Below are 144179 nucleotides of genomic sequence, written 5' to 3'. Positions count from 1 at the left end.
GCTCAGGAAAAAAATAAGCTTTTCCGGAGAGTGTTTTTAACATGTTTCGAGCAACGAGTGCCTTTGAATTTCCCTGAAGGCTACCCATAGAATTTTATTTTAGTAATTTAAAACCTCTTGCGAGTGAGTTTTTTGGAGAGCGTGGAGAAAAATTCAGAATGATTATAGTTCTCCTTGTCTTTCTAAAGTGCAATGTTTCCTAACCGGAACTTAATATAGAGGAATAATAATAATAATCCTTCTAAATTTGTAATTTGTGTAAGAAACATTTTAACGGAAGTTTTTCTGTCTTTCTTTACTCTGCACATATAGAATGGAGAAATTGTACGCTATTCTTTTGTTTACTGCAAACGGAAGAAATAGAAGTTGTTCCAAGTAAATAGGATCGAGCAAGATAGGTGTGCATGGCCGCCATTTAAAGGCACCGATACAATAAGAAAATGAATTTTGGAACGCCAGGAAGCAGGAAAAGATTGGGATAGGTACCCGGCGAGGATTGTGAACTTGTTCGGTGAGTAGTTGAACTGTATTGTGTGGTAGGCTACATTCGTATTACTTTAAATTTTAGTATACTGTATACGTTTGTGTAATATTCTCACTGTTATCAACAAATTATCTTTCCTCTGGGACTTCCTGTGGTCGGTAGGCTCGCTCAAAGAGTTCAAATTTGAATTTCATTTTTGGCTTTTAGGCAGCGTTGAAAAAGGACAAGGGAAGAGCTTGGGAAGAGGGATATTGGAAACAAGTCGCATAAAACCTATTCACAAAGTAACACCTCGCCAGGCCCGCAACCACTGGGGGCACGGGGGGCTGGCAACCCCTAAAGTTTTCGTGGCCCCTCCAGACCTCAATACAAAATGCACAGTTAGATATTTGTAAGAGAATTTTTAATGACTTGCCCCACCCCCAAAAAAAATCTCTGTGGCTGCAACCCACTACTTTGTCATTCAAGACTCAGATAGAGGTCAGTAGTTAAACTATTTTGACCTGATGGGGCAACTTCACTGCATGCCTGTATCTGCGTACTGCATAACAGAAAAGCAAAACGTTACTTTATGAATAGCTTTCTGACTTCTTCTGTTTCTTTCTGACTTCTTTTCCTGGCTCCTTGTTCATCCAAAGTTGCCTAAAAGCCAAAAATAAAATTCAAATTCGGACTCTACCGACGAAGGGAGGCTCCATAGGACAAAACGCCAGATAATTTATTTTGTCTTTTGACTTGTATAAGTAGTAGTTCCTGTAGAAGGTGTCCACGATTTTTGGAATACCTGATATATATATATATATATATATATATATATATATACGAGTGTGTGTGTGCATGTGGGTGGGTGTTGTTAAAGTAGTTTTGGCAATTTCACATCGTCATCTTAGGTAGTTACCAGTTTAAAAAGCATATTGTCTTCACAAATGTTTGAAAGCAGTAAAAAAAAAAAGAAAAAAAAAAGAAAAAGAAAATTAGAAGTGGCTGCGACGAGCGAAGGTGAGACTAGACGGAAGAGAACAAAGGTTAGTTGTTATAATTTATTAGGCACGTGTATTTTTAAGTTATAAATTTCCACAAAAATTCCAAAGTAGTGAAATGATATTAACGTTGTATTAATGCATTGCTCAGAACATCTGGTAGACGAAGAATTTAAGGTAGAGAATGGAAACAGAAGTTTAATGTGCTCTGGCAACAAGCTCTGTTTTTTTGGAATTCCCAAGGTATGATATGCATTGATTACCAGCAAAGGGGTCATACCAGTACAGGACAGTATTATAGTGACCTTTCGAAAAAGCTTCAAGTCCCAGTTCAAGAAAAAGGGCCGCAAATGCTCTCCAGAGGCGCTCTCTACCATCATGACAATGCTCCCGGCCACACTAAGCAGTTGCCATGGCTACTATTCATGAATGCGGCTTTGAACTCGTTCCTCATCCACTCTATTCTCCAGATCTGGCCTTTCAGGCTTCCATTTGTTCCCTAATCTAAAAAAGGCTCTAGCAGGGCGACGTTTTGCAAGCGATATTGACGTCATGACAGCCGTGGAGGGGTTTCTGTGGTCACAACCTAAAGAACTTCTTTTAACTGTGATAAGAGCACTGCAGCAAGGTTGGAGCAAGTGTGTTGCTGTCCAATGGAATTCTGTTGAAAAATAAATGTATTACCAAATCTGTTCTTCTTATTGTTCTCAAGGCTCACCCGCAAAATGTTCCCAATCGGGCCCCGCACTACCCAAGGCCGGCCCTGGGTGGGGATATACTCGTACTTACAGTATATATTTTTCTGATATTCAAGAAAATAATCCCCCTCCTTTAACACATACATATTCTTTCTTTATTACAATGCGATGGAAAGTGTGTTGCTTGTCCTGAGCGTAATGATAATAATAATAATAATACCCCGACTTGGCAGTGAAACTTGAAATTTGTATATACGACAATGTGATTCATTGTATTCTGCTTGAACAGAATAAAATATGGAAAGGAAATACATTTTATGGCCCACGGCTGCAAGAAACAAGATTTTTCAGAAAGCCTGAAACTGCCGCTGTTTTCTTTCTTTTTTTTTTTTTCAGTATGCTGATGTTAATAGTAAACTAAGGTATTGGTAATACCCACTTATGTTCCAAATTAGGTTTTGATTTGTTCGTAATTGCGAATTGTAAAGATTTAACGGCCGCCATTTTGAAATTTTTTAATAGATCATTTTGATTTTCACCCAAATAAGGTGTTGCGAATAACCATGTTTTGTAAAATTTGATTTCGATATGTTGATAATTGTGGGAATTACGAGTTCTTAAAATGTATGGTGTCCACATTCTGGAAAGTCAAGGAAATGGGTTTCAGCCAGGGAAACGAGAAGAAACTGAAAAAAGTCGGGGAAATGCAGATGGGGGCTTCGGGTTAAATTTGATCCTATTATATTCCTTTATAATTAATTTTAAAATTTTGTTTTCTTTACATTTCAAGTTGATATGAGCAAAAATTTACTAATTTTATAAACATAAAATGTACTAATTTGGATATTAGGATCTAACATATCCTAAATTTGATTTTAAAATCATTGACGTTCCTAAATGTCTTAAATGCTTTTGAACTTGAAATTATTTTTAACACACTAAATAACAGTCGTAACTTTTTATGGTGAATCTGTTTTCCACATCACAATGACAACGATTCCTCCAAACGTTTATGTTCCTTTGTAATTTGTGGTGGGTAAGGTCAATAAACAGAAGTGAAAATATTTCTTTCTCTGTGTCATTCTGGGAACGTGAAATGTTTATGTCGCGCTCTACACTATTTCAAATATAGGATTTTTTTTAAATACAAATATATTCCATTTTGTTTTAGAAAAGTAAATAGGCTATGCTTTATGCTGTACCAGATTTCAACTAGCATTAACGAGATAACGATTTTTTCATTCCCTATAATACTTGTTAGTTTAAAGTTGAAATTAAAAAAATCTAGAAAACAAAGTTTGAAGTGCGTAATTACTTACAAAGTGTTAAAATAACTCTCTGAAAAGCACTTCTCTAAAAATTCTAATGTACACTTTGTGGGACTTTAAGATCCGAAATCTAGGGATGATATACAAACATTATAATTAGAATGATTTCATGGGGGCTTTGGAGGTTGATTTCTGCAAGAATACTGAATATGTTAGATTAATGGAAAGCATGCAGTGTTGCAGCCACTTATGATACGCTTCATTGGGTACCCTTTCCCTTCCTGGCGGCTCATTTTTTTATTTGACGGTAGAAAACTTCGAATCTTTTGTTGGTTTTGTACATATTTTTTCACCTTTCTTCCAACAACTATAATATCTAATTCTAGGTTGTCATAAGAAAAAAAATTAAGGACACGCATTCCTCAACTGTTTTTCATTGTACTGTTTATTTCTTTTTTCACTCATCTAGCATAATTTTATACGTTCCATAATTATTCATATCAACACATTCTTCGTATTGTACAGAAGAAACGGCTTTCTTTCAAACTTGCTACTTTAAGCGTTTAATCTCATAATGCTTAAGTAAACACATTACAATAATAATACATTTTGTAATTTGTAATTCAATTTAGAATTGTAACTTTGTATAGCTTTGAGTCTCGTTTGTATAGTTTAAAGCCAGAAGGTCCCAGGTTTGATCCCGGTCCCAGTCACGAAAATTTTACTCTTTAAAGTTAAATATAAAGAACCTTACGTAGCAAGTTCCTAATTAGATTTTAATTTTGATCGTTATGATGTTGATTATACCTAGAATTAATTTTACCATTTTCTTAATTTCAGAAGAAAGAAAAGTGGAGCACAGGAACAAAGAACTTCATGAAGTGTAATGTAATATAAAAGTTAAACATTATATATTTATGTAAACTAAATAGGTTCAGTATATATTTTCTTCTACTAGATTAAAACAAACTTGTTTTTAAAAAGGATTTATTTAAGTAACAGTATTATGCGTTTATAATCCCTTTATAATCTCAACAATAATTGTTATACAAACACGTATAAAAAAATTGATATCAATCTTATGCGAAAAAAGATCATTACAATCTTATTCAATATGTTAAAAAAAGAAATGTTGTGGACCAGCCTATCTACAAAGAAATGAAATCTTTTAAGTTTAACGTTACACGATTATGCCGGTTAGGCTAAAGGAGACGGACTGTCTACAAAGACTCTAATATGAAAAGCACTGTTAAGAACTTCAAGATGTAATTACAGGTATTGTATTGTATTGCATTTATTTTCATCCTTTTTCATACAAATTGTTCACAACGTGAACGTATGAGTTGGACATGTCATAAGAACACTGAATGTGTACATATGTATACGTTTAAATCTACATGCAATATTAAAATAGTGTGAATTTATGTAAAAAAAAAAAGTACAATTTTTCATTATTCTAATTTACATACAAGGATATAAAACAACATAACAGTTAATAAAACCTTACATTATAGATATACAAAATATATATACGTTAAACTTTATTCACTACAGGCGAGATATTCTACAGAATAGAAGCAGTGCTCGAGTAGGTAGTACTTGACTGCTTTATTGAAACCGGATGTTTTGTTTTTTAAAGTGGAAGGAAGCTTGTTATAAATATTCACTGCCATAGGAAATGTACTATTCTTATGTACTTTTAAACGTGAGGACTCTACATGAAGATCAGACGCTTGTCTTGTATTATGCATATGAATGTCTGAGTTCAACCGGAAGCTGCTTGCACCTATCTGTATATCTTTTCTTACAAATTTTAGAAGTTTATATATATATAAACATGGAAGAGGTAAGATTTCAAGAAATTTAAATAGAGGTTTACAAGAAGTTCGAGGTTTACTTCCTTTCATAAACCTTAAAGCTCTCTTTTGTAAAACGAATATGGAATTTAGCAGTGCAGTAGATCCCCAGAATACAATACCATATTTAAATTTAGAATGTTAAAGTCCAAAATAAGTTTTGAGCAGAACATGCTGACTGACACTATTTCGTAAGAGCTTTAACATGTAACAGGTTTGAGCCAATTTACTAGATGATTTTTGAATGTGAATTTTCCAATCTAATGTATCTGACACCCAAAGACCAAGAAATTTGATATCCGAGACGTAATTCAACGTTTTGCAGTTAATTGTATACAAGGGCGTTTTCTTATCTCGTTTTTTACTACGTGAAAGCACATGCACGAAGACTTTGTTGTCTTTAGTATTAGTTTATTTCTATCCATCCAGTCACTGACGGCAGACATGGTGGAATCTACTGCATTACATAACTCAACGTAAGTTTCTCCGGTTACTAATATATTTGTATCGTCAGCATATAGAACAATTTTAGCAGGTAACCCAATAAAGTATATTGTTATCTTACTTGTTTGCTTCCATCTTACGCCTTTCTTATACTTCAAGGTATATAATTTCAATAATTTCAAACGTTCTCAACCTTTAAGGGATGGCATGTTTTGATTGAAGTTAATATTTCTTCTATGAATATGCAAAAAAAAAAAAAAAAAGAAAAAAGAAAAGAAAAAAAGTTTTGATATATTGTTAAAAAGTTTCTGTCATTTGTTTAAATACGAGAAGTGAAGCGTAGCTGTCTTGTCTGTTGGCCATACAAAGGAAAAGAGAAAAGTGATATTTCAGAAAAGAATTATGGAACTAGAATGAAACGAGGGAGGTTTTTACATCAAACCTAGAAATAGGTAAAGTGGGCGGCGGGGAAACGAAGATTTTTAGATAGGGTTTTGAGTTTATGAAATTTAACTTTGTTAATTACATTTTGTGTTCTTATTTTCGGGAAATAAGGAAGCATTATTGTAGTTTTTTAACTAGCTGTAAGTAATTTCATAGGCCACATCCTATTTCATATTTATTCAGATTTTGATTAATGACTACAAGATGTAGGATATTTTAAATTTTATTTGCACTATGTGAAGCCCAGTGACCTAGTAAAGAAGATGGATCAGTGATGCAAGAATAAATACAGTAGTACGCAGTCTTGGGAAGTAACGTAACGCAAGTAACACGTTACTTGTAACGCGTTACTTTTTAAATAACGTTTCCTAGTAACGCGTTACATTTTTCCAAAGTAATTGTAACGGTAACGCGTTACAAATTTTTAAGTAACGTACCTAGTTTGCGTTACTTTTTTCGCGTTACATTTCGGATGAGTAACTACAATATATGTATTTTTTTTTTTGAAACAAATGTTTCTTTCCTGTAAGTGAATTTTTCAGAATGAAACAATCGAGCATGAACTACGTATGTCAGTTACCGATAGTCAGCGACACACAGAGAAACAGATAAGTTCGTAGTGCCACTTGCTGTTTTTGGAAGATGAGGACAGCCTCAGGGAAATCACGTGTACTGATTGCAAGCACCTGGAAGATGTTGTCGTAGATTTTGACAGCTCCAAATCAATACATTCAGTGAGTGAACTAGGAGTGCAATGATACCGGTACTCTATTTTACTTTGATTTGTGTTGTTTTTATAAAGATGGAGAACGAAAATATTTTACCGTTCGAACATTTAAAAGTACTTTTTTCTTAAGAGCTGAGGATGATGCTGGAGAGTGTTTAAAAGTAAAGTGTCTGAAGTGCTCCGGAGGAAAATATCAACAACTAGGGTGCCATAATTAACGATATACAGTAAGGGGTTAATATGAATAAACTGTTCTGATGAGCAGGCCTACTTTATTACTAGAAAATAGTTTGCTGATGGTATGTAATATTGGAGGATCATTTTGCTTATCCTAGAGTCCCGTTGATTATAGAGTTTGAAACTAGCTATACAAAGCATGTATTGATTTTAAAGTTACTGGCAAGTTTTGATTCGCCTCCAGTTCATGTGTTCTTATTTTATTAGTTGTAGTGTAATGTTTCTCTATATTCTGTATTTTTAATTTTACATACCAACATTGTTATTATTAGTTTAGCAGAATAATAATAAGCAACCATTTTTTTTAACGCATAAGGATGAGCACGAGTCAAGATAAAACTCTACTTGAGTCGAATTTAAGTCGAGTTTTGAGTCAAGTCAAAGATAATATTCCGAGTTCTGAGCCGATTCAGTTTTTCGCGTCGAGTTTCGAGTCCAATCGAGTTTCGATAAATGGCTCGTTCCTTTTAACTCGTCTTGAAATGAATGCCTGATTACACTGGAAAGCGAAAGCCATAAGAAATGTAAACTAAGCAGTAATATGGAATACTTTTAGTGTTCCTCACGAGAGGGGACACTGCTCGCATCTCGTCTCGTCTCGATAGCGAGAGCACATGAGAATTTTTTTTATAACAAGCTCAGCTCCGCTCGGCTCAACTGAGCCGAGGGCTCTAGCCGAGTCTGTTGGGTGGGGTGCACCTCGTTTGCGCACAGTTTTCTCCCAAAGATCTACGATAATCTGTAGTTGACTGACAGCTGATCGAAAAGTATAAAATCGTGGTTTTGCGCACAGTTTTTAAATGCGACGTTGCCAAATCTCAATATAATCATGCTTAAGCAAATCATGCAGTTGCGCACAGTTTCAATACTTTAGAGAATAAGGATAAATATGAAAGATACGAAAGAAATACTCAATTCTGCTGTTCAATGTTTATTATATTCAATTCTGCTGTATAGTACATTTTTTTTTTACAACTTTAGTCCTTGAAATTTGTGTCCTACAACTTTAAGATATTTCATTCTCGAAACTTCGCTGTGTGTGGAGTTTTGAAAGTACCTGTATAATTTCATGATTTGTTCCCTCCTTTGAATTTCTTCTTTCCTTTGTGGTTTCGAATCACCTTTCCGTACCGAAGCGAACTTCAAACGTGTTTCATGCTGTATTTCAAGTAACACTGATACTACCTTATGGACATCAGGTGCACTACAATAGAACTGCCTGTTGTAGTGACGGTGGAAAGATTCTGGTCCATTTGTTGTCCTAGGTGCTGGATATGGTTCACAAACCCACATCACTGGAGGGTACCTGAAAAGAAAAGGTAATCATGAATGCCATATCCTATCACCGTTTAATTTTTTATTTTGAAATAATATTTTGATTTCCAGAACTGCTATAAAGTAGAAACTAATTTTCAGATCTCATTTCATATAATACTTTACTATTTCTATGCGCTATTTCTATATTCATGCCTTTAATTTCTCAAACGAGAATGCTTCTAGCCTATATACTAGACAGTTTTTAATTACTTTGGCTGGAGACCTTCTACCTCTTTAATTTTGATATTTATCATTCTTTAATAGTTAAAACTAAGTTAAGCGGTTTTTCCCAGATCGGGATGGGTGTAAGCCACAGGGTTGTTATTGCCCCCAAAATCCATTATATCTTTTACATTTATCAAACCAGAATGCTATTTCTGATTTGCAATATTACCTGCAATTATCTTTGATGTAGTTGTTCAGCACATAATCTGAAAATCTAAATCCTTTGGTGTCAGGTGCCACCGAAATCAAATCAGCAAAGGCATCTGCTACTTGCTCTGGAGTCCAAAAAATGTCTTTAGCCAAGAACCTAAAAAGCACAGAAATTAAATTGAGTTCAACATTGTTGACTTTTTTATGGATAGTTCACAACTTAAATTTTCTAGAGTAGTCTTGCCTAGAGTAGTAGCCACAAACTCATATTTAGAAGACATAATCTAATGTCATGATAGTAGAGTTATTTCAAAAGTCCACAGCTTAAAGAAGTAACTATAAAACCGAAAAGAAAAGTGCCTGTGACTTTGACTCTAAATAGGCACTACGGAGATCGCTATCACTTTGTACCTTTCGCCACCATGCTTGACCTAGGTGGAACCTGCAACAACGAATATCACAGTCTGGGAACATAACTCTGATAGCTTCTATGGCAGAATTTTCAAAGTGTGTGTAAATATATTTGAGTGTCACTCTTGCGTCTAAACTGATAACCATCTTCCACATATCTTCGTAAGTCTGTTTATCTTTTTTTGGCAATAATGCGAAGCATAGAGGAACATAATATCTATTCTTATAGCCGTGAATGATATATAGCTGGGCAAAATGTCGTGGAGAATATGCAAATGTCCCGTCAGCAAACAATTCCATGTCCTGGAAATCACACCAGAACCTGAAATGAAAAAAGAATGAAGGAATAATAATACCGAATAAGAATAAAGAACACATAGAAGCGAAACATTTTCTTCACTAGGCCTATATAGAAACAACTATATGAAAACAACATCAAAATCATCAAACAGCATAAAGATCAACAACTAAAAAGGAACACATACCTGATGTTTTCATTGCATGTAAGAAGGACTATTTGCGCTGCTTCATTGACGTACAGAAACCTTTCTCCAGCCATAGTTATATCGTTCGTTCTTTCTTTCAATTGTTGAATAGCTTCGGTGATATCTTTTGGTTTACTGGACATTTTCTTCCTCCGAGATCGATACATTGCTTCTCTGCATGTTTTCATAACCTTATGACCAAGCTTGTTCAAGCTTGTCATTTTTGAAATCTTCTTTCTTATGACTTTATTTGGCCGTTCGTCAAGGCATTCTACAGCACGACGTTTACAGTTTTCCCCCAACAAATGCCTGTTAACATTTTCAATACTCCCTTGATGATTATGCTCCACTCCCTTCTGTAATACCCTGCTTTCAGTACCATCAACTTCAATTGTAGTCGAGCATGTTTTCAAGGTACACCTGCAAAATTAATGGTTTGGTGTAAGTAATAAATCATTAGTAGATGAAGCAATAGTGAGCAGGTGCCTCACCAAAAGGTCTATAGATTAACTCTGCTACTTTTGTATGAAAATGTATTCAAAACCGAAAATGTTCGAAATCTTAGAGTATTAAGTTAGTTTACATCCACTGCTTCATTACCTTACTTTAGCCAGTGGAGAGGCACAGTAAGCTACGTTTAAACTGAAGGATTATAAACGTCAACATAGTCTGTAGAAATTAAAATTGTTCACAAAGCAATCTGAGAACAAAAGTTTCTGCTCTCACCAATTTAGTAAGTCTATTTTAACTTACCTCCATATTGATCCTTCTCTTCCTTCACGGAAACGACGATATTTATAACCTCCCATTGTTATGCATGCTGCGCCTTTCTTCGTAGTTGATATCTCGAAGTCCATACTGCCCTCTCAGTTTCAACAGATTACAATTATTCTCAGTATCCTCCAGTATATATATTCATATCTGGTAGTTAACAAGTTCCAGAGAACAGCAAGTGGTTCCTGATTGGTTACCGTCAGCCAATCCCGTGACAGCTACCCAAAGAGAACTACAAAAACGAATTTTTAATTAACGAGCTACTGCCAAGTGAAAGTCGTTAATTAAAAGTTCATTTTTGTAGTTCTCTTTTGGAAGCTGTCACGGGATTGGCTGCCGCCAGCTGGCGGTAACCAATCAGGAACCACTTGCTGTCTCGCTATCTATTCTGTTAGATAAGTGAGTTAGTGTGTTTGAAGAAGCCAAGAAAGTAAGATAGTTGGAGTTACTTAATAAATTAGTTTATTTTATTTAATCAAATGACTCCTGTCTTGTTTTGCAAAAAAAACTACAAAATATATTGTATATTAAGATCAAAGAATGAATTGGCAACGTTGCATACCATTTTGTGCGCAAAAGCATTAAAATGATTATTTGTTTTGCTTCTTATCTGCATGGAATGATAAGCTGGAAGAAAGTGTGCGCAAAAGCATTGCACCCGTTGGGTGAGCTGTTGGCTCGGCTCACTTCTCGGTTCGGGTCGATTGTGAATGAGCTGTGAGCCGAGCTGCTCGAGTCGTTGAGAATTCTAAACCCGGGCCGAGCAGTTTTGAAGATATTTGGACAGTGTCCTATAACTTTTAACAGTGTTTGGCTCGAGCTCGAGCTCGAATACTTAACCTAGACCCTCAACCCAAATTCAGAATCTCGTGAACAATGTTCTTAACTCCTAGACTTCTCGACTACCGAGGTTTGCAATCAATTAGTTTTTTAGTATTCAAATACAAACCGCCTACCTTTGATTTTATATACAGTGCTGTTATAATAATAATAATAATAATAATAATAATAATAATAATAATAATAATAATAATAATAATAATAATAATAATAATAATAATAATAATATAAGTTGTGGTAGTAGTAGTGTCATTCATAATAATTATATTGTCTATGAAATATACTTGAAGAGAGTAATCGAAACTACACACCAGATTTGACTCGACTCGACTCAAAACTCGAACCGAATTCGAGTCGAGTTGGAGGAAATTTTTCGAGCCGAGTTCTCGGGTCAAGCACAAAGATGTATGTTTCTAGTCGAATCGAGTTTCAAAGAAAACTCGCTCGAACTCGTTCGTGCTCATCCCTACGCTTAACGTTGTATGGCATTTTATCAATGTTACAGTATATGAAAATGTTCATATAACAAGTAAAAATGTGTCCTTGCGTTTACATAAAGCGATTCAGAAGTGCAATAATAATAATAATGATAATAATAATAATAATAATAATAATAATAATAATAATAATAATAATAATAATAATAATAATAATAATAATAGCGGTAGTAATAGTACTACGGATAATTGAAGTAATAATTTTTTCACATATTTAAGGTTTCGGACCTAAAAGTAACGCGTTTAGTAACGCGTTGCTTTCGAAGTAAAGTAACAGTTACTTTTTGGGGCAAGTAACGCGTTACTAACGCGTTACATTTTAAGAGAAAGTAAAGTAACTTGTAACGCGTTACATTTTTACAAGTAACTTACCCAACACTGGTAGGACGTTGATAATCCGAACGCGGTCCCTAGAAGCTAGTGACAATGCACTAGTTCAATTTTCTTTCTGTGAAGTCAGTGTTTTTACATAAGCTCATTCATACGTAATTGTTTGTCATACATATTTTTATTTTTGTTTTCCCTTAGGTCCATACAAGTTAAGTTTTAAGTATGAGTTACAAGAACAGTGTAATTTAGCGTACGAGCAGGTTCTTCAGAAACATTAAACGTATGTAGCTTTACGTACGGTATTGTAGTTACTGTATGTACTGTATCATCACTGTATCGACAAAAGAGCATACCATACAGTATATTTAAACCTAAAAGGCATTTTCTTGATCATTTTCGAAAATCCAACAATTTGAAAATCCGAACTACCTATGACCTCAATTAGTTCGGATTTTCGACTTCCTACTGTAGATGATATAACCTCCGTTAGAAAAAAAGGTTAATTCGTGTAAAATTTAAACTAGATTTGCTATTAATACCGAATCTTCGAATACTTTTACCTTTCAGTAGATAAAAATCAAAACTCAATTATTTTTGTGGTACACAGAACCAGAATTTTGACTGGAAAGGGACGAAGTACGAAACGTATTTAAAAAAAAAAAAACTATAAGAAAAATAAACACACTGCTGAACAAGACTGCACTGTTTCTTGGCTAGAAAATCGAAACGTCATGTGTAAATGTGTTTTTATATTAAATAAGTGCAGTCTTGTTCAGCAGCTTATTTATTTTTCTGATTTTATTTGCAAGACGTATGACAATGATTGTGTGTCAGCTAAAAATTAAGACCATAGTAATGTCTCATTGTCTTTTGTTTGCACATAGAACTTTACAGTATAAATGTTGACTTGTGTATTTATTGACTTATAGTAAAAAAATTGATGGAACAAGGTTTAGTTAGATGTCACTTTTTTATGGTGAAAGTGGTGTTAGAAATATATTGGTTCTAGACAATATGGCTTCCGTAGCGGGCTTTGAATGAACAGTTCTTTTGTGGCAGCCCTTTATAACATTCAGTCCAAGTCCATAATTGGTTCGTCCGGGTAGTCACAATTTGTACGTTCAGGTTCCAGTGACATCCACATATGGACATCCTCCATGTCAATTTGACGTCCATAATTGGTCGCTTTTAGCTTCGACAATGGACATAATATGTACATTGTGGACGTTCAGTGGATACAAGGCAACTGTCCCAAAGTGACAGTCCTGTGTATATCCAGTGGACGTCGTATGTACTAAAACTCACGATCTCTGAACGTCCATTGTACGTAGGTACGTCATTAATTCGTTCGTTTCGGTGCCAGAAATGGACCTAATATGTATATTCTAGACATCCAGTGGACGCATGGCAACTGTGCCACGTGTACTGTCCCGTGTACATCCACTAGGCGTCGTATGGACCAAAACCACACGTCCACTGGACATCCTGTAAATCCATGCCCGAACTTTAAATGGACGTACATTGGACGTCGGTGTGCTGTAGGGGGTAGCGTTAAATTTCGCAATGGGTAGACAGGGTATATATATATACAATGGCGGATCCAGGATACGATCAAGAGAGGGGCTAAACCATAATTTGCCGTTTTATACAGTGTAAAGCTGAACTGAAGCCCATTTTATCCAGTGTAAACCTGAGCGTCAAGGGGAACCTATAGCCCCTTAGCCCCCCGTGGATCCTCCCTTGTATATATATATATATATATATATATATATATATATATATATATATATATATATATCTATATATATATATATATATATATATATATATATATAGATAGATAGATAGATAGATAGATAGATAGATACATAGATAGATAGATAGATACATAGATAGATAGATAGATAGATACATATGCTAGCTCAAATTTTCGGAGGGGTCTAGGGCTAGTAGTGGCCGAAGATTTTTCGGTATCTTTATCAAGATTTTTTTAATGCATTGTATTTTCTGAAAGTTTCGCGGGCTTGAAGGTCAAAATACTTACGGGCACCAATGTTAATATCACAACTACGAGAGCAGTTTCTTATATGAGAATTTTATCTTCAAAATATGAGAACAGAGTTAACGCCAATATATATTCGGGTTTCATGTATATCAGTAGTAATCTGTATTTGTTCTTTGATTGCATGTCGTTTCCTGTGCCAACGAAATACAATTTAGAATATAAGAAAAAACCTTGAAAAAATACACAAGAATGCAGAAAGATTGAATTAATCGAATTTAGGAGAAAAGTGAGATTTTTTTCTAAGTTGGTTTCAACCTTTTTTTCTAACGGAGTCCTCGGCGAATGCGAGGCAAATAAGTTTAGCAATCGCGGGATCAAGTGGGTGCTAGCTTCCCAAAGGAGCTTTCATTTTGTACCTGAGAAGCGTGGGCATCGTTGAATATACACTGAGAAAAAATGTAGGTGGCGTATTTAAAAAGATAGGTTACATGCGTAATTCCTGTAGTTTTTTGACTTAACGTACAGCAGACGTATAACTTAAAACGCATGTTTTATAATACTTTCTGTATAAGTGTTCCATCTATACGTACTTTACGTATGAAACAATGTAGGCGGTCAGGACCTCACATACAAATGGACGTATATAACATATAGCTGACGAAGGTAATATAAGTGTATGCATGTGACATACGGAAAAGTGATAGATTTCAGACATCCTGCAACGGCATGAGGTAACATCTAAGGGCAGTGTTTATGTAGCATACGGATAACGTTTGCTCCGCACTGATTTCTATAGTAAACAAGAGGATACCGTATATTTGTACAATATACCGCTGTCCGGAGAACGGATTTTTCTCTGTGTAGTGTACCTGCGCCGGACTGAATCATTCTCGAGTGCAAAGTGACTACCTGTATCTCTGTTGCTTGGACAGTGTTTAAGAAAACTACTGCAGTATTTCGGGTTTCATTTTAAGTATAAGATATCATTCAAAAATTGCATCCATCGTATTTCTTGAGATTTCCGGCTCGGGTGTTGGAGCATCTTCCAAACTTATGTTGGAGATTAATTTGATCAATTTTCTTTTTTTCTAAATGCTCATACAGGAATAGTATTATCCTGTTCCATATGTACAACTTTACATGACCATTCAAAATCCGTCATCTTCCAAAATCTGGAACTTCTAAGGTCGAGAGATTGTCGGACTTTTTAATGACAACTTATAACAGATTCCATTTTATAACTTATAACATTGTTGCTGAAGAGAATACTAGTTTGAATAAAGAACCAACTTAATTAGTTTGATTAACAATTTGCAAATTATATTCCATAATGTTTTTTTAAAAAAAGAAATATCGTAACCTCGGGTAAACCTCCCCAACTTTTTCGAATATGTTACTTCGTGATTCGACAGCTAACACTCATCACAAAGTAAAGCATATGTTGCACATTGAGTTTCGCCGTTTCTCAAAAGATAGCCATGATATCGCAAAATATAATGAAAAGCACCTATATCGACAACTCGTAGAATACTTACACCGTTCAGTATGCAAGTTGATGAAAAAATAAGCGGCGCATTCCAGTCAGGCTATATTTGAAATAGTATTTTTTTTTTTTTGTGATAGTGGCTTCATTTTGTAAAGGTTTTTACATAAGTTTGTCCTTTAAACGTATTGTAGTTACTGGTTTGAATAAAAATTTGAATGATAGTCCTTGGATAGTGTAGTAGGAGATTATGAAATAACATTAGATACACGATTTGTCGAGGAAATAGAATTTATTAATTCAATTGATACAGCTTGTTAAAATTCTTCTATGCACTCTTCTTGGCCATCGACACGACACACCGCTGCCAGAGCGATGGGCTCTTGACAGGGTTTGATCGTGGTAAATCTCATTAGCCCTTTCGGACCCAACTGATCAAACTGGTGCGTCACTTTTTTAATTCGCTCCTGTAAGATATCGGGAAACTTCTTTTGCGGACAAAACAAGGTTGGACCATAGTTTATCATATTAATTTCGTTTTCTTCTGGGTGTGGAATTTCCTTCTCAAATGTCAGCCCAAAGTAAAAAAATTCGAGAATTTTCGAATTTCAAATTTTCTCTTTCATTTTCCCTGTAGCTTCCTTCCTTGTAGAGAGATCTCCTTAAGACTTTCCAGGTAGATAACTCAGATAGATGCCTAATTATTGGCATCAACTGGATAGGCCCGCACGCAATGTTGCCAACTAAGGAAATTAAAATCTCCTTAAATTTGGACAAAAAATTCGAAATTTTCCAAATGTTTGTTTCTAAATCCGCACCTATACATCCAAGTGCAAGTCAGCTTACGCTAGTCGAACATTGGATGTTAGTGAACGAAAGCGTTACGAGATCGTTACAATAGGGTAATTAGGGGGCGCACGAAAATTCATATTTAGGTTCTAACCCTTGATTTTTCTAGTTTTCCCTACTTTTCTGTTTATCGTAATGTATTTTTTGTAATTAGAAGCTTTTTTCCTTAAATGATACTCATAGGACATATTAGTGGTGTATCAATATTTATTTTAAGATAGTTTGCGTCTGTCTAGTATCAGTGTTACGAGCTACAGAAAATTTTAATTCTTGAGTTTATGGAGAAATTTTGAAAAAATCCCCTTTTCCGTGTTATTTTCCTTTTGTTGACTACATTCAAACAAACTCACCACTATCCAAAACTCTCCCCTCTGGCCTACACAACGCATTATGAAAGGTTTCAGTTGTATAAGTAGAAGAAGAAAAGTTGAGCTTTATAATAAACCATATTCTGTAAATGGTAAGGAAATGGTGAATTTCTGAGGTAGATGAGATTTGCTTTTATTTATCATGCTTACTTTGTTAGATATCGCCATGATACTTTTATGATATATTAGTGGGGTATAAAAAGTTTATTTTCAGATACCTTGCGACTCTCTTGTGGTAATGTTTCCAGTCAAAATAATAATAATAATAATAATAATAATAATTCCCGATTTTAGGTGAAAAATCGGAGAATTTTCTTTTTCCCCTCTATTATTTCCCTCTTGCTGGCTACATTAGAACAAACTTACCACTATCTGAAAGCCTCCTCTTTGGCCTACAGAACGCAGCACAATAAATTTCAGTATGATAATTAGGAAAGCTGTAGTTTCGGCATATCTGTTGATTTTTGCTTCTGAGGCGTAGAAAGTGTCAAAATTTCATGCGTATGATGACAGAAATTGTGTTTCTCTCTTTGCATAGCAGCCAGCAACTTCAGGTTTTCGCTGTATCTTATCCGCACACCAAAGAAGTGTTTAGGTGACTTGGACTCATGTAGCAATAGTGGTGCCAGCTACAAAGTATATTGTAATTCGGTTAAGGAATTTTCAGTAAATTTTCACCACTACATCTCCCTCAATAATTTCTCTCCTGTAGGCATTATTCCATGGTAACTTACACCAAAAATTACCCACATCCCTCTTCTAAAAAACAATTTCTTAGCCATATCAATCAGGTAAATAGTTTTTGAGGAATATTGTACGTCACTAACTGAAAATATAGGAAAACGCCAAAAATGACCTGGGTTGGAAAGAGTTAATAATGTTGAACATTTCTGAAGCATTTTTCCAATCTTGGTTCAAGTTCAATGGCATATAGTTACTCAAGCAAACGCTACATTTTGAACTTCCAAAAATCTCGACATCGTTTGTAAACACGACTCGAGCAATAAGCGGTCCTTTCTCTACCAGAGCTCGGAAGCAACTGGTGCAGTGTGGCCACCCAACAAACATATTTCGTACTAACCTATGCAGAAAAAAAGATCTGTTGAAAAAATCCTAAAATTTTATCTCCTACCGTTTCACCCTATTTATGACATTTTACGATATTAGAATTTTATTAGAAGGTTTCCGGCAGCTCTCCCTTCCCTATGGGTGGGGAAGTGACCTCACGTTCTTGAAAGAACCCCGAACGTTAAACTTTTATAATCAAAATTCGATATAAACTGTGCATATCACTTACACTCTCCCAATTTTGACTTTACGCCCCAAGCTAAAAATCCTGGCGGAATCCCTGCTTAATTGTCGTCTTAGAACTCACTCTAAAACAACTCGAGTAACACAAGTATGAGAAATATAGAGGATGTTGGGAGAAAACAAGAAATATCATAAAACGGGCTTATTGAGAAAATCAAGTTTTAATTCTTTAATAACCTACTGTTTAAACGGATCAGCAAATATGTAATATTGTTTACTGTAGTCACCTATTAGTTGGAGGAGGCGACCGGACGGCACCTATGTCTCACTTCTGTTGTTGTAAATACTACTGTTGGAGAAAAATCAGGCAGAAAAAAGTTCCCAGAAACAGTGAAATTTTCGTACATTGTCAAATTTTCATCAGATTCCTTTTTCTCTCCCAAATGTATTTATGAGAAAAGAAGAGGGGGAGAAAAGTACAAGATTTGTTGGCGAACGTACTAGAACACTAAAATATTATAAAAGGTACTAGATCTAGTGCGAAAGTACTAGTGGTGGTCACACTGAACAGACGCGAGGAGCGTTGGTTAGCTAAGACACCCATCACCAATCCCGCTCGTGGTGGATGCGCTGTTGATGACTGGAGAGTACGTTGTGGCCAGCCTCATTACTTACCGGACATACATTCTAATTATCACGATGTTAGGTTAGATTACGAATGTTGTAGTATGTGGAATTTTTAATTTGGTAATATTTGTGCTTCTTTTACCAAACCAGATTTAAGTACAACTTAGTAACATACAAAATACTCTCCTCTTGGACTTCTATAAGTATATGTCTTTTTTTCACGTTATAATATTTAGTATTTCAAAATGTCATGGTTATGGAAACAAATATAAGTACATATTTACAGTGGTGACAAAACGTGGACACAAAAAGTCATTAAAGGAGAGATGAAATCATTTCATTTTGAGATAAAAAGGTACTAAAAAATTAGAGCCCTAATACTCCCAACACAATTAATAATTTACTTATATTAAACGATTTTCAAAAATATTGTTCATTCCACAATTGGAACTACGTAAAACGGAAATAAAGGATAATGTTTGATCAAAGCGGTCACTCGCTATTACTAATCTTCTTCCATAATGTTCCTGATGAGAGTAATAATATATTTCCGAAACTGTAACACAGATTAATAATAACACAACCACATACCCACACATAACATAAAAGTCCTGTGCAACGAACCCCAGGATATGCATTTGATGTGTTTTGTCTGTACGATTTTCACTCATAAATCAAAATTGACACGGTTAATCTTCCTGGGGTTTCGAAATTTGGATTCTCTGTAACAAAATAAATCTTATCCATACTCTGAGATCCGGTGCAAAGAAATTTTATTTTTTATTTTTGTATGTGACTGTGTAATCAGTGATTTTGGTCAAACTTTCTATAAAACGCACAAAAATTAAGTCTCGAAACGAATAGGTATTTAGGAGGAAGTGGAAACTATATAGTTGTCTAGCTTGTCGTCATTTTAGCTGATTACAAAGCAAAAATGGAAGGAAACATCTCTCTATAGTGTGATGGTATCGTGTCCAATATGGCGAATTGTGTATAATAATAACAAAAATACTAAATTTTTGATATAACATATTGGACTGAAATTTTCCGAAATTGACAAACATTATTTATTTGAAATCATGGACAGTGAATTCTCATTATCAGATCAGTGTTAAAGTTATATTTCAGTTTCTACACTGAGAAAAATTCGTTCTCCGGACAGCGGAATTTGTACAAATGTACGGAAACCTCTTGCTTACTACAGGAATCAGTACGGATCATACGTTATCCGTACGCTACATACGTTTCCCACTTAGATGTTACATCATACATTGGCAGGATGTCTGATATCTAACACTCTTCTCTATATTACATACATACGTATATATATATATCATCATACCTTTAATATATCATCATACCTTTAATATATATATCATACCTTTGTCAGCTATATGTTATATACGTTCATTTGTATGCGAGATCCTGACCGCCCATGTTGTTTCATACTGAAAGTACGTATAGATGGAACACTTATACAGAAAGTATTATAACACATGCGTTTTCAGTTAAACGCCTGCTGTACGTTATGTCCAAAAACTACAGGATTTAGAAATGTAACATGCGATTTTACGTACGACACATACAATTTTTTTCTCAGTGTATTTCCTTTCAGCTCTACAAACAGTTTAGTTACATACTCACACATAAAAGAATGTCTATTTTGTGCACAGAGAAAAATCCGTTTTCCGGACAGCTGTATATTGTACAAATATACGGTATCCTCTTGCTTACTATAGAAATCAGTACCAAGCATACGTTATCCGTATATTACATAAGCACTGCTCTTAGATGTTACATACGCCGCACATGCATATACTTATTTTACATTCCTCAGCTATATGTTATATACGTCCATTTGTATGTGAGATCCTGACCGCCTACATTGTTTCATACGAAAAGTACGTATAGGTGGAACACTTATACAGAAAGTAATAAAACATGCGGTTTCAGCTATACGTCTGCTGTACGTTAAGTCCAAAAACTACAGGAATTACGCATGTTACCTATCTTTTTAAGTACGCCACCTACACTGTTTTCTCAGTGTGATTACTCGTTACCTTTTATGTATTTCTTAACTAATAAACATGCAGATTGTTCCTTTATCCACATTTCAACAATCACCTTATTTGACGTAAAACTATATACTCTGTATTTTCATCACACATGTGATTATTGCATTGAACTGGCGATCGCAATGATCGAAGCATTCTAACAGAAGTACCCCATGTCATAAGCGTGGTTGGACTACCGATGGGCAACTAGAGACATCTCGCCAAAAATTTGCAGCACAACTTCCGACGATCTGCGGAGAAACGATGCGAAGAAACTCCAATCAATTGCAATATTACTCCTCCAAAATATATTAAATCGCCTATAAGTGTGATTTGTATGCAGTAAGGTGAATTTAAAAGACACTAAAAAAAGTACGCTAGGGTGGACACGAACCTCCAATCTTACGATTAGTAGACACATGTTCTTCCGACTTCGTAATGAAGCCCTCGCTTCAACGCGGTGTAACTTCAACATCCCGACTCTAGATGTCTGTTTCGCCTCGACGAAACTCCGCTACCAGTGACACACTAGCGGCAATCCTTCGACGCGTCTCTATATCGACGATCAACATTTACCGGTAATTGGGCCATTGGGTGTTGGCGACGTTTACAGTATGGAGTAGGAGGAGAGGCGACTCAAGGACGAGTGATGAATGAGTTAACATAGGATGAAATGCAAGACGTACGAGCCGTGTCTCTTAGTTTTAAAATCCGAATATTGCCTATGTTCATTAAGGTAAATGTATTTACGTCTTCTTGTAATAACGATAAGATAGACATTGTTATCAGAAGAATATCCACTCATCGAATTGTTTATTGCTGCTGATTAAGTTGCTTCACGTTGGAGCCCGCCGAGCCTGAACAACATTCAACCGGAAGAGAACAATAACTCACGAAAGGAGACATCGTTGGAGAATAGCCGAAAGCACCAGGCAAATGCTGTGTAGATCTTTACCTATCCTGAATTTATCCTTTGCTCCTCAACACCTATTTTACATCCATAACACCACAACCTGTTCCCAATTCAAATGCATGTTCTCTCTCATTTAGAAAGCTACCCAGGTCAAGAACCCATTACCTCTGCTCTAAAAGTTTTAGTTTACAAAATTCCCGGTATGGCTTGTCAGTTCTAAATTCACAACATCTTAATTTTACTGTTGTTAATTTGAGCTACAAGTACTGACGAGATCATGCTGCACAATAGTGCGTAATTATGCAAGCGCAAAGTGTTCGCAGCACAAAAATCTTTAGATTTGTGGGTATGTTGACAAATCATCATTTAAAAATCACCAGACAAGTCAACAATCATTTTTTTCTTTCGCCGCTATCTTTAAAACCAAATCTTCCAGATTTAGAAACTTTTCCCTCTAAATTGGCAACACTATACTTTATATTATACACTGAGAAAAAAATTGTAGGTGGCGTATTTAAAAAGATAGGTTACGTGCGTAATTCCTGTAGTTTTTGGACTTAACGTACAGCAGACGTATAACTGAAAACGCATGTTTTATAATACTTTCCGTACAAGTGTTCAATCTATGCGTACTTTCCGTACGAAACAATGTAGGCGCTCGGGATCTCACATACAAGTGGACTTATATAGCATATAGCTGACGAAGGTAACATGAGTATGTGCATGTGATATACAGAAAAATATTAGATGTCAGACATCCTGCAACGGCGTATGTAACATCTAAGGGCAGTGCCTATGTAGCATACGGATGCCGTATGCTGCGTACTGATTTCTTTAGTAAGCAAGAGGATACAGTATATTTGTACAATATACCACTGTCTGGAGAACGGATTTTTCTCTGTGTACTCACAGGAAACTTTTTCCTGTCAGTGAAAATTTAACGGACGACTGTGTACGTGAAAGTTTCAACCTTTCCATCTCAGTGCACTATCTTGATAAGTGTTCCTAGATTATATATATATATATATATATATATATATATATATATATATATATATATATATATATATATATATATATATATATATATATATATATATATATATATATATATATATATATATATATATATATATATATATATATATATAAACAAATATCACACCTAGTATATACTACACAAAAAATAAACTCTTAAGTAAAATTTCGTGGTAGATCTTTTACCTTTGATGCGGTGAGTCCACGGTTCGATCCCTGGCTAAGTATGTTTTTTGGACAACACCGTGTCTGTGAGTTTTCTCGAGATTTTTCAGTTTCCTTCCACATTGGCATTCCACCAGTTCTTCTATCATTATTCATTTACTTTAATCATCCATTTACTTTAATCCTGGGATGATGAACATATTTCATTTTCTTTCATTTTAGTAGAAGTTATCATACTTACGAGTCATGAGGAGAGAAGAAAGCATGGTGAGCCTTAAAAAATAAATAATTCTAGTTTTAAGCGGTTTTACACGTTTCATTCCCCTACATGTAGACAGTGCCGTGCCGTGGAATTAAGCGTCCAAGGCGAGAGTATACAACGTCGCCCCCATACATATATTCAAAGTATTTTTTTCCTTGTTTCTCCCAAATTGTATACCTTCCCCCACACAAACATGGCACATTACTGCATGTAGAAAAATAAGTTTCTTGATTGCCCGTCTTTTTGTCTTTCCTGATGTAAATGTGTGCAATGACCTAGAGGCCGTATCGTTCAAAGGATGATGGTCAAATTTTTAGAGGCCTTATCACTGCGAAATTAAAATACCGCTAATTTTACTGTATTTCTATATCTTCAAATCGACGTAATATAATCGAAATGTGGAACAAGAGCGCCCTAGACATTTTTATTTTGCATGAGGTACCGTAATCACGAGTCACCTAATAGCTTTCAGCTTGCAGCCATGTAGAAACGCGAAAATAAGTGCCGGGTTTCTAAATGGCTGGAAATCGAAAGTAGATAAGTGAGTAATAATAATATATTGTCTCAAGTAAAATAATATTGTTTAGGGTGGTCTTGTTCCACGTTTCGATTATCTTTTATCTATTTGAAGATATTACAGAATTACTGTAAAATTAGCGGTATTTTAATTTAGTTATGATGGGGCCTCTTAAACTCAGTTGTCTCAAAAATTGTCAAGGTTTTCTTCCTACCTCCAAAATAATACTAGTTTACTGAAAGGTGAAGATAAAAAAAGAAAAAATTCGATTTTCTCGCAAACAGGTGTAACCATCTTTTTCCTAAATCACTTATTCATTAACAATCATATAATACGGTATATATATTTTTTTTAGGACAAACCCACAAATGGTAGTTTACACATTCAGCATAACTTGTAGGCGATTTTCCCATAAACGACTTTGGCGATTTTGTTCATATTTCACAAATAAATATTATATTGATAACCTCACAAAATAGAGTAAACCACTTCTCGAGAGAAGTCCAAAAATGAAATGAAATCTTTCAGTTTTACGTCCCACGATTATGCCGGTTACGATAAAGTAGACGGTGATGATGAGATATGAATGGAAGAGTGGAATGATAAAAGTGGGAGGAAACGGGAGAACACCGAGAAAAACCACGAGCACGGTGTTTGTTCACCACAAAGTCCACACGGCGCGAGATGTATAACGCCCCCATCCGCAGCCTAGTGGACAACGTGGGGAAAACACCAATCCAACAACGGCCGCACAAGAGGCTTTACTCGAGGAAGCAACAAGAAAGCGTAACTGTTAACTTTAAGTCGGAAGTGCAGAGGTAAATAACAACAAAAATTAATATTAATTTTAATAAATGACAAAACAAACACTTCCAGGACAAAAATTTTTATTACAACAAATTACAATAGTTTGTAGTTCTCCTGGCTGTCAAAACAGTTCTGGATCCCATCAAAAATTACAAACATGTAGTAGGAGTGAAAATAATTTCAGAAAAAATATTTTGTCGAGCAATTATCAAATATTTCATCAAATTCTTTCAATTCAAGCATGGAACCACATACTCCATTTCTTCAGACCAGTCAAGGACCTCTTCTGTATGAAACCAATAACCATTAGCATTTTGCAAGAAACATTCTCTAATTCATTTAATAGCAATTGAAAATTTCCTTCACACTCTGAATCATGATGTCTTTCCGCTATATTAACTCGGCCAATAATTTTCAAAAACAAATATTATTAACTAAAACACTAAAAATTATAGCTCGCAAATTGATAGTTATGTTAACAATACTATCTGAAGCGGGGCTTAGCTTGCATTTAATCTGAAAAATGCAAATTTGGAAAGCTATCAGTCTCTAACCGGTGGAAACATTAATCTCAAACAACTCAAAAATCTCGAACAGTCGTTACTTTTTAGAAAAATAAAATCTTGTCTTATTTTCAATATGTTCGCTTTCAAAATTAAAATTATTAAGAATAATAACAATAAACCGACTAACCCCTTCTCAGGAACACAGAAAATATTCACATTTCTATGGCTTTGGGTACAAGCCCGCCATCTTTTCTACCCTGGATTTACCGACTTGAATCTCCGTAAATCTTCTAATAGAATTCTTTATAATTCTAACTAATATGGAAGCCGACACACAACCCACATTAACACTTAACAGACATAGACAACACAAACTACTAAAAAAAATCAAAAATGAATTCACTTTTAAATAACCATTTGTTACCTTTAAATTTGCGACTTCTCCTGGTTTCAACTGCCTCAGACTCATTAACAAAACAAGAATAATCCACTATATAGTGAGGATTTTCGTATAGCTTTAGTCTAAAAGATCCCAGTTTTAATTAGTAACGAAAAGAGAAAATGCGGCGTGGACCCACATTTTTCCACATTCGAGAATAAGGAATAATTCTTAAAATACTGCACTTTCGTGATTCTAATCAATGCCAAACTAACTTTTTTCTTTTAACTTGCTAATAATAATAGAGAGAACTAAGCCCGAGTTTGTCTATTATTCCTTTCACCAAAGTTTCAATTAACACTAAAGCCACACAGTCTTGAAAATTTAGCAACCATACGTAATACTGCACCAAATTCATTACTAGATACCATCCTGACTAAAAATGGATATTCTTATTTCACCGCAGTTAACACACATAAATATCTACAGCCAACAACTTCAACTTGAAAGATACTCGAAGCGTAGCCAAAAAGCCTCTTTTCAATTTTATGCCATTCAAACATTCGCACAATCTCGATGTACCCCGAACTGTCATTCCTCCTCACGTCAGCTTGCCGAGACAAGCTGCATGCAGTCGTAACGTTCTGCCTATGCGCAAAGGGCCTACCAGCGCATGAGTAAAGACCTTGAGGCGCTTGACTGAATTTAGGAAATCTTCTCACAAGCAACATCTCTCTTTCTTTCTTTTTTCTTCTATTTTTTAGAAAAGTAAACCTTTTTAAAAACATTAAAGTTTTTGTCTCCTTTTCTGAATATATAATTAGATACATCATTAAATTAATAATTAATTTAATTTTAAATTTTATCTTTTTTTAAAATCCTGTTAACTTGTAAGGGGTAACGTTACAGCTGGGATCGAACCAGGTATCCCAAGCCCGGAGTTGAACGCTCTACCACTGGGCCACCGCGCTCCCTCCAGAGAAGTCTATAAAGGGTGGTTAATTCTTGGGGCTTGGTTATTTCCGGAAGATTTTTACGAAAACCATCTAAGACGAGCTTCATATTTTTATTAGCAGACATTCCATCTTTGCTCTTTTTTATTAGGATGACGCAAGTGCGAGTTGAAACAATAATATTTAGTACGTATGAACGTAAGTCCGATACTGGACGCGATAACTCTTGAACGAAAGCCAATTTTTGATTTCTGTTTTTCTGCTGTAAGTAGCTAGAGAAATTATCTTAGGCCGAATTCGTCAACGGAATCAATTCGTTTTTTTACCTTTACAGATAACGGTGACATTAACGGTAGTTATCTTCGGACAAATTCGTTAATGGAATAATTCGTTAACACATCCAAGGGTAACTGTAACATAACGGTAGCTGTCTTCTGCCGAATTCCTTAATGAAATCAATTCGTTATAACCTTCAACAGTAATGGTGAGAATAACCGTAGCTTTCTTCAGCTGAATTCGTTAATTGAATCAATTAGTTAATACCTTCATGGGTAATGGTGACAGTAACGGTAGCTTTCTTCAGCGGAATTTGTTAATGGAATCAAGTCGTTAACATCTTCAAGCGTAACTATCCATGTAATTTTCTTCTATTCAAACAAGTACCATAGAAGTTACACATCGCACCGTTAGATGGCAGTGATTGACAACTACTGGAAGAACTTGAAATTTCTAGCATGTAATCCTTCTTATAGTTTATTTCACCCTGCGTTATCTTATCTGATATCCGTTGAGCAACAATAGCACGCTTTCTAACGAAACATTCAATACTTCGACAATTTGTTTAAGTAAGATTCCGCGCTTCATGGGAATGACTTCATAATATTTCACGTATCTTCTATTTTGAACTACATTATAACCTTTTCTGTACATATGTGTGTAAGTGATTGTGTGTATGTGTTTCCTCTTGTTATGTAGGCAATCTCTTTCTCTTCAGCTTCATCTCATCTTCCTCTCAAGTTGAAAGCAAATAACAGATCTTGTGTGAGAATTTGTTCCTTGGAGAAATATTCCGAGATATATATTCTGTATATAGAATACAGAATTTTCTATGTCTTATTTCCCTAGTTTATTTCAAACAGCAAGAATGTATGTTTTCATAATTCTCTGTCAGACAAAAAGAGGATTCTTTGCTCTATACAGAATTGTTTTCTCCATCAGAAAGGACAATCGATGCAAATCCCCGACGATTTCGTTTTAAATTTTCATTTACGTACATTCCCTTGTAAATTTCAACTGAAATTTTGTAGTATATGTATTTGTCGAAAACTGTACCCCTTTGACTAGAATCAATACTTTATTTCTTGAAAAAGAAGTGGGCAAACTATTATGTTACGATTTACAAGAGACCAACTCCCGTTCAGAAATTAACTTGCAGAACTATTTTATGGCTATATGGTTAGCGTACTAGTCTTAAGACCGAGATCAAATCTCGGTGAGAGCTACCGCGGTTTTAATTCCACATTAAGCTGTAAGGCTAGGTTTTATATAGCCTCGTTGCTAAAAAATGAAGAAGTAAATTCTAATCCAACCAGCTAAAGTAACTTCCTTCATAAAAAAATTTCATTGTTCCGTCTTTCCCCATGTACAGTAATAAAATTCCCAATAATTCGTTCTACATTCCGAAAATATCATCATAGAAACTAAGTAACGTCACACACTCATGTTCGTTATTCAAAAACCAGGGAATAAATTTCGCACCTACTCTTCTAATTTCAAAGTACTTGTTAAGATGCTTTTTATGGACCCGTAGAGACGTTTAGTTCCTTGGAAAGCTCTCGAATCTTTATTCACTTGTTCAAAGGAACAGTTTTTGCCTCTTTCTGCACATTTTCCTCTGTTTCTTCTATTTTTGAGGTTAATGGACGTCCTGAACGTTGCTCCTCTTCTACTGACTCATTTCCGCTTTTAAATCGCTCATACCACTAGTAAACAGCCTTGGACCTCACACCATGAGTTGAAGCTAATGGGATAACCCGGGTTGACCCGGGACACCATTTTGCGTGCTGGATGAGAAATACTACTGCATCCGCCATACTCACTGAACATTGCACCGTCCGATTATCACCTGTTCCATTCCCTGGACAATCACTTTAGAGGATCCCAGTTCAAATCCCTATTAAAGGTGGAAAAATTCACTTGATACCTTTTTCGCTTCACGGCCGACTATGTTCTACCGCGATAAAATTTGTGGCCTTCCAGAACGTTGGAAGATGGTCGTCGATGCTAATGGGGGCTATTTTTGTTCTTTCAGGTACGTCTTAGGTGACATATCGATGTTCGAAGACAGTGGATGAAAAAGCATAGAGCTTTCTTGTTTACCTAATACATATATTCATTTATTTATATTGATACCAATTTTTTTGCTGGTAGCTCCTTTGAGATAAGTTTAAATTAAGACTATTTGAGTTTTGTATTATGGATAACATTTTTGAAATCATCTTTAGTTGATAACCATTAGCATATTGTTATTAAATATAACTGAAATAAAAAAATATACGGTAATATTAGTATTACAACAGCTTTATTTGCACTTACCTTCATTTGTTGAACACTTGTGTTCCTGATGTTAATCCAGCCAATTTCCAATGACAAATCACGCCCACACCTTCACGTGCTGTTTAATAACACTTTTTAATTTCACAAACGAACTGTTATTGATTTTCAAAATTTCCACTTTTTAAACTAAACATGAATCACTTAAGGCCTAACGTATGGTAACTGTTGCCCTAAAGCAGGGACGTCATTTCAGACTTCGCTTGAGGGGGGCAAGAGCACCACCGACATAAGACTTTCACGTTTTATTCTAGTATATTAGTAGACAATCTATTAAAGTATATGTATTCCTCAAACTCTTGGGGGGGGCAATTGCCCCCTCCTGCCCTCCCTAAATGACGCCCCTGCTCTAAAGTTTGCATATCAATTTAAAAGATAAATCAAATCTTATTGTTTGTTCTTAATTATTGCATTTGGGTATAATTTACTTAGTCACTATCGGCTTCTTCGTAGAAATATTTTGTCAGAGGATTTTTGTGATTGTCTTTACAAGCACAATAACTGCAGCAAGACGACTTACAAAACATCTGCAAGACAGTGTTTTGCATGTGCAAGGTGGAATTAAGATATGTGGTATGGCAGGCTGTGTCATCAGAAGTGGACGTATAGTTTTATTGTTATCTAAGAAAAAAAAACTTGGTTACATCTAAAGGCTCAGCAAACGGAATGGTGGAGTTATTCCAATAGTACAGTTGAGCAAGGCATCTCAGTACATGTCGGAAAGAGATGGAGGTGAACGGTAAACAATGTCATTAACTGCTGATGGGGATTGCAAGAAAGTGAATGTATCTACTTTCAACACAAGAGTTTCCATTTTTCTTAACAATCTTTAAATAGACAAGCTCTAGTTGGTGAAGTTGAGTATCATTCAGGTCTTGTTGCTGAAACAACTGTAGCACATGTAAATCAGAATCCGATTTTCTTGCTAAACTAAAAGAATACTGTTTGTTTCTTACTTTGCTCGTCGAGTCACAGCCTGTAAAGTGATGAATAGTTGGTTAACTTTAGGAGAATTTTATTCCAAGTGCTTCTGAAGCTATATGACATCTTAAACCTCTTTTTCTTCCTCCAACACCAGCGACTAACCACACTCGGACAACTGACGTCTTTCAAATCATGACTGTATGATATGGATAACACGAACACACCCGTATCTGGGCTGTGAATTATTAGGGTTACACTTCCTTTGTTTCTAACTGAATCAAACACATGAAAAAAAATTCTTGTGTCTGCTTCATTCTGGTTAGTTTTCAGGTTTTCATACGTTCTTATTAATTGATCTTTATGTTTTAGGTCACTGTCGTTTTCATTTTTAAAACTACTAGACACTGGAAATTGGCTGGATTAACATCAGGAACACAAATGTTCAACAAATGAAGGTAAATGCAACTAAAGTTGTTGTAATACTAATATTATATTTTCATTTCAGTTACATGTATTAACAATATGACAATGGCTTTACAACTAAAGATGCATTTCAAAAGATATTATCCATACCAAACTCAAAATGTCTTTATACTTATCCCAAAGGAGCTACAAGCATAAAAATTTGGTATCAATTAAATGAATCAATATTCTAACTAGTGATAGCCTGTAGTTGATCATTGGACTTACGAGGGGTAAATAGGGGTTATTGAATTTGTCCATTTCTTCAGTGTTTATTTTTTATGAAGAAAGATACATATTTGAACTTTGAGGAACGCTGGCCACACTGTTATTTGTCGTACGCAGGAAAAAATCTCATACTTACGCCAGATATTGGGAACAGTCATACGAAAACAATAAAGGGCGTAGGTCCAATAGCGGGGAGATAAAAATTCGGAAGTTCGTCTCACTCTCCACCCCCCTTGTATATTTGTCGTCTACCTTGACGTTGTCTGGCAGCCCTAGCGACGTCCCTATTAGCCACAGGATCATGAAAAATACCTCGTTGGAAAGCTTATAGAACAAAGATTCCAACTCGATTACTTTTGTGTCCCTATGCCCAACCTGCAAAAGAAGAAGAAGAAGTAAATTTAAAAATAAAAAAAATAAGTTTGTGGAACTCTGGCTACACTGTTGTTTGTCTTACGTAGGGGGGCTAGAAAGTAACCTTTCTGAAATCTGTGTTCGTTTGTTTTCCAAAGAGGTATAGCTCATATACCTGTGACAATTAGAGGCGTCGCTAGAGCTGACAACGTGACGACAGTCCATCGAAAAATATGTACAGTGACCATCGGAGGTAGGAAGTTCCGAAATTGTATTTCTCTTGCTATTGTATGTACGCCCTTCATTTTATTATATGGTTGTTGCCTATGTATGGCGTAGATGTGAGATTATTTTTTCCTGCGTACGACAAACAACAATGTTGCCAGCGTCTCACGAATTTTACAAAAAATAGCTTTTCTTCCTATTTTTTATTTTCTATTTCTTCTTGTTTTACGTGTTGGGCACTGGGGGAACCCTAAACGCCCCCATTGCCTCGTCGAAATTTGTTCCATAAGCTTTTCAGCGAGGTATTTTTCATGTCCCTGTGACAATTAGGAGGGCTACTAGGACAGCCAACGTGAAAATCTACGATTTTCTGCGCCCCACCCATTTTCCCACTTCCCCCAAGTTGTCGACCACGCTGGGGGGCGACGAGATCGGTTTTCACGATCACAATAGTGCCTATAACAATAATCAAAAATAAAATTGCGTTAGGCTTTCCATGCATGCTCAACCCCCCTCAGATCCCGGCCTATCCTCCCTTCTCCTATTTGCGGGCTGAATTTGGATTTAAATGGAGTCGGAAGTGTCAATCTTCATCTTATCGACCCCAAAGCTGTGGATTCGGCACTAATATCGGTCATTTTCGATTTTATGTATTCCTCTCTCCTTCCCCGACGTTGTGTAACACGGCATCCGAAGTGTTACTGTTCATCTCAACGACCCCGAAAACTATGGATTCGATACTGGTATTGATCATATTCAGTGATTTTTATACGTATCCTCTGTCCCCCAAGCTCCGGCTGAATTTGGATTGAAACGGGATCGGAAGTGTCACTGTTCATCTCAGCGACCCCCAAAACTAATTTCCACATTAATATTGGCTATTTTTTAAATCATTTTATGTATCTGCCCCTCTCCGTCTGCAAGTTTTGGGATTGAATTTGAAGTTTAAACGGCATCAGAAGTGTAACTATCAGAGTTGACCAAAAACATGTTTTTTATTAGAAAAAAAACTAAAAAAAGTTTTTGGTTTAAACAATTTTGTGTATGTGTGTGTGTGTGTTAGCTTGAAGCAGGTTTTCTTGGTTTAAATAACTTGCTGTATGTATTTATATTACATAGGACTAAAATAAGGTTGTTTCGCCTTGATGTTAGTACGTAACAACGGGATCATGCTGGAAGGGTTCACATAAGCTTAAAGCGGAATTTAAACCGCTTCCCAGCTTACATCCGAGAGAAATTGTCCTCCATTTGCACTCGAAACCAGGCCTAATTGGCCATAAATGCGATGAGTCTGCCGACTCACTCACGTACGACTCCTGATACGTTGTACTAATCTTTACACACTTGTTAATGTAATTATCAAGAGTGATTTCAGAAGGACAAAATGATAAACAGTTGCACAAGTGAAACTCTTATACAGAATTACATATAAATGGGAAACTCCCGCCTTAGGCATTGGGAAAATCCTGTTATTACTTTAAATGCAAAGCAAATCCCGTTATTGCTTTGAATGTAAAATTTTAAGGTCAACGTATCGTAATCAGTACTCAAAAACTGAGGTATTAAATTACAAATTTAGTATGTAGATATCATTAAATAAATTTGAAGTTCAATCCAAGCTAATGTCTGAAGCTACGTAGGCACTTGATAAATTTTGCCATTGTCTATCAATCTATTTAAGAAACCCTTGCTTATTTAGAAAACAACAAGCATTGAGAGAAGAAGAAATATACAGTTTGGTTGCATTTCGTATCTTTAGGCTTCATATCTTTATGTAATACCGAGGTTATCAAGAAGAAGATTTTAGCTTAAAGTGACATTCGAACCGCTACTCGGTTTACACTTGAAAGAAGGGTTGTAGTTCAACCGAGAATTGAACATGGAACACCTTTATTAAAATATGAAAAGGAGATAAAACTGTTGCAGATGGTTTGATATATGGAAACGTCAACATGAAGTTCACACGATTTAAAACATTTTTGTTTTTTTTCTTGGTTTAAACGAGTATTAAAAAAAATTAACACCGCTGGTTTAAACCAATGTTATACAATGGCTTAAACTGCCTTGGTTTAAACCAGTGTTGGGTAAGTTACTTGTAAAAATGTAACGCGTTACAAGTTACTTTACTTTCTCTTAAAATGTAACGCGTTAGTAACGCGTTACTTGCCCCCAAAAAGTAACTGTTACTTTACTTCGAAAGTAACGCGTTACTAACGCGTTACTTTTAGGTCCGAAACTTTAAAAATGTGAAAAAAAATATGACTTCAATTTTCCGTACTACCATTACTACCGCTATTATTATTATTATTATTATTATTATTATTATTATTATTATTATTATTATTATTATTATTATTATTATTATTATCTGAATCGGTTTATGTAAATGCAAGGACAAATTTTTACCTGATATATGAACATTTTCATATAATGTAACATTAATAAAATGCCATACTGCGTTACTCGTAGGGATCGACACGAGCGAGTTCGAGCGAGTTTTCTTTGACGCTCGATTCGACTAGAAACAGACATCTTTGAGCTCGACCCGAGAACTCGATTCGAAAAATTTCCTTCAAGTCGACTCGAATTGGGGCCGAGTTTCGAGTCGACTAGAGCCAAATCCGGTGTGTAGTTTCGAGTACATTCTTCAAGTATATTACATAGACAGTATAATTATCAATGACACTACAACTTATTATTATTATTATTATTATTATTATTATTATTATTATTATTATTATTATTATTATTATTATTATTATTATTAATTATAACAACACTGTATATAAAAAGAAAGATAGGTGGTTTGTATTTGAATACTAAAAAGCTAGTTGATTGCCAACCTCGGTAGTCGTAAAGTCTAGGAGTCAAGGACATTGTTTACTAGCTTCTGAATTTGGGTTGAGGGTCTAGGTTGAGTATTCGGGCTCGAGCCAAACACTGTTAAAACGTATAGGGCACTGGCCAAATATTTTCAAAACTGCTCGGCCCAGGTTTAGAATTGTCAACGACTCGAGCATCTCGGCTCACAGCTTATTCACTATCGACCAGAACCGAGAAGTGAGCCTAGCCAACAGCTCACCCAACCGACTCGACTATACTTGCCGCGACCTTATCCTGATAGCCGAGATACGCAGCTTCAATTCAGGCGACTCCGCGCACATTACATAGTTCCTCCCGTTACACAAGTAAAACATTACTTAGGAGATCAATTCAAAGAGCTAATTGAGTTCAAGTATATAAAAATGTCAATACAGAAACAATACTTAAAATAAATGATACTACATTTATTAGTAAAGGGTTATGAAAATGACGTCACGACTCAGAATCAGAAAGAGAGAAGGAAAGAAAGGAGTGAAAAGCCGGCAGCTAAGATGCGAGTTTCTTGCAAGTGTTGCAAGATTATAAACTTGAAAAATCTTATAACAAAAGCAGAGGACCAGTAAAATTACTTAATTGGTCAATGTTAGAAACCGTCCACAATGGATAGGAAATGGCTTAATATTTTTATATGATATATAAATTAAATAGAGTAACTACCCCGTAAGAAACTTCATTGCCTGCTGATAAATGAAACAAAAGAAATAACGGAACTCACATGTAACTTCTACAATTTTTGTGCAGAGAGTAACACTGCTCTGCCAAATATCGTCTTCGCGCGTGCGTTAGAGTGGGTACGTGGGTGTACTGAAACTGAAACCATGAAGAGTGTTAAGCGCGAAGTTGAAAATATGAATGAATCCGAATTATCATCTTCTCAGTATTATCGCAAACACGAGGAAGGGAAACCTCTTTAAAATCAAGCAAAGTAAATTGTCAACAATTTGTACGCTCGACTAAGAGAAAAATATGCAGACAAAACTATTGAAGAAATTGTTAATATGATTGTTGCCGGTTCGCTGTGGTATACTCAGTGCCAATGTAGAGTTGCTGTGCTTTTAGAGAAAAAAAAATCGTATTTTTAATTTATTATGTGGGAGGGTGGCTGCTCGTATGTTTCTGTTTATGATTGACCTTTTCCAGGTAGATATATGAAAATAACTTCATTTCTTATCCTTTCTTATCTTAATCAATTGAAATGAATAAGCAAAATAGTTTTCATGCTCTCGGGTTTTAATTGTGAGGATTGCGAATACATGACGTGCGAATTTCCAATACATTTATTACTATTGTCGTGTTTTCATGAATTATTAAAACAAATAGACCAAGAAACATATTTTTCGTAAGCGGCAGGAAAAGGACGAGAAATCATCGCTCCGCACATATCAGCTGAAACTCAGAACAGCGCCAGTTGAAACCCTGGCGATTGAGAGCCAAACCAAAACACACACACACACACATACAAAGGCTTCCCTGTGAAAAGGTTCGCGCGCCGACATGTATTAATGCGCTTGTGATGCGGCTCTCAAGTTAACATTGCGTTTAGTATAGAGCCCTCCGCTCAGTTGAGCCGAACCGAGCAAATGGCTCGTCCCTACCAAGCCAGCTCGAGCCGATGGTTCACCCCAAGTGAGCCAGCTCGAGCCATCTTCTCAGTTGAGCCGAGTCGAGCTGAGCTTGTTATAAAAAATCTTTAGTGGTCTCGCTATCGAGACGAGACGAGATGCAAGCAGTGTCCCCTCTCGTGACCAACTCTAAAAGTATTCCATATCACTGTTTAGCTTACATTTCTCATGGCTTTCCTTTTCCAATGTAATCAGGCCATGATTTCAAGAAGACTTAAAACGAACGAGCCATTTATCAAACTCGACTGGACTCGAAACTCGACGCGATTCGAGGATATTACCCTTGACTTGACTAGAAACTCGACTTGAATTCGAGTCGAGTCGAGTTTTAGCTTGACTCGTGCTCATCCCTATGCGTTAGAAAAAATGGTTGCTTATTATTATTCTGCTAAACTAATTATATAATAGTAACAATGTTACGTAAAATTAAAAATAAAGAATATAGAGAAACATTACACTACTCTATAATCAACGGGACTCTAGCATAAGCAAACTGATCTGAAAGAACTCCAATATTACATACCATCAGAAAACTATTTTCTAGTAATAAAGTAGGCCTGCTCATCAAAAAAGTTTATTCATATTAACCCCTTACTGTAAATCGTTAATTATGGCACCCTAGTTGATAAATATTTTGCTCCGGGGCACTTCAGACACTTTACTTTTAAATTCTGTCCACCACCATCCTCAGCTCTTAAGAAAAAAGAATTCTTTCAAATGTTCGAACGGTGAAATATTTTCGTTCTCCATCTTTATAAAAACAACACCAATCAAAGCAGAATAGACTACCGGTATCATTGCACTCCTAGTTCACTCACTGAATGTAATGATTTGGAGCTGTCAGAATCTACGACAAAATCTTCCAGGTGCTTGCAATCAGTACACGTGATTTCCCAAAGGCTGTCCTCATCTTCCAAAAACAGCAAGTGGCACTACGAACTTATCTGTTTCTCTGTGTGTCTGTGACTGTCGGTCACTGACATACGTAGTTCATGCTAGATTGTTTCATTCTGAGAAATTCACTTACAGGAAAGAAACATTTGTTTCCGAAAAAATACATATATTGTAGTTACTCATCCGAAATGTAACGCAAAAAAAGTAACGCAAACTAGGTACGTTACTTAAAAATTTGTAACGCGTTACCGTTACAGTTACTTTGGAAAAAATGTAACGCGTTACTAGGAAACGTTACTTAAAAAGTAACGCGTTACAAGTAACGCGTTACTTGCGTTACGTTACTTCCCAACACTGGTTTAAACCAGTCAACCCTGGTAACTATTCATCTCATCGATCTCGAAAACTATGGACTCGGCACTAATATCGGTCACTTTCGGTAATTTTATGTATCACCCACCCTCATGTCTTGGGCATGGTATCGGATGTGGCACCTGTTCATCTCAGCGACCTCGAAAACTATAGATTGGACAGTAATATTGGTAATTTTCGATCCTCTACATATATATATTATAAGCCACCAATCCCAGATTGAGGGGCAAAATTTGGATTTAAACAGCATCGAAAGTGTTACTGTTCATCTTAGCGACTCCAAAAACTATAGATTCGACACTAATATCGGTCATATTCGATTATTTTAAAATGTCTCCCTTTCTCTAAGTCAAAGTGATATGATGAAAACCATCCCTTGTCCGACCCTTATCCATGTCAATAATTTGATCGAGAACGGTTGGATGGTTCAAGAGTGATGAAGTCAGAATGACAGTTACTTTCATTTTATATATATCCCTGCCGTAGGCTTCGCCATTAAAGTAAAATGATAATATCCATCCCAGGTCCGAACTTCATCTATGTTGAAAATTTGATCTAAATACGGTTCAAGAGTTATTAAGTTTTATTCATTTTTATATATCGCCCTCGCCCTTAAGTTCTACCGTGAAAATGAAATTATATATATATATATATATATATATATATATATATATATATATATATATAGATATAGATAGATAGATAGATATATAGATAGATAGATAGATAGATAGATAGATAGATAGATAGATAGATAAACTTCAATGTCCAGAACCTCATATATGTTGAAAATTTGATCGAGATGGGCCTAGTGGTTCAAGAGATTAAGAGTCACGAACATAGTCACTTTCAATTTTATAATATGATTAGTTCTTCTAACATTCTCTGTGCGTAGAAGTGGATAGCGCGTGTTGTGTAAGTTCTCGGTGAGTGTACTTTCTTCGGGTACGAACCCAAGTAGTAGCTGGTGTCGATATCGTCTCACATACCCTCGATGCTGGAAAGGTACTTTAAACTCGAATAAAATTATCCCGTTACGTTTAACATTGTTTGTATTAATGTTTATTTCATTCTTTCTGGGATGTACTGTAATATTTGAGTAAGAATTTAAATCTTATTCACTTGTATTTTTGCTGAAGTGTTACAATTTTGCCTATAAATTTTCAGCTCTTAACGTTCGGAAGTGTAATATAGGATACTTTCCTCAAAATGTACTTCACTGTGTTACTTGAAGTCTATAGTCTCGAAATGTATTTTCCATGTATTGTAGCGTTTCAATACCGAACTAAAGCTAATTTTTATTGCACAAAATAAATTTAAAGCTTATTTCCGTAACTAGAATCATATGTCAAATTTCGCAATAGGGGAGAACGGGGCTGGTTGACGAACTGCATATAACTACCGTACTTTATTAATTAACATAATGAGCTGTTGTTGCTTTCATAAAAGAGCAACCTATGGATACAGCAGTCACCTTCATATGAAATTTGTAACTCTCGGATAATGGCGTCTATTAGATGAAGTGTGTTTTAGCCAGTCTGAAATATTTTTTTTTCAGTTTTCCGTTACATCACAGAATCATCATTACTTGGAGTACAGAGGAAAGTAATATAGCATTAGTTAGATCTAAACTTTGTTTTTATGAATATTCAAACAATAAAACGTAAATGCCAAACAATTGCTGAGTAATTACGACTTCGTTGCACAACATGGGCTTGGGGTTGGTTGGCGTATAGAATTTGGGGTTGGTTGGCAAGTGCGCCAAACCCTGTGTAGAATTTCATTTTATTTTACTTTTATTGGTACATTGTTTTATTGTTATGTTGTTTACAGTTCTATCAATCTTTTACTTCAATGTCATAGAATAACATGCTCGTATCGGATTACTGTCTAAATTTAAAAATCAGAATAAGACCTCAGGATCAAGAATATTTTGTATGTACTCTTTTGTTATAAAAATATAGGCCTAGCTATTGCTTTTTTTCTTTGTAAAAGGTAGGAAATAAACTGCATTTCTCGATAATTCAGTTAAAACATATCTTAGTTTCTCTTAGCTACTTTTTAAACAGCAGGAAATAAACAGCGTTTTTTGATATTTCAGTTATTTTAATTACATTTTAAAATAATATGAAGAATAAACCTACACCAACTGCTATTAAAACTGATGCGGTTTGATAATCTTGTAGCTTTCAATGTCATGACAACCAAGCTAGAATGAAAGAAAGAAGTTTTCATATTTCATAATGCTGATTGTTTTAAATGTTGTGAATAAAAGTCATTTCAAACTTCCAATAGCCTACTTCATTGCAATATAATAGAATTTAGAAAAATCACGTTTATTACTAATAAATCCAATTTTTGTTTGTTTTGCTACATTTAAAAAGTATGCCAACTAACCCCACAATATCAACCAACGAGCCCCTTACTACAGGGCGGTTGGCATACTCCTATTTAAAAGAAAGAAAATTTTATTTTTAGAAAACTGTAAGCAATAAGACAAAAAAATTAATTTATTAGAGTAAACATTGGTCTGTCCGTACACATCCATTACATTGCAATACAGTGCACTATCTGCTTATAAAAATATAGAATGGAAAGTTTGTCAACCATCCCCGGCCTCCCCTACTTAGCGATAGTGAAATGTACTGTATGTTCAGATCTTTTTTTTTATTATTATTATTATTTCATTCGTTTCATTATGTAAATTTATATTAGAGATCCAGGCAAGGGCTTACAGCCACTGCAAGAACTGATCTTTTGGCGTGAACTCCAACTTATATGAGAGGATATTTGAGAATTTTTGCAAGTCATTTCCAATCATGGACATTCACGTCAACTGAAAGGAAACGTCTTATCTCCTCTTAACTACTATTTTATCTGTATGAATTTGTAATGTTCAATTGTATATGTAATGCAAATATTGTCCCAGGCTATACTTTTCATGTACATTTGAAAAAATTATGGACCTTATAAATTTATTATTACTGTAATTTATTGTTTTATATTTTCCTTTTCTTCGTTTAATAGTAATTTCGGGTCTTATGCAGATTCGTTTTGACGTCTGATTAACGTCATACTACGGGGTTGACTAAAGGAGGTTATCAAAATTGTATTCAGAGTCTCTGACCAGGACGTAGTATTTGACGAAGTTAATCACATGTGACTAATTAATCTAGAGTAGAGGCTAATCTTCTACCCATGGTTTAGCGTGCGACACAACATTCCGTATTTCATTTATTTTCATTTTTACAGACTACGCATGCGCTCGTCTACTTTTCCGTAATTGCCACATTTATTTATCTCACCTGATGCATTGGGGTTATATAAGTTTACCATACTCAAATCAAAATTTTATTTGTACTCAAATTGACTCTGAATACCATAAAGTGCAACTTCCTTAGTAAAGAATTAGTATGCTTACTAACTGGTTTGTGACTAACCCTCGATTAACGAATCCTCTCTGAATAACGCGCTTTAAGTTTAGACCCAATTGTGGTAGCATATTGTAAAATTTCACGTGATACATTACAATGTTTCCATTGTTGGTTAAATTTAAGAGTTGTCGCACGGATAACGTGAGATAATGTGCTAAAGAGGACTAAATTAATAATGTTTACATGATTAGATGTTTCATTGCTGCCATAATTGTGAAACTACATATTTGGGTTTCGAAACTATTATCTGTCTATAAATACAGGATAAATAGTGGTAAATATAGTATTTATTTGCTTTTTTATATATGTCTTTATTTATTGGTTGGTTGGATTAGAGTTTAGCGTTCCTTTCAAAACCGAGGTTACACGGGACGTGGACCTACAGTTTAAGGTGGTATCCCTGTCATTTAATGACGACAGTAATGCGTTCAAATCTTCTAAGGTTCTTCCACCGGGAATCGAACCTGTAACTCAATGTACCAAAAGGGATGAGCGCAAGGCGATCAGAGCACGAAGAAAACAAGTCCAATAACCAAAGTTAATAGAAAAATAGATACTTCGTACGGAGTGCTTAAGTACATGGAAAAGTTCTTGCCGTCTTTTCAGATAATTGTTTCTTCCAGTTACAAAATGACTCTTGCACATTTACAGAAAATCCCACAAAACTTAGAACAAAATGTAAGATCTGTGTGTTTTGTAGAACTGGGAATACTTTAGTGTGTTCATGTGAAAAACTTGAAAATCTTCAAATATTTCCAGTTCTACAAAACGCATCAATCCTACAGTTTTCCTCGTTTTTCTGGGATTCTCTGTAAATGGGCAAGAGTCGTTTTGAAACTCGACAACTCAATTACACTACGAGAGTTATTTACAATATCTGAGCATGAGTCTTTTAAGCTTTGAAAGGGGCTTGAATAAAGATCTTTAAGAAGATACGTCCAAAATGATTTTTTTTAAGAATGGATTTGATTAGTTTGTGCACTGAATACTCTGTATTTTCTAATTGATTTCTGGATCAAGTGTGTGTTCAAGGTATTGTTGATGGATTTAACTGAATAGACTCATATATATGCATCGCTATCAAAAAAAAATTTGATATCCTTTATGACCGTCACTTCAAAATTAAATTTGTTCTGTAAATTTCTCCTAAAGAAAGGAACTAATGGATGGGCCAAGTATTTCCGCCATTACGTTCGGCATTTGTTTTCGGTGGGTTCCAGAGAAATTTATTACAAATGACACAACAATACTCTTTTACGCTGATCTTTAAACATTGATGTGAAAGAAAGGAAAACTATTTCAGTTAAAATTTTGGAAAGAGGAGTCTCAGATGAATGACGGGATCAAAAGTAACCAAGAAAAAAAAAAACGTTTCCACATGAAAGTAGAGTCAAACAATCAGTGACATTGGTCATTTTTTCCTCTTTACTATCCTTCACTCTCTGACCAGTGATAAGGATTCGTGACACTATCATCAAGGCTGTGTTGCTCTTAACGCATGCTATACACAAAGTGCTTGAAAGGCAACAACTTCCAGAACATATTGTAGTACCCACTACATTCTTGATAATTTTGGTTCGTAATATTTTAACCTTAATACTTTTTCTATTATTGATCTGGCCACTCTGTAAAAATGTTCCATCTTCCGTTGTAGTGTAAGGGAAGTGACGTAGTAGGGTGGAAAGATGGAAGTTCATCGTTAGAAGTAACACCGTACAAACCCTCAAGAAATCATGTTATTTCTTGTCAGTTTAATACATACAGCATGCATCCTTAATAATGGTGGATAGCCTGGATATTTAAACGGTCGGAGGGCATAGTCAGTGGCTCTTAAAAGTGTAAAATTCGTAACATTTTTGGATCAAATAACCCATTACAATTAACTTGTTTAGCACATGTTCTCAGTCTCAGGGTATTAGTTATTTTCAAGTGAGAAGTGTCTTTTTCTACCAGAAAATCAATCTAAGTGATTGTGCTGGTACTGTGATTTTCGTAATTATTTCACCTTGGATGCTAACTTTTGATATTTTTCTACAACACTTCATCTAGTGAAATCATGTTTGTGTAAACCTCTAGTGAAGCCCAATGCCCTTTCGACCTAATTCGTGCCTCTATATTCGTATATCACTCTATATACCAGCAGTGATAGATGTGGCAGTTGTTTCCTGATTTTAAACTTCACCTCAAATATTTCAACAGCGACAATGCTAGTTTGAAGTGCTATAAGAAGTAAGTGTTTGTTCATCTTCTAATTGTGATGGTTAGCCCACAAGAAGCTACTTCTTTCCTTTCTACCAATATGGACTTGCACTTTATTTGTGACAGGGTTATTTACCAAGCGTGTCTGTATTACCTCCTTGGATTTTTAAGTCTATCTTCGGACTAAGGCGGTATTGTATATGAGTTTTCGTCTTTTTGGAGCAGTTAATAGTTACTGGCCTGCGAGTAAGAAACTTTACTTTTGGTCGCTTAGCCTTCGTACTAAGCTATTTATTAGTTATGGAATTCATTGTCGCTTAGCCTTCGAACTAAGCTATTTATTAGTTACGGTATTAATGGTCGCTTATCCTTCGTACTAAGCTGTTTATTAAATATGTAACTTATGGTCGCTTAGCCTTCGTACTAAGCTATTTACTATTTATGGAGTATTCTTGATGCCAACTTAGCTTTCGTACTAAGCCATTTGTTATTTATGGGACTTTCCTTACGTGTTGCTTAGCCTTTGCACTTAGCTGTTTATTTATGGAACTATCCTACCGGTTAGCTTAGCCTTCGTAATAAGCCAGTTCCTAAGGTTTTTACCCGAACCGAAGCTGTTTATGTCTCCGTCTTCTTTAATCATGGAAGAAAGTGGATTTCAGTTGTTAATTTTTTGATTTTTCTCGCCATACAGCTCTTTCTGGCGACACCATCATTTGGAGTGTCCACGATTTATGTCGAAAGTGCTTGACTTTTATATCAAGTTTCTACATGTCTACAGGCTGATACCTTTATCCCAAGTAGTTCGAGTGTTTGGTCTATGCTGTGAATTGCCACGCTAAGTAATATGTGCCTCTGTCTTCTTTCGCCGTAGGAGAATGTTTTGAAGTGTCTATGATATACTTCAAGTGTGCTTGACTGTCATGTTAAGCCTTTTATGTCTACAGGTCTGCGCCTGCATCTAAAGTAATTCAACGTTATCTGTATCTTGTTCTGATTTGCAATACTCAGTGTCATTTACGGCTTCAAGCTGAGTATTACTTCCACCGGAACGGTAGTGGGAGTATATTTTATAATTGCTTGAAGATGGAATATTTCCCTGGCCGTTAAGTAAACTCCGGTTGTAAATGTTGCAACGAGAATGTAAAGATAAATGATGTACCAAGTAATAGTGTCTTAGAGAAACTCTGTGTATATGTAAGAGCGCTCTTATTATCTTTCCCTTTGGTGTATACATTTTAATTGTTTTTATGACATTGCTTATTTGCATTTATTTTGTTTCTGTGTTAGGTATTTGACTTTCCAAATTCAACAGTACTACGTTTTCTCATTAAATAATAAAATGACTAACAAATATCCTATGTTCTGGATTTATTGGTATATCTTTGTCTCAGATTACCTTAGGTTAAGTCAGCAGATAGATCTGTGAGGTTCTTAAACAAATTAGGGAAAAGGGTATCCTCTTATTCGTATGATTAAGCGAGAGGTAGCCTCGCTTGAGTCTGTTGATATCCGTTCGCTTCCGTAAAGGTCGCATTTAAAACTTTTGTTTTTACAGTTTAATTCCTTATCTGAATTTTTCTGTGCTCATCAATAATAACAGGATGGCGACCCTGCTTAATTTCAGTGTTTTCACACTGAAGAGTGCTAGTTGCTTAGAACCTTTGGCAGTTCGAGACGCTACAATATCCAATTAAGTTCATTTCAATGATATGTTACACACTAATGCTTTAACTATATAATTATAGCAGGGTAAGGTAAGCGCAGCAGCAAAAGCTCTGACTGGGGCAAGGCCTAGACTGGTTTGGAAATTTGGTTCGTCGGTCCGGATTGTTTCTCGATCCGTAAAATAGTCCGAAGTGCGGACCTTAAGGTCCGAATCTGAACATATTAAGCGTAACCCACCTTGTCACACACTGAAATGTGCAATAAAAATTAAATATATATTTTTTAGTGAGTTGCGAAAACTTATTTTTTAATAAAGTGAAAAAAGTAATTATTAAAATATTTAATTTTTGTCAGGATCCTTTTCGCATCGAATGACCGATTAGATAAATAAGAGCAATTTAATTATCAGTTCTTCTTAAATGAATTCATAAATATAATATTCCTTGTACATTTCGTGGCAAGGTGCGTTCCAAGCAAGTTTTCCTACTTCTCTCATTTCAGTGATTATTTGTATGTAAATGTGCACTAGATAAGCCTCCTGTGCTTAGTGTTGTGAGGGTAACTAACTTCAAATTACAAGCTTTCAATATTGTTTATTTTCGAGTTTCGTTAGTTTTTTGATATAATGCTTGCCAGTTTTAATCAACTGTTACTCATGAGTTCAACTGTAGAGATTTTGTTTTGAAAAGATTATTATCTCACAATGTAATAATCAACATGAAACGGCAACTGTGGGAAAAGATACAGGGAAAACCAGCATACAAATCAATCAAATTAAGGTGGAAATTCCTTACTGTAACCTGCATAGATATCCAACAAATAATGTTGTAATACCTTGCTGGAACGGGCATATTAATTCAAAAAGCATGCTAAAACAAGCTTAAAATCTAGAAAAACATGATAGAATTCCGTGCTGGAACCAGTTTGTTGTCCGGCAAAGCATGCTGGAATTCTTTGCTGAAACTACCTAAAAATCCAATAAATAATTTTGGAGAACTTAGCAAACACATGTTGGAAGTTGTCACAATTACGAGGAAAGATGCTGGACTATCTTTTGTTGGTTTAGCAAGAAATCATTGCTGGAATTATTTTGTTAGAATATCTGCAGTCCATGCTGAACCGCAATAGTTTTCTTGCAGAATTTCAGTCTGGAATAGTTTTAATGTAATACAGGCAACTTATGAAATAATCTTAATGTATACGAAAAAGGAACAATTTATTTTAAAACAATACAAATATGCTATAATGCTTTCTTTCGTTTTTTTCTTTTCAGAAGCATACAAATGAAAGTGAAACAAAAGTTCGTTCTTCCTAGATCTGTTCTAATCATTTCACAGACAATTGTAACATGTGAAATAAGGGTCATCGGCAGTAGAAACACATAGTTCATGATACCAGGTACTGCAACCCACACACTGTACCCAGTACCCACCATTAACGCTCTCGTTGTATTGAACCTTATGAGGCAAACGTAGTTGTCGTTGCGTTTGCGCTAGGATTGGGGCGCTTCGAAGATTCGCTGGCTCGATCTAGAAAATAAAATTTTCGAGTGCTCCTCTGGTTAGCCTTAGGGCGCGATTGTATTGAAATCATAATATTTTTAATTTACAAGTATTGGAGAACTGTTCACCATGCATTTCCTTCAATTTTAAAGAAAAAATTTAAATTATATTAGAGAAATGTGTATTGCCTGAATATTTTCTATGTACAGAAAATATTCTCTAAGTATTTTCTGTAATGCACAGAAAGTATTTTTTAAATATTTTCTGTGATGCACAGAAAATATTCTGTAAATATTCTTTTGTGATGCACAGAAAATATTCTGTAAATATTATTTTGAGATGCACAGAAAATATTCTCTAAATATTCTTTTGTAATGTACAGAAAAATGTTCACTAAATATTTTTTTGTCAAATACAAAAAAGTATTTTGTCATATACAGGCAAATATTGTCTAAACACTTTTTGTCATGTACAAAAAGTATTTACTATTTTTTTTCTTGTATAGAAAACATTTTCTATTATTTACGGAAAATATTTTACAAAACATTAATCTTTGTTAAAATAAATGAAAAATCTTCAGAAATCAATGTAACTTTCCTACTCAACACATTGTAGAAATATTTAGAAAAATTTTCTTCATCCTTAATAAATTATTTTCTCTTTTGTAAGAAATTTTAAAATATCCCATGCGAAACATTTTAAAAACCATTCCCTTAATATTTGAAAATCGTTTCAAATACATTTTGAGTAACGTTTGAAAATCGTACGGAAAAAAATTGTTAGAAACTTTTTTAACGGTTTATAAAATATTTCTACAGTGCGAGCATATTTTCAGTATTACTTGGAAAATGTTATCAAAAACATATGGAATATAGTCCCTTAAGGGAAGTATGATACATTTTCTAAGGCAGAATGTCACCTTTAAAAACGTTTTAAAAATATATCATTGCTGTGTGGGTATTGGCCATCATAAGTACAATTTTGAGACATCGAACTATTTCCCTTGGTAAAATCAGCTACACTTGATGCTAAAATAAATTTTTCAACAGTACAGGTTGATATGCTTTTGTGAAGTGCCTTTGTTAGTAACCACGTTGATACACAGAGCAAACGTGGGTAACACTTTTATAAGTAACCATTTCCAATTGAAATTTTTATTTCGCCCAAAAGTGCTTGCCTGACATAGTGCAATTCAAATTACTTTCACACCAAAACTTAAAAGTGGTTTCTCAAGACCTCTATAAAATAAAAGGTTTCCTACATTCGATTTAATAGTTTCATCTTATTTATGGAAAAAAGCATTGTCTGATGACTGGACTTGCAGCTGCATGCAAATTGCATGTTCATTTATTTTTTGACACACAAATTTTCAACTTTAACTTTGGCCTCCTTAGAAGCACTACCCTTAATAAATCTACTCTGCTGTAACAGAGAAATTTTCCTGTTTGTGTTGCCTCTAATTCATTTTGCAAGTTTTTCGTCTTCCTGACAACAAGAATGGTATAAGGAACCTTAGTGACGCACAACAACGAGCTTTAAACCCCACAAAGAGACATCTCGCCATCCTAGTTTATGGATTCTATGAACCTAATTTCGTGTTGTACACGTTTTCGAGTAAATACAATGATGTGTAAGATAAGTAATATTGAAAAAGCTCTTTTTGGTTTTTATTAAGAATAATTCTGCGCTTTGTCTTTATTCGCATTAATCGGGTGTAACGCCGAATTTCGCAAAAAGTCGTGATAATATAAATGTGACTTCTGGTTCTGAAACGAAAAGTTTTATGTTCCCTAAAACATATACGCATTTTTATAACGTTTCGCACATATATCATTAGCAAAAATATTACGTCTCTACAAATGGGAATTTAAACAATCTTTTCTTCCGGAAAGCTTTTCCATGCTCATTGCAGATATACGAGTCCTGTTTATGGTTATGCATATGGGACCTTAAAAGACCCCTGTCTTCAAAAGCTTTGTCCCACAAATACCAGCGGTGCGGTTTCTCCACTTTTTGATTAAGCGTATTGTACTATAATCTAGCTTTTTGAGTTACACATCTTCCTCCTTCAATACAAATAAATGACTTCTTTCAGGTATGAGTTTGCATATAGTACCTTAAATGACCCTTGTATTTAAAACCTTTGCAACGCTCAGTGCTATTACGTTATTTCACTCCTGTATGGGTAAGAAGGTGGGATTTGATGTAAGGCTTCAACGTAAATGCTTTGGCAAATTAAGCGAATTTTCATTGCCTCTGTTGTATAAGTAAGTATATACGAGCTTAAGTACTCTTCTTGGCAGAAGCCTTGCATCACTCAGCGCACCAATGTGATCTATATCCTTTTTGGGTAAACATGTGATACATTTAACAACTCTTGTTGCTAAAACTTTTCTCATACTTAGTGCATGGATGTAATTTCTGTCGTTTATGATTATGCACATGGAGCTTGAAATTAGCATTGTGCTTAAAAGCATTGCAGCACTGAGCGAAGAAATGTTCTTTTTCTCCTGGATGAGCATACGGGACGTTAAAAACTCTCTTCTGATAAAAGGCTCTGCCACAGTCATTGCAAATTGTTAGATATTGCAAATATAATGTTTAGTTTTATGTCTGGCAACAGTGGAGTTTTTTTGTGTGTATTCGCTAGAAGAAGAAGAAGAGAGAGAGACTGCCTCGTGCAAAGAGATGTGTGCTAAAATGGTAAAATAATTGAAAATGTTCTTGTTTGTATTATTAATATTTAGATTAAATAAAACCATCAAAGAATCAAGTTCCTGTGCATCATACTCCCAATTTTTAACAGGTTATGTGGCCCAGGCACGAGAGCATTGTAGTAAGTGAAACGTGCAACTAGCGATTGTGACTGTTCTCACTTGAAATTTGTTGAAGTTGGTTCTCGCCGATAATAAAGTACTTTTGTTGTGAAAAAGTATTGTATTGACAATGGAAAGTCAAAAATTAATGTTAAAAGGGCATTCTAACTGGAGTGTGTGGAAGTTTCAGACTACAGTAGTGCTGAAATCTAGAGGGTTGTATGATGCAGTTACAGGAACAGAACCTAAGCAAGAAGATGGTAAAAGCGCGACAGTATTTGAAAAAGAACTTAAAGAATTCAAGACAAGGGACAGCAAAGCACAGGAGTTGTTAGTGACGTCTGTAGAAGAGCAAGTGTTGTCACATTTACTAACGTGTAATAGTGCAAGGGATATGTGGGAAAAGCTTCTGTCAGTGTACGAAAAAAAATCTGAAGTGTCTCTTCATCTGCTGCAGCAGCAATTTTTCAATCTTAAATTTGACGGTGAAAGTGTAGCTGACTTTATTTCAAAGATCCAGGACATTTGTTCTAGGCTGAAATCTATGGGTGAAAACGTTTCAGATAATATGCAGATTACGAAGATACTAATGTCTCTGCCGGAGGAGTATAAATTTCTAGCCACTGCGTGGGAGTCGGTACCAGAAGAGAAACAGTCTGTGAATGAACTCATTTCAAGATTAATGGTGGAAGAAGAAAGATTGAAGAATTCAAGATCTATAGATTGCAGTGAGGAAAATGGAACTCGTGCTTTTGCAGCCAAGGCTGGATACGGGAAAAAAATCACCGGTACCAGAGAGAAAGTCAGAGATAGTGATTCGGCAACCGGTAGTACTTCAAGAAGTGCAAGGTCAAATATAAAGTGTTTTTTGTGTGGTGGTGCCCATTTTAAGCGTCATTGTCCACTGCAGCAAAGTGAAAAGGATAAACCCGTGTGTAATTTTTGCAAAAAACCTGGTCACATATTTAAAAATTGCTTTGTAAGGTTGGGAAAAGAGAAGGCAGGTCGCAAAAACAAAACATCATCAAATTCATTCGTGTCCGCTTATGTCAGTGGAGAAGTTAACAGTGCAGATTGGTTTGTAGATAGTGGTGCAACAGAGCACATGTGTTGTAAGAAAGAAATGTTTGCCACTTACAAAAGTTTAGATGTACAAAGGTCAGTCAAAATTGGTGATGGATCAGAAATATATGCGTTAGGTGTTGGTACAGTGAAAGTAAAAGCTTTTGACGGTATACAATGGGTAGATTCAGTAATTGAAAATGTTTTGTATGTACCAGCTCTTAAATTGAATTTATTTTCAGTGTGTGCAGTGACAGATAAAGGTTACGATCTAGTATCAAACAACAAAGAATGTAAGTTGGAGAAGGATAATGAAGTAAAATGTATAGGCATAAGGGTAGGAAAGTTATATAAAATGATGTTCAGGGTGGATTGCCAGTTTGAAAATTCTGCGCATGTTAGTGTAGCAGGAACAAAAGTAAAACTAACGTTAAAGGAATGGCATGAAAGATTGGCTCATCAAAATGCGGCACAGGTCCGTAACATTCTTGTGAAGCATGGCATTGATTTTGTAGACGAATTTTTTTTCTGTGAGTCGTGCATGAAGGGTAAGCAACATAGGTTACCTTTTCAAAGTAGTCAAAATAAATCTAAAAGACCTTGTGAGTTAATACATGCAGATTTAGCAGGGCCAATGAAAGTTGAATCTCTTGGGAGGTCAAGATATTTTTTGCTGTTGAAAGATGATGTGTCTCATTACAGAACTGTTTATTTTTTGAAGAACAAAAGTCAGGTACAAGGGCATTTAGAAAATTTTTTGAACAGGGTGGAAAATGAAACATGGTATAAGGTAAAAACTTTAAGAACTGACAATGGGTTAGAGTTCGTAAATAGCGAAATAAAGAAACTTTTGGAACGTAGAGGAATCACTCATCAAAGAACAGTAAGTTACACGCCAGAACAAAATGGAAAAGCTGAACGTGAAATGCGCACAATCGTAGAGGCAGCAAGAACTGTTTTACAAGCTGAAGATCTGAATAAAGAAATGTGGGCTGAAGCGGTGCATCACGTAACCTACATTTTAAACCATTCAGGTACAAGCGAGGTACAAGGAAAAGTTCCAGTTGAAGTATGGTCAGGTAAGAATGTTTCGAAGGAAGAAATTGAAAATTTTCATGTTTTCGGTTCAAAAGTGTGGGTGCACATTCCCAAACAAAAAAGATTAAAGTGGGATTCTAAAAGCGAATGTGGTATTTTTGTGGGCTACGATTTGAACAGTAAAGGGTACAGAATTTTTTATCCTGGAAGTAAGAAAATCGATGTGGCTCGGGATGTTGTTTTTCAGCCGAACCAGGAAGCAAGTCAACACAAACCAAAATCCAGTAAAAATAACAATTCTCACATCCTAACCGAAACAGAAGATTCAGAAGCTCTAGAAGAAAGTCAACAGGGTCAAGAATGGGAAGAATCATCGGTACTGCAACCAGAAAGCGAGAATGAAGCCCAGCTTCCTCAGCTCAGAGAAAGGGAAAAATTAAGGCTCCAACTTGGCTTAAGGACTACGAAACAGTTTTTGTTTGTGAAACAGATGAACCTACAACGGTTGAAGAAGCTATGCGGAGCAAAGAAGCAAATGCATGGAAAAAGGCAATGCAGGAGGAACTGAAAACACTTGAAGACAATAGTACATGGACAGTAGTTGAAAAACCCGAAGAAGGTGACATTTTGGATTCCAGGTGGGTATTTAAGAAAAAGAGAGATGAAAATGGACATGTGACATACAAAGCAAGATTGGTAGCAAGAGGGTTTCAACAGAAGAGTGAAAGTGATTCAGCAGACATTTATGCACCGGTTGTTAAATTAAGCACTGTAAGAATTTTATTAGCTGTAGCTAACAAGTTAAGGTTACCAATTTATCAAATGGACGTTAAAGGAGCTTTCTTAAATGGTGAAATGAAGGAAGAAGTTTTTATGATACCACCAAAAGGGTTTCAATGTAAACAAAATCATGTATTTAAGTTGAACAAGTCCATATATGGTTTGAAAAAATCTCCTCGAATATGGAATGATACATTCAGTAGTTTCTTGGTGAAACAGGGTTTTGTTAGGTCCAAAAATGATTATTGTTTGTATGTCAAAACCGTGAATAAGGAACGAGTATATTTGTTAGTTTTTGTTGATGATGTACTTATATTAGGGACTGAAGAAAATCTTGTTAGGGAGTTAAAAGAGAAGTTGACAAAAAACTTTCAAATGAAAGATCTGGGAAGGGCGTCCAATTACTTAGGGATAAACATCCATCAAGATTTAGAACGAGGTGTTACAACCTTAAACCAAACAATCTATTTAAAAAATGTATTGAAACGATTCAATATGGAAAATTGCAAGCCAGTAAGTACACCAATGGAACCTAATTTTGTCATAAAAGCAAGCGAAAAATCTGAAAGTCAAGAGTTAGAAAATAAATGCAGACAAATTATAGGTAGTCTGATGTATGCAATGGTAGCTACTAGGCCAGATTTAAGTATACCTTTAAGCATTTTGAGTAGATATCAAAATTGTGCAAATAAAGAGTTGTTAAATGCTTTGAAAAGAGTTTTGCGATATGTGAAAGGTACTTTGAACTTGAATCTTGTATTTTGCGCTGAGAAAGAATCACATGTTGTACAAGGATTTGTTGATGCTGATTGGGGAGGTGATCTAAATGATCGAAAATCAACCAGTGGTTACATGTTTCAAATATTTGGAAGTACAGTAGTTTGGTGTAGTAGAAAACAAAATTGTGTTACTCTGTCATCAACCGAAGCCGAGTATATAGCATTACCCGAAGCAACAGCAGAGGCAACTTGGATTTATAATTTGTTACAGGATCTAAAACTGCCTGATATTTTTTATAAAGAAGTTCTTTTACTCGAAGATAACCAGGGAGCAGTAAAAGCAGCTAAAACTTCCGAAACAAGTAAAAGGTTAAAGCACGTAGACATAAAGTACCATTATGTAAGAGACGAAGTAGAAAAGGGTAAAGTTAAAATTGAGTACGTTAGTTCTGAGAATAAGATTGCTGAGGGTTTAACTAAGCCTTTGAATAAAACAAAATTTGAAAAATTTAAGTCTGGTTAAAGCTTTCAGCTGCTTCAGATGAGTAAATGTACTGTGTATAACATGTAGGTTGTTCATTTATCTAGTAGATTTTTATTATATAAAAAAATATAAAAATAAAATGAAAATTAGTTTCTGTGTTTAAACATTACATTTGAGGAGGGGTGTTAGATATTGCAAATATAATGTTTAGTTTTATGTCTGGCAACAGTGGAGTTTTTTTGTGTGTATTCGCTAGAAGAAGAAGAAGAGAGAGAGACTGCCTCGTGCAAAGAGATGTGTGCTAAAATGGTAAAATAATTGAAAACGTTCTTGTTTGTATTATTAATATTTAGATTAAATAAAACAATCAAATAATCAAGTTCATGTGCATCATACTCCCAATTTTTAACACAAATGATTGACCATGCATGTGTATGACTTAAGATGTGTACATTTAAGACATGCTCTCTAGTGAATCCCTTTACACGCTGAGCACAGATACGTGGTATTTCAGCTGCTTAATAAGATTTTATTTTCCATTACATTCCTAATTGTATTCTTTCCTATTACTAGGATAGGCGTGTGAAGAATATGTTCTATTAATAGGCACCTCAAATAGAACATTGACTGAAACAGTTTGTTTTTTAAGCTCTATGAACAAGCATGTATATTTTAAAACTACTTCTTCAATCAAGAATTTTGCCACACTTAGAGCAAATATGATTGCTTTCAACTGTTTCTACGATTAACCATGTGAACCAAATTCCAGTTTTTCATGTAAGTCTTGCAACAATAAATGCAGCGAGTTGGGTGTCTGCCAGTGTGAAAAAACACTAGATTATTTAGAAGGTTTCGTAATATACGCTGTACTATAATTAATGAAACGTCCTTTTGCCTGCACTAATAGGGATCTGAGTTTTTTAACGAACTGTTGTACAGAACGTTTCGCCGAAGAGAACCCTTTTTTCTATCCAAACGAGCAAAATTATTATTTACATAACACATAGTAGATTTCGGATTACTAATGTTCATCAAAATTACTTCAATAATAACATAATAAAATAAGTTCGGGTGTAGTAAGATAAAATGTCCTCTTGAATTACCCTGCATTATTGGTGACGTTTCCTTTCTTCATCGAGAGTTTGAAATAGAAATAATTTTTTTCTCAACTGAATAATTTGGCAAACTTGTGGGTAAGAAAGTGGATAGTTTTGAAGGGTTACAGCCCGTTATTTCAAACCAGAATTACAAGATGACATTTGAGGTAAAACCTTAGACATATTGCGCGCAAATGCTTTATCTTCTCCTGTATGAAAAAGACTGAGTTCCTTTATATCACTTCTTTGTTACTTCTCCGGTAAGCTTGAAAGAATGGTGACTTTCACATGCATGAGCATGTGTTCCATTAAATAAGCATTATGCCACAATTAGTCTAATCATGTAATCAATCATCTGTATGAATAGGCACGCGAACCTTTTAGTTTTTCTTTTTTAAGCAATCGCCTTTTAAGAATAATAACAGTGACGTGTCTTTTCCGAATAATAGCCTTGCCGCAATAACTAAGATAATGTAAGATTTTAAATGTATGAGTAAGAATGCAGACTCTCAAATTACTTTTGTAATTGAAAGGCAATCCACAAAAAGGGCTTAGATTTGGATTTCACCTATATCAATGAACATCTGGATCTTTAAGCAAGTTTTGGTTGAAATTCTTTTGCTGCTTACAGTGAACAAATGGACATTCAATTGTATAAGTATATATAACACGTTGTATTAAGAACAATACTGAACTAAGTGCTAGCGTTTGCTGTTTCACATTAATTAGTACGCATTCGGACCCCTAAACAACCTTCGGGAATTAAAACTTGTCCCATTATGTGTTGCAATGTGGCTTTTAATCCTATGAGTAAGCATGTGAGTCTTCAAATGAGTTTTCGCTGTAATCCCTTTGCCACATTGCGTACAAGTGAAGGGAATTACAACTGTATGTGTAATGGCACGATCCTTCAAATCATATTTCTTAATAAACGCTTTTCCCAATGATGGCAAGCATGTGGTTTTGCGCCTGTATGAGTAATAGTGTGTTTCTTTAAAGCAGACATTGTAGAATTTTTTTTGCAACAGAAAGTGCAAGCATGTAGCCTAGCACCTATATCAGTAAGCAAGTGACATTTCAAAGTACCTTTCCTTATAAAAGCCTTTCCACAAATAAGTTCAAGTATGCCATATAATCCCTGTATGAATAAGCAAGTGTCATTTTAAAGTACCTTCTGATTAAAAGCTTCTCCACATTATGTGCACGTATGCTTTATTTTCCCTGCTTGAGTAAACAAGTGACGTTTCAAACTATCTTTCGTACTAAAAGCCTTTCCTCCATAGGTGCAAGTACGCGATCTTTCCTCTGTATGAATAGATATATGAGTCTTGAAATCGTATATCCTAAGGAATGCAAAGCCACAAAGAGGACAAGCATGTTGTTTTGCGCGTGTACGACTAATATTGTGTTTCTTTAAATCAGACTTTGTAGAAAATGTTTTGTCACAACCAGATCAAGCATGCGATTTCTCACCTCTATGAGTAAGCAAGTGACATTTCAAGGTACCTTCGGTACTAAAAGCCTTTCCACAATAACTGCATGAATGTGGTCATTCTCCTGTATGAGTAAGCAAGTGACATTTTAAAGTACCTCTCTGATTAAAAGCCCTTCCACAATAATTGCAGGTATGCGGCCTTTCCCTTGTATGGGTAAGCAAGTGGTAATTCAATGGACTTTTCGTACTAAAAGACTCTCCACAATAGGCGCAGGTATGCGTTTTTCCCCTGTATGAGTAAGCAAGTGCAATTTCAATGTACTTTTTGCACTAAGAGCCTTTCCACAATATGTCCAGGTATGCGATCTTTTTCTTGTGTTAGTAAGCTAGTGACATTTCAAGTTACTTTTGTGACTCAAATCCTTTCCACAATAGGTGCAAGTATGTGGTCTTTCTCCTGTATGTATAAGCAAGAGAAATTTCAATGTACTTTTCGTACTAAAATCCTTTCCGCAATAGGTGTAGGTATGCGATTTCTCACCTGTATGGGTAAGCAAGTGACATTTCAAACTACCTTTGATAGTAAAAGCCTTTCCACAATAAGTGTATGTATGTTGTCTTTCCACTTTATGAGTAAGCAAGTGACATTTCAAACTACCTTTGGTAGTAAAAAGCTTTCCACAATAAGTGCATGTATGTTGTCTTTCCCCTGTATGAGTAAGCAAGTGAAATTTCAGATTACCTTTCAGATTAAAACCCTTTCCACAAGAGGAGCAAGTATGCGCTCCTTCCCCTGTATGAGTAAGCAAGCGGCGTTTCAATTCACTTTTGCTACAAAAATGCTTTCCACAATATAAGCAGGTATGCGGCCTTTCCCCTGAATGAATAAACATATGGTTTACAGAAGTATGTACTGTCAATTCGAAATTTTGGTCAAGTGTTTGTGTATATGTGTACCCACTCCAAGACGCGCTTTGCGATCTGAAAAATATAAAATATACTTTTACGTGTGACAGAAAAATCATTTATTGAATAGGAGACATCGACTTGATACCGTTCTTCGTAACAAAAGACGAAAAAAATGGTGTTACAACGATGGTAAAAAAATAGACTCATTGCTGGTTAATAAATTATTTGAGTAATATAACAATTACACGCTGATATCGAAATAAAGTACTGGGTCTTAACTACTAAGGATATCAGGGGAAATTAACTATGAAAGGAATAAAAAAATATCGCTGTGAGATTATTGATGGAATACGTTAGGTAGAAGTACCTTTTCGCTTTATCAACATGTCACGCTTACGTAAGAGTACCTCAACTTCAGTAATGACAGATTGAATGCACATGACGATTTTCATTCTATCATTATTACCCTGATTTCTGATGTAATCAAGTGGCGTGAGAGTTTTCTTTCCTTGACCGATTACAATTTGCTACTAAACATTTCCAGGAGGGGATTGTTTTTATTTCCAAACTCTTTGAACTAAGAATGCGGAAGATACTTAACCGTACCACTGCTTACAAGGTTAAAATGTATAAGTACGATACTACCCATCAGATAACAGGCTTAATTAAGGAGATGATGATGTTAATTTTTAACGACGACGCTATTTCTGAAAGCCTACTGATCGGAAAATATTTCACGAACATAAAGATATTCATCCTCGTAATGAAACCACCACGAGTAATCATGCATTTTTTTTTTTTTTTTTTGAGAAAATTGATGTACACGTTGCCTATATTTCAACTTCAGAAAATGGTGGAGCCTGTCCAAGACAGCTAATCACCGGATCATGTGCTGTTTTCAATGAGCACCTTCACGTTCTTTGCCGCGTTCAGATCATGTTCGTCGGGAGACTTGAGGTCCCAATTATTAACCCCTTTTGGTTTCCGAATGAGAGAGCAAAGTTGCAATAAATCTTAGAAGGCGTAAAGCTAAAAAATTTCTGTTACTTCCCAGAGAGTCTGAAAATATCAACTGACATTTGACGCCTGCGTCATGGTGTGACCAGTGCTGAAGTGTCATGTCCACTTTTAAAAAAATTAACGGATTCCCTGCTGAGTAAATGATCCTGAAGAAGCCTATAATTGTAACAGACACAATTATATTATTTTTGAATTAATGATACTCTTTGATGAGTTTGTCCACATTCGTTCCATTACTGTGCCTAGTTTGACGTTAATCATGGAGTATTAATGACATTGCAGAACTCCTCTCTTGATAATAAGCTTGGACTACTGCAATCCTTTAATCCTACATGGGCAAAAACTTTTCAACCTTACTGAATTTAGGTTCGGATCGAACCAATCCAAAAGCCAAAATTCGTACTACAAGCGACACATACATTGAGGCAAGAATTTTGTCTAGGCAATTTCAAATGAATGAAATCTTAAGTTTAAGTCCCACTCTTATGCCGGCTAGGGTAAAGGAGATGCTGATTATAACAAATGAATGAAATATTGGAATGAAGAAAATAGGAGAAAACGGTCCAACCCCGAGAAAACCCACGGACACGGTGTTTGTCCACCTCAAAGTCCACTTCGCAGGAGATAGGATCGAATTCGGGACCCCACGCAAGAGACGTGAATTCTCTACTACTGACCCACGGCGGCCCACTCTAAGCAAATTGAAATGAAATGAAATGAAATCTTTAAATTTTACATTCTGCGGTTGTGCCGGTTAGGCTAAAGAAGACAGTGATGATGAGTAATGAATAAAATGGTGGAATGAAGAAATTGGGAGGAAACGGGAGAACCTCGAGAAAACCCACGCACACGGTGTTCTAAGCAAATTGAGGGATAATGAACTAGCGCGATATGTGTTACTATTATAGCCCTCGCTCCAGATAATTTTAGTGTGATTTAGCTCTCTCCGATCTACTACTGACAATTTCATTCGCCTCAAAGTATTTTTTATAAAGGCCTTCTTTCGCTTAACGTGAGAAAGAAGTATGATGCCAAAGACTGGATAGATAGCGCAGAACTCAATTTAGTTCAGTATGCAATGCGATAACACTCCCTTGTAAGAATTCCTTCAGTTAGCAGGGTTTTTCCTTAAGGCATCGACCTCTGTATTACAATATTTTCCTTAACTCTCAAAACAGTTATGAAGTATATTCCGGGTCTTAAGTCCCGCAAGGATTACGTTGAAGATATTGTCACTTGTAACTGTTTCAGATATCTTCGCTAATCGCAGGATGGCTTGAGTTTAAATAAATTTGCTTGCTGATCGTATCATGCATGTCTTTTTTAAATAAATACTCTTTCCTTCTTCAAAAAGTTTCCCTGTTGAACCGGACAATTATATTGATCACACTAGCAACTTGTATGCTAATATGGCCCGAATTCAGGGTATAATAATGCATCATGACTTATCCTACACACCTTATAAACTCTTCGACATAAATGTTCTTGTAGCAATTTCATATCATCATGGAAGGGTTTAAGGTGTAATATTTTTGATTCGATGCATATTATACTACGGTTCTAGTGCTCAATCATTTGAACTTTCATTTCAGATGGAACAACATCGAACATCTTATCAGAATTTCAAAATTACTGAGATACTTCGTACCATTTCTGGTCCTAAGATTTCTGTTTAATTAAAAAAAAACAGAGCATCATGTTATTATTTATTTTACAAACTTTTCATAAATTAAAGTTTATTATGCCTATTATGTCTCTATCCCTGTAGCACCACTCTGCGTATTAACCATTTTCGACAGGCTTCATGGCTATATGTCATGTTTATAAACTATACGTCAGGTTGGCATTCCGTTATAAGAGCCTGACCGCAGGTAAATTTTCGTAGCCCTCTGCATGCTTGATAAATGTTTGAACTTGTCCAATATGAACGTTGGAGCCACAGAAATAATGGTCGATTACCATCATACGCAATCCAGCAATAAAGTAATAAGTATTGAAATATTAAGAAAATTATTATAACTTTATTCTGTTGTATACGAACGGCACCAGGAAGAAGCATTTTGTTCGCTATTCTTTCGGCATGCGGAAAGAAAGCACGAAATATAGCATGCACCTATGTGTTCTGTATTTCCTACCGAAATTACCGAAAATAACTTTGCTCACAAGCACTCACTTCAGCTAACACCATGTCATGTGCTTATCAGAATTGACCCGTAGAGCGCTAATAAAAGTGTGGAAATGTTTTAGGAATATACATTCTCCCAGATATCATTTTGTTTAAATGAAATCAGCTACTGCAATATAACTACGCTTTTGTTGGCTTCTGGTTGCTGCAGGTTAAGAATAGTGCATAGAGAGATGTTGCAATAGTACAGCCCCTTCCGCACATCTCGGTAATTAATTTTGTTGGGTGTGGTTTTCTGACAAACAGAATGGAACCAAATGAATGAAAATAAATTCATCTTTGTTAAACATGTTAACATAATTGGCAATTACCCTTCTATACTAATTTTAAAGCTTCTGGAACACGGTGCATCAAACATTTCTCTCTCCCATCGAAATTTTGTAAGTTAGTCAAACTTTCACTTCTAAACTATTTGTCATATACATGCATATATATATCAGTTAATGATTATGACATCAAACACAATTCGAAGCTTTCTTGCACCATTGGAAAACGTGAAGTATATTGATATTTGTTTGCATATATTGTTATTGAAGACGGTTCCCATAATGCCCACCGACTTCAATTTTACAAAATTTGAGAAATAAATTTCACTTTTTATTTTGTGGTCAATTTGAAAGCATTTTGTTATACTACCATTAAGAAACCCATATACATCATATTACGAATCAATCATTATGGAACAATTTTGTGTGTTACACGCAGCAGTGGTGCCAATCTTTGAAAGTTTCATTTACAAGTTTTCATTCACTAATATTGTAATGTTCATTCACTAATATTGTAATGTTAGTACATACGTCCGTTACTTCGAACGATAACATTTGAAAGGATGCGAATTTTCTTTCTTTTTTTCTTTTCTTTTCTTCTTCTTTTTTTTGCAATAAGTAGATAGTGTGATTTTCTCGAGAGAGTTCATTAATAGAGGTGAATCGACAAAAAAATGGTAGAAATTAGTTATTTCATGTTTCAACGTTGATCAATATGAAACAAAAACGGTAGAGGATAGCGAAAAGCTGTTCTCGGCAATCGATTGTACGTTTCAAGGGAATCTCTCATCTTATTATTAACATTCTAGTAGAACTGGCAATGGTAGAAATGAGCCATTTCCGGTTTTAGCATTCATTACTATAGAGCAAAAACAATAATAGATAATGACAAGATGTTTTCGGCAATCAATTAAACTTTTCAAGGATAACCTTCTTCACATTTAACAAGCTAGTAAATTCTGAAAAGAACAGAATTGAGCCATTTTCGGTATCAACGTTGATCACTATAGAGCGAAAACGATAATAGATAGTAAGAAGCAGTTTTCGGCAATCGATAAAGCGTTCCAGAAGTAACTTTAGTCTTCGTGTTTAACACCCTAGTAAAAAGGAAGTAGAAATCACCTATAACTTCCGGTTTCAATTTAATTTACATAGAGCATAAACTATAAGATATAGGGAGAAACAGTTTTATGGAATCAATTTAACGTTGTGGGAACATGAAAGTTATTATCTCTCTTAAACTCCAAACCGGAAGTAGTAAAACCCAACTACTTCCGGTTTTAGTGTTGATCGCAATAGATTAGAAAAGATAACAGATAACGAGAAGCGGTTTTCTATAATCATTTAGTGTGCCAAGAATATGTTCTATCTCAACTCTAACTTTTATACTAAAAGCAGAAGTGGCAGATATCAATCACTTCCGGTTATAAATTAAGTGTTATATTATAAATTAAGTGTAAGATTGGAGAGCTAGAAGGGATTTTATGTAATTCATTAAGTACCTCAAGAGTGTATTCCATCTTGACAGTAATCTCTCTATTAATACCAGAAGAGAAAGAAATATAATACAAATTCCGGTATCCGTATTAATTGAGAACATATTACGTTATCCTCTTTACGGTTTTTACTAGAGTTTATTTTGAAATTAAATACTCGTCGAATGTTTACTAAATTTTGTGAGCTACTAGCCCATTTCCTAAGGAATAAGCACTGGTATATTCTGTGGTCAAACTCTGCCAAGAACAGCGTGGACACGGGTTGCATTTCATACCTTATTTCTCGATAACTACTTTATTAGCTAGCAAGATTTTCTTTATAACTATTGGCCGAATAGGAACAAAATTCGGTGGTGGGCAGCCCTCAACCTAATTAAGATCTCTACATTTGCTGGCCGAGCTTGGCCAAGTTTTGGGCTTGATTTGCGTGTGGTAATTTATTTCTCGGTAATATTTTGCCAATTCCAATGTAAAGGATTTGCAATTACAGAAAGCCACTCGCCACTATCTATCAATTTTGCTTTATAGTGTTCAACGTAAAACCGGAAATGGCTTATTTCTATCACTTTCGGTTGGTAACGAAAGGATATGAAAGGTATTCTTGGAATGCTTAATCGATTGCCGAAAACCGTTTTTGTTTTATAGTGGTCAACGTTAAAACTTGGAAATGGTTGATTTCTACCACTTTCGGTTTATGGATCACTTCAATTAACTAGCTCCTCCGAAATAGTTACTCTACCCATAATTTGCAATATATATATATATATATATATATATATATATATATATATATATAAAATAAAAATGTTCTTTCTTTCAAGAGCTATCGTGCACAATAACTTAGTCGCAGCAGCTATCGTGGTCTATTATTATTATTATTAAGTATTCTACCTATTGGCAGGTCTAGGACTAATGGGAGATGTGAGTGTGATTGTGTTTTTTCTTAGGTTCTGGTCTGGAAATTCTTCTTTCACCTTTCTCGATCTTCAGCTTCCTCTTTTAATTCCCAATATTTGATTCCATTTTTCAAATCATCGACCAACTGCATTCTTCTTCTTACTATTCCTTTCTTACCTTTCATCTCATACTTTCAACTTTTCTCTTTTTCAGTGGGTTGAGAAGTGGCTAATACGTTTTAATCTTGTTCCTTATAATTATTACCAGACTGCAGTTTCCTCTATCTACTTTTGAATACTTTTTTTTAGAAATTGAATTATTATTATTATTATTATTATTATTATTATTATTATTATTATTATTATTATTATTATTATTATTATTGCGTCCATGTTCTGTTATTCTTTTAACAGTTAGAGGAAAGGTTCATTTTTTCTACAGTCTCACTTTATCTATAATGGTACTTCGGTATTATACTTAATGTTTAGTTAACTAAAGAAGAAGTGGATCTAGTTTTGTGGAGCCTCCATTTCATGGTAGCCTTCGATGATCATTTAGTACTGTTCAGCGAGGTAATTTAACAGAAGTACAATGTTCTTATATATAATTCGATGTAGTGTTATAAAGTAGGAAATGATACAAGACTCTGTGTTTTCTAAATTAAAGTTTTGGGATCCTCTAGGGCAATTGTTCCAACGTCTTTAACAAGCGCCCACATTCTTAAACCCTACATACTTCACGCCCACATCATTCGCGCATGTCTTTGACTGTTTCTGCAATTTTAGTTGCAGCAGTGTATTCTCAAATCATCAGTAATAGCAACAAAAATAATAACAATAATATTAATAATCTATACTGTATATAAGACAATATAAGTGAGTTACTCATTATCGACCAAGCCATAATATAATAATTAACAAGAATACTCTTTTTGACGAAAGCAAGGGATAAAGAAGAATTTTTGGAAATATGTATCCTTAGGGGCGTAAACAGGATAGTGTATCTTGCTAATCCCTGAAGTAAGGAAGACGAAACTAGGTATATAAACTAACCATTAAAAATAACTGAACATGTTTCTCACAGTTTCTGAAAATTCCGCACCCAAACAAGAAAGGAGTAATTCGTATAACATTAATTTTTCAACTGTATTTTATTTCATTTATTTTTAGAAAATGATAAATGTAAGAATTCTTTATATTGGAGACGTGAAATTTCAAAATTAAACTCAATTAAAAACAAACCAATACATGTTTAGCTTTTCCGAAAATTCTGTCCTAAGACGAGGATGGAAGATAGTGTATACGTATTAAAATTTCTGCATTTGCTTACGTTTGAGGTGTGAAATTTGCTTTGATTTCTTAACTAAAAATAATTGAACGTATGTTTCCGGAAATTCCCTCTTAAAGATGGAGAAAAGAGACGATTTCTATAATATTAAAATTTACCACTATTTATTCAGAAAATGTCATGAAATGTGAAATTTGCTTAAATTCGAAATATGAAATTTGATATACCAACTCTGAACTAAAAGGAATGGAATTCAGAGTTTTGAGTTTTCAGAGTTTTCAAAATTCTCCTTTTAAGCAGAAGGAGGGAGGAATTAATTTACTATGCTGGGAGAGAAATACGTCCCCAGTATATTTTCTATAGTAACGAATGATGGTTATGCCACGTTCCATGGATATACATCCAGTGGTACAGAAACCATCTGCCACATTATATTTACAATTCGTTGGCAACACTGACCAGATGGGTATGTTTGGGTGCAAAGTGATATTATCAAACCCTTGCCCGAGTCACGTTCAAGCAATTAGCCCAAAAGGAGTAAGATATGGCCACTCGCCTACGCGTGGCGCATCGTAACATTTGTTTTTAGTTCTGTTTAATATGCCATACATAGGGTCAAAAACACCAACAAAGTGGCCCATTATAGGGTCAAGTTGCGGTTTTGCCTGTGATTTGAAAACGGTTTCGTACTTCTCATGGCAAGAGCTTTCACACGATATATAGGTTTTCCTCAGGTACTTGGTCCCGGAATGGAATCATCCGTAGTTAGTAATAAAGGGGAAGGAAAAGGTGAGAATAGGAATTATTACTCATATAATAGCATATCGGTATCTCAGAATCTCTGAAAGTTACAAACATGGAATTAGGCTTTAGGACTTCTCATTTAAAACAAGACAGTAAACAGGACCACCCAATATTTTTCAATTAAAATTGAAACCAGAAGTTGTAGTAGATATCTACCACTTAGTGTTATAGACTAGTGTTTAGAGTGGAGATGGAATATATTCTAGTTACGCTTAATCGAATACAAACACCGTGCCTATCTATTGCCGTTTGTCATATACAGTAGGGTGGAGTGAAAAGAGGCCAAAAAAATTTTTTTTTCGAAATTTGATTTTGGATAGGGGGCAAAAGTTGCATCATATCGTAGTACTTTACCATGCAAAATTTCAATTCTCTAAAATAATTTTTAGCCGGGGCGCAATGGGCCTTAAGTTTGATAGATTTTATAAATGAGTGAAAAGAGCCCAAATTTTTATTTTTTTAAATTCGAATTCGGATATAGGGCAAAAGTTGCATCATATTGTAGCACTTTACCACCGGAAATTTCAATTCTCTAAAACACTCTTTAGCAGGGGTGCAATGGGTCTTAAGTTTGATTGGTTTTGTAAATAAATACACGTTTATTGTTCATTTGTTTAATTATTAGGCAGCTCTTCGCTTGAAGGAGACTGTAATTTGAATGTATTACAATTTGTTGTCGTGCCCAAATGGATTTCTAAAGCTATCGAAGTTCATATTCTATGTTACATGCTACATCAACCCAGAACTCACCACATGGAGGTGGCTGCCGTCGAGTTCCATCCCACTTACCCACCAGTATTAGATTGAATGTTTCATAAATTTCATTCACGTCTTCAAGTAAAATACTGCGACATTATCAGAAAAGTAGGCATGTATTTTCTTGTCAAATTTGGAACGAATAAAGAAATCTCTCCTGGCTCACATACTGATGAAGAACCTTCACTAAGTATTTTCACTAATCTTTCCACTGCTTGCGTATAACATGGAAACTCAGAGATATCAATATATGTACTTTCTCAGGAACAAATTTCTCGAAATTTGTCATCTGTGATATGGGTCACTATTGGTGGTTCTGTTGTTACACTCATTTTAGTTTATCATTTCTGTGTAATTACTAGCCTCGAAGTTTAACACTGGCACTTGGAAGGAACGAGTTTCACAACGTTTACATTGTTTTCTGGATTGGAGGATTTTATCGGTAGCAAGGATTCGCGTAGCTGATCTGTAGTCACCAATCATGGCAATAAGAATATTTTCGGAATTCGCATAGAGTGCATTTCTGGAAATTACTTTATTGACAAAAGTCTTGTATGGTTCTTGCAAACATCTCGAAAGTCTTATGGTCAAGAACAAATGTTTAGCTCCGTATTTGTCAAGAGGTTTCAGTTTTATGCTGAACCACACTGGTACATATACTTTTACTATTAACTTTACGAGAGTTTAGAGCTCCTCTGAAGAATTTGGCATTGATATATATAGACGCGAAAGTCTGCAAGCCATTCCAGTGGTTAACCAGCGAGTATCCGCAAGTTTCCTAGGTTTCTTATCTACTAGGTTTTATCACAGCCTCCTCTCACGACAGATTGACATATTTCATGCAAATATCTTTGATCATAACTGAGATGACGCACGTTTAGGTATGTAGGGAGTTCTGAAGAAATCTTTCCGAAGCTGCACACTGGATTCGTCTCACAATTCACCAATGATCTACGAATAGGACCAGACAAAGTACCAGTAGTCACATCATCGATTTATTTCAGTAAATGATGAAGTAGTAGTTCAATGATGTGCAATAAACGTATGCATCACTGCAAGGGTCTCTCTAAATGGTTTTCGAGCACTCTAATCATCATCCTTTTGACCCAACATTAGTATTAGTAACATCGCAGCCGATAGCTACCATATCTCATAGGTCCACATTATTTTCTTGTAATTCCCGGCAGATGGAACTAGCAGTATTCTTTGCTAATGCTGAAACGGTCAAAGAAGCATGGCTGAGAAATTTATGACCCGGTTCTTCAAGGACACAATAATGTTCTTTCCTCTTCATATCTCTATGACTTCCGGAGCCGGACATTGCGAGTGTTTGGTCTTTCTTCCCATGAAAATAGATGGTACGAGGTTTCTCTTTATTAACAGTCATTTTAGTTCTTACACTTTTACGATTTTTCGCAGTCTCTCTTTGTATTTCACTTCTATCAATTATGTTTTGCAGCTGCTCTGGACTTACAATATTAAAATCTTCCAAAACTTCAGTAGCAATATCTGCAATTTTTCTTCCAGTCACGCCGGTTTTCCCCTTCACTTTTGCAAATGTTGGGAGCGATTTTCTCATTTCTATGCATCTAATCTGTGATTGCTTTCTTGTCTTTAAAGGATACTTCCAACTAAAATCAGGATCTCCTCCAGCTTTAGCGTGTTCTTTATTGCCTTCTTTTTTTGTTTCCAAAGATGACGAGGAGTCTAAAGATTCAATAATGTAACTGGTACTGTTTTGGTTGAAAGTTTGACCGCTAGTTACTTTTCGGATTTCCTTTCTTCTCTTTTCTTTGTCCAAGTAACACAATACCACCGATTACCATTTTTCTACTTATCCTTTGGTCTGATAAACACTCACTCCGATTCAGCCATTTTGAGTGTCCTGTACAACGACACACCGTGAAATCTAAACACTTGCAAGCTGCTATATCAAATGGTTTATTGTCCTGCTTCTTCAATTCTTGTAATTTATTTCTTCTTTCCCTGTTACTGCCAATTTTAAAAGTATTTTCAGTTTCCTGTGGTAACTGTTGATCACTATTGACACACAGCCGAGCGAAACAACAGGAATTGAAACACGTTACCAAATGTCTTCCACCTTTCCTGCTACCTTCGTGGAAACCAGCTCTGCTGGTTCTTTACTTCCGCTCCCTTCAGCTGCTGACGCGTAAATAAATAACATGCCATAACGTCTTCGTAAGTTGGAAGCGTTCTCCAGTCGCGCTGCCAACAAGTTCATTATACCAGAAAAAGACTGTTACTAAATAACAAAAAGCTTCTTTATGGCAAACCAGCAAATTGCTTATAGTTGATCACTCTTCGTCTAATTATTCCCAAATTTCAGGTCCATTGCGCCCCGGCTAAAAATAATTTTAGTGAATTAACAGTTATTGTTGTTATCTACTGATACAGGATGCATCTTTTGCATCCTATCTACACTGAAACTTACAGTCTGCTTCCAGCAAAGATCTGTCAAATAGTTACATAGTAAATGGAAATTGATATACAAAATCGTAAACTTAAGGCCCCTTGCGCCCCGGCTAAAAATTGTTTCAAACAGCTGAAATTTTCTATGGTAAAGTATTATGATATGATGCAACTTTTGCCCCCTATCCAAATTCGCATTTCGAAAAAAATTTTTTTCGCTCCACCCTAATATACAGTCTTGTTCAAGAAACCTTTGCCACTCACCTCCCTTTGAAAAGGCCTGTAGTCTTACCTACAGTTAGAATTAAATCAAATAAATGTGAATTTTGTTTGGTCGATTAAGAAGTTTATTTAGAGCCACAGCATTATAATTTCCTTTTGCGGTTCCAAGAATATCATCTTTCATAGCAGGGTGAGTGGTCAAGATTTCTTGAACAAGACTGTACAACGATGAACGTTATAACCAGATTGGTTGATTTCTAATAATTACGTTTGATTACAGGGTAAAAGAAGAGATGGTACATATTTTAAGAACGCTAACCCCTTTTTTTAAAATGAAAAACCTCTTCTCGCTGTCTCTTATAGGTCATGTTCTATGTATATTACATTGAAATTGGAAGTCATACGATTACCAGGGTGTCTATTGGTCACGAAAGGGATTTTAAAAAGTCACGAAATCAGAAAACGGTCATGAAAGTCAAGAAAAAGTCAGGAAATTTTGTTTTTGGTCACGATTCATTTTATCTGTACAAATATAAGTTCATACTGGGAAATGTTGCTCTATAAAATGTCAAAATTCACCACCAAAAACGTCTATGGTTTTAGACGCTACCAAATCACGTACATGAAAATTGGCCCAAGTCGCACTCAAATTCGCTTTTGAGAATGTTACTGTATTTAATGGTTTGTTAAAGAAAAGATCATGAAATTTTATTTTGGAATTTTAGTAGACACCCTGTCATTTCTGATTTTATTAGAGTGTTATGGATAGACAAAATGTATTCTTGAGATGCTCAGTCGATTGTCGAAAACAGCTTCTCGCTCTCTATAAGAGCTTTTGCTCCACAGCAATGAAAATTAAACCGATTCTTGTTGTTGATTTCTACCGCTTATAGTTTTATCAAAGTATTAAGAATAGAAATGAAAAGTGTTCTTGGAATCTTTTAGTCGATTTCCCAAAACTGTTTCTCGTTGTATATTACCGTTTTTCCCCGTTTAATGTTAAAGCGGGAACTAGTTTTTTTCTGCCACTTTCTATTTCAATACAATATTAAGGATGGAGTTGAAAGGTATTCTTGGGATGCTAATTCGACTGCCGGAAACCGTTTCTTGCTATCTATTACCCTTTTTGGTGTACAGGATCAACGTTAAAAGCAAAAATGGTTGATTTCTACCACTCCTGGTTTCTGATCCACAACCTCCTGGTTTATGATCCTCTACTAACGAACTCTTTCGAGATAATTATTCTAGCTATCAATTGCAAAAAACAGAAGTCGAATTCAGTTTCTTTCAAGAGTTTCGTGCGGAGTAACGGACGGGATGGACCAAAGCATGGGCGTACCAACTGGGGTGGATGAGGGGGACGCGTTCCCCCAGAAAATTTCTAGGAGGGGATTGTCCTCACCAGAAAATTGTAAAGCACGAATTCTTCCCCAAACATCTCGCGAAAATTATGAAATACTGGAATGGGAACGTCGATTGTCAATGAATAATTCCTGGAATTGAAAGAAATTACAGTTTCATTGAAGAAAACTCTGTAACAATTACCAGGGAATATAAATGAAGTATAGAAAGTAGCGACACTGTATTAGCTACGTCGAAAACTACCACAAAGCGTGCACACATTCATTTGCAGAAAAAATAAAATTTTGAAATATCTATATATTAAAATGCTACGTTTATATGTTTGTGGTCAAGAAACGTTTATATGTATGTGGCAAATTCTTTCAACAATCATATCTCGGAAACTACAAGCTCTGGAAAGATGCCGTTTTCACTGATCGATTGCAAATTTTGTGAAATTTGTTGAGTTATAATTGAATATTTTTTAAATGGACGTTATTTCTTTATTACATTTTTTAGGAGTACGCGGAAGTATTGAAAATTTAAAAAGTAAAGCATCATATCTCAACGAGTTATACATCCCCACACCGCACACTTGTATACGAGGTTAATATATCTCTCCGGCATTTGTTTTATGGTCAAATTATAATGAAAAAGGAAGCATAACTATTTCTCCAGTGTAAGATGAATCTTTATTGTTTGGAGTGTTTGGCCCAATGAACACTATATAGCCTATCACTGACAATATAATTAATTGTGTGTGTGAGCTATATGAAAATCTTTATGAAAATCTTTATGAAAATAGGTTCTAATTGAAAGTACGCAATTCTTAGTGTGTGTTTTCATTTTGAACAGCTACAGCTTTGTGAAAGATTTACAACTTGGTTCCAAGGCAAAAATATTTCGAATTTGACTTAGTACTTATTAAAAGTCTCATGCTCAGCTTCAAATATTTCTGCCTTGAGATTTTATCTTCAGTCTTCCAAGAAAGCGGTATTGGCAAGAAAAAAATGTTGCTTTCTAAGTATCTAAAAAGATTCCTTTCCTTCTACACTTATAGCATTACAAAGAGAAAAGAGAAAATGTGGAATGATCTTTTTTTATTTAATATACCGAATCTTGCTGTATCGGCTTCGTGTAAAAATACCACCATTATTGTGCCAACCTCGACAATCGATGGAAGACTTACAACACTGTTTAGCATCAGAAATATAACTCAAAACCAGCCTAAAAAGATCTTTTTCTTCGTGTGCGGTAGGTATCTTTGTGTGTTCTTTCTAATGTATTGTTGAACTTGGTCAACTGGGCTATGCGCAAGTGCGCCACTGTTTTTGAAAGGACATGTTTTGCAGCGTGTTTTCTCCAACAGTAACGTTATTTAGACAGCTGTTTTTATGTGTTACTGTGAATATAATGTTGATATGAAGTTTTTCATTTCTTGTTTCTGTTTAGTGTTGTTTTATTGTTTGAAATGGATCAATTTGTCATAAGAAAAAGCAAAGAAGACAGCACGTTGGCCAAAGCAGTGCCATTGTTGAAAAAAAGAGAAAAATTAATTCAAATGATAGTTCAGCTGATGGATAACAACCTGAAACTGACAATGGAAATTCAAATCTTGTATTGGTTACCATCGCCATTAGTGTCTATATAAAAAAAACTCTCAATCTTCACGTCTAGCAAGTGGTTCAGATTTTCCCCACCCTTCGAAACTTTCAAAGCCCAATTAGACTTTAGTGTAACCTACAAAATTTCCACAACCGTCCCTGAAATGTCGAACATTGAAATTTGTGCCAACTTGGTTCCTTCCGTGGCTGCACGTCTATCCAAACAAAATTAACGTCATTTTCTGTTTTTACTGTATGGACATCTTGAAAAAAACTTTTTAAAAAAAGTTCTTACTAAAACCATGGAAGACGATTTCTCTACTGTAGGATTTTGCAACTGGAAGAAGGCTAAAGAGAAATAAAGTATACACGAAACTTCAGAATACCATAAACTGCCTGTACTGAGCTACACGCAGAGAAAAAAAAATAAAAAAAAAACAATTAAACACACAAATTTTAGATGAACAACTGAAAGCCAGAAAATTCCTGGGAAAAAATGTAATTTGAAGTATACGTTATCTTGCAAGACAAGGACTCGCATTTAGAGAACATGACTCCCGGTTCAGGAATTTATTTTAGTTGATGAGCCTTTGCTCTGAAGATTTTCCACAATTGAAGAGCCGGATAAAGGGAAACATGAAGAGATGTAATTTCATGGAGGTTAAAAGCCAGAACGAAATCTCGAAACCATAAGTCAAGAAATTGCTTTTCATATATGTAACAAAATGAAATCTCAAAACTCTCCTCTGTTCTCTATCGTGTCTGATGGTTCCCGTGATGTGAATGGCGAAGAACAATTAAGTATTTGTGCCAGGTAAGTTGATGAAGATCTCTGTTCTCATGAAAGTTTTCTTGTGTTCTACAGTATATCAAAAACCTACTGGTGAGTTTATAGCTTCAGTTATTCTGGATGAGATGGTGAGACTCCAGCTTTCAATTGCTCAACTCAGTGGACAAGTTTATGATGGTTCTGGAAATACGAGTGACGGCTCTGCAATAAGTATCCCATCTATTATAGGTAAACAGCAACTTCTAGCTTTGTACGTACATTGTGGAGCTCATAGTACTAATCTTGTGATTAAGGCTGTCTGTAGTGCATCAGAAGTAGTGAGAAACTCTTTGCAGTGGGTGCACGAACTATAAGTATGTTTTCGCAGTAACTTTTAGTGAGGTCACGATTTTCTGCTCTAATCGAGGCTCATGCTTGTGGACTTGTCTTAAACATTGTAAACATTAAATCCGTATGTCCCACTAGGTGAATTTGTAGACTTAGTCTAATAACGAGAGTTGTTTAACATTAGGAAGAAATTCTCTCTAGGTTGCAAAAGATGAAGACTGACGGAATTGTCAACACATCTGCAGGATCTGCAGCTGGGGTTTTGCGACTTTTTGAAGAAGGATCTACGTCTCTTGTTCTCATATGACTAGAAATATTATCAGAGGCTGGAGATTTTTAACAGGACACTTAAAGACCCAATTTCAGTGTCAAAATGGGAAACAATACAAATCATAAATGAAAACATGAACTTGAATAATATGCTTAGTCACTGATCATAAGTTCATTGTACTGCCATGAAACCTACAAATTAATATCATCGCCCTGGAAATCCCATTAATTATAATAAATATTGTCAACAGTACCATAAATAGGATTGTTTTTGTCGCTGGAATAGAACCTGTTATCACCATTGATAGGATTTATCTATCCTAAATTGCAGCACTTTAATTCATGTTATGTGACATTTTGAAAATTAAGGGGGGGGGGGTGCAATGACATCGGTCTTTCTTTAAATTTGGCCCACAATGTTGAGTGAAGGGTACTGTCCCCTCCAGAAAATTTTACGTGGGCACGACTATGACCAAAGTTCTAACTGTCCAGTAATATTATAAATCTTACTCTGTAATCCTAATAATTAGATACATATTTCAGCGTTTTTGATTGTGATCTAGAAAGGAAGAAAAGGGTTTGGAAGAGAATAAAAGTGTATACTACAATTATTATTATACTAAGATGTTTATATCTCGGGATCCAGTAAAGTTGAAGACATGAAACGTATTTGAACTGAAATTGGTATGCTTCCAGATATATAAAGTGCAAGGCTATAGTCCGAACAAACACGGTGGTCTGGGAGCAAAGCCCCCCAGGCATTTCAGCTAAAATTCAGTATACTTGCAGGTATGTGAGGTGCGAGGCTGTAAAACGAGCAAACACTGATGATTGCAGGTTTGAGATGCAAAGCGCTAGACCGAACAAATTCGCGGATCTGGGGGCAAAGCCTTCAGCGAGACGAAGGCTTGTATTGAATAAACTCTGGTGAAGACACTAAGGAGGCTCACACAATATTTCCTTTATTAATAATGAAGTAGGAAGTGATAGTAGATTTATACCACTTCCGGTGTTAGTAGAGGAATTGGACTGGTGACACAATTATATTCTTGGGATGCTTAATTGATTGCAGAAAACTGCGTCTTGCTATCTACTTCCGTATAGAGGTTGACATCTACCAGTTCCAGTTTTAGTAGTGGGTAAAAAATGAAGATGAAGTGTATTCTTAGTCGATTGTAGAAAACCGGCTTACGGTTTTTGCTCTGCAGTGATCAACGTTTAAACCGGAAAGGGTTGATGTCTACCGCTTTCAGTTTTAGTACAGGGTTAAGGATGGAGTTGAGAACGGACGGTTAATCGATTATGGAAGACAGCGTTTTGTTATCTATTACAGTTTTTCTTCCATAGCAATCAACGGTACAAACAGGAAGTAGTTAATCGCTACCACTTCCTGTTTTAGTTGTAGGTTAAGAACAGAGATAATATGCATTCTTAGGACGCTTAACCGATTTTCAGAAACAGCTTCTAGCTTTCTACTAATGTCTTTAACTCTACAGTGATCAATCTTAAGCCGGATGTCGTTGATTTCTTCCACTTCCAGTTCAAGAGTCACCTCCAATAATTTTAAAACATTTTTTCCTACATAATTATGTAACACTTGGTTTAATTCCAACTAAACTTGATACATCTGGAAAGAAATACTCGGGAGGGTAAGGAACCCCTAGCATCCCAAAGAGTGGGGATGGGAGAGCTGACATTTTAAAAATAATTGTAATGATCGATATTCGTGTTGAATCCATGGTTTTCGGGTCAGTCGCTGATATGGATAATGACTGTTTCCATGCCGTTCAAGTTCATCTATGAAGAATCGGGAAGAGTGACATTTTAAAAGTAATCGAAAATGACGGATATTAAAGGCGAATCCATAGTTCTCATTAGTGCTAAGACGAATAGTGGTACTTTTGATACAATTTAAAAAGAAGTTAGAATGCAACTTTTGAATTTAATTAATGTAAACTTATGCATTAAGAAAAACTAGACTATTTGCCATCAAAAGTTGTTGGTGCGACTGTAGAGTTTATTATTATCATTATTTTTAAAGTATACATTTTAAATAGCAATATGACATGGGAGGGAGAGAGAGAGAGACAGAGAGAGATTTCTAGCCTTTTCAACATATTCTTAAACGTTTATAAAGATTTTGTTAAGATTTTCTTATAATTTTAATTTATGTTTGTTTCTTATATTGCAAGTACACACAACTTGTAAGATGTAAATACAACTTAATTTTGAAGAGACTCGAAAATGGTGACGCCAATTCCCTTGTTCTAGTAGCTACCACGCGCGTCTTTCGAGCACGTAGTCACACGTTCGATTCCCAGTGGGAGTCTCTTACAAAATTTGGACGATTACTGTGTTTGAATGTCATTATAATCTTCGAGTCTACGTCTCATATAACCTCGATGCAGAAAGGGAAACCTAAACTTAAATAATTAATTAACTCGAAACCGATGAGAGTACAAAACTCAAGATTTCGGCAGAAAACTAGCACAAAAATTTGGAATAGGAAAAGTATCAAGTATACAGTTGGAGGGGGAGGAAAAGGATGGGAACACGGACATAAGACCATAAAATACATTATTGAAATGTCAGTCAGTGATGATTATAGAGGTGGCCCTTGGGCCTAGAGCTTCGAAATTCCCTATAGGGCATTTCCCGAGCGTGCTCAATGTGAGTTACCAGAATTTTCACAGTACTATATTCACTCATCGTTTATTCAATCCCACCGCACTGGAAAATCTGAAATGAACATTGTCTCCTATCGTGCTCATTATGAATTACATGTATTTTTACAGTACTGCTTTTCACCTCTAGTGTAATGAAATTCTTCCACGAGAAATTCTGTAATCAACACTCAGGCACGTAGCCAAGGGGGTTCCGGGAGGGTCCGGAACCCCCCTTCGAGACCAGAAATGAAAAAATTAAGGAAGAATAAAACAAAATGAAATGACAAAAAGAAGGATCAGCGTTAAAAATTAAAAAGAAAACTACAGGAAGCTTATGTTTACTCTTTCTTGTGAGGAGATTTGTATTACTTGCAATATGGTGGCGAGGTAAGCGAAGTATTCTGGAAGAGTCAGCGAATTTGAAATTTCAAAGAAAGTTATGGAATTCTCAGAATTTTTGCTACTAGTCACGGAGATTTCAAGCTTCCGAAAGCATAGTGCCGTTGTGTAACAGCGTGGACATTTTTAATCATAACTTTTCGTCATCGCATCCTTTCAGTATCAAACATGTTATTTCAAGGAGAATTTTCTTTTGCTCCTTTAGCCTGTCATTTGGAACCAACAGTAGTTGACGGAATAATAAAAACAGATATCATGTTGAAAGAAAGTTCTTTTAGCATTTGATTCAACAGAGAAGGGAACGCATATATTGTAAAACTAGGTGAATATACACATGCTTCGCACAGGGGCTGTGTTTGGAAGTCGATGCCTGTAGGAGTATCACCACTGATCTCAGCAATCACGAAAACTATGGATTTGACACTAATATCCGGTCATTTTGGATTACTTTTATGTGTCTTGGTATCTCACTTCCTCCGGTGACCCCCGGCCCGGAGCCGAATAGCATGAATTTGGAAGTTAATGCGACTTGAGTTTCACCATTGATTTCAGCGACCGCGAAAATATGAATTCGACACTAATTGCTAAAGTGGTAGAGCGTTGATTTCGCATTCGAGAGGTCGTGACTTCGAATCCCGCTGCCTACCATTCTGACTGAGGTTTTCCAGGGTTTCCCTCAGTCCTACCAGGCAAATGCCGAGATAGCACCTACTAAACAGGCCCTGGCCGATACCTTCCCAAATCCTTTCCATTGTTAATGTTGTTGGATATTCAATGTAAAATGACCTCTGAGCTGTATCTGGTGATTGTTAAATAAATAAATAAATATCGGTCATTTTCTACTACTTTTACATGTCCCGGTTAACGCCCCCATGAGACCCCCCTGGTTCGAATTTCGACAAAAACGTTTAACTCTGGTCTGGAGCCTGGACCAAGGTATTCGTGACTAAAATTTGGTAACTCTCGGTCAATTTGTCTGGTTCCCAAGCCGGTTCCGGTAAAAGCCCCCCTGAGACCTCACTGTTTCGAAATTTAAAAAAAAGAACGCTTCGTCCTGATCTGGGGCCTGGGCCAAGGTACCCCTGACCAAAATTTCGTAACTCTCGATTCCCTCGTCTGGTCCCCAGGCCGCACACAGACAGACAAACACATAAACGAACAAACTCTTTATTTTGTTTATATTAGAAGATAGTTTACAAGACAGTATTCAGTATGTACTTTTTATAATAATTGAGGTCATAACGAAAGGAAAATTGTTACATTTGAATGAACAGGAGAAAGACGTAAATATTTCAAAATCTTTTTCAATACTTTTTTTTATTATTTTGCTCGAAATTTCTTCATAGTTTGTTATTAAAGTACTTGCCAATATATCCTCATTTTATTGTTCTAAGAAACCAACCAATATCTGTTCATAGTAAAGTAGTTTAATATGATCGAGCTCCTGGGCCTTCAGAATTTCATGTTCTCCCCCCCCCCCGTTACGAAATCATGGCTAGTGATGGGCAGTGGGAATATTCCCGGTGGGAAGGAATTTAAAAATGGGAATATTCCCGGGTTTTTTCCCTGGCCTATAAATTCCCGGGAAGGAATTTATTTGCATTTCTTTACTTTATCTTCCAAATTATAAGAACAATGTGACTAATTACTTTATTTTAATATATTATGATTTACTTCTAAGTTTTAAAGAATTTGGAGGTTAAAAAAATTAAAATTATTTGACAGTACTTTATGTAACTAATAATATGATTTCTTAAGTTCAATTTCCATTTGCACTAAAAAGTAAGATAATTGTTTAGAATTGGGGGGCCAAAACTAGCAAAAAGTAGGATGATTTATGCAAGAAATGAGTTGATAGTGATGTTCAAGTAGTCAAGAAAGTATAGAAAACATTTTTTTAGGGCAGTACGGGGTTTATACAAAACGGAAAGGTAAGTGGAAGTGATTTATGTGAGAAAAGAAACTGAATTGTTGGTACGAAGATAGAAAACAACGTGCCATGCGGGGCTCTAACCCGCCTTCATTCGCTAACGTTCGCTCTGCAACGCTGTCTGAATTTAATGTTGGTAACGTAATTTAACGCATGAAACCATAAAACAAACGCATCGGAATACAATACCGCAAAAAAGTAGGTGCAAAAGCTTCCCCCAATGCTAAAGAACAGCCAAAATTAGCAAAGTACTAATTTGCAAATGATGAAAAGGAACCATTTTGTAAAGTAATTTAGAATTATGTAGAAATAGAGACGAAATATTATTAATAAACCCTGAATAACCATTAGTGATAGACGTCGGTCTGTCTCCTCTCTCTTACTCGAATTTCTGAAGAAGTAATCGGACTTCTTTTACATGTGAATTAACGTATGGAATTTCGAGATATAGGTAGAATGAAAGGTCGTGTATGTCTATGTTACGTGCTAAAATATAAAGATAAGTAAGTATCTTGCAAGTTTTGTGAACATAAATATGTATGCACAAATATCGATAAATTCGTGAGACATGTATCTTCTAGCATTTACCCAATCTAATTGGTTTATAACATTTATAAATTTAATGTGTTTATAATATTAGTAATAGAATCAAGTTGAGCAAATCCACTTACATATAATTTTAAACTGTTACTATATTATTTTCTACATAATTTTTTCACACATATTTAATTAATAGAACATATTGTAAATACATTTAAGATTATGCGTACTCTCTAAATATAATAAAGTGTTAATAAAGTAACATAGTACCGTTCAGAATATACATTATAAAGAATCCCCTGTGGACAACAGTAATAATATGCTGTGATATAAAAATTAATTCAACTTTGAAATCATAATATAGTAATAGAATGTAATTTTCTTTCTGATTGAACATAAATTCCCGAATAAATTCCCATTTTGGGAATCTTCCCGGGAATATTCCCAGGGAATATTCCCGAAAAATATCTTCCCGGGAATTTACCCATCACTAATCATGGCTAAACGACGCAAAATATGTTCCAGAAAAACAGTTTAGAGTGATCGAGCCCCTTGCGTGATGATCACAGCATTTCATGTTACGGATAGTGATGGGTAGAGGTCTGCGCGGATACAAAATATCGCATCCGCATCCGTACCGCATCCGCAGCTTCTCTATCCGCACCCGCATCCGCATCCGCAACATCTCTATCCGCACCCGCATCCGCATCCGCAGATAATGAGGTAGCAAATATATACAACTTACATATTCTATAATACACGTAGTTTTCTGAATCAAGCGAAACAATATATTATATCAGTTTCATCGTGATCAAATACCAACTACGATAAATAAAATGCAATATAAACCGTGCAGAAACAAATTAAAAATTAATGAACGATTTATATACTTACCCGAGATAATCAAATGTAGATGTCGGACCAAAATAATGCCACGTAGGTAATATCCCCTCAATCGACTAGTTTTAGAGCACGTCACTAAGTTTTTAAACTTCATCATTACTCATAAAAAAAGGGGGCACTTGTTCTAAACACAAAGGCGAAATAGAAATAATGGTTATTAATAAATAAAAATTAATCACAGGACCGCAAACACATCCACATATCCCGAACTGACACTAGAACCAGTAATTGCACTAAATTAAAAAAAAAAATAAGTGACGAAACTAACATCGCAATACAATGCATGCTTTCACGACCAAGTTCATTCGTGGCTAAGCGGTTAGCGTACGCGCCTTTGGCGTGGGAGACCCGGGTTCAATTCTCGGCGGGAGCTCATGTGGTTCGGATTTCATGTTAATCAGTAGGTCCACGTCTCATATAGCCTCGCTGCTGAACGGGACGTTAAAATCAAGTCAAGCTTTCACAATCACGCTTTTACTGAAACTAGGAGTGAAAATAACTTCGAATGCAAACAGGAATAAAGACCCTACCGTTAATTTTGGGAAGAAGCAATAGAGGTAGTTTAGAATTTACTGCTTTTCTTTGCAGCCCCCACTCATTGTTGGACACATTTAGGGTAGGAGAAACAACGCATTGGTTGTTCTTTCTTTCTTTAGCAGAGGCCCAGAACATACATACATATACACATACACACAAGAAGAAAGAGAGAGAGAAACAATTGCTGTTACAAAACTCCAATCCCTCGGAATGTTCATTGAGGTCCGTGGCACCTCTCCGAAGAGAGAAATCTGTGGGGTCGCAAATGTGCATTCAGTATCTGCTATACTTCAAAGGAAACAGTGAAGAAGGATTTTTCTTTTTTTTTTAAGAGAGAAAGATGAGCGTATGATGTGATTTGTTTACTATTTCGGTAACCTACGCGCTTCTCCAGTTTGTCACAAAAAGCAAAGATAATTCTGCTGACCAGTTTTCAGTTTATGGAAGGGGATGCGGTGTTTTAAATTAGGGTATTGGTTCCTGACCTCTCAGGCTAGAAGAACTTTATTTAAAGACATTTCTTCCTCTTCAAGGCGAATGGTCTGACAATTTTCAGCTTTGTCAGAGGGGCTTTGGCGGCAATTACTTTTCTTTTCTTTTCTTTTTTTCTTTCTTTTTTTTACAGCAAATAGCGGTACTTGAGGAATAGCGATGGGGCCTGTCGTTTCTTTCTGTTTAGGTCAGAGATGTCATTCACCTACAAAACGGCTGCTAAAAATATTGAAAACAGCAATACGGTAAAAGGACAACTCTCTCGTGTCATTTTTTGTCCTTTTGCTGTCACTGAGTCACAAACTTCAAACACACTTGTATTTTGATTTTAGTATTTTTCAACTGGTTTCAAAACGAACGTTTCTAGTGCTCTTTCCACCACTATCAGAAAATTCACAGCATTTTTTTTAGGTAGAAAAAATGTAGGAAACATTATCCGCAACTTTATCCGCTATCCGCACAGAAAAGAGATATATATCCGCAAATACCTATTTTGACGCGGATATCCGCATCCGCGCAGACCTCTAGTGATGGGTAAATTCCCGGGAAGATATTTTTCGGGAATATTCCCGAAAAGATTCCCAAAATGGGAATTTATCCGGGAATTTATGTTCAATCAGAAAGAAAATTGCATTCTATTACTATATTAATATCATTTCAAAGTTGAATTAATTTTTATATCACAGCATATTATTACCGTTGTCCACAGAGGATTCTTTAAAATGTATATTCTGAACGGTACCATATTACTTTATTAACACTTTATTATATTTAGAAAGTACACATAAATGTATATTTGTTTACAATATGATCTATCAATTAACTATGTGTGAAAAAATTATATATTAACAGTTTAAGTTTATATGTACGTGGATTTACTCAACTTGACTCTATTACTAATATTATAAATTTATAAATGTTATAAACCAATTAGATTGGGTAAATGCTAGGAGATACATGTCTCACCAATTTATCAACATTTGCGCATACATATTTATGTTCACAAAATTTGCTAGATACTTACTTATCTTTATATTTTAGCACGTAACATTGCCATACACGACCTTTCATTCTACCTATTTCTCGAAATTCCATACGTTAATTCACATGTAAAAGAAGTCCGAGTACTTCTTCAGAAATTCGAGTCAGAGAGAGGAGACAGACCGACGCCTATTACTAATGGTGGTTCAGGGTTTATTACTAGTAGTTCATCTCTATTTCTACATAATTCTAAATTACTTTACAAAATGGTTCCTTTTCATCATTTGTAAATTAGTACTTTGCTAATTTTGGCTGTTCTTTAGCATTGGGGGCCAGCTTTGCACCTACATTTTTGCGACATTCTATTCCGATGCGTTTGTTTTTTGGATTCATACGTTAAATTACGTTACCAACATTAAATTCAGACAGCGTTGCAGAGCGAGCGTTAGCGAATGAAGATGGGTTAGAGCCCAACATACCACGTTGTTTTCTACTTTCGTTACCAACAATTCACTTTCTTTTCTCACATAAATCACTTCCACTTACCTTTCCGTTTTGTATAAATCCCCTACTGCCCTACAAAAAAAAAAAAAAATGTGTTCGATACTTTCTTGACTACTTGAACATCACTATTAACTAATTTCTTCCATAAACCATCCAACTTTTTGCTAGTTTCCCCCCCCCCAATTCTAATTACCTTACTTTTTAGTGGAAATGAAAATGGAACAAAAAATTATATTATTAGTTATGGTAAAGAGGTGGCAAACGGACATGCTAAGCAGTTTTCTGTTGCTTGTATGAACACGAATAGCCGAAGAGAACTCAACATATATCTTACAAACGAGTTAGCTTTGTGCAAAGTAAAAGTATAACAAAGAAATCAGTTTGTGAATTAGTCAAGGATATATTGAACAATTAGTATACAAGGGTGCAAGATGTCCATATGCCCCATGGGGTGGGGCAGAAGGACAAAAATAGTGGGGCAAACGGACAGTTACAGTTAGAATTTATAAACCACTAACACTGTTACAATGAATGCGTACAAAGTATGCATCACGACCATTTGAATCGCATTCTACATGGAACCAGAAAAAACAACCTCTACACATTACCCAGTCTTCTCCCTCGATATATCGTTTCCAGAAGTTAAACTTTTAGCTGTAGCATAGGACAATGATTGCGCTACACGCGCACTAAGTGTTTTGTGAGGTTGTAAGGAACCATGCTCCCAATCTTTACCAACCATTTTTGCATCATTATTGCATGTGTGTTTGAATTTGTTCTAAACAGCAAGGTTGTACGCCAACTTTCGTAATTCGCGTCGAGTTAACCCAAATCCCATTTCGTCCAAAGCAAGTAGATGCTTTTCCAATCCATTTTTTGCTGTGCTGAAAATGTATGATTTCCAAACTTTCGGATTATGTGCGATGATATAAGGCGTCGTCCTAGTGTATTACGAGGGACATTGAAGTTGTCGCTGCAGTTGACAGGCATCTTGTCTTCACGTACGGCTCAAACAGCAGCGGTTATGGATTCATTTTCCTATTTGCATCTGTGTGTTGTGCGAGATCGATAACGTACCATCTTTGGAAGAAATGATAGTACTAATAACAAACTCGCCTCTTAAGTAATATATATACACAGAAATATTGTTTTACTACTTCATACTAACCATTTAGGTCACAGTCCGTTTGCCCGCTAATTGTGTGTCCGTCTGCCCCGCACACATATTGGTTTAAAATATGTCTGACCCTACTCAATAAATGGCACGCAACATTAATGTATTCTAGTGGTGCGTGTGACTATCCATTTATTGTCTGCTGCTCCTTCCGCGAATGTTCAGCAACTTTCCTTCCTTGTCTAATATTTAACTTCTGAAGTCGTGTTTTTAGACACACGTTTTGGGACACTTGCCTCTGTGTAATTGTTGCCAATTCCTTCGCAATAGTGCTGTACACATACGATATTCAGTGAATTCTACTCCTGCGATGTGAAGCACGATCTGTATCCAAACACCACGCAAGACTCAATTCTCTGTTGCCAGGTTAACATATTTCCTATTACCATATTTCTTAACTCTTGTCGGTCTGCCCCCACCGTCCATTTGCCCCGTCCTTACCATATATAAAGTAGGCAAAGAATTTTAATTTTTTTAACCACCAAATTGTTTAAAACCTAGAATTAAATCATAATATATTAAAATAAAGTAATTAGTCATACTGTTCTTATAATTTGGCAGATAAAGTAAAGAAATGGAAATAAATTCCTTCCCGGGAATTTATAGGCCAGGGAAAAAACCCGGGAGTATTCCCATATTTAAATTCCTTCCCACCGGGAATATTCCCACTGCTCATCACTAAGTGAGCAGCAGTCTGTTAAGCGGGTGTTATGACATAGATTCTAAATTTTAAAAAATACTGACCTTTTTATCCCACGATGTGCAGATTTATTTTAGATACCTTCCACCCTCTCTCTGGTCATCGTTTGTAACTTCTTCCCGCTGCTTCTCGTACTGGGTGCATATTTGCGGATCCCAAACGTTTCAGATATCCTCTGATCTGATTGGCCGATACAGATACGATATCACGAGCCATGATCTACATACAGCACAAAGTAAACGGCGAATGCTGTCGGCTGTGGTAGCCGAGTGGGCTAGCGCAACATGCTAGTAAAGAAAATGGTTTTTGGCGTGGGTTTAAATCCTGCCTACGGACAGTTTTTTTTACTATTTTTTTAATTTTTTATAAGACTTCTTTCGTTAAAATAGGTTAAAAAATAATATTCAAAAAGTGATCTAACGATAATTTTTTTTTCATTAAACTTCTTTCATTACAATAAGTTTGCCCTTGTACTATATAGATCCACAGCAAATGAAGTAGTAAGTTTGCCCAGTACTATATAGATGCACAGCTAAATAGTAGTAGTTGTAGTAGTAGGAACGGGTTAGAAGCCCCGCAAGGGTTTTTTGGGTTCTGTTCTCGACATCAAATTGGCAAGAATGCTGAAACGTTTGGGATCGGAAAAACCGCGTACTGGGTCTTCTTCTCGGGGGATATTAGTGAAGTTTCCTGTTCTACCACACATTTACTTATGAAAATTCTTTGTCCTGAAAATGAATTACCTGTGATTTTATGTTGGAAAAACTTAAGAACACTATAACCTTCCACATTGAATACCATTAAACATTATAGTGTAGAAACTATTTACAGGAGTGGTATGCATTAATAAAGTTGAAAGCTAGTTACATATGTTGAAAAGTATATTCTTCACTTTCCGTCATTCATCTTGAATTACTATTCAGAAATATTCTTTGTTCTTGGGTTAGGTTCTTTTTAATTCGGATAGTAGCTGAACCTACGTAATCTAGATATTGTAATTTTTTTTTCATACGTCAGGGTTGCGACCTCCTCGGAAATGAAAGTAAATTGTTTAACTTGATTTTATTGCGCCTAGTTTTCTAATATGTACATAGTATTAAAATGTACTTTTAATTTGTTACTAGTGAATCACATGCCAAAATTCAGCGTCCCAAAAGAAGACTCCGCTGAGGAGAGGTGCTTTAAATAGTAGTACTAAGATACCTGGAAAGTTCTAAAGATCGTGACCAAATTACGGTGGATGAAGATTTAAGCACTCAGTGGCAAATTCTAAGCTTCATAAACACAAGTTTGACTTCTCTTCCTCTTGTTTTTCTTCCGTTATTAGGGCTTGACATAAATTACGCACCCTATATATATCAAAATCCATAGGCTATCGTAACCTGAGAAAATGAACTTTAAAGATTAATAGCTCTACTATTATCGACCGATCGAAGTCGGATCAAAACATTACTTAGAAAGTACCACGTCCCATATTCAGATTCAGACGTTAGGAGCAACGACCGAATTTCTTCTTCACTTGTGGCCGGTTAAAGTAAGTTTTTGAATTGTAGAAATTCGATTCTTTAGAAGCATTGGAAGGAACTCTTAAAGCTTGTTGCACAGATTGTAGAGGAAATTTATGTCTGAAAAGAACACTAATCCTATGCATCTCAGGAGATGAAACATCTTTCAAGATTTTGAGTTACGGTATTGTTATATATCAAATTTTTAATCTTATTTACATAAATATTTTTTTTTTATTGCTGGAGTCTAATGGGACTTCACCCTGAATTGGTTTAACGGTTTTAAAACTCATGACTCAAACTTTGCGTCATGGAGTAGTAGAGCCGATTATCAGTGCTCCTTACCTATCTACTTCACACAATTTTTTTCTAATATATTGTCTAAAGGAATACTGTACAAAAAAAAAAAAAAAAACAGTTTTGAGACGTGTCCACATATCTGGGACTATTATGTCATACTAAAAACGAAGTTTTACCAACTCACTACTTTGGGTGCATGGTGTGTGATCTAAATGCAATTTGGCATCTAGATAATGTCTGAGAAAGCCATAGTTGCTTGGCGAAAGGTTACGCCTTTTTAGCTGTTGATGATAAAATGTATTGCTTTGCTCAGCGAGCAATTTGATTATAATTCAACTTTCGTTTTAATCCATTAAGTCATAATTGCGTGTGAAGGACCACTGCTGTAAGTGAATATCACTGTAAAAATTATTCGTGTTTGTGTTTTTTTGGTCCATTTTGTGGATGATCTGCGGTTAGCATACAACCCAATTCTGTGGTTAATCGTTAGTTTACTTTATTAAAAATATCTTAAAGTAAGGATTTGAGTGGTAAGTGAACGCTAGCCTAAATACCAGTCTGCGCTCCAGTCCATTCCTTGCTGCCCTTTTATTTGAATAAATATTTATTTATTTCTGTCAATATTAAGCCTAATTACATAATGTTTTTTCTTAGGACAAAAACAAATAGTCCATCCAGCAATAAGGGCAGTGTCCCTCAACACGATGACTCAACCAGAGGTGTCTGAGAAAGGCACAACATTGGGGGCAGTAAAATAATAAAACTTGTGTTCTAGAATGATACGGGCTGTTTCTCTCAATCTGTAACATTGTTTGCCTCTATCTTGTATTGAAGGCTGAATTAGTGATGGGTAAATTCCCGGGAAAAATTTTTCGGGAATATTTCTTGGGAATATTCCCAAAATGGGAATTTATGTTCAATCGGAAAGAAAATTGCATTCTAAAAATATATTATGATTTCCAAGTTGAATTAATTTTTACATCACAGCATATTATTACTGTTGTCCACAGAGGATTCTTTAAAATGTATATTCTGAACGGTACTATGTTACTTTATTAACACTTTATTATATTTAGAAAGTACACATAAATGTATATTTATTTACAATATGTTCTATCAATTAAATATGTGTGAAAATATTATATAGCAACAGTTTAATTTTATATGTAAGTGGATTTCCTCAACTTGACTCTATTACTGGTATTATAAACACATTAAATTTATAAATGTTATAAACCAATTAGATTAGGTAAATGCTAGAATATACATTTCTCGCGAATTTATCAACATTTGTGCATACATATTTATGTTCACAAAATTTGCAAGATACTTACTTATCTTTATATTCTAGCACGTAATATTGCCATACACGACCTTTCATTCTACCTATTTCTCGAAATTTCATACGTTAAATCACATGTAAAAAAAGTCCGAGTACTTCAGCACAAAATCGAGTCAGAGACAGGAAACAGCCCGACGACTATTACTAATGGTGGTTCAGGGTTTATTACTAGTAGTTCATCTCTATTTCTACATAATTCTAAATTACTTTACAAAATGGTTGCTTTTCATCATTTGTAAATTAGTACTTTGCTAATTTTGGCTGTTCTTTAGATTTAGGGGCCAGCTTTTGCACCTACCTTTTTGCAATATTATTTCCGATGCGTTTGTTTTATGGTTTCATGCATTAAATTACCTTACCAGCATTAAATTCAGACAGCGTTGCAGAGCGAGCGTTAGGAAATGAAGGCGGGTTAGAGTCCCGCATTGCACGTTGTTTTCTATGTTCGTTACCAACAATTCACTTTCTTTTCTAACATAAGTCACTTCCACTTACCTTTCCGTTTTGTATAAATCCCCTACTGCCCTAAAATAAATTGTGTTCGATACTTTCTTGACTACTTGAACATTTCTTGACTTGACTACTTTCTTGAATATCAATTTTTTTCTTCCATAAATCATCCTACTTTTTGCTAGCTTTGTCCCCCCAATTCTAAACAATTACCTTACTTTTTAGTGCAAATGGAAATTGAACTTAAAGAATCATATTATTAGTTATATAAATTACCGTCAAATAAATTTTTTAACTCCAAATTCTTTAAAACCTAGAAGTAAATCATAGTATATTAAAATTAGGCAATTACTCATATGGTTCTTATAATTTGGAGGATAAAGTACAGGAATGGAAATAAATTTTTTCCCGGGAATTTATAGGTCAGGGAAAAAGCCCGGGAATATTCACATTTTTAAATTTCCTTCCCACCGGGAATATTCCCACTGCCCATCACTAGTTTTGAAACGAAAAGTTTGATGTTTCCTAAAACACATACGCATTTTTATAACGTTTCGCACACATATCATTAGCTAAAATATTACATCCCTACACATGAGAATTTGAAAAATCTTTTTTCAGGAAAGCTATTCCTGACTCATTGCAAGTATAAGATTATTTTTTGATTATACATATGGGACCTTAAAAGACCCCTGTGCTCAAAAGCTTTGTCACACAAATACCAGCGGTGCGGTTTCTCCACTTTATGACTAAGTGGATTGTACTACAATCTACCTTTTTTAGTTACATTTTTTCCTCTTTCAATACAAATAAATGACTTCTTTCAGGTATGATTTTGCATATGATACCTTAAATGGCCCCTAAATTTACAACCTTTGCCACGCTCAGTGCTTTTACGTTACTTCACTCCTGTATGGGTAAGAAGGTGGGATTTGATGTAAGACTTCATCGTAAATGCTTTGACACATTCAGCGAATTCATGTTGCCTCTGCTCTATAAGCAAGTATATACGAGCTTAAGTACTCTTCTTGGCAAAATTCTTGCATCACTCAGAGCACCAATGTGACCTATCTCCTCTTTAAGTAAACAAGTGATACTTTTAACAATTCTTGTTGCTAAAACCCTTCTCATACTCAGTACATGGATGTAATTTCTGTCGTCTATGATTATGAACATGGAGCTTGAAATGACCATTGTGCTTAAGAGCAGTGCCGCACTGAGAGAAGAAATGTTCTTTTTTTCCTGGACGAGCATACGGGACCTTAAAAAATCTCTGCTGATAAAAGGCTTCTTCGCAGTTACTGCAAATGATTGACCCTTCATGTGTATGACTTACGATGTGTACTTTTAAGGCATGCTTTCTAGTGAATCCCTCTACACGGTGAGCACAGATATGTGGTATTTCAGCTGCTTAATAGGGTTTTATTTTCCAATACATTCCTTTATGAATAAGCATGTATACTTTAAAACTACTTATTCAATCAAAAATTGCGCCACACCTAGTGCAAATATGATTGCTTTCAACTGTTTTTGCAATTAACAATGTGAACTACATTCCAGTTTTTCAAGTAAGTCTTTCATCAATAAATGCAGTTGGATATCTGCCAGTATGAAAAAACACTAGATTATTTAAAAGATTTCGTAATAAACGCTGTACTATTATTAATGAAACGTCCTTTCGCGTGTCCTAATAGGGATGTGAGTTTTTCAGCGAACTATCGTACAGAACGCTTTGCCAAAGAGAACACATATCTACTAATGTATAAATAAATAATTTTCTTTGTATTATCTTTATAAGTAAAGGTCTTCCCACAGGAAGTGCTACGAAGTGATTTTTCAATAGAATGTAAAGTGTGTCGTTTCTCAAATCGTCTAAAGCAATAAATATTTTTCTACAGTGAAACCTAGAATATGATCTATCCGAATAGACGTAAGACTTCAAACCTTCTGAACTTCTCTAGAGTATTTGGAACCGGAGATATTTGTACAGTAAATTTTTAAAACAAAATATTTATTTTTTTTTAAATTCTCACCTACGTTTGCTTAGTATACTGAAAACAAAATATTGTTTGCTCTTATGTAGAGAAAGTTTTTAACAATGGGTTCGTAAAAAAACTCCCAGAATTACAAATTGTTTTTTTTTTTATCCAAACGAGCAAATTATTATTTACATAACACATAGTATATTTCGGATTATTAATGTTCATCAAAATGACTTCATTAGTAACATAAGTAAGTAAGTCCGGGTTTAGTAAAATAAAATGACCTCTTGAATTACCCTGCACTATTGGTGACGTTCTCTTTTTTCATGGAGAGTTTGAAATAAAAAATATCTTCACAACTGAAATATTTTAAGAAATTTGTAGGTAAGAAAGTGGATAGTTTTGAGGGGCTACAGTCCGTTATTTCAAACCAGAATTACAAGATAACATTTGTAGTAAAACTTTAGTTATATTGTGCGTGACTGCTTTATCTTCTCTTACATCAAAAAGACTGAGGTCCTTTATATTGCTCCTCTGTTACTTCTTCGCTAAACTTGAAAGAATGGTGACTTTCACATGCAGAAGGAATGTATTCCATTAAATAAGCATTTTACCACAATTAGTTTAAGCATGTCATCAATCATCAGTATGAATAAGCACGCGAAGCTTTTAGTTTCTTTTTTAAGCAATCGCCTTCTAAGAATAAGAACAGTGACGTGTCTTTTCCGAATAGCTTTGCCGCAATAACTAAGATGATGTAAATTTTAAATGTATGAGTAAGACTATCACTATCAAATTGCTTTTATAATTGAAGGGCATGCCACTAAAAGGGCTTAGATTTGGATTTCAACTATATCAATGAACATTTGGATCTTTAAGCAACTTTTGGTTGAAATTCTTTTCCTGCTTATAGTGCAACTAATCTACATTCAATTTTATATGTATTTATAACACGTTGTATAGTGAACAACATACTGAACTAAGTGTTATCGTTTGGTCCTTCATATCCATTAGTTCGCATTCTGAACCATAAGCAACCTTTCTGAATTGACACTTGTCTCTTATGTGTTGCAATGTGGCTTTTAATCCTATCAGTAAGCATGTGAGTCTTCAAACGAGTTTTCGTTGAAATCCCTTTGCCACATTGCGTACAAGAAAATGTACGTACACTTGTATGAGTAATGGCATGATCCCTCAAATCTTATTTTCTAGTAAACGCTTTTCACAATGCAGGCAAGCATGCGGTTTTGCGCCTATATGAGTAATACTGTGTTTCTGTAAAGCAGACATTAAAAAATTTTTTGCAACACAGAGTGCAAGCATGTAGCTTTGCACTTATATCAGTAAGCAAGTAATATTTCAAAGTATCTACTAAGAGCTTTTCCTACTAAGAGGCCTTTTCACAATAAGGTTAAAGTATGCCATATAAACCCTGTATGAGTAAACACGTTACATTCAAAGTACCTTGTGATTAAAAGCTTCTCCACACTAGTTGCACGTATGCCTTATCTTCCCTGTATGAGTAAGCAAGTGTAGTTTCAAAGTATCTTTCGTACTAAAAGCCTTTCCACAATAGGTGCAGGTACGCGACCTTTACTCTGTATGAATAGACATATGATCCTGTAAATCATATATTCTAAGAAATTCAATGCGGACAAGCATGTGGTTTTCCGCGTGTATGAGTAATAGTGTGTTTCTTCAAACTAGACTTTATAGAAAATGTTTTGCCACACACCGTGCAGGCGTGCGGTTTCTCGCCTGTATGAGTAAGCAAGTGAAATTTCAAACTGCTTTTGGTACTAAAAGCCTTTCCACAATAAGTGCAGGTATGTGGCCTTTCCCCTGTATGAGTAACCAAGTGACAATTCAAATTACCTTTGTGGCTAAAACCCTTTCCACAATATGTGCAGGTATGCGGTCTTTCCCCTGTATGAGTATGCAAGTGCACTTTCAATATACTTTTCGCACTAAAATGCTTACCACAATAGGTGCAGGTATGCGTTCCTTCCCCTGTATGAGTAAGCAAATGACATTTTAAAGTACCTTTCTGACTAAAAGCCTTTCCACAACACGTGCAGGTGTGCGGTCTTTCCCCTGTATGAGTAAACAAGTGGTAATTCAATGCACTTTTCGTACTAAAACCTTTTTCACAATAGGTGCAGGTATGCGGTCTTTCTCCTGTATGAATAAACATGTGGTTCTTCAATTTAGTTTTAGAGGCAAACGTTTTGGAACACTGTGGGCAAGTAAATGGACTTGTACCTTTAATCCTAACACTATGATTCTTTAACACACGTTTTGTAATACACGTCTCTCCAGATATAATAGGAGTTTCTGTTGTTTCGGTTGTAGGTGTTACAGTTTCATTTACAGATATAGATTCTACAGAGTGCTCTGTTCCATCAATAGGATACCCGCGTAATGAACATCTGGTATCATTTGGCACCTGAATTAATGAAGCGGACCTATGGGTATCGATTTCCACGCTCGTATGATTTACAGAAGTATGTAACGTCAATTCGAAATTTTGGTCAAGTGTTTGTGTATTTTTGTACCCACTCCAAACCTCGCTATGCGATCTAAAAAATATAAATATATTTTACGTGTGACAGAAAAATCAATTGCTGAATACAAGACACCGAGTGGATACCATTCTTCGTAGCAGAAGACGAAGAAAATGGTGTTACAACGATGGTAAAGAAATTAGGTTCATTGCTGGTTAATAAATTATTTGAGTAATATAACAATTACACGCTGATATCGAAATAATATGCTGTGCCTTAATTACTAAGGTGATCAGGGGGAAATTAACTATGAAAATAAACCACACTATCACTGTGAGATTTTTAGTTGGATACGTGTGGTAAAAGTACCATTTCGCTTTATCAACATGTCACACTTACGTAAGAGTATCTCAACTTCACTAAGACAGAATAAATGCACATCGCGATTTTCATTCTATCATTATTACCCTGATTTCTGATCTGAGAGATTTCTTTCCTAGACCGATTACAATTTGGCATATAAACCTTTCCAGCAGCAGATTGCCTTTAGTTTCCAAACACTTTAAACTAAGATTGTGGAAGATACTTAACCGTACCACTACTTACAAAGCAAAAATGTGCAAGTACGATACTACTCATCAGCTAATAGGCTTCATTAAGGAGATGCTGGTGTTGTTAACGAAGACGCTATTTCTGAAAGCGTACTGATCGACAAATATTTCACGAACATAAAGATATTCATCCTTGTAATCAAACCACCGCGAGTAATCATGAAACTATTTTTGATAAAATTGATATAAATGTTGCCTGTATTTCCACTTCAGAAGATGGTGGAGCCTGTCAAAGACAGCTAATCACTGGATCTTGTGCTGTTTTCAATGAGCACCTTCACGTTCTTTGCCGCGTTATTATCACGTGTGTCGGGACACTTGAGGTCCGAGTTATTAACCCCTTTTGATTTCCGAATGAGGGAGCAAAGTTACAATAAATCTTAGAAGGCGTAAAGCTAAAAAATTCCTGTTACTTCTCAAAGAGTCTGACAATTTCAACTGAAAGTTGAAGCCTGTGATTAATTGAGCAATGCTGAAGTCTCATGTCCACTTTGAAAAATTAACGGAGGTCCTGCTGATTAACTGATCTGAAGAAGCCTATAATTGTAACAGACACAATTATATTATTTTTGAATTAATGATACTCTTTGATGAGTTTGTCCATTTTCGTTCCATTACTGTGCCTAGTTAGACGTGAGTCATGGAGTTATAATGACATTGCAGAACTCCTCTCCTGATAATAACCTTGGACTACTGCAACCCTTTAATCCTACATGGACAAAAACTTTTCAACCTTAATGAATTTAGGCTCGGGTCGTTCCAATCAAGAAGCCAAAAGTCGTACTACAAGCGACACATTCATTGAGGCAAGAATTGTTCCTAAGCAATTTAAAATGAATGAAATCTTAAGTTTACGTCCCACTGTATGCCGGCTAGACTAAACGAGATTGCTGATTATGACAAATGAATGAAATATTGGAATGAAAAAATCGGAGGAAACGGCCGAACCCCGAGAAAACCCACGAACACGGTTTTTCTCCACCTCTGAGTCCACTTGGCAGGAGCTAGGAGCCACCGCGGCCCCTTCTAAGCAAATTGAGGGCTAATGAACTAGCTCGATATATATTACTATTATAGCCCTCTCTCCAGAAAATTTTAGTGTCATTTAGCTCTCTCCGATCTACTACTGACAATTTCGTTCACCTTAAAGGTATTTTTCATAAATGCCTTCTTTCGCTTAACGTGAGAAAGAAGTATGATCCGCCAAAGACTAGACACATAGCGCAGAAATCAATTTAGTTCAGATTGCAATGCGATAACACTCCCTTGTAAGAATTCCTTCAGTTAACAGGGTTTTTCCTTAAGACATCGACCTCCGTATTACAATATTTGCATTGACTCGCAAAACAGTTACGAAGTATATTCCGGCTCTTAAGTCCCGCAAGGATTACGTTGAAAATATTGTCACTTGCAACTGTCTTAGATATCTTCGCTAATCGCAGGACGGCTTGAGTTTAAATAATTTTGCTTGCTGATCGTATCATGCATGTCTTTTTTAAATAAATACTCTTTCCTTCTTCAAAAAGATTCCCTGTTGAATCAGACAATTATCTTAATGACACTAGCAACTTGTATGTTAATATGGCCCGAATTCAGGGTATAATAAATCATCATGATTTATGGAACACACTTAATAAACTCTTCGACACAAGTGTGCTTGTTGTCATTTCATATCATCATTGAAGGGTTCAAGGTGTAATATTTTTGATTCGATGCAAATTATACTACGGTTCTGTTGCTCAATCATTTGAACTTTCATTTTAGATGGAACAACATCAAACATCTTTGAATTTCAAAAGCTACTGAGATACTTCGTACCATTTCTGGTCTTACGATGTCTGTTTATGTAAAAAAGAAAAGCATCATGTTATAATTTATTTTACAAACTTTTCACAAATTACAGATTGTTATGTCAATTATATATCTATCAATGAAGTTCTACTCTGCGTAGTAACCATTTTCGACAGGCTTTATGGCTATATGTCATGTTTATGAACTATACGTCAGATGTCGGCATTCCGTTATGAGAGCCTCAACGCAGGTAAATTTTCGTAGCCGTCTGCATGCTTGACATATGTTTGAGCTTGTCCAATATGAACGTTGAAGCCACAGAAATAATGGTCGATTACCACCATACGCAATCCAGCAATAAAGTAACAAGGAATATATTGAAATATTATAAACTTATTATAACTTTATTCTGTTGTATACTAACGGCTCCAGGAAGAAGCATTTTGTTGGCTATTTTTTCGGCATGCGGAAAGAAAGCGCGAAACTTGGCATGTATCTATGTGTTCGGTTTCTTACCGAAATAACCGAAAATAACTTTTCTCACGAACACTTGCTTCAGCTAACACCATGTCATGTGCTTATCAGAATTGACCCGTAGAGCGTTAATAAAAGTGTGGAAATGTTTTAGGAATATACATTCTCCTAGATATCATTTAGTTTAAATGAAATCGGCTAAAGCAATATAACTATGCTTTTGTTGGCTTCTGGTTGCTGGAGGTTAAGAATGGTGCATAGTGACGTTGCACTAGTACAGAACGTTCCCCACACCTCGGTAATTATTTTTATTGGGTATGGTTTTCTGTCAATGTGAATGGAACAAGGTAAATGAAAATAAGTTCATCTTTGTTAAACATGTTAACATAAATGGCAATCACCCTTCTATACTAATTCTAATGCTTGTGGAACACCGGTGCATCAAACATTTCTCTCTCGCATCGAAATTTTGTAAGTTAGTCAAACATTTACTTTTAAGCTATGTGTCATATACATGCATATACATAATCTGAGTATACGAAAAAGTTTTGGGAGGATACTGATACACAAGAAACCATTCACGACCATCTAATACTTTTACACATATGTTGATAAACTTTTTCAATGTTCATATTTCATGATTTGTTCTTGCGATTAAAATGCATCAGGTTTTATGAAATGTACTTGGGATAATTCCCTTTACATGCTTGATTCGTATTGCTAATTAATTAGTTATATTCTCATTTTTTTCTTTCTTTGATTGTCTTCCTTTATGCAAACGTATTTTATGGAAACCTTATTTTGTATTTTATTCTTAACTTATTTTGCATTAATGTGTTTTAGAGAACTTGTTTTGATATATTAGAATTGATAGCAATTGCTGACCAAGCCAAGAAGTAACGTAGAGCCAAGAAGTTAAAGCTTCCCTTAAACTCCAATCAATCAACCAATTCAAAAATGGAATTATTCAAGCAAACAATCCATACATAAAAAAAGTCGAAACTACAATAGTATCACACGTTATACCTACAGTTGAACATATCATATACTGTTTCCTATTGGAGGTGACTCAGGTGGGGAGAGACACATACAGGTGTGTCACTTTTTTAATCCGCTCCTGTGTTGACACTAATTAATATATCGGGATTTTTTTTCAATTATGGTTGGACACTTTACCATATTAATTTTTTTTTTCTTCTGAGTGTCAAATTTCCTTCTAAAACTTCAGCTCAAATTTAAAAATTTGTGTATTTTCGCATTTGCCCTACATAACGCACCACACAAACTTTTAATAGGATAATTAGGGAAAAGAGACTTGAGGTTTACAGTAGATGTTCTTTAAGTGGAAAGATAACTGTTATTCTTTTTTGCTAGAATGAGATTTTTTAATGACATGCTCAGTTTATTAGATATAGCCATGATAATTCTAGGATATATATTAATGGCGTACCAAAGTTTATTTTAAGATACTAGAGACGTGTCAAGTAACAGTGTTTCTAATCACAAAATTATTTGATTTTAGATGTAAAAATCGGAAAATATCCCACTTTTCTTTCTATAATTTCCTTCTTGTTTGCGACATTAGAACAAGCGTACTAGTATCTGAAAGCCTCGTTTCTGGTAAACACAACCCAGCATACAATGTTTCAATAGGACAATTAGAGAAGCTGAAACACATGTATAACTCTTGATTTTTCCTTCTGAGACGGAAATAGTGTACAAATACCCTGTGTACAATGAGAAAGAGAGACTTTTCTTCCTCTTTCTATAAGGCAGCCAGCGACTTCATATTTTTCATGTACCTTGTCAACATACAAAAGAATTTCTTAAGTGACTTCCACCATATGGGAACAGTGGAGGCAGTTACAAAAAATTTTGAAATTCGTTACGGAATTTTTCGTAAATTTTCACTCCTATATTTCTCTCACTGGCAACACCGCAATGTAAATCACACCAAAAAATAGCCACATCCCCCTTCTAAACCACATCAATCGGGTAATTAGTGTTTGAGCAATAAGTCACTAACTGAAAATGTAGGAAAACGCCGAAAATAATCTGGGTCCAAAAGGGATAACTTAATTACACCAGTGCACAGTGGGCAAGGAACTTCGAAAACTTGACGAAAAGAGGAAGTCGTGTTTTAAATTTTATGGAACTTGCTATGCATAACTATAGAAGGTTGCTCAATACATATTTGATACTAAAAGGGAAAATGGTGGACAAAGTTCATATATATATATCTATATATATATATCTATATATATATATATATATATATATGTGTGTGTGTGTGTGTGTGTGTGCGTGTGTGTAATATGAGTATAGATATTTAAGAACAACCGGATGTGAAACTAGCAACAAGTGAAATCATACTTGCTATACACTATTATGCTTCGAAACGTCACAAACTATCGCAGCTACTTGCAATACACTATTATGTTTCGAAACGTCAGAAACTATCGTAGCCTTTTTTTTTTTTACAACCTATATCACTTAACAGTTTGTGTCTTCTGAGCTGATTGTCTTCGTATTTCGGGTTACTCACCTGTTTCTCAGGTTGATTCTTTTTAGAATATGTTGTCTGATTTCCCGTGCTCCATGGTTTACTTTCTCATTTCACATCGTAGAATTCACATTGCTCATTACTGTATTAACCTCAAGGTTGAATGAAAAGGAAAGTGGTAAAATAGATACATAGGTACTTATATGACTATTTATTCAGAATCAAAGTCAATCTTTGTTGCACGCAAGTGTGGCTTCAGGAGAGAAAGGACTTCCCGACGGTGCTTTCTTCTGTTTCGCTGAGACATGGCCTGCCAGATGGTGGAACTTAGGGGATCAGGTGTCACAAACAGTCGGAACATAACATTTTCTACTGCCTTTCCTTTGGAGCACTTACGTGAGTAATGCTCTCGGTACTGCTGATGTAATACCGGGCCTCTTCGAACATTTGTACTATTGGAAGCAAAGCATGGACGGTCATAGACTGGCCATGAGGGAGAATCTTCTGAACTGATTATGACATGTAGAATAACTTGTAATTTGCAATATACAATTTCTGGATATCATTTGCACAGCTTTTAAATCTGCCTCCTTCGATATCCAGTCCTGAAGATAACGCTTGCAGTAACACAGAGCACTTTTCGATGAATTTCGTGTGGAGTGCTATTATCGTAGCTACAGTTTCCGCATTGTGAACAAACCTTCCAGCCATGTTGCGTTCTTTTCATGTGCCACTACCGCCCGGCTTTGGCTAATCAATTATGAGACCTAACTTAAGGTTTTAATTTCTTTTATATGTCTGACTTCCTTTCCTTTGCGCTTTTCTGATTTTCTTTTCCAACTTGCCATGTCTTTATATCTAGTTTCCAGGCCACATGAAGAAGCCACCCAGGAACGTAATAAATACATATAATGTAAAAAGTCTAAATCTGAAGGAGTTGGAATTTTTAGGATTGCTGATGGAGGTCTTCTAACTGCCCATATCTTTGGGTTTTGTGACGCATAAATAACAAGTTTGTGTAGACTTTTGCGTGGTCATACCGTTGCTGATTTGCTGCATAGCACCGTCAAATGAATCCTGTGTTTGACTTGAAACGCCATATATTCAACGTCAGACTCTTACCTGAATCGTACGACATTGAAGTATGTCTTTCAGATTGTATGCAGAACTTAAAAAATCTTGTTAGCTACAGTTGAACTTGCTAGATTTCGTGTAGTACTTTTGACTTGTCAAGTTCTCTTTGTTCTCTGCACTTTATCGCGTCTCCGCAAACAAGAGTGTTTTCACTCTTGGCTGACTGAATTGCCTGTCTTTTCTCTTTAATCTTTCACTGCTTTCTACTAAGTCTGCTTTGGGAGTTTGACTTTTGCCGAGGTAGATGGCTATGGTTCACTGTCACCCAGATTAATATAAGCCCTCAGCCATTTCGCATTTCTCTCTACCTTATCGTACTCGAGATTTCATTTGTTGAGGTTATGGAAAATCAGATAGGAAACGGTGACTACTGCTTTTTGGTCATTACTACATAACATCCCTCTACCTAATATTTCATCTTCCACGATTCTGAGAAGCTGCTGCTTCTTGGCTTCTCTATTCTCTTCTGCACTCCTCAGGAAGTCAAATAGCTTTCCATTAGTTATTTTATGTGGTGTTGCTTTGAAAAGAAATCAAACTAGGCATTAATATGGTGTATTTTGCTTACAAAATTTCACACACCATCTACACTAAATGTGCGCTTACAATCTAAATGGCAAAAACCGTCAAAAATGGTTCATTCCTTCTGAACCATAAGTAACTCAAGTATCACACTGCGAGAATCTCAATCTTCTATTCGCTTTTCCCGGATTAAAAACCTACGAAACCACAAAAAATTTATTTTTCTTCGTGACTGACAACCAACTTCTCCATAAGCATCCATAATCGACAAATTACATATAAAGTCAACACTAGATATGTATCATTGAATCAAAATATACACATATAGATAAACAATAGTTACTCATCGGTGGATATGATGCTAATGTCCGTAAAAATATCGCGAAATTAACCTTTTCTAACATAGAAAATGCATAGAACATTTGCATATTTTTTGTTTTGGCTTTCACTCCTGATCAAAACAGTGTCAGTAACACTAACAGCTGTATACGATTGGGAACTTCCTGGATGATATGCGATAAGTGAAAGACCCTTTGACTAACTTTCATTTTTGAGGTTTTCGCCATGTTTTCGGGGTTCTTGGCCTACTGTGCAGTGCCAGCGGAACTTCAATGTGAGAAACACTCATATCAGACCTTTCTTTCGGATAAACCTGATACATAGATCAGTGTCTGGAAAAATAAAAATTTATAAAGTTTTATATTGAAGAAATAAATGTTAATACTTTACAAAGAAATACAATACATATACACAAAATTTAAAGATTTTGAAATTTGATATATTACGAAATTACCTTTGACTAAAAGGTTCCCCTTTTCCATCTTCAATTCCATCCTCAAATGGCGATGAATCAGCTGATTTTACAGATGAGGCAAACCTATCAATTTTTATTTCGTCAACGAAATCGGTTAAATATGTGTTATCATCATTGGTTTCTGGCTCAGGCTTCACTGCCGGTAGTAATCCCGAAGTTGGAGATGTAACGTTCTGATGTGTTGTCAGACTCTCATTTTGGACTACTTTCAGCTTGGCTTCTTTGTTGTCCGTGAATTGCACACAATTTTCATCAACTGGATATTCATTAAAACGTTTACTTTTTTCAGCCATGTGCACAATTTTCGATAGCATAGAAATTAATTCACATGTAAGTTTATTTTCATCTTCCATTGTGACAATTCCAACATCTACTTGCTAACAATAACCTAAAGGACATGAACTAATTAGAAGGTGAGTGTGAATTAAAACGGTTTCCAGGTAAAACTTACTCGTTTCCTACAAAAATAATACAGAAAATATTTATCAAAGAGACTGAAAAGATAAAAAAAACAATAAGGAATCGAGAGTTGTATATACAATCAACGATAAAAGAAAATTTATATCTCATATCTGCCAAACTACATCAAATTGGCATTAGTACTTAAGAATGAATGTTTGTAGTAATAAAGGTATATTCACACGCAATGCATCTAAGTGCGTAGTAGTTTGAGTACGAATGAGGAAGACAACAAATCTATGTACATCTCAGAAGAATTGTAATACATATATGAGATGCCCACACTCTTCTTTACGTTCTGCAGGTTTATACTCGCTTCGCGTATTATATTCTCCTTTAGATCTCACTATCTTTACGTGCGGTTATTCTACCATTTTTCGTGGTATTTCATGTTAACAGATACAATACTGATCTTGCATAGTCAATGTACAAGTTCTTGTACATTCACGCCTGAAACGAGTAATGTGTCGATACTGAAAGATTATTAGTATTACTGCACAATACTTTATGTTATTAGAAAAATAACATATGGATTTGTTCAGCTGATAATGTCCTTAGAACATAACTGTAATTTAGAAGTTATAAAAATGTTATACTTCTCCCTAAAACGAAAATGTTAATAGATAGATAAATTAGTAGATCGCTAAATCAATACTGAAATCAAAAGCTGCAGTGGATTTCTATCACTTCTGGTTTTAATAGATAATAAAAAATACAGAAAATGTATTTCTGGAACGTTTATGTCATTAAAAAATTACTTTGCGAAATCTGTTGAATTTTTACTTCTACAGTGATGAACAAGAGTTAGTGATGGTCAGTTTCTATCAATTACATTTTGAATTACTGCACCGTACCCAAACTTCTATGTTCAATCTTTTAACCCTTTGCGTTCTTGGTAAATGTGATGATATAAGTACTCCTTGAGATTTATTTCGTCTCTTGGACGGACGGACACAGAGATAAGGTAAATGAGTAAAGGAGTTTCCCTAATCAAATCTACTGAACAAGATTTGTTCATAATTATAGTTATTTTGTGAACAGAATAAAAGTAAGCCCAGTATCTGTAATGAACACTCAAAATAAAATCTATATTGGGAAAGTTACACCTCCTCATGAGGCCACATGTTTTTGGAGAGGATACACACTGGCATCTCCCATTAATGTACATAGTCGGAAAAGTAAAAGCTTTAACAAATTTTAAATAACAATCTTGTCAAACCTATAAAACAGAAAAAAACAATGCTAAGATTATTGGTTTCCTTAGTGCTTTGGAAATCTTCGGATAGAAACGGTGATCAGTTAACTACATTCTGAACTGTGACTTGTCCTGAAGAAAGAAAAGAAATGAATCATAATAACAGAAACTGTAAACTGAGATCAGCGGAAAAGTACAAAAATAAATAAATACAAGCATCAAGTGGTATTCGAATACGGTTCAAAAGTTTTGAATAACAAGTGGAGAAAAGTGCTTAAGATATACACTTACCAAAGCAACTGTACATTTATATACCTGTTATGCTGATAGTAAAGAAACACCTTAAGACACTAAATATTAGGACCTTAAGCATATTTGGTTTGCCTTTGTTCAAAAAGGGTGTACGTTTCTTCTTTAACTACAAGAGGGACCCGCGGTAGCTCAGTGGTAGAGTTCACCTCTGGTGCCTGGGGTCTTTGGTTCCATCGCGCCAAGTTAACTTTGTGGTGGACAAATACCGTGTGTGTTTGGGCTTCTCGGGTCCTTCCATTTCCGCCCACTTTCTTCATTCCACTATTTCATCTATTCCACATCAGCACCGTCTGCTTTAGCCTAGCCAACATAACTGTGGGACGTAAAACTTCAAGATTTAATTTCATTTAACTACAAGAATTATCTCTGCATTTGCTAAGGTAGTATCTTGTTTTGAAACTAACATGGCATTAAACAATAAAAAAAGGAGCTGAATATTTTAAACAGCAAACATCAAGTAGTGAAAGAAGTACTTCGATAATACGAGGTACTCTCTGAGTCTGTTCTTGCAACTGACAAGTTTAAGGGACTTGAAAAAAGATCACGTACGCAATTATACTTTGGAGAACTGTATAAGAGAACACATAGAGAGGGCGAAGAAAGTAATTGCTTCACTTTCGTTGTTCAAATAACGATTAGTAAAACTCACAGCTTCACATATAAAAGAAAAAGAATGTTTCCATACACAAGTTACACACTCCATAAACTAGCATTCGTTTTACACACTTCGTAAATTATGGAGAGAAATAAACGACGAGTTACTGAGAACAAAAGACAAGCGAGTGCAGTAGCAAAGAGGAGAGGCTTCGAAAGTGTACGTCGGCGATTTTGCTGAAATTTTGCACATAGATAATAAACCACAAGAAAGCATTTAATCTGAAATGGATCACTGTAACACATAATAGAATTCGAGATATAGGGAGTTATCTGATTGTCCGAATTAACACCTCAATGACTTATTACGCTGCAAGCGAGGTTTCGTTCATCGTATACATGGCGAAGTCAAAAGAACAAGCGCCTAGTACTCATTAGATCGATGGTTCGGGCCTAAGCTGGGGTACTTCTTTAGTGTATTCTAAGACTCTCCTGAATATACAAAATTCACGCATGGTACCTTCCATTTCAATTCAGGCAAGGCATGTAGCATCTCCATCTCGGATCTCGTTCAAACACTTTTATAGCACCTAAACATGTTTTTAAGGGACCCATATTTTTGCTTTGTCAAAAAAAATTCCGCCAAGTAAAGGGCCATCAAAGATGAAGAGACAATTCATGAATTGTAGAAAATATGGATAATGGTCAAATTTGGAAACCCACCATTCAGCTGTGGAGACAGGCAGAGGTATAATTCTTTTTGTTGTATGTACATAGGGATATAAACAAACTATATTTTATTATAGTTTGATTTGCGCATACGTAGCTTTTTGTACATAAATTAACAAATAAACGTCAATTTATCTGAAAAATCGAAGTTTGCGAATTTTTTCGAGCACTTCCGGTTCGAATTTTAAAATTCTGTTTTAACGGTTGATAAGACCACGTTACCCGCTTTCCGAAAAAAAAAAAAAAAAAACACAATTGTATCGCTTCTGTGTGCAACCGTTTTGTCGCAATAAATTCCAGAAATTGTTAAATTTTCCAAATTGCCATTTTTGGGCGCCATTTACTCCAAAACGCCATATTCTAAAATTTTACCAGATGGTTCAACTTTATATGAATAATAAACATACGAAATACCATTCTCTTGATCATGTCTTGAGTTGCCATTATTATTAAATTATTACTGATAATAATACTAGTTGATTCCAACGACAAGTGCTTTGATACTAACAATAAAACTAGTATTAATAATGGTAACGAGTAAAGAGTGTTATATTACGAGTATAGAAACTATTTGCTACAGAAAGAGTTCAATACACAAGATATGTGTAAAAATAATTTACTTCAAATCGGCACAAAGAACGTAAAATTGATTATGTATATAACTCAAACACTACATTAATTTAGTAAATACGAAGTCAATGGTGTGAAAATAGAAGAAAAACCGACATTATGAATGATCTGGGAATCACATTTGGCAGGCAGTTAAAATTGTGACCATACTAATGCTATCATGCAAAGAGCAAGAAAGAACAACAGGCTTTATTATTTCAGAACTATAAACTATGTACTTATATACAAATTATTTGTACGAACTAAAATAAAATCTGGCTCTGTAATACGAAACAGTATATCTAGAACAGATTGGATAGTATTCTTTGTACGGATGCGATGGTAGCGCCACAAGATTTATAGGTCTAGTGCCGTTTACGACTTGTGTTGTTCAGGACTTGTGCCGACAAATGACTTTTAGGTCTTGTGGCGAATAGGATTTATGCCATGAAATGTTTTTCAGGTCATGTGCCGTTTAGGTCTCATGTCGTATAGGACTCCTGCTGCGAAATAACTTTAAGGTCTTGTTACATTTATTATTTGCGCCAGTGACACTTTGGGTGTGCCACAAAAAATCAGTATACAAAAAACATTTTGAACAACCCCCGTACAATTCTATCATTAAAAGTTCCTAATGATATAGTTAAATCTTCTCTAAAAATAACTTCTTTCCTTTCCACTTCCGTCAGAACAGTGCGAATAAAATCCTTCGGGACGTTCCCGATGGGATCAAAATAAAAAGTGTTTTATAGTGAATTTTCCAGTCTTTTAATTATTATAAACTATAATAGAACAGAAAATGATAATTCATCGTTTCCCAATTAATATGCTTAAAACAAGTCAATATATATTAATTTCTCTGTTAATAACATAATACCTTACCCTTTTTCTCCAACGTTGCGTACTGCGCAGTTGGCGGAAGATGAGGAAGTGAAGGAGAGAAGAAAACATTGACAGTGCAGAATTTGTATCCGAAGAAGTAGTTGGATATTGATGCGCCATCAATTTTCGCTCAGCTCTATATAATATAGTTGGCTTCTTGTCCCCGCCTTCGCATAAAACTCGTGGCTAACACCACTGATGTCCATTGGCGTAAACTGTAATTAGCCACTATAATTATTTGACTGCGTTAACAATCGAAAAATATGTACTGTATTTGACAAGTTAATGACACATACCCACTTTCATATCGTTCTTCTGTCGACGTGTCCCCGCTAAGAAAGTAAAGTTTTACCATATGTGCAATCGCTTTCAAATATACAATTTATTAAAAAAAGTACATCTTTTTACCTATTCAGACGTTTCCTTGGCAACCGAAATCTTTAAATTTTGAGCACAATTGATGTGCACAGATGAATGGACAACAGAAAGGGAAACTAAACATACAATTTGCAAAAAAAAAAAAAAAAAAAAACATATTTAGTATTTGTAACATAGCATTAAACCAATATAAAAATATGAATAAAACATGTATTTCAGATAAATAACTATGTAGAAACGAAACTAAACACACACAATTTTTTTTTTCAAAACGCGGCAAGAGTTTATTTTCTGCCGACCAGTGACTGGAACCGATTCATCTGAGCTAAGCAAACCCACCCAAAATGTCGCTGATAAGCACAAAATGAATTCTTATCCAAAAATTTTCCGGGCTACAAGAACCATTAAAAGAGAATGATCTTTATAATTCTAGAAATATAGGAATATATTTCAAGAACGTAAATGACATTCTGTAATGAGAATGAACCTCAATATGACAAATAGCTGTTAATAAATAAACTACATACCTTATTGCTATTCCAAGATTTTCATAATTTGTTCAACATTCACATATATAATACCGACGATCTGTGAACATACCTCAGATGCTATATTTTAAACATAATAATTACTTATGTTCTGCAATCATTTTATGTGAATACATATACATTTGATTTATTTTATTGTAATTATTTTACATAACTTTCATACATTGAGGAAAAAAGAACTTCATATAATTTCTTGACCCAAACAGGATTCAAACTGATGACTACGATTTGGCACGGCTCGATTTTTAACAATGTGCTAACACGACGACTCCGCCCACGTTCCTTCTAAAGAAATATAACTGAAGTTCATTTGTAATTTGTTGCAAATTCTGTGGCTTTTTTCTTTTTACCACGGATGGGAGAAGTTTGTTCTCTGTCTTCCTTTTCATAGGAAAGGTTCCTTTACATATCTAAATGTTCTTTTACGTATGGAAAGCTACATGATCAACAAGCATGTGCTGGCATTAGTACATGGTTTCCAAGAATTGTATCATTAAATAGTTCAGTCAATGTTGCTTTCTTCTACACTTAACAAGAAGTATTATTATATTTCAAATAAACTAAAAGCACATCTGAAAATTTTTTCTCGATTGCAAAGGTTGGCTTGCAGGTTCGAAATTTGTTAGCGTTTTTCCGAAATTACCTGAAGTTGCACTTAGAAAATTTTTACCTCAAAACAGCAATAAAGATTATGGTCATTCATTATGAAACAGCGTGTACATTTTAATTTGTATTAAATATTTTTAACAAGTTGGTAAATATATATATATATAATAGTTTACAACAGCAACTTCTCATCTTCCGTGCACATCAATACTTCTTACTGTTGTAGTACCTACAGAGATGATTCAATATCATGTACAACTGCTAACAGAACATACAACAAACCCAGATTATGTTGTGCTCACATTCCAACATGGAGTGTGAATTCTCGTGATGCCGGTCGGTTGTGTGTTCTATTACCAGTTGTGCATGATACAGAATCATTTCTGTAGGTAGTACAACAGTAAGAAGTATCGACGTGCACGGGAAATGCGATAAGTGTTTTCAATTGCCCCACACAGTCATACACTAAGTACAAGGGCACATTATTATTCCTCCCATACGTCATAAAAACATATATTCCTACAAAAACACCTTAAGTGTGAGGGAATTTCAAGAATGCAATAAAAATAGAGGAAGTACAAGGGCAATATTACTTTTCGCAAAAAAGTCGTGGCTAACACCGCTTATGTCCATCTGCGTAAACTGTAATTATCCACTATAATTATTTGACTGCGTTAACAATCGAAAAATATATAGATTGTACTGTACTGTTCTGTCATTGACACGTTAATGACACAAATCCAATTTTACATCGTTCTTCTGTCGAAATAAGCCAGTTAAGGAAGTTAAGTCTTTCCACGTTTGTAATCGCTTTCAAATATCCAATTCATTTTAAAAAAAAAATCTTTTTGCCTATTCAGACGTTTCGTTGGCAACCGAAATCTTTTAATGTAAAGCACAATCGGCGTGCACAGATCAATGTAGAACAGAACGGGAAACACATTTTAAAAAATGCCGTATTTAGTATTGTTAATATAGCATTAAAAACAATATAAAGATATGAATAAAAAGGTATATTTTAGATAAATAACTAGGTAGAACGAAAGTAAACACACACACATTACAAACACACTCATTTTTTTCAAAAATCGGCAAGAGTTTACTTTCTGCCGATCAGTAACTGGAACCGATTCATCTGACCTAACCTAACCCACGCAAAATGTCACTGATAAGCACGAAAGGAATTCTTATCCAAAAATGTTCCGGCGTACAAGAACCATTAAAAAAAGTACATCCAAGATGGTACGGTAGCTATCACTTTTTTACTTTTCCTTTAATAATCCTCCTCCTTTACTTTTTCTTTTAAAAAATTAGTATATTTGTATTGCCAGCAAATTCTAAATTAACGAAAGCATCTTTGCAACAATTTATAAAGAAATAATGGAACTGAACTTGGGTGCTTTATTCTGAAGTATGTGTTTCTCGCAAATGCAACATAAAAATTGCGTTCTTATGCTAAATATAAGTCGCACTCTACAGGACGAAATGAATCAACGAAAAATTTGGGGAGTTACCTGGAAAGTCTATAAGTGTATAGCGTTGTATCACACGATATTTCCTATCGTTGAGTGATCCTATGAAATTATTCTTCTTTAGAGCATCCTCTATTTCGTTGAGAATTTTGTAAAATACGTGGCGACTTGTGCGAAAGTATAGCATAGCATTCACTAGGTCGAAAATAAAACGACCTTCTGATTTTTACTGAATGTATCAACTGAGTCGATTAATTTCTTTCGATTCTGTTCAATTATTCAACCAAAATTGTATTCTTCTTCACTTTATTTGTTCTTCTTTTGTCGTTTCGAAATCTTCCCGTAATTTCAAACAGTGATGCCATCACGTGCGAAAACTCCCTTGCTGAGGGAATTTTCGACATTGAATGGGATGCGTTATAACTCTCCTATTTGAGCTTTTTCGTCCGTTTTTTCTCTTTGTTTGTTTGTTTGTTTTTCAAGTTCAGAAACATTGTAGAAGACCTTACGTATGGTTTCACACCTTCCTGCGTTGAGTGATAGGAGGTGATGACGTCATAATTCTAAATATATATATATATATCCAGGGGTGCTTATCACTCAACGCAGGAAGGTGTTGGCGCACTCCCCTCCCAAAACCAATAGTCTCTTCCTTCCTCAAAACTCAAGTCCTCTAAAAACAATTGCCCAGTGTAGCAGTAGTTTTTATAGTACTATTAATTGTAGTTTTTGTTGTTTTTATTTCCTGTAGTAGTATTATAGAATGCTTGTAGTAGTAGTAGGGGCAGTAGTAATTATAAAAATGGCATAACTTTTATTAGTAGTCTTGGTAGTGTATAATATTAAATATGTTCTATAAGGATATTGAAGGGTATAAAAACTTCTACATACTGTGTATGGCACAGGTATTCTTTTTTACAATTAGTAGTATTATTTTTTTCTTTACAAAATATTGATATAATTCCCTTGTACATGAAAAGTAAGACGCAAGTTACAAGTTATTGAGTTTGATATCAAAAGAAAATGTTATCCTCAAAATTAGCCTACAAAAAGAAGTGATATCCAACAAAAACATTCCTGTAAAAGAGCCAAGTACGAGTGGCCTTGAAAAGAATTGAAATCACAAAAATAGGCGCCAAGTTCTGGTGGACAACAGTTACAAACACTCACTGGCTCACTTCAAATTTAGATTTGAAACTTGGCTGTTGTCTATATGGTTACTACTAGCTCACAACTATGTCAAACTACTTTATAATTTTCAACAAACAACATAGGCAAGTTTCAAATCTAAATTTGAAAGTGATTCCTTGTGTGTTTGTAACTGTTGTTCACCAGAACTTGGCGCCATCCTTTCATGTAGCAACTTGCGCGGTACTTCATTCATAGAGTTTCTAAGCAGGGGATAGGGGGATTCATTCTCGAGATTTAAAAAAAAATCGCATCGTGTTCCAATGTTATTCTGACGACAGCAAAATTACTTATTCGACATTAGAGTAAAATCCTTCCCCAATTTTTTTTATTCCCCCAATTTTTCTCTCGATGGCACAACTTGCGCCATTCATCCCTCCTGTGGGCGGCCCTTCTCTCTTAAAACGAACCAACCTTTCCTTTCACACGGCTACTTGCGCGGTACTTCATTCATCGAGTATCCAAGCAGGGGGTACGGGGGTTCACCCCGGAAAATTTTTGAAAATTAACTTCTCAAAATCGTGTTTTAATGCTATTCCGACAGTAAAATTGCTAGTTCGAAAGTAGAGTAAAATCCCTCCCAAAATTTTTCTCAATGGCGTAGCTTGCGCTATACATCCCCCCTGTGGGCGGTCGTGTATATATATATTCTTTTATTTATCCTATGTTCGTTGTTTTTTGGCTTGCTTATTTTTGTGCGTAAAAGATTAAAATTTTGCACAAAGATTCAGTCAACCGAGTAGTATTTACCAGATATTTTTTCAGATTTCTGCGTTAAACAGGGGGCATGCAGAGAGGCAAAAAGTTGAAAACAGAGATATTTTTACGAAAAATCCCTTTCTTCGGGTTTTCCCGCCTTAGGTACATGATGGAGACATATAAGTAATACCGCCTGAAAGGCAATTCTCTTCTGAAGAGAATGATGTGCAAACCATGATTCTCGGGTAATTAGAGATGTGTCAGGGAATTTTTACAAAATATCCTTCTGTATACGGGAATATGGGACATTGTCGGTATTTTTGGGGGGGCGGGCACCTGGAAGATTGAAATTCTGCATAAACATTCAGCCCACCTAGTAGCAGTAGATTTTTTTCCAGATCTCTGCGTTAAAACACGGGGGTCCAGAGAGGCTGAAAGTTAAAAAAAGAGATATATAAACCGAAAAATCCCTTTTCTGGGATTTTCCAACCTTAGATACATGATGCAGACATTTGAGTCGTACCGTCTTAAAGGGATTTCTATTCTGAAGAGAATGATGGGAGAAACATGACCCTAGGGTAATCAGGGATGTGAAGGGAATTTTTATCAAAATATACTTCTGTATAGAGGAATATTGGACATTTTCAGTATTTTGGGGAGGCGGGCTTATTTTTGCACCTAGAAGATTGAAATTGTGCACAAACATTCACTCCACCGAGTAATATTTAACAGATTTTTTTCTGATTTCTGCATTAAAACAGGGGAGGTCCAGAGGGGCTAAAATTTGAAAAGAGGAATATTTACACCAAAAAATATTTTTTTCGGGATTTTCCCGCCTTAGATACATGATGGAGACATGGGAATGGTACCGCCTGAAACGCAGTTCTATTCTGAAGAGAATGATTGGCGGATTATAGTCCTAGGGTAAATAGAGATGTCTCAGGAAATTTTTGCGTAGACGTAAACCTCGTGTAGCTTAGGTATAGGTTGCATAATTACTTTATTACATCAGTGTTAATGTGCATCGATAGAGCAGTTGGGATAGAGCAGTTTCCACAGTTAAGATTAACAATACGTGGACAAATTCATATTACTTTGAAACACATTTCTTGATGAAGATAGTTTCATCACGCCTTCTAGATTGTACATGTGTTGGCGCATGTCACTGATCAACCAGGAACAGGTAAAATTCAGGGGCGCTATGAGAGATAATTGTTTATTTTTTTTTTAATTTATGGGTACACACTTAGTAGTAGTAATAGTAGTAATGATAGTATAGTAGTAGTAAGGCTGTAGTATTAGGGTAGTAGTTGAGTATTAGCCAGGCCCGCAACCAGAGGGGGCTAGGGGGGCGAGGTACCCCGAAAATTTTGTGGCCTCTCCAGACTTCAATACAAAATTATATTATTAATACAGCGTTTCCCCATGTTCCCTTTCATTTAAACTCCTGTATATATATATATATATATATATATATATATATATATATATATATATATATATATATATATATAAACAGTACACTATGCATGAGTTTTTCTAAACCTATGTGAGTTTGACGTGGAAAAGCACGCTAATTACGTAATTTGTAAACTTATCCGATTTCTGTAATTTTAAAGATGAAAGTTTGTTTTTAATTGTTGCAACTTTATATAAATGTGACAGCAATCGCCAATCGGATACGTTTACAAATTATATAGTGCCTATATTTTAACATCTTAAAATTTATATACGGGCAAAGAGCTCGCTCGTGGGACATTGTTTTAGTTGTTTATATCAGGGGCGTCATTTAGGGGGTGCAGGATGGGGCAATTGCCATCCCAAGAGTTTGAGGAACATATATTCTTTAATCAATTGTATACTAATATACTAGTACAAAACATGAAAGTCTTATGTCGGTGGTGCTCTTGCCCCCCCAAGCGAAGTCTGAAATGACGCCCCTGGTTTATATATTGTACGACCTTTACCCGCAACCTAAATCACAATGGAGGCCAGTGGCGGATTTACGAAGGGAGCTTTCTAAGTGAATCCTCCTTGAAATCCTCCAATTTAAAAGAAGTACGAAGTAAGTGTTAGTGATTTCATAAACTTCAAGCCTCCCTTCCCAAAAATAATTTCAGATTTCCAAAAAAAAAAAAAAAAACTTCCAAATTATTACTCTACATTCGCCACTGAATTGCAGATTAGTAAAATGTTTGCTGATTTATGAATTAAGAGATTACCTTCGCTATTACTAATGTAACGTAACAACCTTGATTGAAAGCTTGTTCAGGAAAAAAATAAGCTTTTCCAGAGAGTGTTTTTAACATGTTTCGAGCAACGAGTGGCTTTGAATTTCCCTGAAGGCTACCCATAGAATTTTATTTTAGTAATTTAAAACCTTTTGCGAGTGAGTTTTTTGGAGAGCGTGGAGAAAAATTCAGAAGGATTATAGTTCTCCTTATCTTTCTAAAGTGTAATGTTTCCTAACCGGAACTTAATATAGAGGAATAATAATAATAATCCTTCTAAATTTGTAATTTGTGTAAGAAACAAATTAATTGAAGATTTTATGTCTTTCTTTACTCTGCACATATAGAATGGAGAAATTGTACGCTATTCTTTTGTTTACTGCAAACGGAAGAAATAGAAGTTGTTCCAGTAAATCGGATCGAGCAAGATAGGTGTGCATGGCCGCCATTTAAAGGCACCGATAGAATAAGAAAATGAATTTTGGAACGCCAGGAAGCAGGAAAAGATTGGGATAGGTACCCGGCGAGGATTGTGAACTTGTCCGGTGAGTTGTTGAACTGTATTGTGTGGTAGGCTACATTCGTATTACTTTAAATTTTAGTACACTGTATACGTTTGTGTAATATTCTCACTGTTATCAACAAATTATCTTTCCTCTGGGACTTCCTGTGGTCGGTAGGCTCGCTCAAAGAGTTCAAATTTGAATTTCATTTTTGGCTTTTAGGCAGCGTTGAACAAAGGACCAGGGAAGAGCTTGGGAAGAGGGATATTGGAAACAAGTCGCATAAAACCTATTCACAAAGTAACACCTCGCCAGGCCCGCAACCACAGGGGGCAAGGAGGGCTGGCAACCCCTAAAGTTTTCGTGGCCCCTCCAGACCTCAATACAAAATGCACAATTAAATATTTGTAAGAGAATTTTTAATGACTTGCCCCCCCCCCAAAAAAAAATCTCTTTGGCTGCAACCCACTACTTTGTCATTCAAGACTCAGATACAGGTCAGTAGTTAAACTATTTTGACCTGATGGGGCAACTTTACTGCAAGCCTGTATCTGCGTACTGCATAACAGAAAAGCAAAACGTTACTTTATGAATAGCTTTCTGACTTCTTCTGTTTCTTTCTGATTTTTTTCCTGGCCCCTTGTTCATCCAAAGTTGCCTAAAAGACAAAAATAAAATTCAAATTTGGACTCTACCGACGAAGGGAGGCTCCATAGGACAAAACGCCAGATAATTTATTTTGTCTTTTGACTTCTATAAGTAGTAGTTCCTGTAGAAGGTGTCCACGATTTTTGGAATACCTTATATATATATACGAGTGGGTGGATGGGTGTTGTTAAAGTAGTTTTGGCAATTTCACATCGTCATCTTAGGTAGTTACCAGTTTAAAAAACATATTGTCTTCACAAATGTTAGAAAGCAGTAAAAAAGAAAGAAAGAAAAAGAAAATTATAAGTGGCTGCGACGAGCGAAGGTGAGACTAGACGGAAGAGAACAAAGGTTAGTTGTTATAATTTATTAGGCACGTGTATTTTTAAGTTATAAATTTCCACAAAAATTCCAAAGTAGTGAAATGATATTAACGTTGTATTAATGCATTGCTCAGAACATCTGGTAGACGAAGAATTTAACGTACAGAATAGAAACAGAAGTTTAATGTGCTCTGGCAACAAGCTCTACGATACACGCTCTGTTTTTTTTGGAATTCTCAAGGTATGCATTGATTACCAGCAAAGGGGTCATACCAGTACAGGACAGTATTATAGTGACCTTTCGAAAAAGCTTCAAGTCCAAATTCAAGAAAAAGGGCCGCAAATGCTCTCCAGAGGCGCTCTCTACCATCATGATAATGCTCCCGGCCACACTAAGCAGTTGACATGGCTACTATTCATGTATCCGGCTTTGAACTCGTTCCTCATCCACTCTATTCTCCAGATCTGGACTTTCAGGCTTCCATTTGTTCCCTAATCTAAAAAAGGCTCTAGCAGGGCGACGTTTTGCAAGCGATATTGACGTCATGACAGCCGTGGAGGGGTTTCTGTGGTCACAACCTAAAGAACTTCTTTTAACTGTGATAAGAGCACTGCAGCAAGGTTGGAGCAAGTGTGTTGCTGTCCAATGGAATTCTGTTGAAAAATAAATGTATTACCAAATCTGTTCTTCTTATTGTTCTCAAGGATCACCCGCAAAATGTTCCCAATCGGGCCCCGCACTACCCAAGGCCGGCCCTGGGTGAGGATATACTCGTACTTACAGTATATATTTTTCTGATATTCAAGAAAATAATCCCCCTCCTTTAACACATACATATTCTTTCTTTATTACAATGCGATGGAAAGTGTGTTGCTTGTCCTGAGCGTAATAATAATAATAATAATAATAATAATAATAATAATAATAATAATAATAATAATAATAATACCCCGACTTGGCAGTGAAACTTGAAATTTGTATATACGACAATGTGATTCATTGTATTCTGCTTGAACAGAATAAAATATGGAAAGGAAATACATTTTATGGCCCACGGCTGCAAGAAACAAGATTTTTCAGAAAGCCTGAAACTGCCGCTGTTTTCTTTCTTTCTTTTTTTTTTCAGGATGCTGATGTTAATAGTAAACTAAGGTATTGGTAATACTCACTTATGTTCCAAATTAGGTTTTGATTTGTTCGTAATTGCGAATTGTAAAGATTTAACGGCCGCCATTTTGAAATTTTTTAATAGATCATTTTGATTTTCACCCAAATAAGGTGTTGCGAATAACCATGTTTTGTAAAATTTGATTTCGATATGTTGATAATTGTGGGAATTACGAGTTCTTAAAATGTATGGTGTCCACATTCTGGAAAGTCAAGGAAATGGGTTTCAGCCAGGGAAACGAGAAGAGACTGAAAAAAGTCGGGGAAATGCAGATGGGGGCTTCGGGTTAAATTTGATCCTATTATATTCCTTTATAATTAATTTTAAAATTTTGTTTTCTTTACATTTCAAGTTGATATGAGCAAAAATTTACTAATTTTATAAACATAAAATGTACTAATTTCGATATTAGGATCTAACATATCCTAAATTTGATTTTAAAATCATTGACGTTCCTAAATGTCATAAATGCTTTTGAACTTGAAATTATTTTTAACACACTAAATAACAGTCGTAACTTTTTATGGTGAATCTGTTTTCCACATCACAATGACAACGATTCCTCCAAACGTTTATGTTCCTTTGTAATTTGTGGTGGGTAAGGTCAATAAACAGAAGTGAAAATATTTCTTTCTCTGTGTCATTCTGGGAACGTGAAATGTTTATGTCACGCTCTACACTATTTCAAATATAGGATTTTTTTAAATACAAATATATTCCATTTTGTTTTAGAAAAGTAAATAGGCTATGCTTTATGCTGTACCAGATTTGAACTAGCATTAACGAGATAACGATTTTTTCATTCCCTATAATACTTGTTAGTTTAAAGTTGAAATTAAAAAATTCTAGAAAACAAAGTTTGAAGTGCGTAATTACTTACAAAGTGTTAAAATAACTCTCTGAAAAGCACTTCTCTAAAATTCTAATGTACACTTTGTGGGACTTTAAGATCCGAAATCTAGGGATGATATACAAACATTATAATTAGAATGATTTCATGGGGGCTTTGGAGGTTGATTTCTGCAAGAATACTGAATATGTTAGATTAATGGAAAGCATGCAGTGTTGCAGCCACTTATGATACGCTTCATTGGGTACCCTTTCCCTTCCTGGCGGCTCATTTTTTTATTTGACGGTAGAAAACTTCGAATCTCTTGTTGGTTTTGTACATATTTTTTCACCTTTCTTCCAACAACTATAATATCTAATTCTAGGTTGTCATAAGAAAAAAAATTAAGGACACGCATTCCTCAACTGTTTTTCATTGTACTGTTTATTTCTTTTTTCACTCATCTAGCATAATTTTATACGTTCCATAATTATTCATATCAACACATTCTTCGTATTGTACAGAAGAAACGGCTTTCTTTCAAACTTGCTACTTTTAGCGTTTAATCTCATAATGTTTAAGTAAACACATTACAATAATAATACATTTTGTAATTTGTAATTCAATTTAGAATTGTAACTTTGTATAGCTTTGAGTCTCGTTTGTATAGTTTAAAGCCAGACGGTCCCAGGTTTGATCCCGGTCCCAGTCACGAAAATTTTACTCTTTAAAGTTAAATATAAAGAACCTTACGTAGCAAGTTCCTAATTAGATTTTAATTTTGATCGTTGTGATGTTGATTATACCTAGAATTAATTTTACCATTTTCTTAATTTCAGAAGAAAGAAAAGTGGAGCACAGGAACAAAGAACTTCATGAAGTGTAAAGTAATATAAAAGTTAAACATTATATATTTATGTAAACTAAATAGGTTCAAGTATATATTTTCTTCTACTAGATTAAAACAAACTTGTTTTTAAAAAGGATTTATTTAAGTAACAGTATTATGCGTTTATAATCCCTTTATAATCTCAACAATAATTGTTATACAAACACGTATAAAAAAATTGATATCAATCTTATGCGAAAAAAAGATCATTACAATCTTATTCAATATGTTAAAAAGAGAAATGTTGTGGACCAGCCTATCTACAAAGAAATGAAATCTTTTAAGTTTAACGTCATACATTTATGCCGGTTAGGCTAAAGGAGACGGACTGTCTACAAAGACTCTAATATGAAAAGCACTGTTAAGAACTTCAAGATGTAATTACAGGTATTGTATTGTATTGTATTTATTTTCATCCTTTTTCATACAAATTGTTCACAACGTGAACGTATGAGTTGGACATGTCATAAGAACACTGAATGTGTACATATGTATACGTTTAAATCTACATGCAATATTAAAATAGTGTGAATTTATGTAAAAAAAAAGTACAATTTTTCATTATTCTAATTTACATACAAGGATATAAAACAACATAACAGTTAATAAAACCTTACATTATAGATATACAAAATATATATACTTTAAACCTTATTCACTACAGGCGAGATATTCTTCTACAGAATAGAAGCAGTGCTCGAGTAGGTAGTACTTGACTGCTTTATTGAAACCGGATGTTCTGTTTTTTAAAGTGGAAGGAAGCTTGTTATAAATATTCACTGCCATAGGAAATGTACTATTCTTATGTACTTTTAAACGTGAGGACTCTACATGAAGATCAGACGCTTGTCTTGTATTATGCATATGAATGTCTGAGTTCAACCGGAAGCTGCTTGCACCTATCTGTATATCTTTTCTTACAAATTTTAGAAGTTTATATATATATAAACATGGAAGAGGTAAGATTTCAAGAAATTTAAATAGAGGTTTACAAGAAGTTCGAGGTTTACTTCCTTTCATAAACCTTAAAGCTCCCTTTTGTAAAACGAATATGGAATTTAGCAGTGCAGTAGATCCCCAGAATATAATACCATATTTAAATTTAGAATGTTAAAGTCCAAAATAAGTTTTGAGCAGAACATGCTGACTGACACTATTTCGTAAAAGCTTTAACATGTAACAGGTTTGAGCCAATTTACTAGATGATTTTTGAATGTGAATTTTCCAATCTAATGTATCTGACACCCAAAGACCAAGAAATTTGATATCCGAGACGTAATTCAACGTTTTGCAGTTAATTGTATACAAGGGCGCTTTCTTATCTCGTTTTTCACTACGTGAAAGCACATGCACGAAGACTTTGTTGTGTTTAGTATTAGTTTATTTCTTTCCATCCAGTCACTGACGGCAGACATGGTGGAATCTACTGCATTACATAACTAAAAGTAAGTTTCTCCGGTTACTAATATATTTGTATCGTCAGCATATAGAACAATTTTAGCAGGTAACCCAATAAAGTATATTGTTATCTTACTTGTTTGCTTCCATCTTACGCCTTTCTTATACTTCAAGGTATATAATTTCAATAATTTCAAACGTTCTCAACCTTTAAGGGATGGCATGTTTTGATTGAAGTTAATATTTCTTCTATGAATATGCAAAAAAAAAAAAAAAGTTTTGATATATTGTTAAAAAGTTTCTGTCATTTGTTTAAATACGAGAAGTGAAGCGTAGCTGTCTTGTCTGTTGGCCATACAAAGGAAAAGAGAAAAGTGATATTTCAGAAAAGAATTATGGAACTAGAATGAAACGAGGGAGGTTTTTACATCAAACCTAGAAATAGGTAAAGTGGGCGGCGGGGAAACGAAGATTTTTAGATAGCGTTTTCAGTTTGTGAAATTTAACTTTGTTAATTACATTTTGTGTTCTTATTTTCGGGAAATAAGGAAGCATTATTGTAGTTTTTTAACTAGCTGTAAGTAATTTCATAGGCCACATCCTATTTCATATTTATTCAGATTTTGATTAATGACTACAAGATGTAGGATATTTTAAATTTTATTTGCACTATGTGAAGCCCAGTGACCTAGTAAAGAAGATGGATCAGTGATGCAAGAATAAATACAGTAGTACGCAGTCTTGGGAAGTAACGTAACGCAAGTAACACGTTACTTGTAACGCGTTACTTTTTAAATAACGTTTCCTAGTAACGCGTTACATTTTTCCAAAGTAATTGTAACGGTAACGCGTTACAAATTTTTAAGTAACGTACCTAGTTTGCGTTACTTTTTTCGCGTTACATTTCGGATGAGTAACTACAATATATGTATTTTTTTTTTAAAACAAATGTTTCTTTCCTGTAAGTGAATTTCTCAGAATGAAACAATCGAGCATGAACTACGTATGTCAGTTACCGATAGTCAGCGACACACAGAGAAACAGATAAGTTCGTAGTGCCACTTGCTGTTTTTGGAAGATGAGGACAGCCTCAGGGAAATCACGTGTACTGATTGCAAGCACCTGGAAGATGTTGTCGTAGATTTTGACAGCTCCAAATCAATACATTCAGTGAGTGAACTAGGAGTGCAATGATACCGGTACTCTATTTTACTTTGATTGGTGTTGTTTTTATAAAGATGGAGAACGAAAATATTTTACCGTTCGAACATTTGAAAGTACTTTTTTCTTAAGAGCTGAGGATGATGCTGGAGAGTGTTTAAAAGTAAAGTGTCTGAAGTGCTCCGGAGGAAAATATCAACAACTAGGGTGCCATAATTAACGATATACAGTAAGGGGTTAATATGAATAAACTGTTCTGATGAGCAGGCTAGAAGTTGAAAATAGTTTGCTGATGGTATGTAATATTGGAGTTCTTTCAGATCAGTTTGCTTATCCTAGAGTCCCGTTGATTATAGAGTTTGAAACTAGCTATACAAAGCATGTATTGATTTTAAAGTTACTGGCAAGTTTTGATTCGCCTCCAGTTCATGTGTTCTTATTTTATTAGTTGTAGTGTAATGTTTCTCTATATTCTGTATTTTTAATTTTACATAACAACATTGTTATTATTAGTTTAGCAGAATAATAATAAGCAACCATTTTTTTTAACGCATAAGGATGAGCACGAGTCAAGATAAAACTCTACTTGAGTCGAATTTAAGTCGAGTTTTGAGTCAAGTCAAAGATAATATTCCAAGTTCTGAGCCGATTCAGTTTTTCGCGTCGAGTTTCGAGTCCAATCGAGTTTCGATAAATGGCTCGTTCCTTTTAACTCGTCTTGAAATCATGGCCTGATTACACTGGAAAGCGAAAGCCATAAGAAATGTAAACTAAGCAGTAATATGGAATACTTTTAGTGTTCCTCACGAGAGGGGACACTGCTCGCATCTCGTCTCGTCTCGATAGCGAGAGCACATGAGAATTTTTTTATAACAAGCTCAGCTCCGCTCGGCTCAACTGAGCCGAGGGCTCTAGCCGAGTCTGTTGGGTGGGGTGCACCTCGTTTGCGCACAGTTTTCTCCCAAAGATCTACGATAATCTGTAGTTGACTGACAGCTGATCGAAAAGTATAAAATCGTGGTTTTGCGCACAGTTTCTAAATGCGACGTTGCCAAATCTCAATATAATCATGCTTAAGCAAATCATGCAGTTGCGCACAGTTTCAATACTTTAGAGAATAAGGGTAAATATGAAAGATACGAAAGAAATACTCAATTCTGCTGTTCAATGTTTATTATATTCAATTCTGCTGTATAGTACATTTTTTTTTTACAACTTTAGTCCTTGAAATTTGTGTCCTACAACTTTAAGATATTTCATTCTCGAAACTTCGCTGTGTGTGGAGTTTTGAAAGTACCTGTATAATTTCATGATTTGTTCCCTCCTTTGAATTTCTTCTTTCCTTTGTGGTTTCGAATCACCTTTCCGTACCGAAGCGATCTTCAAACGTGTTTCATGCTGTATTTCAAGTAACACTGATACTACCTTATGGACATCAGGTGCACTACAATAGAACTGCCTGTTGTAGTGACGGTGGAAAGATTCTGGTCCATTTGTTGTCCTAGGTGCTGGATATGGTTCACAAACCCACATCACTGGAGGGTACCTGAAAAGAAAAGGTAATCATGAATGCCATATCCTATCACCGTTTAATTTTTTATTTTGAAATAATATTTTGATTTCCAGAACTGCTATAAAGTAGAAACTAATTTTCAGATCTCATTTCATATAATACTTTACTATTTCTATGCGCTATTTCTATATTCATGCCTTTAATTTCTCAAACGAGAATGCTTCTAGCCTATATACTAGACAGTTTTTAATTACTTTGGCTGGAGACCTTCTACCTCTTTAATTTTGATATTTATCATTCTTTAATAGTTAAAACTAAGTTAAGCGGTTTTTCCCAGATCGGGATGGGTGTAAGCCACAGGGTTGTTATTGCCCCCAAAATTCATTATATCTTTTACATTTATCAAACCAGAATGCTATTTCTGATTTGCAATATTACCTGCAATTATCTTTGATGTAGTTGTTCAGCACATAATCTGAAAATCTAAATCCTTTGGTGTCAGGTGCCACCGAAATCAGATCAGCAAAGGCATCTGGTACTTGCTCTGGAGTCCAAAAAATGTCTTTAGCCAAGAACCTAAAAAGCACAGAAATTAAATTGAGTTCAACATTGTTGACTTTTTTATGGATAGTTCACAACTTAAATTTTCTAGAGTAGTCTTGCCTAGAGTAGTAGCCACAAACTCATATTTAGAAGACATAATCTAATGTCATGATAGTAGAGTTATTTCAAAAGTCCACAGCTTAAAGAAGTAACTATAAAACCGAAAAGAAAAGTGCCTGTGACTTTGACTCTAAATAGGCACTACGGAGATCGCTATCACTTTGTATCTTTCGCCACCATGCTTGACCTAGGTGGAACCTGCAACAACGAATATCACAGTCTGGGAACATAACTCTGATAGCTTCTATGGCAGAATTTTCAAAGTGTGTGTAAATATATTTGAGTGTCACTCTTGCGTCTAAACTGATAACCATCTTCCACATATCTTCGTAAGTCTGTTTATCTTTTTTTGGCAATAATGCGAAGCATAGAGGAACATAATATCTATTCTTATAGCCGTGAATGATATATAGCTGGGCAAAATGTCGTGGAGAATATGCAAATGTCCCGTCAGCAAACAATTCCATGTCCTGGAAATCACACCAGAACCTGAAATGAAAAAAGAATGAAGGAATAATAATACCGAATAAGAATAAAGAACACATAGAAGCGAAACATTTTCTTCACTAGGCCTATATAGAAACAACTACATAAAAACAACATCAAAATCATCAAACAACATAAAAATCAACAACTAAAAAGGAACACATACCTGATGTTTTCATTGCATGTAAGAAGGACTATTTGCGCTGCTTCATTGACGTACAGAAACCTTTCTCCAGCCATAGTTATATCGTTCGTTCTTTCTTTCAATTGTTGAATAGCTTCGGTGATATCTTTTGGTTTACTGGACATTTTCTTCCTCCGAGATCGATACATTGCTTCTCTGCATGTTTTCATAACCTTATGACCAAGCTTGTTCAAGCTTGTCATTTTTGAAATCTTCTTTCTTATGACTTTATTTGGCCGTTCGTCAAGGCATTCTACAGCACGACGTTTACAGTTTTCCCCCAACAAATGCCTGTTAACATTTTCAATACTCCCTTGATGATTATGCTTCACTCCCTTCTGTAATACCCTGCTTTCAGTACCATCAACTTCAATTGTAGTCGAGCATGTTTTCAAGGTACACCTGCAAAATTAATGGTTTGGTGTAAGTAATAAATCATTAGTAGATGAAGCAATAGTGAGCAGGTGCCTCACCAAAAGGTCTATAGATTAACTCTGCTACTTTTGTATGAAAATGTATTCAAAACCGAAAATGTTCGAAATCTTAGAGTATTAAGTTAGTTTACATCCACTGCTTCATTACCTTACTTTAGCCAGTGGAGAGGCACAGTAAGCTACGTTTAAACTGAAGGATTATAAACGTCAACATAGTCTGTAGAAATTAAAATTGTTCACAAAGCAATCTGAGAAGAACAAAAGTTTCTGCTCTCACCAATTTAGTAAGTCTATTTTAACTTACCTCCATATTGATCCTTCTCTTCCTTCACGGAAACGACGATATTTATAACCTCCCATTGTTATGCATGCTGCGCCTTTCTTCGTAGTTGATATCTCGAAGTCCATACTGCCCTCTCAGTTTCAACAGATTACAATTATTCTCAGTATCCTCCAGTATATATATTCATATCTGGTAGTTAACAAGTTCCAGAGAACAGCAAGTGGTTCCTGATTGGTTACCGTCAGCCAATCCCGTGACAGCTACCCAAAGAGAACTACAAAAACGAATTTTTAATTAACGAGCTACTGCCAAGTGAAAGTCGTTAATTAAAAGTTCATTTTTGTAGTTCTCTTTTGGAAGCTGTCACGGGATTGGCTGCCGCCAGCTGGCGGTAACCAATCAGGAACCACTTGCTGTCTCGCTATCTATTCTGTTAGATAAGTGAGTTAGTGTGTTTGAAGAAGCCAAGAAAGTAAGATAGTTGGAGTTACTTAATAAATTAGTTTATTTTATTTAATCAAATGACTCCTGTCTTGTTTTGCAAAAAAAACTACAAAATATATTGTATATTAAGATCAAAGAATGAATTGGCAACGTTGCATACCATTTTGTGCGCAAAAGCATTAAAATGATTATTTGTTTTGCTTCTTATCTGCATGGAATGATAAGCTGGAAGAAAGTGTGCGCAAAAGCATTGCACCCGTTGGGTGAGCTGTTGGCTCGGCTCACTTCTCGGTTCGGGTCGATTGTGAATGAGCTGTGAGCCGAGCTGCTCGAGTCGTTGAGAATTCTAAACCCGGGCCGAGCAGTTTTGAAGATATTTGGACAGTGTCCTATAACTTTTAACAGTGTTTGGCTCGAGCTCGAGCTCGAATACTTAACCTAGACTCTCAACCCAAATTCAGAATCTCGTGAACAATGTTCTTAACTCCTAGACTTCTCGACTACCGAGGTTTGCAATCAATTAGTTTTTTAGTATTCAAATACAAACCGCCTACCTTTGATTTTATATACAGTGCTGTTATAATAATAATAATAATAATAATAATAATAATAATAATAATATAAGTTGTGGTAGTAGTAGTGTCATTCATAATAATTATATTGTCTATGAAATATACTTGAAGAGAGTAATCGAAACTACACACCAGATTTGACTCGACTCGACTCAAAACTCGACCCGAATTCGAGTCGAGTTGGAGGAAATTTTTCGAGCCGAGTTCTCGGGTCAAGCACAAAGATGTATGTTTCTAGTCGAATCGAGTTTCAAAGAAAACTCGCTCGAACTCGTTCGTGCTCATCCCTACGCTTAACGTTGTATGGCATTTTATCAATGTTACAGTATATGAAAATGTTCATATAACAAGTAAAAATGTGTCCTTGCGTTTACATAAAGCGATTCAGAAGTGCAATAATAATAATAATGATGATAATAATAATAATAATAATAATAATAATAATAATAATAACAATAATAATAATAATAATAATAATAATAATAATAATAATAATAATAATAATAATAATAATAGCGGTAGTAATAGTACTACGGATAATTGAAGTAATAATTTTTTCACATATTTAAGGTTTCGGACCTAAAAGTAACGCGTTTAGTAACGCGTTGCTTTCGAAGTAAAGTAACAGTTACTTTTTGGGGCAAGTAACGCGTTACTAACGCGTTACATTTTAAGAGAAAGTAAAGTAACTTGTAACGCGTTACATTTTTACAAGTAACTTACCCAACACTGGTAGGACGTTGATAATCCGAACGCGGTCCCTAGAAGCTAGTGACAATGCACTAGTTCAATTTTCTTTCTGTGAAGTCAGTGTTTTTACATAAGCTCATTCATATGTAATTGTTTGTCATACATATTTTTATTTTTGTTTTCCCTTAGGTCCATACAAGTTAAGTTTTAAGTATGAGTTACAAGAACAGTGTAATTTAGCGTACGAGCAGGTTCTTCAGAAACATTAAACGTATGTAGCTTTACGTACGGTATTGTAGTTACTGTATGTACTGTATCATCACTGTATCGACAAAAGAGCATACCATACAGTATATTTAAACCTAAAAGGCATTTTCTTGATCATTTTCGAAAATCCAACAATTTGAAAATCCGAACTACCTATGACCTCAATTAGTTCGGATTTTCGACTTCCTACTGTAGATGATATAACCTCCGTTAGAAAAAAAGGTTAATTCGTGTAAAATTTAAACTAGATTTGCTATTAATACCGAATCTTCGAATACTTTTACCTTTCAGTAGATAAAAATCAAAACTCAATTATTTTTGTGGTACACAGAACCAGAATTTTGACTGGAAAGGGACGAAGTACGAAACGTATTTAAAAAAAACTATAAGAAAAATAAACACACTGCTGAACAAGACTGCACTGTTTCTTGGCTAGAAGATCGAAACGTCACGTGTAAATGTGTTTTTATATTAAATAAGTGCAGTCTTGTTCAGCAGCTTATTTATTTTTCTGATTTTATTTGCAAGACGTATGACAATGATTGTGTGTCAGCTAAAAATTAAGACCATAGTAATGTCTCATTGTCTTTTGTTTGCACATAGAACTTTACAGTATAAATGTTGACTTGTGTATTTATTGACTTATAGTAAAAAAATTGATGGAACAAGGTTTAGTTAGATGTCACTTTTTTATGGTGAAAGTGGTGTTAGAAATATATTGGTTCTAGATAATATGGCTTCCGTAGCGGGCTTTGAATGAACAGTTCTTTTGTGGCAGCCCTTTATAACATTCAGTCCAAGTCCATAATTGGTTCGTCCGGGTAGTCACAATTTGTACGTTCAGGTTCCAGTGACATACACATATGGACATCCTCCATGTCAATTTGACGTCCATAATTGGTCGCTTTTAGCTTCGACAATGGACATAATATGTACATTGTGGACGTTCAGTGGATACAAGGCAACTGTCCCAAAGTGACAGTCCTGTGTATATCCAGTGGACGTCGTATGTACTAAAACTCACGATCTCTGAACGTCCATTGTACGTAGGTACGTCATTAATTCGTTCGTTTCGGTGCCAGAAATGGACCTAATATGTATATTCTAGACATCCAGTGGACGCATGGCAACTGTGCCACGTGTACTGTCCCGTGTACATCCACTAGGCGTCGTATGGACCAAAACCACACGTCCACTGGACATCCTGTAAATCCATGCCCGAACTTTAAATGGACGTACATTGGACGTCGGTGTGCTGTAGGGGGTAGCGTTAAATTTCGCAATGGGTAGACAGGGTATATATATATACAATGGCGGATCCAGGATACGATCAAGAGAGGGGCTAAACCATAATTTGCCGTTTTATACAGTGTAAAGCTGAACTGAAGCCCATTTTATCCAGTGTAAACCTGAGCGTCAAGGGGAACCTATAGCCCCTTAGCCCCCCGTGGATCCTCCCTTGTATATATATATATATATATATATATATATATATATATATAGATAGATAGATACATAGATAGATAGATAGATACATAGATAGATAGATAGATAGATACATATGCTAGCTCAAATTTTCGGAGGGGTCTAGGGCTAGTAGTGGCCGAAGATTTTTCGGTATCTTTATCAAGATTTTTTTAATGCATTGTATTTTCTGAAAGTTTCGCGGGCTTGAAGGTCAAAATACTTACGGGCACCAATGTTAATATCACAACTACGAGAGCAGTTTCTTATATGAGAATTTTATCTTCAAAATATGAGAACAGAGTTAACGCCAATATATATTCGGGTTTCATGTATATCAGTAGTAATCTGTATTTGTTCTTTGATTGCATGTCGTTTCCTGTGCCAACGAAATACAATTTAGAATATAAGAAAAAACCTTGAAAAAATACACAAGAATGCAGAAAGATTGAATTAATCGAATTTAGGAGAAAAGTGAGATTTTTTTCTAAGTTGGTTTCAACCTTTTTTTCTAACGGAGTCCTCGGCGAATGCGAGGCAAATAAGTTTAGCAATCGCGGGATCAAGTGGGTGCTAGCTTCCCAAAGGAGCTTTCATTTTGTACCTGAGAAGCGTGGGCATCGTTGAATATACACTGAGAAAAAATGTAGGTGGCGTATTTAAAAAGATAGGTTACATGCGTAATTCCTGTAGTTTTTTGACTTAACGTACAGCAGACGTATAACTTAAAACGCATGTTTTATAATACTTTCTGTATAAGTGTTCCATCTATACGTACTTTACGTATGAAACAATGTAGGCGGTCAGGACCTCACATACAAATGGACGTATATAACATATAGCTGACGAAGGTAATATAAGTGTATGCATGTGACATACGGAAAAGTGATAGATTTCAGACATCCTGCAACGGCATGAGGTAACATCTAAGGGCAGTGTTTATGTAGCATACGGATAACGTTTGCTCCGCACTGATTTCTATAGTAAACAAGAGGATACCGTATATTTGTACAATATACCGCTGTCCGGAGAACGGATTTTTCTCTGTGTAGTGTACCTGCGCCGGACTGAATCATTCTCGAGTGCAAAGTGACTACCTGTATCTCTGTTGCTTGGACAGTGTTTAAGAAAACTACTGCAGTATTTCGGGTTTCATTTTAAGTATAAGCTATCATTCAAAAATTGCATCCATCGTATTTCTTGAGATTTCCGGCTCGGGTGTTGGAGCATCTTCCAAACTTATGTTGGAGATTAATTTGATCAATTTTCTTTTTTTCTAAATGCTCATACAGGAATAGTATTATCCTGTTCCATATGTACAACTTTACATGACCATTCAAAATCCGTCATCTTCCAAAATCTGGAACTTCTAAGGTCGAGAGATTGTCGGACTTTTTAATGACAACTTATAACAGATTCCATTTTATAACTTATAACATTGTTGCTGAAGAGAATACTAGTTTGAATAAAGAACCAACTTAATTAGTTTGATTAACAATTTGCAAATTATATTCCATAATGTTTTTTTAAAAAAAGAAATATCGTAACCTCGGGTAAACCTCCCCAACTTTTTCGAATATGTTACTTCGTGATTCGACAGCTAACACTCATCACAAAGTAAAGCATATGTTGCACATTGAGTTTCGCCGTTTCTCAAAAGATAGCCATGATATCGCAAAATATAATGAAAAGCACCTATATCGACAACTCGTAGAATACTTACACCGTTCAGTATGCAAGTTGATGAAAAAATAAGCGGCGCATTCCAGTCAGGCTATATTTGAAATAGTATTTTTTTTTTTTTTTTTTGTGATAGTGGCTTCATTTTGTAAAGGTTTTTACATAAGTTTGTCCTTTAAACGTATTGTAGTTACTGGTTTGAATAAAAATTTGAATGATAGTCCTTGGATAGTGTAGTAGGAGATTATGAAATAACATTAGATACACGATTTGTCGAGGAAATAGAATTTATTAATTCAATTGATACAGCTTGTTAAAATTCTTCTATGCACTCTTCTTGGCCATCGACACGACACACCGCTGCCAGAGCGATGGGCTCTTGACAGGGTTTGATCGTGGTAAATCTCATTAGCCCTTTCGGACCCAACTGATCAAACTGGTGCGTCACTTTTTTAATTCGCTCCTGTAAGATATCGGGAAACTTCTTTTGCGGACAAAACAAGGTTGGACCATAGTTTATCATATTAATTTCGTTTTCTTCTGGGTGTGGAATTTCCTTCTCAAATGTCAGCCCAAAGTAAAAAAATTCGAGAATTTTCGAATTTCAAATTTTCTCTTTCATTTTCCCTGTAGCTTCCTTCCTTGTAGAGAGATCTCCTTAAGACTTTCCAGGTAGATAACTCAGATAGATGCCTAATTATTGGCATCAACTGGATAGGCCCGCACGCAATGTTGCCAACTAAGGAAATTAAAATCTCCTTAAATTTGGACAAAAAATTCGAAATTTTCCAAATGTTTGTTTCTAAATCCGCACCTATACATCCAAGTGCAAGTCAGCTTACGCTAGTCGAACATTGGATGTTAGTGAACGAAAGCGTTACGAGATCGTTACAATAGGGTAATTAGGGGGCGCACGAAAATTCATATTTAGGTTCTAACCCTTGATTTTTCTAGTTTTCCCTACTTTTCTGTTTATCGTAATGTATTTTTTGTAATTAGAAGCTTTTTTCCTTAAATGATACTCATAGGACATATTAGTGGTGTATCAATATTTATTTTAAGATAGTTTGCGTCTGTCTAGTATCAGTGTTACGAGCTACAGAAAATTTTAATTCTTGAGTTTATGGAGAAATTTTGAAAAAATCCCCTTTTCCGTGTTATTTTCCTTTTGTTGACTACATTCAAACAAACTCACCACTATCCAAAACTCTCCCCTCTGGCCTACACAACGCATTATGAAAGGTTTCAGTTGTATAAGTAGAAGAAGAAAAGTTGAGCTTTATAATAAACCATATTCTGTAAATGGTAAGGAAATGGTGAATTTCTGAGGTAGATGAGATTTGCTTTTATTTATCATGCTTACTTTGTTAGATATCGCCATGATACTTTTAGGATATATTAGTGGGGTATAAAAAGTTTATTTTCAGATACCTTGCGACTCTCTTGTGGTAATGTTTCCAGTCAAAATAATAATAATAATAATAATAATAATAATTCCCGATTTTAGGTGAAAAATCGGAGAATTTTCTTTTTCCCCTCTATTATTTCCCTCTTGCTGGCTACATTAGAACAAACTTACCACTATCTGAAAGCCTCCTCTTTGGCCTACAGAACGCAGCACAATAAATTTCAGTATGATAATTAGGAAAGCTGTAGTTTCGGCATATCTGTTGATTTTTGCTTCTGAGGCGTAGAAAGTGTCAAAATTTCATGCGTATGATGACAGAAATTGTGTTTCTCTCTTTGCATAGCAGCCAGCAACTTCAGGTTTTCGCTGTATCTTATCCGCACGCCAAAGAAGTGTTTAGGTGACTTGGACTCATGTAGCAATAGTGGTGCCAGCTACAAAGTATATTGTAATTCGGTTAAGGAATTTTCAGTAAATTTTCACCACTACATCTCCCTCAATAATTTCTCTCCTGTAGGCATTATTCCATGGTAACTTACACCAAAAATTACCCACATCCCTCTTCTAAAAAACAATTTCTTAGCCATATCAATCAGGTAAATAGTTTTTGAGGAATATTGTACGTCACTAACTGAAAATATAGGAAAACGCCAAAAATGACCTGGGTTGGAAAGAGTTAATAATGTTGAACATTTCTGAAGCATTTTTCCAATCTTGGTTCAAGTTCAATGGCATATAGTTACTCAAGCAAACGCTACATTTTGAACTTCCAAAAATCTCGACATCGTTTGTAAACACGACTCGAGCAATAAGCGGTCCTTTCTCTACCAGAGCTCGGAAGCAACTGGTGCAGTGTGGCCACCCAACAAACATATTTCGTACTAACCTATGCAGAAAAAAAGATCTGTTGAAAAAATCCTAAAATTTTATCTCCTACCGTTTCACCCTATTTATGACATTTTACGATATTAGAATTTTATTAGAAGGTTTCCGGCAGCTCTCCCTTCCCTATGGGTGGGGAAGTGACCTCACGTTCTTGAAAGAACCCCGAACGTTAAACTTTTATAATCAAAATTCGATATAAACTGTGCATATCACTTACACTCTCCCAATTTTGACTTTACGCCCCAAGCTAAAAATCCTGGCGGAATCCCTGCTTAATTGTCGTCTTAGAACTCACTCTAAAACAACTCGAGTAACACAAGTATGAGAAATATAGAGGATGTTGGGAGAAAACAAGAAATATCATAAAACGGGCTTATTGAGAAAATCAAGTTTTAATTCTTTAATAACCTACTGTTTAAACGGATCAGCAAATATGTAATATTGTTTACTGTAGTCACCTATTAGTTGGAGGAGGCGACCGGACGGCACCTATGTCTCACTTCTGTTGTTGTAAATACTACTGTTGGAGAAAAATCAGGCAGAAAAAAGTTCCCAGAAACAGTGAAATTTTCGTACATTGTCAAATTTTCATCAGATTCCTTTTTCTCTCCCAAATGTATTTATGAGAAAAGAAGAGGGGGAGAAAAGTACAAGATTTGTTGGCGAACGTACTAGAACACTAAAATATTATAAAAGGTACTAGATCTAGTGCGAAAGTACTAGTGGTGGTCACACTGAACAGACGCGAGGAGCGTTGGTTAGCTAAGACACCCATCACCAATCCCGCTCGTGGTGGATGCGCTGTTGATGACTGGAGAGTACGTTGTGGCCAGCCTCATTACTTACCGGACATACATTCTAATTATCACGATGTTAGGTTAGATTACGAATGTTGTAGTATGTGGAATTTTTAATTTGGTAATATTTGTGCTTCTTTTACCAAACCAGATTTAAGTACAACTTAGTAACATACAAAATACTCTCCTCTTGGACTTCTATAAGTATATGTCTTTTTTTCACGTTATAATATTTAGTATTACAAAATGTCATGGTTATGGAAACAAATATAAGTACATATTTACAGTGGTGACAAAACGTGGACACAAAAAGTCATTAAAGGAGAGATGAAATCATTTCATTTTGAGATAAAAAGGTACTAAAAAATTAGAGCCCTAATACTCCCAACACAATTAATAATTTACTTATATTAAACGATTTTCAAAAATATTGTTCATTCCACAATTGGAACTACGTAAAACGGAAATAAAGGATAATGTTTGATCAAAGCGGTCACTCGCTATTACTAATCTTCTTCCATAATGTTCCTGATGAGAGTAATAATATATTTCCGAAACTGTAACACAGATTAATAATAACACAACCACATACCCACACATAACATAAAAGTCCTGTGCAACGAACCCCAGGATATGCATTTGATGTGTTTTGTCTGTACGATTTTCACTCATAAATCAAAATTGACACGGTTAATCTTCCTGGGGTTTCGAAATTTGGATTCTCTGTAACAAAATAAATCTTATCCATACTCTGAGATCCGGTGCAAAGAAATTTTATTTTTTATTTTTGTATGTGACTGTGTAATCAGTGATTTTGGTCAAACTTTCTATAAAACGCACAAAAATTAAGTCTCGAAACGAATAGGTATTTAGGAGGAAGTGGAAACTATATAGTTGTCTAGCTTGTCGTCATTTTAGCTGATTACAAAACAAAAATGGAAGGAAACATCTCTCTATAGTGTGATGGTATCGTGTCCAATATGGCGAATTGTGTATAATAATAACAAAAATACTAAATTTTTGATATAACATATTGGACTGAAATTTTCCGAAATTGACAAACATTATTTATTTGAAATCATGGACAGTGAATTCTCATTATCAGATCAGTGTTAAAGTTATATTTCAGTTTCTACACTGAGAAAAATTCGTTCTCCGGACAGCGGAATTTGTACAAATGTACGGAAACCTCTTGCTTACTACAGGAATCAGTACGGATCATACGTTATCCGTACGCTACATACGTTTCCCACTTAGATGTTACATCATACATTGGCAGGATGTCTGATATCTAACACTCTTCTCTATATTACATACATACGTATATATATATATATCATCATACCTTTAATATATCATCATACCTTTAATATATATATCATACCTTTGTCAGCTATATGTTATATACGTTCATTTGTATGCGAGATCCTGACCGCCCATGTTGTTTCATACTGAAAGTACGTATAGATGGAACACTTATACAGAAAGTATTATAACACATGCGTTTTCAGTTAAACGCCTGCTGTACGTTATGTCCAAAAACTACAGGATTTAGAAATGTAACATGCGATTTTACGTACGACACATACAATTTTTTTCTCAGTGTATTTCCTTTCAGCTCTACAAACAGTTTAGTTACATACTCACACATAAAAGAACGTCTATTTTGTGCACAGAGAAAAATCCGTTTTCCGGACAGCTGTATATTGTACAAATATACGGTATCCTCTTGCTTACTATAGAAATCAGTACCAAGCATACGTTATCCGTATATTACATAAGCACTGCTCTTAGATGTTACATACGCCGCACATGCATATACTTATTTTACATTCCTCAGCTATATGTTATATACGTCCATTTGTATGTGAGATCCTGACCGCCTACATTGTTTCATACGAAAAGTACGTATAGGTGGAACACTTATACAGAAAGTAATAAAACATGCGGTTTCAGCTATACGTCTGCTGTACGTTAAGTCCAAAAACTACAGGAATTACGCATGTTACCTATCTTTTTAAGTACGCCACCTACACTGTTTTCTCAGTGTGATTACTCGTTACCTTTTATGTATTTCTTAACTAATAAACATGCAGATTGTTCCTTTATCCACATTTCAACAATCACCTTATTTGACGTAAAACTATATACTCTGTATTTTCATCACACATGTGATTATTGCATTGAACTGGCGATCGCAATGATCGAAGCATTCTAACAGAAGTACCCCATGTCATAAGCGTGGTTGGACTACCGATGGGCAACTAGAGACATCTCGCCAAAAATTTGCAGCACAACTTCCGACGATCTGCGGAGAAACGATGCGAAGAAACTCCAATCAATTGCAATATTACTCCTCCAAAATATATTAAATCGCCTATAAGTGTGATTTGTATGCAGTAAGGTGAATTTAAAAGACACTAAAAAAAGTACGCTAGGGTGGACACGAACCTCCAATCTTACGATTAGTAGACACATGTTCTTCCGACTTCGTAATGAAGCCCTCGCTTCAACGCGGTGTAACTTCAACATCCCGACTCTAGATGTCTGTTTCGCCTCGACGAAACTCTGCTACCAGTGACACACTAACGGCAATCCTTCGACGCGTCTCTATATCGACGATCAACATTTACCGGTAATTGGGCCATTGGGTGTTGGCGACGTTTACAGTATGGAGTAGGAGGAGAGGCGACTCAAGGACGAGTGATGAATGAGTTAACATAGGATGAAATGCAAGACGTACGAGCCGTGTCTCTTAGTTTTAAAATCCGAATATTGCCTATGTTCATTAAGGTAAATGTATTTACGTCTTCTTGTAATAACGATAAGATAGACATTGTTATCAGAAGAATATCCACTCATCGAATTGTTTATTGCTGCTGATTAAGTTGCTTCACGTTGGAGCCCGCCGAGCCTGAACAACATTCAACCGGAAGAGAACAATAACTCACGAAAGGAGACATCGTTGGAGAATAGCCGAAAGCACCAGGCAAATGCTGTGTAGATCTTTACCTATCCTGAATTTATCCTTTGCTCCTCAACACCTATTTTACATCCATAACACCACAACCTGTTCCCAATTCAAATGCATGTTCTCTCTCATTTAGAAAGCTACCCAGGTCAAGAACCCATTACCTCTGCTCTAAAAGTTTTAGTTTACAAAATTCCCGGTATGGCTTGTCAGTTCTAAATTCACAACATCTTAATTTTACTGTTGTTAATTTGAGCTACAAGTACTGACGAGATCATGCTGCACAATAGTGCGTAATTATGCAAGCGCAAAGTGTTCGCAGCACAAAAATCTTTAGATTTGTGGGTATGTTGACAAATCATCATTTAAAAATCACCAGACAAGTCAACAATCATTTTTTTCTTTCGCCGCTATCTTTAAAACCAAATCTTCCAGATTTAGAAACTTTTCCCTCTAAATTGGCAACACTATACTTTATATTATACACTGAGAAAAAAATTGTAGGTGGCGTATTTAAAAAGATAGGTTACGTGCGTAATTCCTGTAGTTTTTGGACTTAACGTACAGCAGACGTATAACTGAAAACGCATGTTTTATAATACTTTCCGTACAAGTGTTCAATCTATGCGTACTTTCCGTACGAAACAATGTAGGCGCTCGGGATCTCACATACAAGTGGACTTATATAGCATATAGCTGACGAAGGTAACATGAGTATGTGCATGTGATATACAGAAAAATATTAGATGTCAGACATCCTGCAACGGCGTATGTAACATCTAAGGGCAATGCCTATGTAGCATACGGATGCCGTATGCTGCGTACTGATTTCTTTAGTAAGCAAGAGGATACAGCATATTTGTACAATATACCACTGTCTGGAGAACGGATTTTTCTCTGTGTACTCACAGGAAACTTTTTCCTGTCAGTGAAAATTTAACGGACGACTGTGTACGTGAAAGTTTCAACCTTTCCATCTCAGTGCACTATCTTGATAAGTGTTCCTAGATTATATATATATATATATATATATATATATATATATATATATATATATATATATATATATATATAAAAACAAATATCACACCTAGTATATACTACACAAAAAATAAACTCTTAAGTAAAATTTCGTGGTACATCTTTTACCTTTGATGCGGTGAGTCCACGGTTCGATCCCTGGCTAAGTATGTTTTTTGGACAACACCGTGTCTGTGAGTTTTCTCGAGATTTTTCAGTTTCCTTCCACATTGGCATTCCACCAGTTCTTCTATCATTATTCATTTACTTTAATCATCCATTTACTTTAATCCTGGGATGATGAACATATTTCATTTTCTTTCATTTTAGTAGAAGTTATCATACTTACGAGTCATGAGGAGAGAAGAAAGCATGGTGAGCCTTAAAAAATAAATAATTCTAGTTTTAAGCGGTTTTACACGTTTCATTCCCCTACATGTAGACAGTGCCGTGCCGTGGAATTAAGCGTCCAAGGCGAGAGTATACAACGTCGCCCCCATACATATATTCAAAGTATTTTTTTCCTTGTTTCTCCCAAATTGTATACCTTCCCCCACACAAACATGGCACATTACTGCATGTAGAAAAATAAGTTTCTTGATTGCCCGTCTTTTTGTCTTTCCTGATGTAAATGTGTGCAATGACCTAGAGGCCGTATCGTTCAAAGGATGATGGTCAAATTTTTAGAGGCCTTATCACTGCGAAATTAAAATACCGCTAATTTTACTGTATTTCTATATCTTCAAATCGACGTAATATAATCGAAATGTGGAACAAGAGCGCCCTAGACATTTTTATTTTGCATGAGGTACCGTAATCACGAGTCACCTAATAGCTTTCAGCTTGCAGCCATGTAGAAACGCGAAAATAAGTGCCGGGTTTCTAAATGGCTGGAAATCGAAAGTAGATAAGTGAGTAATAATAATATATTGTCTCAAGTAAAATAATATTGTTTAGGGTGGTCTTGTTCCACGTTTCGATTATCTTTTATCTATTTGAAGATATTACAGAATTACTGTAAAATTAGCGGTATTTTAATTTAGTTATGATGGGGCCTCTTAAACTCAGTTGTCTCAAAAATTGTCAAGGTTTTCTTCCTACCTCCAAAATAATACTAGTTTACTGAAAGGTGAAGATAAAAAAAGAAAAAATGCGATTTTCTCGCAAACAGGTGTAACCATCTTTTTCCTAAATCACTTATTCATTAACAATCATATAATACGGTATATAATTTTTTTTTTAGGACAAACCCACAAATGGTAGTTTACACTTTCAGCATAACTTGTAGGCGATTTTCCCATAAACGACTTTGGCGATTTTGTTCATATTTCACAAATAAATATTATATTGATAACCTCACAAAATAGAGTAAACCACTTCTCGAGAGAAGTCCAAAAATGAAATGAAATCTTTCAGTTTTACGTCCCACGATTATGCCGGTTACGATAAAGTAGACGGTGATGATGAGATATGAATGGAAGAGTGGAATGATAAAAGTGGGAGGAAACGGGAGAACACCGAGAAAAACCACGAGCACGGTGTTTGTTCACCACAAAGTCCACACGGCGCGAGATGTATAACGCCCCCATCCGCAGCCTAGTGGACAACGTGGGGAAAACACCAATCCAACAACGGCCGCCCAAGAGGCTTTACTCGAGGAAGCAACAAGAAAGCGTAACTGTTAACTTTAAGTCGGAAGTGCAGAGGTAAATAACAACAAAAATTAATATTAATTTTAATAAATGACAAAACAAACACTTCCAGGACAAAAATTTTTATTACAACAAATTACAATAGTTTGTAGTTCTCCTGGCTGTCAAAACAGTTCTGGATCCCATCAAAAATTACAAACATGTAGTAGGAGTGAAAATAATTTCAGAAAAAATATTTTGTCGAGCAATTATCAAATATTTCATCAAATTCTTTCAATTCAAGCATGGAACCACATACTCCATTTCTTCAGACCAGTCAAGGACCTCTTCTGTATGAAACCAATAACCATTAGCATTTTGCAAGAAACATTCTCTAATTCATTTAATAGCAATTGAAAATTTCCTTCACACTCTGAATCATGATGTCTTTCCGCTATATTAACTCGGCCAATAATTTTCAAAAACAAATATTATTAACTAAAACACTAAAAATTATAGCTCGCAAATTGATAGTTATGTTAACAATACTATCTGAAGCGGGGCTTAGCTTGCATTTAATCTGAAAAATGCAAATTTGGAAAGCTATCAGTCTCTAACCGGTGGAAACATTAATCTCAAACAACTCAAAAATCTCGAACAGTCGTTACTTTTTAGAAAAATAAAATCTTGTCTTATTTTCAATATGTTCGCTTTCAAAATTAAAATTATTAAGAATAATAACAATAAACCGACTAACCCCTTCTCAGGAACACAGAAAATATTCACATTTCTATGGCTTTGGGTACAAGCCCGCCATCTTTTCTACCCTGGATTTACCGACTTGAATCTCCGTAAATCTTCTAATAGAATTCTTTATAATTCTAACTAATATGGAAGCCGACACACAACCCACATTAACACTTAACAGACATAGACAACACAAACTACTAAAAAAAATAAAAAATGAATTCACTTTTAAATAACCATTTGTTACCTTTAAATTTGCGACTTCTCCTGGTTTCAACTGCCTCAGACTCATTAACAAAACAAGAATAATCCACTATATAGTGAGGATTTTCGTATAGCTTTAGTCTAAAAGATCCCAGTTTTAATTAGTAACGAAAAGAGAAAATGCGGCGTGGACCCACATTTTTCCACATTCGAGAATAAGGAATAATTCTTAAAATACTGCACTTTCGTGATTCTAATCAATGCCAAACTAACTTTTTTCTTTTAACTTGCTAATAATAATAGAGAGAACTAAGCCCGAGTTTGTCTATTATTCCTTTCACCAAAGTTTCAATTAACACTAAAGCCACACAGTCTTGAAAATTTAGCAACCATACGTAATACTGCACCAAATTCATTACTAGATACCATCCTGACTAAAAATGGATATTCTTATTTCACCGCAGTTAACACACATAAATATCTACAGCCAACAACTTCAACTTGAAAGATACTCGAAGCGTAGCCAAAAAGCCTCTTTTCAATTTTATGCCATTCAAACATTCGCACAATCTCGATGTACCCCGAACTGTCATTCCTCCTCACGTCAGCTTGCCGAGACAAGCTGCATGCAGTCGTAACGTTCTGCCTATGCGCAAAGGGCCTACCAGCGCATGAGTAAAGACCTTGAGGCGCTTGACTGAATTTAGGAAATCTTCTCACAAGCAACATCTCTCTTTCTTTCTTTTTTCTTCTATTTTTTAGAAAAGTAAACCTTTTTAAAAACATTAAAGTTTTTGTCTCCTTTTCTGAATATATAATTAGATACATCATTAAATTAATAATTAATTTAATTTTAAATTTTATCTTTTTTTAAAATCCTGTTAACTTGTAAGGGGTAACGTTACAGCTGGGATCGAACCAGGTATCCCAAGCCCGGAGTTGAACGCTCTACCACTGGGCCACCGCGCTCCCTCCAGAGAAGTCTATAAAGGGTGGTTAATTCTTGGGGCTTGGTTATTTCCGGAAGATTTTTACGAAAACCATCTAAGACGAGCTTCATATTTTTATTAGCAGACATTCCATCTTTGCTCTTTTTTATTAGGATGACGCAAGTGCGAGTTGAAACAATAATATTTAGTACGTATGAACGTAAGTCCGATACTGGACGCGATAACTCTTGAACGAAAGCCAATTTTTGATTTCTGTTTTTCTGCTGTAAGTAGCTAGAGAAATTATCTTAGGCCGAATTCGTCAATGGAATCAATTCGTTTTTTTTACCTTTACAGATAACGGTGACATTAACGGTAGTTATTTTCGGACAAATTCGTTAATGGAATAATTCGTTAACACATCCAAGGGTAACTGTAACATAACGGTAGCTGTCTTCCGCCGAATTCCTTAATGAAATCAATTCGTTATAACCTTCAAGAGTAATGGTGAGAATAACCGTAGCTTTCTTCAGCTGAATTCGTTAATTGAATCAATTAGTTAATACCTTCATGGGTAATGGTGACAGTAACGGTAGCTTTCTTCAGCGGAATTTGTTAATGGAATCAAGTCGTTAACATCTTCAAGCGTAACTATCCATGTAACTTTCTTCTATTCAAACAAATATCATAGAAGTAACACATCGCACCATTAGATGGCAGTGATTGACAACTACTGGAAGAACTTGAAATTTCTAGCATGTAATCCTTCTTATAGTTTATTTCACCCTGCGTTATCTTATCTGATATCCGTTGAGCAACAATAGCACGCTTTCTAACGAAACATTCAATACTTCGACAATTTGTTTAAGTAAGATTCCGCGCTTCATGGAAATGACTCCATAATATTTCACGTATCTTTTATTTTGAACTACATTATAACCTTTTCTGTACATATGTGTGTATGTGATTGTGTGTATGTGTTTCCTCTTGTTATGTAGGCAATCTCTTCCTCTTCAGCTTCATCTCATCTTCCTCTCAAGTTGAAAGCAAATAACAGATCTTGTGTGAGAATTTGTTCCTTGGAGAAATATTCCATGATAGATGTTCTGTATATAGAATATAGAGTTTTCTATGTCTTACTTCCCTAGTTTATTTCAAACAGCAAGAATGTATGTTTTCATAATTCTCTGTCAGACACACAAAGAGGATTTATTGCTCTATACAGAATTGTTTCCTCCATCAGAAAGGACAATCGATGCAAATCCCCGACGATTTCGTTTTAAATTTTCATTTACGTACATTCCCTTGTAAATTTCAACTGGAATTTTGTAGTATATGTATTTGTCGAAAACTGTACTCCTTTGACTAGAATCAATACTTTATTTCTTGAAAAAGAAGTGGGCAAACTATTATGTTACGATTTACAAGAGACCAACTCCCGTTCAGAAATTAACTTGCAGATCTCTTTTTAAGGCTATATGGTTAGCGTACTAGTCTTAAGACCGAGATCAAATCTCGGTGAGAGCTAACGTGGTTTTAATTCCACATTAAGCTGTAAGGCTAGGTTTTATATAGCATCGTTGCTAAAAAATGAAGAAGTAAATTCTAATCCAACCAGCTACAGTAACTTCCTTCAGAAAAAATTTCATTGTTTCGTCTTTCCCCATGTACTTTTATAAAATTCCCAATATATCGTTCTACATTCCGAAAATATCATCATAGAAACTAAGTAACGTCACACACTCATGTTCGTTATTCAAAAACCAGGGAATAAATTTCGCACCTACTCTTCTAACTTCAAAGTACTTGTTAAGATGCTTTTTATGGACCCGTACGAGACGTTTAGTTCCTTGGAAAGCTCTCGAATATTTATTCACCTGTTCAAAGGAACAGTTTTTGCCACTTTCTGCACATTTTCCTCTATTTCTTTTATTTTTGAGGTTAATGGACGTCCTGAACGTTGCTCCTCTTCTACTGACTCATTTCCGCTTTTAAATCGCTCATACCACTAGTAAACAGCCTTAAACCTCACACCATGAGTTGAAACTAATGGAGATAAAGCGAAGGTCAGTTTTGGTATGGGTATATCCAATATAAAACTTGCTTGCGGCAGTTCAGTTACACCGTGAACTTGCGTAAGGATAGAGTGAACATGGGACCTCCACAGAGCGTCATAAGGGCAACATGCTGTAGAGTTCGAACTGGAGTCAAACTCCGCTGCAGCGGGGCGGAAGACATTCCAGGCCTTTGTTGAGGGTGTCGTGACTGCCCGAACAGTGCAGCGGTGGTTTAACAAGTTTAAGGACGGTGACGAAACACTCGAAGACGCACCACGTGCCGGAAGATCAACACATGCACAAAATGAAGGTCTTCATATAGCAATTTTGGCGAACAGTGGCCAGACATATGAGGAATATGGACTACAATTCAGTGTGAGTGGAGAAACTATTCACCAGCATCTGCATCTACTTTGGAAGCACTATAACTTGGGTCGATGGGTCCAACATGATTTGATTCCGGGTCAGAAGGCAACGCGAGCAGACACCTGTGTGTTGTTTGCTGTTTCGTCTGTGGAATTAGTCATTTCTGGAGAGGGTGTTGAGATGTGATGAGAAGTGGGTATTGCACGAAGGTCTACGGAGCCGTCGTCATTTGTTAGCATCCCATGAACCGGTTCCAAAACAGTCGATACCAGGATTGCATAAAATGAAAGTCCTCCTGTGTGTGTGGTAGACTACTTGCGGCATCGTGCATCGGGAACTGCTACCAGCTGGTCAGAGCATCAATGCAACTGTGCACTGTCAGCAGTTGAGCCGTGTTCAAGGTAAACTCAAAACTCTGGAGCCAGCACTTCTGAATGTTGGAACCGGTTTAGAATACACGGAAACTTCTAGCATCACATAAATTTGTGGAAATAAATTCTAGCATTTTAACTTACAGGTTGAAGAAAGAAATGTATTTCAAAGTGTAGGTGTTATCTTGGTAATGACGAAAAATATTCAGAATTTAGAATATTTCTCTGCGAAAACCAGGAAATGCTAGAAAAATATTTTAAGTACGTTCTGAAACTACATACAATAATCAATCAAAAATATTTAAATTGCTATTTGAAAAATGAATCGTAAATATTTTCTTTCTTAGCACAAATTCATATCTGACACTAGTTTAATATTTTCTTAAAAGTTTCTACTGCTACAAAACACCGAGAAAACTAATTTGAAAAATTTTTGATATGTATACCTTATATTATTCTGTACCCGGTATCCCTTAATATTACAAGGCGACAAGACAGGGAACACTGTAGAGTATAAGTGGAGAAAAACTAAATCTTGGACACACCACATTCTATATCTATGACAATATTCATTGAAAAATATGGAAGAACAATAACAATCGGAACAAATCACATGCATTTTGAGAAAAGTATTTATAATGGAACTCCTAAAAAGTACATTAGTACAATTTGTTACAGAAGCATTAAAATATACGAAACTTACAAACACGTGTATATAATGAGTTTTTCTTTTAAGGTTAGTCTAAAGGGATGAAATAGAGTAGTCAGAAAGAAGTACAATTTTACGTTCGCAGGGGGCATAGCTTTCAGTTTTTACGAAATTTACAAAAATAGATGGCAGTGTTGTCGAACCCAATTTGGAAGATTGAGTTAGAAGTTTACCTCCCCTTGTTTATTTTTTTTCCTCGCGAAGGATGGGGCAGAGGGTGTGGGATGTCGTTTGTCTGCGACCTTCGTAGGAATTTTCTTTTTCGATACTTCCATCCCTCTAAGTAACCTGACACCACTGACCACTGTCTAGTAATCTGCAGCTTGTACGGAAGAGGAGTTTGAAGCTAATCGTTCCATTTCTGGTAAAGAACGCTGAATAGCGAAAATGCCGATTGCTGAGAACGCTTTTTTTTCGGTATTTGCAGTATATTGCTTGTCTTTTTTCACGTGATACTGGACTTGCAATGAAATACATTTGCTCAGCACAGATTTAATCAAATATTTCACAAATGACAACTCAAATTGAACACAAGAACTCCCAGTGGCGTATACACAACGTTATAAAGAGGAGTTCAGGCACACAAGTTCATATCGTATACCATTGATCTGTACAATGTATTAACGGGTAAAGTACAAGAATTTTAATTTTTTATCCAGCATAGGAGTTTTGAAATGCGTTACTCCTTTAAACCTTCATGTACTATCGGTGTGGAGTCATAACGCTATTTAGCGATGAAGACAATATAAATTTTCCGGAAAATTTTCATCACTGATTCCACATTTCAATGCAATTATGGAAAAAACACAAAGAATTTCATTTCTCACATTAGTGATCCCACAGATTTGAGAACGTTGTTTATCAAGTGAATTCCTTTTTTTAAAAAAAAAAAAAATTAGTCTATAAAGCTACTGTATTTTCAATTGAAATTTCCTTGACTAGGAAACAATCTTGTATCTTTAGAATAAATACTTATTGCATTATTTTTCTTGATCTTTTTCTTGTAAGTAATAATTCTAATTAGTATATTTTTAATAGCATGTGAAATTTCAAATTAGCTTGCACCCGAATGAACAGGGGGTCCCCGTTATCGGAAAGTTTGAGATTCTGGGCTAGTGCATAGATCAACATGAAAGATCGATCCTCACAGTGTATTCCATTACCCAACATATTCTCACGTCCAGGAAATATAAGGGGAACGAGACCCGTACTTTTTATTATTTTTTTCTTCGGATGAAGAAAACAAGTATAGTGAGATTTCTTGCTAAGTTTATTGTTATACATAAAAACTGTACTCATACATGTTAGAGAGTATATTTTTATATATGAACTTCCTTCCTATGCATTATGAGATGCAGAAAAAGATGAAAGGTGTAAATTCGATTTTGTTTGTTTGTTTGTTTGTTAAGAAAGCATGTAACGTAAATACATGCAATGAAGCAATAGCGGTGGGCGTCAGTGTTGTATTTATGGAGAAAAGAGCTGTTACAGTGTATCCATTTTTTTCAAAGTAGTAATTTAAATACTATATATCTAAGCTATGTAAACACAAAATAGTCCATAAGCTATTGCCTATATGCTTAGCATAAGCGTCTTCGGCGCAGGAGACCAGAATTTGATTACTGGTGGGAGCTCATAGGTTTGGATTCCACTTAAGCCGTAGATTAACGCCCCCTTAAAAAAACTATGAGAAACCTCTCCCAAAGTATGTACCTACATCCGCCACTGCGAGTAACTTTTGACTCAAGCATTGGTATACATCATACGATTCGTCTGGTTGCGTAAAATGGAGTAATTTTTCATTTTACTCGCAATTTTGAATATATGTATGCACAGAATGATAATGCTGTTGCACGACTGTATAAAAATAAATGCATCAAAAACAATATATCGGTATTTTGATATGTGTATGGACCCTCTCCCTTTTTAAATTTCGATTCAAAACGAAAATCAATCCTTTGTTATTGACAGCTTTGAAAAAAAAATAGTTCGTTTCGAAACAATTCAATATATATTTACAAAATTAATTTGGCCAACTTTACACTGATCCCTCTTTTAGACTTTTAAACTATGCTGTGCATAAGGGGCGCTGTCGGTCTCTTGACAAGTATCAGAGCAAAAACAGCAAGAGATATCGTGATGCGAATTTTTGCAATCGATTCAGAATACTAAGGATAGTTGCCATCTCCTCCGTTAACTCTATATTCAAACCGGAAGTGGTTAAAATTAGACACTTCCCGTTTCAACGTTTATCGCCATAGAACGAAAACGGTAACATACCAGTATATAGAAAAGCGGTATTTTGAAAACTATTTATCGTTTTAAGAGTAAGTTCCACTTGCTTCGTTAACTCTCTTTTAGTACTGGGAGTGATTCAAATTAGCTATTTCCGGTTTAGGTTTCAACTTTTTCACCATAAAACGAAAATGGTAACAGATAGCAAGAAACAGTTTTTTACAAACAAATCAGCGTCTCAAGACAACATAATATGACTATCCACAACACTACCAAAACAATAAGTGGTTCAAATTTACTATTATTTCCGGTTTCATTGTTTATGACCATTAACTTATGTCGGTAATATATAGCCAAAAGTTGTTTTTTTTTTATTTGGTAAACGATTGAGCGTCTCAAGACGACATGTTATGACTATCCACAAACTGTACCGAAACCGAAATTGACTAAAATATACTATTACTTCCGGTTTCAGTACTGATTTCCGTAAAGCGAAAACTGTAAATGCTATCAAGATGTGGTTTTTAGCAATTGATTCAGTGGCCCCAAAATAGATTTGATTTTCTTCCTTAGGTCTCTATTCAATCCGAAAGTGGTTGAAATAAACGATTTTTAGTTTCAACCTTTATCGACATAGAATAAAAACGATAAGTGACAGCGACTAATGGCTTTTTGATATGGATTCAACGTCAGAGGAACAAGTTCTATCTCTGATCTTATTCCTGTATTGCAACAGTAGTTATAGGTATACTATTTATCTCCATAGAGCAAAAACAGTAAGAGACAGTGAGTAATGGATTTTTGATATGGATTCAGCGTCAGAGGAACAAGTTCTATCTTTGATCTTATTCCTCTATTGCAACAAGTACTTACAGATGCACTTCTTCATGTTTGAGTATTCAATTCACATAGTTTGGAAGTCTTAGTTCCACACTGTGAAACGATATTCACTTATTTTCAAAATTTCGATTCAAGGCCCAAGCATATCTTTATATATATATATAATGTGTGTGTGTCTGTATAAAGTATATATATACATATGTATTATGTAAAAATTTATTTTTATATTTTTCAAACAAACGATGGCTTTAAATTTTGAATTCGCCGAGTCGAGACGGCATTTTCTTCATACGAGTAGAGACAGACTTAAATTTCGACTTGTCTTGTGCGCGTTCCTAGTTTTGAATCAAATTTTGAAAATTGAGGATAGTGTGAAGTATGAGCTTTATTTTTTAAATATTTCGTTTTTGTTGGTGAAATAAATTATTTTTTCAAAAGAATCAATCACAAGTAGAATACAAATGATTGATTTTGGCTTTGAATCGAAATTTATTAGGGGACAATTTCACACATGTGCATCTGACGTATTTCTAATTGTTTTGAGTGCTTTAACATATTTTAATGTGTTATAAAATTTGCTAGGGATGCGCACGAGACAAGATTTCTGGCTTTTTCGTCTCGAAAATGTGCTGTAAAAGTGATGTCTCGACTCGAAAAATGTATATTTGTCTATTGGAAGAGCCGTGTCTCGACTCGAATTTTGTCAGGAAAATCCTGTCTCGATTCGTCTCGTGCGCATCCCTAAAATTTGCACTGCCTATTGATTTTTGCCAGTCATCAACCGTTGCCAAACTACTTCTGTTAACTACCGAAGGTTAGTTTCGACAATGCTGTATGGCTAGTTTCTACAATGCTGTTGTATAATCGTTATTCCAAAATGATGAATCAACTTACTTGAAGCAGCATATGATATGAAGAAGTGTCATAATTTTAGTAAGGTCGGAAACATATAACGCACTCTAATTTTTCAGAATTGAAATGGTAACAAAA

The 144179-nt window shown here is 35.3% G+C and overlaps 1 protein-coding gene across 4 annotated transcripts; it reads right to left on the bottom strand.

Moving 5' to 3' along the window:
• Positions 1–30415: 30415 nt before the first annotated feature.
• On the bottom strand, positions 30416–106790 carry LOC145675743 (uncharacterized). Of its 4 annotated transcripts, none has more exons than XM_081746384.1 (4): positions 106344–106790; positions 103298–103525; positions 98497–98905; positions 84523–90743 (listed from the first exon to the last, which is right to left on the bottom strand). In XM_081746384.1, the coding sequence occupies exons 3-4, from the start codon at positions 98868–98870 to the stop codon at positions 89810–89812; spliced, it is 1308 nt and encodes a 435-aa protein (XP_081602510.1). In that variant the 5' UTR covers positions 98871–98905; positions 103298–103525; positions 106344–106790; the 3' UTR covers positions 84523–89809. The 4 variants fall into 4 exon arrangements, with proteins under 4 accessions (XP_081602512.1, XP_081602510.1, XP_081602509.1 ...); XM_081746383.1 differs by having other exon boundaries at positions 103298–103512; XM_081746385.1 differs by lacking the exon at positions 106344–106790 and adding an exon at positions 105933–106244 and having other exon boundaries at positions 103298–103512.
• Between the last annotated feature and the right edge of the window lie 37389 nt (positions 106791–144179).

The sequence above is a fragment of the Thermobia domestica genome, chromosome 18 (genome assembly GCF_964235325.1).
Source record: "Thermobia domestica chromosome 18, izTheDome1.hap1.1, whole genome shotgun sequence".
In the NCBI taxonomy this organism is placed as follows: Eukaryota; Metazoa; Arthropoda; class Insecta; order Zygentoma; family Lepismatidae; genus Thermobia; species Thermobia domestica.
Note: the sequence above shows the minus strand (reverse complement) of the source record. Positions and strands in the feature narration are given on the sequence as shown.

Excerpts from the sequence above, each read along its gene's own strand:
- LOC145675743 (XM_081746384.1), bottom strand. The coding sequence starts at position 98,870 with ATGGAAGATGAAAATAAACTTACATGTGAATTAATTTCTATGCTATCG. Across the intron at positions 90,744-98,496 it reads GGGGAACCTTTTAGTCAAAG|ATCGCATAGCGAGGTTTGGA; the intron begins GTAATTTCGTAA and ends TATATTTTTTAG.